Here is a 144179-nt window from a genome sequence, read left to right as displayed (position 1 = left end):
GAGTATCCAAGTAATATTTCTAAGAAGGACTAATGGTTCCTCTACAGTGTATAAGAAGAAAACCATAGGCCTATAATACGAAATTGGAACACTCGAGAATAAATCGCGACGCATTGCACATAAAATAAATAAACCTCTTTTGATACAGAGACTACAACAATTAAGCTCTTCTTAAAGCATTAATTAATGTGCAGAAATACAGTCAGGTATGTGAAAAACTCATACTGAATCACAGGGTGACACAGAAAACGGGAACATTTCCAAAATCCTATAAAACTAGAAGTGATAAAGGAAAGAAATTGCGTTGATAGTAATTGAAACGTTATAGCTTTGCCATTTACGAAACATTTATCTGTTTTGTTAAATTGCGTCCCTTAGACTGCGTCTTCCTGTACGAACACAGTCGCGAAATCTGCTGTTGAGATTCTTCATTGACCACTGCAACATCTCACTTGGGATACTATGAATTGCATCCCATATTCTCTGTTTCGACTCATGCACTGTTCTTGGGCGAGTCATGTAGACGTTGATCTTGAGGACCACAAACGGATAGATCTGGCTATCTAGGGGGCCAGGGAATGTTACCGCACTTCTCGCACATGTGCCATTGATTGCACCGTCCTGTTGAAACCAGGCTTCTTGAACGTTTGGGAAGTTGTTCAGTGCAGGTGTAACGAAAGTTCGCAACATCTCCACGTAACGATCGGCACTGACAGTTATTGTGTTTCCCTGTTCATTTGCGAGAAAATACGGTCCGATAATCCCAAGTGGTGAAACACCACATCATACTGTCTGTCACTTTACTAGCGTGTATAGGGCGCTCATGAACGTCATTAGGATTTGTGCTTTCCCAATAACGGTACTTCTGTTTATTCACATAACCTCTGAGATGAAAATGTGTCTCATCTGACATCCACAACTTGTTTAGAAATTCATCAGCATTGTTATTTTTTTATCATTTATTAACAGAAGCCTAATCGTAGCCGGTAATAATTGCCCTTCGATTGTTGCACCATCTGTAGTTTGTACGGGTGAAATTTTAAATTAAGACGAACAATTTAGCGAACACACTCTCGGGACATTCCAACCACTGGTGCTTGCCTACGAATGAACGTCGTGGGCTACGCAAGACAGATTCGCGTACGAAATCAATGTTCGCTGGAGAAGGCACACTTCTTGGTCGTCCTGTTGGTTTCTTCTTGATGGAAAATCCAGTCTCTTCAAAGTTATCAACCCAACATTTATCGCGTGTTTCGATGGAACCTCCAGTCCTAAATTATAAAAACGTCTAAACTCCCTCTGCGCCAATACCAAACTAACATTGTTTTTACAAAACATTTTTATGTCTAACGTACGCTGTTGTCCGTTCCACTGATCCCTGATTACTGAAATGGCGGACTGTTTACTCGCTAAGTGTCAAGCACACGCAGTGCTGCCAAAAGCCCATGGCTGCCACTACTTATTTCAAACATTACCGTTATTCTGTGTCACCCTGTATCTCTAGAAGTCTTTTGAAAAACGCGTTCAGAACTGTTTGAACTTCTGTAACCCTTGGTAATGTTATATTAGCTCAGCGCACGCCACAGTGTGAAGCATTCTGCTGTGTTTGTAACATTCGTAACTTTCACACTAAATAGAATAATAAACTAGCCATGAGGCCATTCGACAGCCGTAGTAAAAACAAGCGTGTCGATATGACTATTGGTGAAGTAAGAAGTGGAATTATTCACACAAAAAGAGATTACGAGGGAAATGTGCTAAATGTGATTACCACAAAGCAGTTTCGGGTCCAGGTCCCATTTCCACATTTACCTTATTTCCTGTTCCTTTTCTCCCGAGAAGGCTCATCGTACATTTTAACGAGCCGAGTACCACTAAATTCTTTTTTTTAAAATTCTAGGGTATAGCTAAAATGTATCTCTACCCACTAAAAAAGTTCAAATTTAGACAATAGAGCAAAACACTATCACTTACGGAAAATTTTGTTTCGATTTCTTGAATGATTTATGGCAGATTATGGATGTCAACGTTTCAGCAAAGAACGTCAATTTGAAACAGTAGAATGATGAGAGAGAGACTGATAGGACAGCGAACGAAGCATTACACAGGGTTCTCTGCAGACACTGTTAAATGTCACTCTGCGCTAGCTAGATGCCTCAAGTTCTTTGATTATGGACACATATTTAAGTTCTGTCATTCACCTATCGTAGTATATGGGCATTGTGTGGAAATAGATCAGGAAAAAAACAAATGCCATAACAAGATGAATCCTGCAAGAAATGGGAAAAATGTACAGCAAAAGTAAAGGACTGTCCTACTTATCAGATAATATTGGAAAGAAAAATCGAAATGACTAATTATTAATGACTACAGTAACTGAGTGCCTCTACCCACAAATAAACGAGAAGATAAAGAAAATACTCGCCTCAACTCAAAGAAGCATAAATCTCCATCTAAACGGTTAAGAAAATGGTTCAAATGGCTCTGAGCACTATGGATCTTAGCTTCTGAGGTCATCAGTCCCCTAGAACTTAGAACTATTTAAACCTAACTAACGTAAGGACAACACACACATCCATGTCCGAGGCAGGATTCGAACCTGCGACCGTAGCGGTCGCTCGGTTCCAGACTGTAGCGCCTAGAACCGCTCGGCTATCCCGGCCGGCACGGTTAAGAGATAAACAACGTGATGTAAAATTTACAATGACCCTACATTTGCTTAGCGAAAGACTGATGTTTGATGTCTACAAGTTGTAAGGTTCCTGGTAGGTTTTACTTTTGTAGGTAAGTCAAACTATGCCCTGAATTAAGAAACATGCACTGTAAAATACAATGTTTACACCCGTTAATCAAATCAGTAATGCAGTTTGACTGCAAGGAGTTTGAAGAAAATTGTGGCATCCAAACAGCGAAGCCTTACGTTTTTGGTAGAATGATTTACAATACGCATATCAAAAGCTAACTAAATTTTTGCTTGAACGTGAGAAATTGCACCAAGCACCTAACTGAGCATAGTGACAGCCCCATGCAATGAAGTGGACATGTGGTCCCAATCTTTTCTGAAAACTCACACATTAAAGACATCAAATAAGCACATTTTTCCATAAAATAAAGCACGGCGTCTTTGCCATCTGCGTCAACATCAACGTCTACCTTTTCTCTGAAAAGCATGCAAAATATGCGAAATATAATATTCGTAGTCATTAGCATTCTCAGAGTTCCTTAAAGAATCTACCGATTACTGAAGAAGTTGTCGTACTTCAACTTCTAAGTGTAAGAATAATTCGTCTAAACAGGAAAGTGTGTGGCAAGAAAATTCGCTTTGAAAGAATATTAGAATGTAGAACCATGTAATTGACTCCCAGATGGTAATTCAATCACATCAGCACATGTAACAGAACTGCACAGAATACATGTGGCACACAGAGATACAATCCGTGAGACTGTATAGTTCTTGCGGGTAATGAACTATTGACAAAGGTTCACTGATAGCGAATGTGACAAAATTAACTGTACTATCATTCGGATGATTTAATTGCAAGTAGGTACTGTACCGATCAACGAAACATACTCTACTCACAAGGACACAAATACCGAATCTCGACATGTGAGACACACTTCCAATCCGTGAAAGGTATAGTCATGCACAAATGATAACAAAATCGTATTGCTATAGTGCTCTGTTTGCACACAGCCAAACCGCCTCACTGTACAGCAGAACAGCAACCTTCGCCATCAGACTCCCAAATACGATCGATGTCTCACTGTCCAGTAGGGCAGAAGAAAAGAGTGACTCATTGAGACTCATCATGCCCCTGCAATCTCAGCGTGGTGTCTGTGAGCTGGTTGTTTGACACAGCCGGAACCAAAGAGTTGTTCCTCAATACCTCACAGTTTGACCCAAATACAACTAAATTATCCGGAATAGATATTAGTTACATAGCTGCATCTTTGCTACAAGTCTGTGGTAACTAAGACGCGAGATAACTGAATTGTAGAAACAGAAAGTCAAATACTGGAAATTTCAATGTAAGAGCCATATTTCAAAATTATCTGGACCCCCATTCCATTCTGTCAACAGAAAGCAGATTATGGGTGTTGGCATCCAAAGTGATTAAAACATAGAATTCCAGAAGTATAAAACACGAGTAGACCGTGGACAGCTGTACGATAGCTAAGAGGATGTGTCCAAGCTGTCTAGTGGAGAAGAGTTTGGTTACATACAGCCTTGAGAGATCTAAAGCGTTTTGGACAACCCGTGGGAAATTTAATTACCTTCCCGGTTCCCGAATTAATCTGGGGCGTTTTATAACTTACGGCGTCTTTCATTCTTTCGAAGATCAAGATAACCGGACTGCCGTAGAATGTTATACTATTGTCTGTTGGATTACAGCAGGAACCGATTCGCAACACTGTGAAGTCCCGCGTCAGTAGTTAGCAAACGTTTTACGAAAGGATGCTCTCAGGTTTCTATTTGCGGATTTTAATTAAATCTGTGACGTTAACTTAGAACCACTTCTGAATTGATTAAAAAACTGCCAGTAACTAATAGAAGTTTTGGCATATGCTGACGACCTGCTGCTTTTTGTACACACCAACAATTGTGATACGTTAGAAAATAATTGTGGCAAACTCCATGGAATCATGCATGAGGTGCGCTCGACAATGCAACTCAGAGTAGCACCACAAGAATCGACGTACATGTTACTCAAAGGAAGACTTCTTAGGGATCCAACCATTACAATAAATCAGGCGATAATTCGAACGTATACCGTCAACAGGGATTTCTATGTGTAAACAGACCAACACCTGACATTGAAGACTTCACATAGAATATATAGCGAATAAATTTAGTTGTATAAATATTACAGTTATCAATATGGGACAAGGCAGGTTCGTTTTGCCCCTGAATGTAATTAGACTGTACCATGACTGTACATTAACTGCGATTGTTGACAGCGGACTCAGTATTTGGGCGCTAAGGTCACGGCTGGTCAGAGCTGCTACTGCGCTGCAAAAATACAGCGAGCAATCGTGTTATGCTGCTACGAAGTCTTGAGCACCACATCTATATGCGTCCTAACTATATTAGGGGACGTATATCCCCAGAGCCTACAAATAAGAAAAATGCTGCCACCTATTGACTGAAGAAAAAAACTGTAGAAAAATTTACATAAAATTCTTGGTGAACCAGCAAAAATTCTGTTACTAACAAGGAGTTCGTAATTTTCAGAATGACATCAGAGATGGAATTTCTCAGACACAGGAAGGAAAATTTTTCATATTCTCTCTTATGCAAACGAAAGGCTTCATGTAACACATATCGAGTGAATTAGAGGACTGGTCCACGTGAGCCATATCATGCAAATCTGAATAGAATAGGTAAAACGCCAATGACCAGCGTTACTGTGGCAAAATCGGCGCACCAGACCATGTCCCACGTGAATATTTCTTAGTTGAAGATATAGCAAGGACTGCTACAAAGTCCGTAGGAGGTAAAACTGTTTACAACATAGCCAGAGTAAAATAAGGCTTCAGTAGCACAATTCTACTAACTGGTGCTCTCTCACGAAACTTATGGCGTAACTGTGGTGTCACCGCCAGACACCACACTTGCTAGGTGGTAGCTTTAAATCGGCCGCGGTCCATTAGTACATGTCGGACCCGCGTGTCGCCACTGTGTGATCGCAGACCGTGCGCCACCACAAGGCAGGTGTCGAGATACGGACTAGCACTCGCCCCAGTTGTACGGACGACGTAGCTAGCGACTATACTGACGAAGCCTCGCTCCTTTGCCGAGCCGATAGTTAGAATAGCCTTCAGCTGAGTCAATGGCTACGACCTAGCAAGGCGCCATTAGTAACATTGCATGTATCTAAAGAGTCTCCCTTGTATCGCCACAATCTCCAGATGTACCAAAAGGATGGATTAAGGTTAAGTATTCCAGAAGCTACGTACTTTTCTTTATAGCATTCATTGTGTATCCTGTTTCAGACCTCACGCCATCCAGCTTTAACTTAGCGCGTGCCTTTCGGCTTCCTCTCATTGTGTCTAGGCTGTCTTGTCTAGACACAACAGTAACAGTAAACAACAGACACCACAGTAAGGACGAGTAAAGCTTGTAGACGACCCTAGGAAACGAGAAGGAAGCCCCATAGCTCTAAGTGCGCTTGGCCCAGTAACGTATGAGTGATGGAAGGTGACCACAAGCGTGCCTGAGAAGAACAAGAAGAGTCAGTGAAGGTTAAGCGATGCGCTCTGATGCGTTGTCACACTGTCTCTAGGAAGATCAGCGTGGTCGACCTGATAAAGGTAGAGAAACAACAGATAAATTCCAGAATGAGATTTTCACTCTGTAGTGGAATGTGAGCTGATATGAAACTTCCTTTAGTAGCATATTGTGTTTCTGTATTCATCTGAGACTATAGTAAAGAGAAACAGTGCAGCTAAATGTCAGTGATAATTTGCGCGTGTGTGGATTTCTAAATAATGAAGGAGGCGCAATACCTTAAAACTACGAAAGACGATTGCAGGGCAAGAGAGCAGGACAACACACATGCAAGGATAACAGAAATTGACAATGTAAACATTTGCACTTCATAATGAGAATAAATGTTCCAAATGCGTTGTACTGTACATAAAACACACATAACTGGTGCAGTGTTTCACTGTTTAAATCATGTATGACACATTTACAGGCTTTCCGAAAACATAGATTATGATTAACATGAATGAAATAAGACCCTGAAAAAGTTAAATTACAAATGGTGTCCAAATTAGAAGTAATGGTAATTGTCACCGGAGTGTTACGAAACAAAACATGTACATTAGACACTGTAAGAAAAATGTAGAAATGGGAAGCAGCACAACCTGTCGCGTAGAGTAAATGAGAAATAGACCGTAACCTAGATGTAGGATTACTCCATGTGAGGGCGTCAAAGTATTTCTGAGATCCTCGCCCTCGAATGGTTCGAATGGCTCTGAGCACTATGGGAGGTCATCAGTCCCCTAGAACTTAGAACTACTTAAACCTAACTAAGCTAAGGACATTGCACACATCCATGCCCGAGGCAGGTTTCGAACCTGCGACCGTAGTGGTCGCGCCGTTCCAGATTGTAGCGCCTAGAACCTTTCGGCCACCTCGGCCGGCTCCTCGCCCTCGAATGGTGAGTAATACAGTAGTAGATTTGGCGGTGTGTGCCCAGGCGCCACAGGCTCAGTGTGTTCCCGAGGTGCTTGTGGAGTATCATCTCAGTTGCGCGCTACTGGATTCGAGATATCCTCTCAGAGACGTCACAGTCATAGGAATTGACTTGAAGTCACAGAGTGAAATGGAAGCGATACGTGTGGTTCCCCAAGGAAGGGTTACGGCTCATGCTGTTTTTAATCTATTTAAACGATTTAGGAGACAATCTGAGAAGCACTCTTCGATTGTTTGCAGATGACACTTGCGTTTACGTGTAGCAAAGTACTCGGAAAAAGCCGGCCGGAGTGGCTGTGCGGTTCTAGGCACTACAGTTTGGAACCGCGAGACCGCTACGGTCGCAGGTTCAAATCCTGCCTCGGGCATGGACGTGTGTGATGTCCTTAGGTTAGTTAGGTTTAAGTAGTTCTAAGTTCTAGGTGACTGATGACCTTAGAAGTTAAGTCGCATAGTGCTCAGAGCCATTTGAACCATTTTACTCGCAAAAACAAAACGAACTGATACATGATTTAGACAAGTTATCTGCATTATGGGGAAAGTGAGAATTGACCCTACACAACAGAACAGTGTGAGGTCCTCCACATGAGTAATAAAAGTGTCTCTTTACATTGATGTTGTTTGGTAAATAACATAAATGTATAGGTCGTACAGTCAATAAAACACCTAGTGATTAAAATTACAAAAAATCTTAAATTAGAACCGTCATATAGACATATTGTGGGGACAGCGAACCAATGACTTAGAAGATACAACAAATTTACTACAGAGACTGCCTACACTAAGGTTGTCCATTCTCTTCCGTAGTATTGCTATGCGGTGTGGGATCTTATTAGACAGCATTGGTGGAGGACATGGAAAAAGTTCAAAGAACGGCGTTCGTTTTGTACTAACGTAAATGGTGACAGAGCCACCCACGAGGGGAGGGGGGGGGGGCGGCGGGTGGACAACCCCCGAGAAATGCTGGGGTGTCCGGGCCATTGTACGGGGGGAAAGGAGGGTGGCTGGGGGGGGGGGGGGGACGTGAAAGTAATTGTATCAGTATACGCGTTTTTGCTCTATATTCAATTGTGATTATTTTGAAGATCTAAATTTTTGCTGAACTGTCTATGCTGGGATATCGCACAAGTACGTATGGTCAATCGACAGATCCCTACATCCACCGTTTGGAACGTTTTTCAGCGACAAATACATTGATCGACAAGAACGCTATGACCACCGACCTACTGTCGATATAAACTTGTCAAGGCGATAGCAGCGACACCTGGCGAGGAATGACTGCCAGTAACACACGCACGGTGTGTGTAGCGTCAGTGAGCATGCTGACCGTGTATAGAAAGGGGATGGCGCGCGATCCATCTGAGACTGACCGAGGGCAGTGTGTGATAGCGCGGAGGCTTGGCATGAGAATTTTGGAAACTGTGCGACATGTCGGGTGTTCGAATAGCGCAGTGCTGAGTGTGTTCAACACGTAGCGAAAACTCGGTGAGACCACGCCCAGACACCGTGGGGTTGTAAGGCGACCACTCATTACATATGTCGGTCGGCCTGGACTGGGCATATTTTTTTTTTAAAAAAAAAGGGCAGAATAAGTGGGAAATTCTTGAAGGGATTCTGGAATATTGTGATTTGTAGAAAAAGACGGGGTGATGCAGTTAGCAATGCTATCATAGATGTGAAAGAACTTCGTTTACAACATTATCACGGTCAGTGCTTTGATAATGGACTAAATATGGCTTGATAAATAAAAGATGTGCAACCAAAAATGAGAGACATATATACGCAGCCAACATTTTCTCCTTGTGCAGTTCATACTCTGAACTTAGTAGGATTACATGCTACTAGAAGTAATGAAGTAGTAAGCACATCAGTAGTTCTGTCTGAACTAGCTGTAGAATTTCTTCAGTGGAAGCCCACATAAATGGGAAGGGTTATTAAAATCCACCGTCAGTCGATCTCTTCTAGGACTGTCTGAGAGAAGATGGAGAAAAGGCAGTGAAGTCCATAGCAGGAAAATTATCAGGAGTAGTAGAAGTTTTAAAATTCAAAAAAATTCAATGCAGTCTGTCTCTTGATGGTATCGTGGAAGTAAATAGGCTGAAATTTTTTTTCTCCTAGTTTGAAACACTGTTTCTCTTGAATGTTTGGAGAGAAATTTTAAAATATAAAACCGTAAGAAGTTTGATTCTACAGTCAAAGGATATTAACCTTGATGACACTGTACAACAAAAAATTTTTTTTTCAGTTGCAGAGATAAAACATGGTGGACATAACTAATTTGAACTTGCTGAATCCGAAAATGCAGTTAGATTTTCGCATCACCCTCCAGTTTTTTGTTACAGAGATTTTTAAATGCCTATATGTAAAACCACAGACTATGGTGGTCTACACTAAATTTAGACAATATGCAACATACTTAATGCCATAAAACTATCTTACTTTAGTGTCCTGGGCGTAATGTACATTTTTACAAGAAAAATTGCAACATTCATTTGCTCGATGATGATTTTGACGGTGGAGGGTTGAGTCTTTTTCATGACAACTTCCTTCTGTGGGATACATATCCTTCACGCTTCAAAAACCAATAGTAATCACTTAACATTGAAGGGTTCCATCTACCTTTATAGTGGCTTTCCATTCGCAAAATATCCTGACGGAATCTTTCTCCGTGTTCATCACTAACCGCTCCCAAATTGGTAGGGAAGAAATCTAAATGAGAATGATGGAAATGGATTTTTAATGACATTCAGCGTCCAAGATTTTATAGTTCTCTAAAAGAGTTCCCACTAATATGTTAATGTTTTCTGCTCTTGTATTCCCTAGAAAAACCTTCAACGACATCCTTAAGAGAATGCCATGCTGCAAGTTCTGACTTAATTTTTCTTCGAAGTTCTTACCCTGCATTAACTCTCTAATTTATGACCCAATAAAAATCTCCTCTTTCAATTTGGTATCACTTAACTCAGGGAACACTGCACGTAGATGCATGAAACCATTAGCATTTGTGTCCATTCCCTTGACAAAATTCTTCATAAGGCCGAGCTTAATGTGCAGTGGGGAAGGAAAACATTTTGAGAATCCATCAAAGGTACGTACTTCACATTTTCTCTCCTTGTGGCCAGTTTCTCTCGTGGTGGCCACTGTATAATGTTTATCTGTTGCACGGCTGTCCCAAAGACAAAGGAAACAGCAATACTTTGTGAAACCACTTTAGACACCAGTTAGTAAACCAATCACCTTAAGATCATATTTTCCAGTTTTCCTCCCTATAATTAATGGCTTCAAGTATCTCTGACAAATTTACGTAGTTCTCTTTCATAGTCACAGCGTACCCTGCAGATACGAATGGAATCGTATTACCATTATGCAATAGTACAGCCTTCAGACTTGGCTTGGAAGCGTCAATAAACAAGCGCCGCTCAGCAGCATCGCATGGTACGTTTAACTGTTTCGTCAATCCTTCTGCATCATTACAAGCACAAACGGTGACCACCACACGGTAATATGTCATCAAATCCTTATTAAGTTGCCTAAACTGAGTAAATCTTGTTTCTTCATGAAGTAAGTTCCATTTCTTAAGATGTGAAGATAAAATTTCTGCATGCTCCTTGGATAAGTATAAATCACGAAGTAAGTCATTCAAGTCTGCTTGTGTAACTGAATGTGGTCTTTGCTCTGGAAAGTGCCCCTCTTCACTTGACTGCCATCGTGTTTCATCAGCGTTTGCAGATTCATTATCAGAATTAGGAACTTCTTCACACACTAGTGGAGGAGTTGAAACTGGTAGGTCTTCACCGTGGGGAACAGGTCGGATTGCTGAGGGAAGGTTAGGGTACTTAATATTCTTCTTATTCTTTGATGAAAAGCAATTTACATTAGTCAAACAGAAGTAGCAATCATCAACATGACTTTGAGGCACTCGCCAGATCATTAGTATCCCAAATGATAAGTGCTCTGTTTTTCCTTTCAGCCTTTGAGTTAGTTTCGAATTGAACCTAGTGCAAGTTATGTGAGGTGCCCAATTTTTATCCTGATCTCCAAGTTGGCGTTTGAAGTATAAGTGATACGTCGTCTTCAGTAAGTTAGAAATTTCTCGTCTTTGTTTCCTTGTCGTGAATTCACCACAAATACAACAAAGTGAATCGGGTTGGTTTGTACATCCACCTTTTGATTTCTTCATGTTGTGTTTTCAATGGCTACAAAACACTTTTCTGTCGAATGAACTTAGCCAGATCAATTCCTGAAAAAGAAAAATTCAAAGACTTGAGATAATATAGAAGGAAGAGTAAGCAAATGTATGTGACCGGAGGGTTTAAATACACATTGTAAAATACACTAATGTTACATATTTCATTTAAAAAGTAGTTCACATTAAAGTTAAGAACAAAAAAAGTCACTGCAGTAACTTTTATCACACTTCATTCAAACACAAAGCACTTAAAAATTATACAGTAAATTGAGCTATGTTATATAACTTGTAGGCCATAACTTTTGATCCTGACGTGATGGACACTTTCCAGTTTCGCATTTTTATGCCACATTACAATATAGAATTAAGTTTTATATTCAATTTGTCTGTACCACAACCACTTTTGACTAGTGTAATGAAACGATATCTTACGATTACTATTTTTTTTTAAGAGAGACGTATCTTACTGAGGTGGTAGGGGTGCATCTGACACACTCCCAGATGAAACTGAAGGACAACAATCACAAAAAAGGTTTTTGATGTAATCATAGACAAAAATGTTTCACAGATGGATTCTCCGTACGAAGAAATGAGAAATATTTCATCAAACTTTGGAGCTATTTTCAGGATAAATACAAATGGGGATGATGGCAATACGATTAAGAAATTAACTAGAACTTATCCTTATGATCTGACTGGTAATCTCAGAAAAGAAATACATATGTACAAGTCAGTGAGTGCACCTGCTTTTCTGGATTTGGAAAAGACAAAAAAAGCGTCAATTTCTTCTTCTAAAGGAAATTTGTAATCTGAAGTTACAATCTGTGTTTTACGAACTTTGCACTGCACTCGGGACCTTCATTTCCCTTGCAGTGACTGTTGCTTCACGTGAGCTCAGAATTTAGTAAATTAGTATTAATAAAAAATGAACTTGCTTCTAAAATGAGCTTCAGTGATGAGGATAAGTTCAGAAGCTGCAAGAATAGTAGATTCGGCGTTTCGCCAACGGTTGTCAGAAACCGTTCAGGTGATACTGACAGTTTCAACCAGACATTTTAAATCGAAACAACGAAGAACGCTGCAAAGGTTTCTCATTAAATGTTAGGTTTTTTTGTTTTAGTAGGTATTATTATTATTATTTGGTGAACTGATCTATCTATTCTAATACGGTATATTCAGTTAAAAAGTAAATTATAGACAAAGTAAGCAGCGTTTATTTACTACTCATGTGTAAAACAACATACTGAACAATCAGTATTTGTGATAATTAACTCCTATGGGTTCAGAAGACTTGGCGGTCCTTTAGAAGTTCGTCTATGGGCCCATTAAACCTGTGGGCAGCCGTGACGTGGACAGAGTGCCAGGGACGTTTTGAGCGAGTTAGGGTGCCAATCAGCGTTTCATTTCAGTAAGATCCTCTCACGAAACGTTGTTCTCCAGATTACTCCTCCGAATGCCAAAATACCTTGTTGACTTTCACCGACACATGGAAAAATAACCATAGTAATAAAATAACTGAAATCAGAGGTGGCACGGAAAGATTTGTGTGTTACTTTTTCCCACGTGCGAGACTAGAACTGTCGGGTAACAGTCTGAAAGTGCTTCTATGTAGCGTCCGCCAAACAAGTGTGAATCTCAGAGTAATTATGACGATGTAGATAATGTAGTCCCTCCTGGACAACATCGGAGGTGGCAGCCTATGATATAAATGCTTTCCTGTCTTCCTATTATCCTATCTACTTAATACACGAACTGTTCAGTTAAGCTTTTCTATTTTTAAGTAGATATGAATTTCCCAGTGTTTAAAGTTGTGACATAGTTACAACACTGAGAAAAGAAAAAAAAATCGATTTTATTGAAGTATACAAATTGATATTCTGAAATCATGGCCTTAGTCACTAGGAAGCACGTCAAACGTAAACGGCGCAAATAGAGTAAAAATAAGAAAATACAAGTACCGCTAGTGGTTCCTTAAACTGTGGGAATCTGTGAGAACGTGATTTTAGCGAGGTCCTAAAAGACTGAGTTTGAGCCGTAACACGCTCCATAATAATCAAATTGTGTCCCGACATGCAGCCCTCATAGCTAACCCCCCAATGCGGCAAAATGAAATTTTCTATCAGAAGCCGCCGCTTTCCCTCGGAAGATAATAAAATACACGGGGGAATCCAGTGCGGCTGGGGGCACTTATAATGCACGAAGGATTTATAATTACAGGAATCTGGGGGAGCGCGCAGCCGCCAATTACCATAAAATGCTAATACGGCCGGAACGTTACTCCCCAATTTCGTGGTACTTAATACTAAATGTATAATTACGGCTCAATCACACAAAACCGTCTTCTTTTAATGCTGGCGTGGATAGTTTCCATTAATGAAAAGTTAATCCGTTAAATTGTTAGTAATATCGAATTGCTGATAATTGTTTAATCAAACGGTGGATTGCGTCCTCCCGGTGGCGTCTCCTCCATATTTGAACGCTGAACGCCTATTCTGCAGCCTCCAGCGGTTACGGCGCTGCCATCTGTACCGGAGGAGAACACTGGCGCAGCAGCTGCTCATCCCTTTCGCAATTTCGGACGATGATGAAAGTCGTGCAAATCGAATTAACACGTGCAACACGGCAGTGCTACCTTTCGGAGCAATTACGTAGCCTTCCCTCTGGCGGCTGGTGTAATTGCGGTGGCGCCGAGCGTACCACTGAAGTAGCCATTAAGGCAACTGCCGAAATTGCTGCGCCGCTCCTAACTGCGGTGCCCACATTGGCTGTAACGTGTTGCCTCGTCGCGAGCGCTGCTGGTGGCGACCGGAAGAACTATAACCTTGTCTCGAACGTTCTCAACCTTTTGTCCCACCTATCTAACTATTCCCTGTCTAACTACATAATATTTTTCAGGTTTATAATATTTGTTTTTCCAATGTACCAACCTTTCCATCACTACTGTGAGTTACCTTACCATAAGTAATCAGTAAAATTACACTACTGTACTCGTAACATAATTTACACTTATAATTAAAATCCTAACACAAACATATAAGGATTATTTCAGAAGTAGAATAAAATTATTTTCTCGGTGGTATCGATTACACAAACAGGAAAATACTACCAGAAACGTTTCTCAAATATTCGATTATTCCATTAACTAATTTTTTAACCGTCCCCCCCCCCCCCCCGCGGTCTCATTTGAAGATGGGCCAGAAAAGCTGTAGTTAATGGAATAAAAAAATAGTTCAAAATAAAAAAATATTAGCTAAATACAGAGAATAAAATACAAAGATAGTGATGCTGGGAATATGACTTCCCCACGAGTTGCAGAAGTTTGACTTGCGTGATTAACGACTCACAACTGCTAATAAACATTGTTTACAAAAATATAATTAATGCTTCTTGGGAATATCAAGAGAAACAAACATAACTTTTCATTTATTTACGGCCTCTAGGGCATCTGCTTTGATGTCTTCTTGGAGAGTGTATAAAAGCTTGCTTTGACTTATTTGAAAACAAAGATATTTTTTGGAATTTATATGCTGCATATGAAAGCTCGTAGCTCGTCTGCACACTGCGTGATGTAGTCCTTAGGATAAAAAATTTTGGAGCTTCGTGACACAAAACACAAATCGCAGCAAGTAATTTAAGACATACTTGTCTGTCTGGTAAGACAGTTGTAGACAAAGATGAGGCTGTAGAAGAGATAATGAAGTGGTTGTGTAAATGAGTTGGACCCGATCTGCGTTGGCGGAACGAATAGCCCCTTACTGCGTCTCACAAAATGTGTTAGTATTAATGCCGAATCTGTAGGAAAATGTCTAATGATATATTCCTAAGATACATAAAGTTAATTGGAAATTATAATGTGTTGTTCACCCAGCCATAACAACTGAATTTAATGAATTAATTAATCACATGCATTGATACAACCTCTGTATATATACACGCAATCCTCGCTTCAGTATATCAACAGCAACAACCAAAAAAGTGATGATGGAGAGCTAACAACAAGGAATGAAAATGCACACACAGGGTTTAAAAAAATTTTAGAATATTTAGAGAACATGTAAAGAAACACTTTCTTGTGACAAAAATGTCACAGGTGCAGCGTTTTTTCGTTAGGGAATCATGAAAGTTGTTACGCTACCGATGTTCGGAGACGGTTTTCAAGCAGCCGCGCCATGAATGTTGTTTTACAGCTGTCTCTGACTATGGATTTTATTTTATGGAGATAGATGAAGCATTGCTGTAGGAGACATCGATAGAATAGATGAGCTGGATAACCGTTTGTCTGAACCTGTTTGTTCTGAACTAGTTAGAGAACCATCAGTACATAACTGCTAGCTGTGCATGAATAAAAAGGACGACACTTTTCAGCTACACCGCTAAAACTTTGAATAGCGTGCACCACATTCTTGATATGCACCCAAAGAAAGCAATCAAGAAAATGGTTCAAATGGCTCTGAGCACTATGGGACTTAACTTCTGAGGTCATCAGTCCCTTAGAACTTAGAACTACTTAAACCTACGTAACCTAAGGACATCAGAAACATCCATGCCCGAGGCAGGATTCGAACCTGCGACCGTAGCGGTCGCGCGGTTCCAGGCTGTAGCGCCTAGAACCGCTCGGCCACTCCGGCCGGCAAGCAATCAAGACTCGTCAGATCGAAAGAACTTGCCATAACTGGAAGAGGTCCTTTTATAGAATTTCTGGAGAACTGTCGGATATCGACAATTTCTGGAAACTATTGTCTCAAATGATCAAATTCCCTGACAGCCGCTTTTCACTGATTTCTTGGTGATGGAGCCTTAAACGTTCAATGTGTGAGCCATTTTAATTCACTGAATGCCCTTTAGAAATACAATGTTCGGTAACAGTAGATTTAGTGGAGAAACTTGGAGTATTCCTACAAGTAGTACTGAGGAAACCTCCGGTTAACGTGGTCTGTAGTCCTGTAGCAAAAATCCTGGATTTGCAGGAATTTTTCAGAGACGATTAACACTACAAAAGGTAGGAGTTTGTGTGATTATGTATCAGTACGGGTGCGGTAAATATTATTTGGGTTAATACCTGTGGAACTTTCTTCAGTACATATGACCTTCTCTTCATTAATACAACGCACGGTGTATTCACATTTGTGTGACCACTGCCTATGTTCGACGTCAATGTGGAATAGCCACTTACGGACAGCAAGTGGCAGCACTAGCAGTGGAGGGCATTTAAAGCGTTTTGGGAGGACGCGGTAAACTGTGCAGTCGCTGTAGCAATTCGAAAACGGAGTGATTTATCTGACATCCTACAGAGTACGACCATAGGTCTTCAGGCCAATGGTGAAAGCATTTCCGAAACGGCTAAGTCTGTAATCTGTTAGGCATTGCCGTAGTTAAAGTATACCGTGGATGGCTAAACAGCGGTGTCCAAAACCGGTGCCGAGGTAATGCGGTGCAGCAAGGCCCATAGATGACAGGGGTGAATGACGTTGCGGGGATGTGTACGGACGAATGGACGTGCAACTCTTGAGCCACTGATCGCCCAGATGAACCATGGGGCTACGAACCGTGTCCCTTCAACTGTTGTTCAGCGAACGTTGCTGCATGAGGTCCTCTGTAGAATGTGCTAGGTTCATGCACCCATGCTGACTGCTGTTCGTCGGCGATGAAGGCTGCAATTTGCTCGCTAATGCCGCAAAATTGAGTGCCCGCATAGTGGCAGCAGGTGGCCTTTACAGACGAGTCACGTTTCACGCTTCTTGGTCAGATGGTCATTGGCGTGTGCGGCAGCAACGTCTGAAAGGAAACACGCTGCAACAGTCGTCGGGATGGCCGAGGCCAGAGGATGGAGAGTCACGGTCTGGGGCATACGTCGGATTCTGGAAATCACAGTGGACCAACACTAGTATTCCTCTATCCTTGGGGAGCATGTCCTGCCAACATTCAGTCTGTTTTTTCCTCGGAAAGCTGCAATCTACCAGCCCCTGTGATACATTTCACAGTGTACGTGCGTGTTTGGAAGAGCCTCCAGTATGAGTTCACCGAACTTCAAAAAAATTGTTCAAATGGCTCTGAGCACTATGGGACTTAACATCTCAGGTCATCAGTCCCATAGAACGTAGACCTACTTAAACCTATCCAACCTAAGGACATCACACACATCCATGCCCGAGGCAGGAATCGAACCTGCGACCGTAGCAGTCCCGCGGTCCCGGGCTGCAGCGCCTAGAACTGCACGACCACCGCGGCTGGCTCACCGAACTTCCCCGGTCACTAAAACTGTCCGGGATTAAACAAAATGGAGAATCTGTGACACCACTTCCATCGGCCTTGGAAGAGCCACCAGTATGAGTTCACGGAACTTCCCCGGCCACTAAAACTGCCCTGGATTAAACAAAATCGAGAATCTGTGAGACCACTTCCATCGGCCTTTTCACGCCTTGGATCCTCAACCGAGAAACCTAGCACCACTGGCTGAGGCACTGGAGTCAACATTGGTCCACAGCCTTGTCGGTATCTTCCAGAATCTCACTGGCTCCCTTCCTGCTCGTCCCGCAGCGTTAGGCGCTGCAAACAATAGTCAGGTGGTCACATTATTGTGGCTGGACAGTGTATAATGTCGTATTCAGCTTGTTTTTGAGCCTGGTCCTCCTGCGTAAGAGGAGAGGTAGTGATTATATGGCGTTCGTAAGTGAGTTGTGTAGCAGCAGAGGTGTTTTCGTCTTCTGCAAGACATCAGATGCATTATTGGCGAACACTGCACAGAGTTATTAGTAAGTTCCTCGTCTCTTTCACAATATGACTGCGTAAAAACTCCAAGGTTTACAGAAAAACGAAATACATCAGTGGCTAAAGCATCAGTCCATTTGTCAACTCGGGTTACAGGTAATCATTATGGCCATCATTTGTGAGGCGGAAAACATCAGTAAGTGCACGGAATTCATTGAAATCACTGACAGCAATTGTCCAGAACGGCTTGTCACTATGTTCAAGGGTTGCCTACCTGCAGGCGCAAGTTAATTCTATGCGACAATATAGAACAAATGCTTCGTCTACATCATCTATCACGCCAGCCTCCTAGCATAATTACGACAAGGCGGGTGTTACTAATCGAAATTTGTTAAGTTGTTCTATCTATTGGTATGTGTCTATTTCCTGTATGTTTTGTAGTTTTCGTGCAATCGTCTTCTGAAACCTTGGAGGTACTTATAAATGACCATGTATTTATTATGGTCATTCGATGGGTGGTAATGAAACTATAGCGGTAGTCCATACATCAAACCTTTGAGAGAATACCGTGAAGGAGTCAGTGGCAATAAGACTGTGTGAGAATATGCCATTTGGGGCAGTCGTTCCCAGCTGGACGTTCATTGTAATCCTAGTATCGGGAAACTTCCTGCTCTGGAAAACCGTTGTATTTATGCCAATTTACAGAAGGAAGAAGATCGCTCCGACATTGATAAGGCGAACTTTCACCACGAAGGGCGTCCAGAGCAACGCGCAGACTTGGAGCAGAAGGGCATGAGCTCAAGTAACGCCTACGCTCCATCTTACATCAGGCATGCTCCAGCGAAGTTTAAAATTTGGGAGCCCGGTACGTTCCTGTGCCAAGTCAACAGCCGCCACCGATTTTATCTGTTACCGATAGCAACAAAGATATATAGCACGTGTCTAGCAGGTCGTCGAATTCAATTTGTGCACATGTAAAACAGTAGTTTTCACATACACTACACTTCTACATTTTTGTCTGCGACGTATGTCCTGGAATTAAAATAAAAATACATTGTGCACCTAAATTAAAGGATTAGTTTTTGGAAACCCCATAACTGCACTCATTACGACGCGTAGGTGTGAAACTTCGCTCGAAAGTGCGTACTATGATCCTTTGCAATGATGCAAGTGTGTGGCGGCCTGTGATGTTACCCTTGGGATCGATGACGGTTCAGACAGTAAGGTGTCGACACTTGCGCAAAAAGGCCACAGTTCAAAAGTTCATGTGACGTATGAGGTGTGTTAAAGATGTCATAATAGCATCAAATTTCACCACAGTGTTGCCCAACGCCATCGTGGACATGTCACATGGTACGAAGGTTGTCACATTCTCTCTTACATTTCATATCTGACCTCCATGGCAGAACAGCGATAGCCAGCGTTGAAATCACGCCCTTTTCATATATACGACCGAGGATAATGTTCCATACACACCATCGCTCAGGATCGGCACGAAAAGGCCTCGAAGGGTTGCACGAAGGGCGCTAGGGGCTGTAAGACTCCCAAACTCCTACAGTCGTCAGCAGAAAGCCGGGCAGCATATTGTGGTGAGGACCTATGTAACCTCGAGAGCGCCAAGAAATCATCATTGACAATAACACATTTACTAGACAGTAATTGTCTTCCAAATGCGGAGAAGTGCCTGCATGTGCTCAACTTGCAGTACTGCCAGGTCAGCGAAGTGTTGGACGGTGGCTGTTAGGTCACAGGGCGGCCGTCGACCAGTGGGCTCCGGTAGCCACCAGATTTCCGAAGTGCACTCGTTGACGTCGAAGATTTCCACTAAGGAGTCTCGCCCCAGGACCAGTTGAAATGGTCTCTGACTTGCAGGGTCGGCTCTCAGACCCCATTTAGGAGACAGGAACCAGCAGCATCGGCGTCTGATACAGGAATGGGATGAGCAGCTACTGTGTCCCCCTCTCGAAGAAGGTGGATGGCGGACTGCGTCCAGGTCACGCAGGTGTAGCCTGCAGCAGGCCTGCTGTAAGATGCCGGCCTCTGTGCGCCCTCAGTGTTGCCTCAAAAGCTGGCAGAGCAGCTGGCCGTAACAGCATCCTACCAGCCGGACCTATGGCAGCTAGGTTTGCCGAGGATCGATTTCCATAGTCTCCCCTGCCACTGGATAGCTGCAACTGGCACAAGGGCTGAGACCAGGCATTGAGCAGCTGATAATCAGCAGTCAGCAATCAACCATTTGTTAAGAAGGGTGGGGTATTTATGTCCGCTTTTCTCATGCACTCTGCAGTGGTGAGGATGGCTATGACATCATGTGTTCTACTTTTCTCTTGCTGTCAGCTGTCCTAGCGACTTCAGACTTTTGCAACTTCAGCTTTCTCAAGCTGTTTTCTGCTGGCTCGGCGCCTGAATACTTATTGTTGGCTTCTACCTAGCCTTCCATACAACGCCCTGTTTTGACACTAGTATAATGGTATCTACGGATTCCATGATGTCATTATGCTTCGCTTGCAAACTTGAGTACTTGGTCATTACCCCCGTGCTATGATAGCTATAACTTCCACGTTTACTGCAACTTGCTCAGCATTTCCATTTAGCTTGCAGTCTACTGGTCGCATGTGGTTCGGTTTCTGAGAACTGCCAAGCTGGAACTTGGACGACTTTTTAGAGTGCGCTGGGGATACTATACTGGGGCGTAACATCTACGACTTCCTTCAGAAATTTCGCCTCGAATCTTTCAGTTTGAAGTTCGAGTAATAAACGCATCCTACATATTTTGCTCCATTAGTTAGACATTATAGAGTTTTAGTTATTCTTCCATTACCATATAGCTAATGTACATGATTTTCAACAGTTGATATATTGAAGCGATAAAGTAGGTCTTTGCTGAAGTCATTTCTTACACACTAACACAATTATTCATATACCTATAGGTTCATATATTAGTTTACACGAAATTCCCTTACTATGTGTGAGCTGTGTATAGGAGGATTGTCCAGAAAGCAATGCACCGCATGTTTTCCTTCAATAATTCTTCATTGAACATAATAAGAATTACACACACGAAAGAACGACGTTTTATCTACACACCCTATTTTCCACGTAATCTCCATCCCGTTCTTGGCCTTCCTCCTGCGCGAAACAAGGACGTGTATGCCCTGACGGTACCAGTCCTTAACCTGGTGGCGGAGTCAGTGCTTCACTGTGTAAACTTGCACTGCTGATTGACAGATGGAGCGCCAACTGCCGAGTCGCAATGCGTCTGTCCTCGCGAATGACATCAGCTCGCTGCAACGTGTCAGGTGCGACAGCCGTGCATGGTCTCCCCGACCGCTGCAAATCGTGGACATCCACCGAACCGACTTCTGATGACCTCACCCTCCTTGCCCAGCGGCTACCTGTACTTCTGTCGACAGCAGATGCTCCACAGACTTTGTAGAAGCGTTTCTGAATATTCTGAAATCAAATAGCTCTGAGCACTATGGGACTTAACTTCTGAGGTCAGCAGTCTCCTATAACTTAGAACTGCTTAAACCTAACTGACCTAAGGACATCAGACACATCCACGCCCGAGGCAGGATTTGAACCTGCGACCGTAGCGGTCGCTCTGTTCCACACTGTAGCGACTAGAACCGCTCGGCCACCCTGGCCAGCCTGAACATTCTCCACAGTTTCTTTCTCTGCAATGAGTAATCACCTACAGACGCCATTTTGAAACTGTCCTGCAGCTACGCTATCTGTTGGAAGTGACGAAAACTTGGCGCGTTCACTCAGGAGACTTCAAATAATACATACGTAATGTTTCGCATTCGTAGCGTTGTTCTCGGCTGAGAAAAAAAAAAAAAAATGCGGTACATTTCTTTCTGGGCAGCCCCCGTACAAATCAATTAACGGGTATCTGATGCAGAGGTAAACCTGAGAAGTGCACTGATTTTAGTTTAAGACAGCAGTGGATTACACAAATCGCAGTCCAAACCACAAACCACTGGTTAATGTCACGTTTTTAGGAGGAGGAGTAGGAGGAGTAGGAGGAGAAGGAAATTAATGTCTGAAGTCTCGACAACATCGAGGTCATTAGATACCCACTACAAGCTTAGACTAGGGAAGGACTTAGAAGGATGTCGACCGTGCCCTTTCAAAGGAACCATCCCGGAATTTGCCTTAACGATCTAGGAAAATCACGAGAAAGCTACATCTGGATGGCCAGACGAGGGTCTGAACCGTCGTCCTTCAGAATGCGATACAAGTGCGCTAACCGCACTACCTCCCTTGATATCACGCTTATAGTCGTGATACTATGATGTCTGTTGCAGTATTCCTGTATGTGCTGGAACATTTGTTCGGCTGTAATCCTCTCTTTTTGCATTGTCACTAGTTCATCTACAGAGTGTAGAATGCCTGGATTCAGGATATTGTTCAGGAGATTTAAGTTTTGGGTGAGCAGCAACTTTAGTGGCGCCTTGGGCCAGTTCAACACAGGTCACTTCCACTTAAGTGCGGTCGTACCAGTGATCGTAGCTGGCTGACACACAAATTATACCGTTTATTATTATTCCTCTATCTTGTGATACCATTCCAGTTAAACATGTTGCTTTCCCGTGTTTGTAACAGTTTAATATGAGTACTACTGGTCAAAAAATTGAGTAGACTCAGTGCGTGCCAACTGTGAGGAAGCGTGGACATGGCGTTAACGCTTTCCCTTGACGTCCATTCGCTTCCGTTTTTCTCAGAAGTAACTGTACCTTGCATGCCTGTATGCCAGTCTATATCACCCTACTTTGGCAGATCGTAACATTTTCCTTCTGGGGCCTCTGCAGCCCTTCCAACAACATTAGAGTGTAGCCATCTCCTTGCTCTGAAATTATTAATACATCTTTGGTCCATACCTTTTCCCATTTCGGATTGTGGCCTGAGGGAAAGAATCTTTAGCACTAACTTCCCTCCATTCAGAAGGCGAGATTACCTGGCCAAAACTCTATCCCCATATACAAAAACAAAATTGTATTGATTCCTCAGTAATGAAAAATAAAAAAAACACTATAAAATATACTATCAATACACTCAAGCTCCAAAGAAACTGGTATAGGCATGCGTATTCAAATACAGAGATATGTAAACAGGCAGAATACGGCACTGCGGTCAGCAATGCCTTTGTAAGACAACAAGTGTCTGGTGCAGTTGTTAGATAGGTTACTGCTGCTACAATGGTAGGTTATCAAAGTTTCTTTGAACGTGGTGTTACAGTCAGTGTACGAGCGAGGGGGACAGCATCTCCAAGGTACCAGTGAAATGGGGAGTTTCCCATACGACCATTTCACGAGTGTACCATGAATATCAGGAATCTGGTAAAACATTAAGTCTCCGACAGTGCTGCAGCATGAAAAAGATGCTGCTACAGCGGGACCAACGACGACTGAAGAGAATCGTTCAACGTGACAGAAGTGCAATAATTCCGCAAATTGCTGCAGATTTCAGTGCTGGGCCATCAACGTCAGTGTGCGAACCATCCTACAAAACATCATCGATATGGATTTTTGGACCCACTCATTTACCCTTGACGACTGCACGGCACAAAGCTTTACGGCCTGCCTGTGCCCATCAACACCGACATTGGATGGTGACTGGAAACATGTTGCCTGGTCGCTCGAGTCTCGTTTAAAATTGTATCAAGTGGTGGGCGTGTATGGGTATGGAGATAACCTCATGAATCCATGGATCCTGCATGTCAGCAGGAGACTGTTCAAGCCTGTGGAGGCTCTTTGATGGTGTGGGGCCTGTGCGTTTGGATTGATATGTGACTCCTGATACGTCTAGATACGAAACTGACAGGTGACACGCACATAAGCATGCTGTCTGATCACCTGCATCCATTCATGTCCTTTCTGCATTGATACGTACTTGGGCAATTACAGCAGGTCAATGCGACACCCCACATGTCCAGAATGGCTACACAGTGTCTCCTTGAACACTCTTGTGAGTTTAAACACTTCCGATGGCCACCAATCTCCTCATACATGAACGTTATTGAGCATGTCTGGCATGCCTTGCAACATGCCTGTTCAGAAGAGATCTGCACAGCCTTGTACTCTTATGGATTTATGGACAGCCTTGCTATATTCATGGTGTCGTTTTCCTCCAGCACTACTTCAGCCGAGTGCACGCCATGTCGAGCTGCGGCACTTCTGCGTGGTCGTGGAGGCCATACACGATATTACGCAGGTGTACCAGAATCTTTGGCTCTTCACTGTAAAACAAAAGAAAACTCAATAATTTCCTAATGATCTACACAATAACAAAGGAGATCAACAGGCAAACAACAATCTGAAAGGTTATCTATCTATGTGGCCTAAGGGGTAATGCATACTCTGGTCATCAGTCTTACGTTTCTTCTTTGTTCCACAAGGCCTGGCATTCTGTGCTGCAGATTTGCTGGTCTCTGCGGCAATGCACTGACAGATCATATAAAATGATTAATACGCCCCACGTGAATAATCACGGTCTTTGTTGGCATCTCCATTTTTAACGTTGACGGGTGAAATCATTTCCACTACTTGGTATGGTCCATGGTATTCGGTCAGGAATTTCTTTGTTGTCTCTTTTATTTTACATGGATTCATCACTAATGCCAACTGGTCAACCCTATATTGTGATAAACTCCCTACATATTGTCCCCTACACTCTTGTCATTCTGAGCCTTTTGTATTTGCCTGTTGTAGTTGTTGCCAAATGTCTCACAGTTTTTGAGCAAACTTTTTTACTGATCTGATGTCAGATAGAAGATTCAGTTTAATCACTGCAAAAGATGAAGACATAATTCTTTGATATTTCATATGGCGAAAGGTCGGTACCTGTATGGTCTTCACAACCATATGCAGCTGCTATAAAATTTAAATATGTGACCTAGGTTTCGTGATTACTACTAACATAATAGCCCAACATCTTCGAATTTTCTCTTCTCCCATTGGCTCGAGGGTCAAAGGGGCTCAGTTGTAGCTTGCATATTTGGAACAATCAACACAATTGCTTCATGAGATCGGACATAAAAATGGTACCATTGTCTATAATTAGCACATCCAGAATGCCAAATGCGAGCAACCAATTATTAATAATTCCTGAGCAGCTCTAGCCGGTTTTCACTCAGGAATTGCAGTCATTACAGCCATTACTATATAACATGAGAAATGCTCATTTATACTCAAAATGTATTTGTTTCCTGTCGGTGTTTTATTAAATGGGCCTAAAATGTCCAGCCCAACATTTCAAATAGTTTAGCTGATTCTGGTAGATGCTGTAATTCAATTAGTCGGTGGCTAAGATCAACTTGCTGCGCACAAGATATGCAGTATCTGACATTCTGCTCGACATCTCGTTTTCTAGTCTCCCACCAACATTTTTCAGCACTTTATCTTCCAGTTACTCTTCACCCACCATGTCCTGACAACATTCAGTCATTTGTTTGTGCCATAACTTAGTTCCATAAAGCTGCAGGCACCACTCTTAATCCTCACTTTGCTGTTCTGCACACCAAGCTGTCGTGCATCACAAACTGAGATTGTAATTTTAATCGTTGGCAGTCAGCACCACAGTTTCGGGCTTTCGCCATTCAGCTATGTTCCTGCTCAGTATTTGTAGAATTGCAATTTTTCTACTCAAACTGTCGATATTAGCATGCCTTTTCTGTGGCTTGTTTATTATCTCATAATGAAATTCACTCAAGTGGTGTCCCTAAGTTACTAATGTGGTGGAAGAGTATTTTGGCCCTAATAACCATTTGAGAGTAGCATGATCCATCACCGCCTTAAAATTCTGGCCATTTAAATAACAGAGGAGGTATGTAATACAATAGATTACGTTAGCATCTCCTCAGTCATAGAAAAATATTGTCCCATTTTCTGTAACTATTGGGATCTGTGCACTACAGGATGAACTTTGCCGTCTACATTCTGACCAAGGACAACCACCAGAGTCATATTACTTGCACCAGAAAACAGAATAAAGTCCTTTTCAAAATCAGGGAATATTAAGATGGGGTCCAATGTCATCACTCACTTCGAAGTAGCAAAGACACTCCGACAATTGGTAAGCCATTCAAATTTTGATCCTTTCTGCAACAAAAGTTTCAAAAGTCTGACAATTTAAGCAAAGTCCTTTGCAAATTGACGACAATAATTACAGAGGCTGAAACTCTGCAACTGTTTAACCACCTTCAGTGGCGAAAATGTATGAACTGCTGAGAACAGACATACATCTGTTCTGACACCTTTCTTGCTAATTATATATCCAAGATAATTTACACTACTGGCCATTAAAATTGCTACACCACGAAGATGACGTGCTACATACGCGAAATTTAACCGACAGGAAGAAGATGCTGCAATATGCAAATGATTAGCTTTTCAGAGCATTCACACAAGGTTGGCGCCGGTGGCGTGCTGACATGAGGAAAATTTCCGACCGATTTCTCATACACAAACAGCAGTTGACTGGCGTTGCCTGGTGAAACATTGTTGTGATGCCTCGTGTAAGGAGGAGAAATGCGTCTCATCACGTTTCCGTCTTTGATAAAGGTCGGACTGTAGCCTATCACGATTGCGGTTTATCGTATCGCGACATTGCTGCTCGAGTTGGTCGAGATCCAATGACTGTTAGCATAATATGGAATCGGTGGGTTCAGGAGGGTAATACGGAACGCCATGCTGGATCCCAACGGCCTCGTATTTATAGCAATCGAGATGACAGGCATGTTATCCGCATGGCTGTAACGGATCGTGCTGCCACGTCTCGAACCCCGAGTCAACAGATGGGGACGCTTGCAAGACAACAACCATCTGCACAAACAGTTCGACGACGTTTTCAGCACCATGGACTATCAGATCGGAGACCACGGCTGTGGTTGCCCTTGACGTTGCATCACAGACAGGAGCGCCTGCGATGGGGTACATAACGACGAACCTGGGTGCACGAATGGCAAAACGTCATTTTGTTGGATGAATCCAGGTTCTGTTCACAGCATCATGACGGTCGCATCCGTGTTTGGCGACATCGCAGTGAACGCACACTGGAAGTGTGTATTCGTCATCTCCATACTGGCGTATCACCCGGCGTGATGGTATGGGGTGCCATTGGTTACACGTCTCGGCCACCTCTTGTTCGCATTGACGGCACTTTGAACAGAGGACGTTAGATTTCAGATGTGTTACGACCCGTGGCTCTACCCTTCATCCTATCCCTGCGAAACCCTACAGAATAATGAACGACAGCATGTTGCAGGTCCTGTACGGCCCTTCCTCGATACAGAAAATGTTAGACTGCTGCACTGCCCAGCACATTCTCCAGATCTCTCACCAATTGAAAACGTCGGGTCAATGGTGGCCGAGCAACTGGCTCGTCACAATACGCCAGTCACTACTCTTCATGAACCGCGGTATCGTGTTGAAGCTGCATGGGCAGCTGTACCTGTACACGCCATCCGAGCTCTGTTTGACTCAATGCCCAGGCGTATCAAGGCCGTTACTACTGCCAGAGGTGGCTGTTCTGGGTACTGATTTCTCAGGATCTATGCACACAAATTGCGTGGAAATGTAATCACATGTCAATTCTAGTATAATATATTTGTCCAATGAATACCCGTTTATCATCTGAATTTCTTCTCGGTGTAGCAATTTTAATGGCCAATAGTGTAGTTTTCGATGTACTCCTCTACAGGCGCTTTTTCTACGAACAGAGTTACCTTCTTCTGCATGTTAACGATGCATGTTGATCCTGCGGATCGTAACATTTTACCACCTTTGCTGAGGTAACACCTTCTATTCTCGACTTCCTTGAACACAGTCCTGCCCAGCTGCTACACGCTATTCATTGTGCGGTTTGTTTTCTCTTACGGACTGCTTTTTGTGTTGTCCCTGCGACAAATGTGCTTCCATGCACAACTAAGGATGTAACGATTATACCGGTTAATGTCCAACCTTCTTATGAAGCCCCTTCTCAAAAAGTATAGCAGAGAATGGAAGTAAGGAATTGGCCTGTAATCATCCCCATTTCCCCTTTTATGCAGTGGTTTTACAAATGATTATTTTTTAGTATGTGGAAACTGAGCTTATTTGAGAGACTTGAAGCACTTATGTGTGGTGTAGTGGTCTTCAGAAGCCTGCTTTACATCCTACGGAAGACCTTAATGGTTGATCCCGCATTTGTGTTTAATAATGGGAACTCTTCATGTCTAGACTGCATACCATTCAGCTTCTTCTCAGAGTATGCTGATGCAATAGCTGCATACTTAGCAATGATAAACAACCGCTCTCTCGGCGAATACACATATCACTAATGAGGATTCGCAGTAGTATTTCTGAACACATACTGTGGTCGAACATTATGACTCACTTCCCAGGAAACGAAATATTCAGAAAACATCGTTCTTGTGAAATACAACTAGTTCTTTATTCACATGAGGTAATGAAAGCTGTCAGCAGGTAATCTGATTCCATTTTTCTAGGTTTCCAGAAAGCTTTTAATACAATTAATCACAAGCGACTTTCCTACGGAATATGGTCTCAGTTGTGCAAGTGGATTCGTGATTTTCTGTCAAATAGGTCTCACATTTCGTAGTAATTGTTGTGGGTTGGCAGGAGAGTCTACACCGTGTTACTAGAGGAAGCCGAAAGGCACGCGTTTTAGCTCATGCAGGCTGGCGTGAGGTCTGGAACAGGACAAGGAAATTAGAATTTAGAAAAACGGACGTAGCTGGTGGAATACTTTAATCCATTAATGATGAGCGTCGCTCTTGAATGTACATGATTCAGTATCAATAGTCGCTACGGTCGCGGGTTCGAATCCTGCCTCGGGCATGGATGTTTGTGATGTCCTTAGGTTAGTTATGTTTAACTAGTTCTAAGTTCTAGGGGACTAATGACCTCAGCAGTTGAGTCCCATAGTGCTCAGAGCCAGCCAGTATCAATAGTAACTGGTAATGGCGCATTGCTAGGTCGTAGCAAATGACGTAGCTGAAGGCTATGCTAACTGTCGTCTCGGCAAATGAGAGTGTATTTTGTCAGTGAACCATCGCTAGCAAAGTCCGTTGTACCACTGGGGCGAGTGCTAGGAAGTCTCTCTAGACCTACCGTGTGGCGGGGCTCGGTCTGCAATCACTGATAGTGGCGACACGCGGGTCCGACGTATAATAACGGACCGCGGCCGATTTAAAGGCTACCACCTAGCAAGTGTGGTGTCTGGCGGTGACACCGCATTCCTCCCCCGCAAATCGGCGTACGGTTGTGTTATAAGGCTTCCGCCCGCCGTGGGGAGGACCCCATGTTGACGAGGTGGGGAGCCTAACAACAGGCGAGGCTGTGGCACCCGCTCCCTGTCATTCGGACCGCGGGGAGCTAGGAAACGCCTGAAAACCTTCTGCAGGCTGCACGCCAACATGCGGTGTATGCGCCCGCAGAGAGACAGGAGGGGCCGAAGGGTCGGCCTCCATCGGGCCGGGGCACCCGACGGGCGAAGACAACACATGATCCGGAGCGGGCAAGAGTTCCATGTCGGAGAACAACTGGTCACGGGATGCGATCGGCGCCGCGTGACCCAGGGAGGCGCCCGGGGATTGCAGCGACGCGTCCACTGCGGGAGTCGCCGGCGGGAGAACAGGCGGCGGCGGCGGTGGCGGCGTGTCGCCATGGGGCAAAATGGAAGGCAGCGTCGGTAACACTTGGGGCCGAGGCGAGCCAGTAGATGGGTCCCCAGGGCACTGACCGGACGGCACCGTCGCTGAAAGCAGACGGTGAGCGGCATATCACGTGCGGCGACAGAGGCGCAGCTGACTGAGATGCCGATGCACTTCACCAGAGGCCCCCAAAACCAGAAACATAGCGCGGCCGAGCCAGCCAAGAATGCGCCCTGCGAGCCAACGCCGTGAACCTCGATAGTGGCGGTAGTAGACAACGTCACCTGGGGCAAAAGCAGGTGTCTGCCGCTGCACAGGAACCTGATGCGGCGGATGTAGCAAAGACATGAAGGTTCGATGAGGGCGACCGTGCAGCAACTCAGCCGGCGACCGACCATCTCGGGGCTGAGAGCGATACGAGGACAAAAAGAGCAATAACGCGTCCTCCCGAGAATGCGACTCTTTCAACTTCAACATCTGTGACTTGAAAGTCCTGACCAATCGTTCAGCGGCACCGTTTGGCTATGGCGAAAACGGCGCGGACGTCAGATGTTGAATGCCATTGGCCATGCAGAATAACTGAAATTCTGCGGACGTGAATTGTGGGCCATTGTCGGAAACAATAGTCTGTGCCAGACCTTCAATGCAAAAGATAGCACATAACGCTTGGATGGTGGCAGATGACGTCGTGGAAGACATCCGGACAACAAAAGGAAAATTACTGAATGAACCTACCACAACCAACCATCGAGCATTCCAAAATGGACCAGCAAAATCGATGTGTAAGCGTTGCCAAGGGGAAGTGACTTCTGGCCATGCAAAGAATTTCCGCGGTGGTGCTGATTGCTGTTCGGCACACACCATGCAAGAAGAGCACATATTCGTAATCGCGGCATCGATTCCGAACCAAGTACAGTGCTGACGAGCAAGTTGTTTCGTTCTCACTATGTCCTTGGTGGAGAAGCTGTAAGACAGAGGACTGTAACAAACGTGGGACCACGACCCTGGACTGATCATTATCAGAACGCAACAGCAAAACACCACGTCGTACAAAAAGTCTCTCCTGGTGAGCAAAAAATCGGCGAACCAACGGATCCCCGATCCGTGACTTTGACAAGGGTCATTGCTTAGCAGCAAAACGCAGAACGGTAGCAAGGACAGGGTCGGTAGCTGTGGCTGTAGCTACACGACGACAATCAATCGGAAACGATTCGACCACGTCATCGGCATCCGAATCAATGAACATGCAAGCAAGTTCGGAGTAATCGAATGCTCTATCCTCAGCAACAGGCAAATGGGACAACGCATCGGCGTTTCCGTGCTTAGCAGTGGACCGATACAAGATATCATAGCGGTACGGCGAGAGGAAAATAGACCAGCGAATGAATTTCTGCGCTGTACGTGGAGGTACAGGCTTGGTCGGATGAAAAAGCGAACTCAAAGGTTTGTGGTCTGTGTGGATGGTAAAGTGACGACCATTTAAGAAATCATGAAACTTTGTAACACCAAATACGAGAGCCAATGCTTCTTTCTCGATCTGTGAATAATTTCTTCGCGCAGACGAGAGCAATTTGGACGCAAAGGCAATAGGGCGATCGTGCGATCCATCTTTGTGCGCAAGCACAGCACCGATCCCGAAATCCGATGCATCCACCATCAATAAAAGGGGCTTCTGGGGATCGAATGGCGTAAGGCAAGTATTGGAAAGCAACGCCGATTTCAACTGGCGAAAGGCGCGTTCGCATTCTGTCGTCCAGACGAACGGAACACCTTTGCGGCGTAAGCGATGAAGCGGAGCTGAAATGGAAGAGGCATGTGGAACATATCGGTGATAATAGTAGATTTTTCCCAGCGCACTCTGTAGCTGCTTCAAATTCTGCGGCGAAGGCAAGTCTTGTATGGCACGGAGGTGCTCGGCACTGGAATGTATGCCTTGGGCATTGGGTACATGTCCCAGGTAGGACAAGTCACAAGCAAAAAACACACATTTGTCCTTCCGCAAGCGAAGACCATTTTGTCGCTAGACCTGAAACAATGTTCTGAGATTGGCTAAATATTCTTTTTCCGTCTTTCCGGAGATCACAATATCGTCCAGATAGTTTGCAGCAGTAGGGACCGATGCACAAACAGTTTGTAGATATTGCTGAAACAATGCAGAGGCGGATGCACACCCGAATGGCAGTCGTTTGAATCGATACAAACCAAGATGCGTGTTAACCACCAAAACGAGCTGGGATTCTTCGTCCACCGGTATCTGCAAGGTCCAACTTCGAAAAATATTTACCCGGGCACAGTTTGTCAAAAAGCTCTTCTGGGCAGGGTAAAGGAAAAGTTGCAGTCACTAGTTGTGGATTCACTGATGCATTGAAGTCCACACAAAGTCTCAATTATCTGGAAGGTATTGGCAAAATTACTAAGGGTGATGCCCAGAGAGAAGCCTGCACACGTTCAATTACAAAAATGGTTCAAATGGCTCTGAGCACTATGGGACAACTTCTGAGGTCATCAGTCCCCTAGAACTTAGAACTACTTAAACCTAACTAACCTAAGGACATCACACACATCCATGCCCAAGGCAGGATTCGAACCTGCGACCGTAGCGGTCGCGCGGTTCCAGACTGTAGCGCCTAGAACCGCTCGGTCACCGTGGCCGGCCGTTCAATTACAACTTGTGACTCCAAATCGTGTAATGTTTTTGCGACCTCATCACACAATGCGTGGGGAACATTGCGCGCTCTGAGAAAAATTTCGGTTGCGCGTTTACTTTCAGTTCCAAATGTGCTTTATAGTTCTTAGCGCAAACTAGGCCCGGTGCAAAAATGTCTGCAAATTCTTCACATAGACGAGAAACACTGTCGGAAGGCACAGTCTGGTTCACTGACAGGACCTGATTTACTATAGACAAGTTAAACAACTTAAATAAATCGAAACCAAACAAGTTCACTGCAGAAGAAGAATGAAGGACGTAAAATGACACAAGTTTTGTTCGTCCCTTGTATGTTGCAAGAAGGCTGCACTGTCCTAACACAGGGATCTTTTGACCTAAATAGCTAGTTAACTTGATATTTGCGGCATGCAACAGAGGTGTGCCCACCAGTTTGTAAGTGTCTTGATTGATCAGTGAAACTGCAGCCCCGGTATCGAGCTGGAATGGTATCACTTTGCCGTTAATGTCCAAGTCCACAGAAAGTGTCTCGTGCAACATGAATTGACACTGGTACAAAATCACTTGCGACTTGATGGGAGTTCCGGTGATGTCGATGCGCACTATTTGTGGGACGAACACAGTCACTGTTAGAGAGAGTGGCACTGGGCGGAGTGTAATGGACTACATGAATTTCCATGGGCGAAGTTTCGCGAGCCTGAGTATCTTTGGTTCGATTCCGATTCCAGCGCGAACAAAGGGCCTGGAATGATTTTGAGTTTCCGATCTGAGCTTTTTCTGACAAACACTTTGAACATGTCCTTTTTTATGACAGTAAAAGCAAATAGCTTGGCGTGACGGGCAATTCTCACGCGAATGTCTAGTAGCACACCACGGGCATGATTTTAGCACTGCATTTGCTTGCCTATGCGGCACACGTGGCTCAGAGCCTGGCGGCAGTGGCGCGGCTGGGCGCGAGGGCTGTTTACTGTTCCGTGCAGTTCACCCGGCGGGCCGGTTAATGTGACACACGGCTGGTGAAGTTTCAAATGATTCCTGAGCAAAGTCAAGTGTGTCCTGCCAATCCAATATGTCCATCACTTGTTGAAGGGAGGGATTGACTAGTTTCAAAATCTGTTCCCGTATACGAACATCAGAAACATTCTGTGCAATTGCATCACGTACCATAGTATCTGAATAAGGGAGTCCACATCCACACTCAAAAGCACAATCCCTAGTAAGGCCTTGTAAGGTTGCAACCCACTCCCGATTAGTCTGACCTGCAGTACGTTTTGTACGAAAGAAGGTATACCGTTTGGCAACTACATTGACTGATTCTTTGAAATATGCATCTAATGCAGACAAAATTTCGTCGTAGGACAGAGTTGCTACGTCGCATCGGGGAAATAATTTGACTATCACATGGTACTTTTGTACGCCGACCGAAGACAACAAAAATGGCTGCCGCTCGTTACCTTGAATTCTGTAGGCAGCGAGATGGAATCCAAATTGGCGTGACCAGTCCGTCCAGCTTTCCAGTGCAGCATCAAAAGGTCGAAAAGTTGGTGCAACTGCGTGTTCTGGCTGCGTTAGCGGTGGAGCGGCGGCTGCCGCATCGTTTTGCATTGCACGTTGACCCTGGACGAACTGTCCAAGGGCATCCAGTAAGGCCTGAGTCTGCCGATTCTGTAAGCGATAAAATTCGGACAGTACATCTGGAGATGGTGGCGAAGCCATTACACAAGTAAATCAGGGCAGTTTAGTTAAGAACGCAGTTTTGCCTCCTCGCCAATGTTGTGGGTTGACAGGAGATCCGACACCGTGTTACTAGAGGAAGCCGAAAGGCACGCGTTTTAGCTCACGCAGGCTGGCGTGAGGTCTGGAACAGGACAAGGAAATTAGAATTTAGAAAAACGAACGTAGCTGGTGGAATACTTAACTTTAATCCATTAATGATGAGCGTCGCTCTTGGATGTACATGATTCAGTATCAATAGTAACTGGTAATGGCGCATTGCTAGGTCATAGCAAATGACGTAGCTGAAGGCTATGCTAACTATCGTCTCGGCAAATGAGAACGTATTTTGTCAGTGAACCATCGCTAGCAAAGTCGGTTGTACAACTGGGGCGAGTGCTAGGAAGTCTGTCTAGACCTACCGTGTGGCGGCGCTCGGTCTGCAATCACTGATTTTGGCGACACGCGGGTCCGACGTATACTAACGGACCGCGGCCGATTTAAAGGCTACCACCTAGCAAGTGTGGTGTCTGGCGGTGACACCACAGTAATTACGGGAAAGTCAACGAGTGAAACAGAAGTAACATCTGGTATTCCACAACGAAGTACTAAAGGGACTCCCGTAAATTTCCGTTATACCATAAATCACTCTAATCTAAGGGTTGTGGACCCAACTGAGCACTTAAGGATTACAATTACGAATAACTTAAATTGGAATACTTACATGATGTGCGGAAGGAAAATCGAAGACTGCGTTTTATTGGAAGAACGCCTCAACGATGCAACAGGTCTGCTAAAGAGATTGTTTACACTGTGGTTGTTTGTCCTGTCCTAGTGTATTTCTGTGTGGTGTGGGATCTACATAAGGAAGGACTGACGGAGGACGTCGCAAAAATTCCAAAGAAGGCACTTCGTTTTGTATTACAGCTAAATAGGTGTGAGGGCTTGATGTTTATGATACTCGATTTCGGTTGACGATAGTTAAAATAAAGTTTTTTTTTTAATTTGATCCATTCTTTTTCAGTATTTCGTCCGCGACTGTTTTACTTTCGTAAAATGAAGAACAAAGCGCCTTCAGTCACAAGTTGCGTTTATTTATTGCACTATGCGTTTCGAGCCCTGGAGGCTCATCTTCAGGTGCTTTTTAGTGTTTTAGATCAGGTTTTTTAGTTGTTTGCCTGTTGATATTATATTTTTGTGTTACAACATGGTATATTGTAGATATAAGTTTAACAGCGTTAATAATATGAAACTAACTTACAGTTTAACATTGTATGATGCCTGCTTCTGCTGTGCAGTTGGTATACACAATACACATCTTTAATTTTGCAGTACATACTGGGATATATACATAGTCACACACTTTTTCGCACATTGTAGTAGCAGAATGTAAACATGCCAAAGATTCTTGTTCATACAGATATTCTACTTCTAAATATAATCGATTTTCTTGTATGAAAAATAATTATTTGGCACCATGTTGTATACCTGGTGCCAAATAATTATTTTAATAGTACCTGTGTACTAGTAATACTATATCATATTATCTTCTGTGAAACAAGAAAATCAATTATATTTAGAAGTAACATCTGTATGAACGAGAATCTTTGGCATGTTTACGTTCTGCTACTACAATGTGCGAAAAAGTGTGTGACTATATACAGGTTGTTCCAGCTATCTTGTCCACCCAAAGTATCTCTGGAACAATAACAGCTATTCACCGGTATCAATGTAGGGCTGGGGCCCATGAATGTACACATTTGGAAACATTCTAAAACGAAAGCATATGAGTTTTTTAACACAAACTTATGTTTTTTACATGGACCTCCTATATTTTTTCTTCAGCAATCCATAGCATGACAAAGCACATACACAATGGCATTGATTGCATCGCAATATTCCCATTACATCCCGAGATATTAAGACGCGAAGTTGACGCTTGAAACACCCGACATGCGCTGCTAGCGCACGTCCTGAGACTCAGGCGTGAACCCCATGCTGCCCGTAATTGACGTGTAATCACACCTCCATACTTATCAAGAGGTCCGAAACGAATAATAAGGTCTGCTGCCATCAACTCTCATAAGCACATAATGGTTTCCCTCTTGCACGTTTTACGTATCTATGTACACAATATGAACCAGTACCGATCGCTGTACACCCGTCAGGTTGTCTTATTTATCCTGCACACCCAAAATAAGGTTTATCTAATGTGTTATATGACCCATTGTGCCTGTCGCGCAGGGCCTGGCTCTACCTAGTCAAGTGTCCAACGTAGTTCCCACTACTGCCACAGTTACCACTTCGCCTTGCTTATGATTTGCGAACCAGCCAAACTCCTGTACTCCACCACCCTCCGAGCATCCCATTTGTTGTTGCTTTGGCGTGCAGTACACCGCTTGCCAGTGTAGTGGTGCATCAGAGTAATCTAGTGACGGCACTGAGGTAGTACACATTGTGAATAAACGTTGTGTTGTGGAACTTATACTGTAATAATGTACACACATGAAGATATGGTAGAAATGCTGCTGATCTATGGAGAATGTACGTTGACGGGAAATACGTTATGAGATTGCTTGTTTGTTGATAGTACTGTTAGCGAACATTATGATTATTAAGTGAATATGTCTGTTTTCTACCCTACTCTAGATACCTGTACTGTACCCTGTTGTAGGTGGACGAAATGCTGTTCAGGCAGAACGACTGTACAGAAGACGATTCCCTGACAAACCATCGCCTTCGCGCCGGATGTTTGGTCGTCTCACTTATCGTCTACGTGAAACGGGAAACTTAAATCCAAGACCTCAACATCGTCCTAGAACACGCACAGACGAACGTGCTGAAGTTGCTGTGCTCGCTACCATAGCTGTGAATCCTCAAATCAGCACACGTCAAATTGAACGTGAGGTTGGTGTGTCGAAATCAAGTGCACAGCGTATTTTTAAACTTCATAAATTTCATCCTTACCATGTTTACTTACACCTGGATCTTCATGGAAATGACTTCCGCAATAGGGCGGGCTCAGCAAAAACTTCTGACTAATCCAAATTTATTTTGCAGATGTTCTCTTTACCGACGAGGCATCATTCTCCAACAAAGGAATTGTCAATATGAGGAATATGCATTATTGGTACGCAGACAATTCAAAATGGCTCCGTCATGTAGAGCATCAACGTCCGTGGAGAGTTAATGTTTGGTGTGGGATTGTTGGAGATACCATTATCGGACCTTTCTTTATAAATGCCATCGAAAATGGCAGACAATACTCCAGATTTATACGACACACTCTTCCTGTTCTCTTGGACACCGTACCTCTGAACCGGAGAATGGTCATGTGGTATCAGCATGACGGATGCCCTGCACATAACGCCTTACGAGCACGACGACCTCTGAACCGTAAGTTCCCTGGTAGGTGGATTGGACGAGGTGGCCCAGTTAGGTGGACTGCCCGATCTCCGTAACTGACACCGCTGGATTATTTTCTTTGGGGAGCAGTGAAGGATGCTGTTTACCAACATGAACCAACAACACCAGAGGACATGAAGCAACGCATTATTGATGCTTGTACAACCATCAAAGAGGAAACAGTAGCACGAAGTAGGGCATCCTTCATCCGCAGGGTGACCCTATGTATGCAAGCCAATGGGCATCACTTTGAGCATGAGATGTGAACGCTATGTTTAGTATGTAGTGCTGGTATCGCAGTGGAAGTTTCTACAAAGGGCCATTTTACCCAGTGATGTTAAGAAACATTTGTTTGCAACAATTTGTCATTTAACGCATTAGATAAACATAACATTGATAATTATGTGATAATAAAACTAATTGGTTAAACATGTTTACATTCATCTTCTATGTCCTACCTGAAATTCCCAAATCAAAACATTTTTACCTAAACAACGGTAAAACTTTTAGTCCACTTGCTCGTTTCACTAAAACCATCAACATGAATTTTACTGTTACGAGTGAATGATTAACTGTCACTTGCGCTAGATCTACAGTAAAGTAAAGTTTTAACGTTGAACGGCATTACCTTTTTAGTAACGGATTAACGATAAGCGAAGTTAACTTTGTGACTAACGTTGCGGTACACAGGTATGTTACAGAACCGCATCACCCCTAGCCTGTGGGATAAATACCTGCTGGAATGTACGACGTTAATGCAGGATGGCAGCAGACCGTATTATTCGTTTCGGAACTCTAAATAAGTATGGAAGTGTGATTACGCATGTCAATCACATCGCGATTACGGGCAGCATGGGGTTCACGCCTGAGCCTCAGGACGTGCGCTAGCAGCGCATGTCGGGTGTTTCAAGCGTCAACTTCGCGTCTTAATTTCTCGGGATGTAATGGGAATATAGCGATGCAATCAACGCCATTGTGTATGTGCTTTGTCATGCTATGGATTGCTGAAGAAAAAATATAGGAGGTCCATTTAAAAAAAAACGTAAGTTTGTGTTGAAAAACACATATGCTTTCGTTTTAGAATGTTTCCAAATATGTACATTCATGAGCCCCAGCCCTACATTGATACCGGTGAAAGTCGTTTTCCAATAGCTGTTATTGTTTCAGAGATATTTTGAGTGGACAAGATAGCTAGGACACTCAGTATATATCCCAGTATGTGCTGCAAAATTAAAGATGTGTATTGTGTATACCAACCGCACAACCTTAAACTTATATCTACAATATACCATGTTGTAGCACAAAAATGTAATATCAACAGGCAAACAACTAAAAAACCTGATGTAAAACACTAAAAAGCACCTGAAGATGAGCCTCCAGGGCTCGAAATGCGTAGTGCAATAAATAAACGCAACTTGTGCCTGAAGGCGCTTTGTTCTTCATTTTATAAAATAAAGTTGTTTTACGTTGCGGCATAATTCTTCACGAAATTTCAATCACCAGCTTTCTCCTCCGAATGCGAAGATATTTTGTTTGTACCCACTTACACAGGGATAAATGATCATTGTAATAAGATAAGAGAAATCGGAGTTCGATTTTAAAGCTTTAAGTGTTCGTTTTCCCTCCACGCTGTTCGAGAGTGGAACGGTATAGTGTAGTTAGAAGGTCGTTCCATGAACCCTCTTCCAAGCACTCCATTGTGAATCGCAGAGTAGACATGTAGGTGTCCTGTGGGTATAGATAGATTCTGATGGGCGTAAAAGGAAGGGCTCTCTCGGACGCGGGATTAACTCAAATACAATTCAAGAATACCAAAGGTCCTGTCAAGCTTAGTGCTTCAATAGACCGACTACTATCACTATAAAGATAGGTGAGGTCTTTTGTAAAACACCACCACTATAACGATATAGAGACATTAGGATATTAGGTGAGTGGAGCCGATACAGTTTGTGCAGCACACTGTTTCGCTTTTGGCAGTTGTAGTTCAGGTGGCAGTGACAAACACTGTATATACGTGGAGAGTTGTTAGCCTCCTACAGGAAACATGCAAGCAGACGGAAAATTAGTCACCCCCAGGATATATCGCTCTAATACCTTGTAACATCGGCTCTGATCTTGATAATGGCTTCAGTTCAGCGTGGTAGAGAGTGCACAAGTTTCTTCATATACGCTATACCTAGCTGAAGCCAGTCAGTGATGACTGGTTGCCGTAGAGCTACTAAATCACTTTAGTTTCATCCGCTGTGCCGAATGGGCCACGATATTTTCTATAGGATTAATGCCAGTTGATTTATTGAGCCAGTCGAGGTGCGAAGGGGTGCCTAAGTGTTATCAAAACCAGGAACTTAACTGTGCAGCCCTGCGTTGTGATCCTGGAAGAACAGAGTGTCCACAGTGTAGACTAATCATGGTGACGTAGAGGAAAGGGCTGTACTTGTTCACGGAGAACGATGAAATAAACTCCCTGATTGATGTTCATGATAACCTGAATGAGTAGGTCCAAGTTTAGGATAAAAACACTGTCGAAAACCTCACAGAATCAAATCCAGTCTGAACTACACCCACCACGGACATAACGATAACTGGGTTGTCAGTTCATTCGAAGCCTTGTATTAGGAGACAGTTTTACAGAACGGATCTGCTACACTTGCAAATTTAGATAACATCATACTGAATCTTGTAAAGGCTTCTTCGCTACTTTTGTTACTGTAAGCCGAGTGTGTGAGTTCGTGAAACGGTTTGTGGTGCAGTACACTGCTAATGCAATTACTCCCTGCCACTATTACGCATCTATGCCCCAGGGTCAGGTAACAGGTTACGAGAACCAAGATTCTACAACACTCCAACAAATTAGTAACAAAATCAGACAGATAAGTTAAAAAAGGTTTTCTTATCTTTTTAGCTCGTTGAATAACGAAGTCTGCAACAGCGAATGTAATATGACCCAAAAAAGGAACTCAGTGGCTAAGTACAAATAATCGTAGGTAAACATCACAGTAGATAGTAAATTCAATGTACAACAGCTGTCTGTTCGCTTATAAGAGTTCACTACCGACGTTCTATGTAAAAGTTAGCCGTGGACGAGGGTCTATAACCCAGTGGCCGAGATCTGCTCTTCTGTCTTCCTAGTAGGCCTCTATCCGTTGTCGACCCGTCACTGGTGGGCTGTACTCGGCCGCCAACAACTGGCCGGGGCGAAGTGGATATCTTCATCCTCAGCGCCGACCATGGTGGATGACACAGCACAACCTACCATGGATAATTAATTGTGATATGAGAAATGTGAAGACATCGAAAAAGATATAATTGTCGGAAGGACAGACTCAGCATACAGGAAAGTCAAAACAACCTTTGGTGACATTAAAAGCAACGGTGGTAACATTAAGAGTGCAACGGGAATTCCACTGTTAAATGCAGAGGAGAGAGCAGATAGGTGGAAAGAATACATTGAAAGCCTCTATGAGGGTGAAGATTTGGCAGATGTGATAGAAGAAGAAACAGTAGTCGATTTAGAAGAGATAGGGGATCCAGTATTAGAATCGGAATTTAAAAGAGCTTTGGAGGACTTACTGTCAAATAAGGCAGAAGGGATAGATAACATTCCGTTAGAATCTCTAAAATCATTGGGGGAAGTGGCAACAAAACGACTATTCACGTTGGTGTGTAGAATATATGAGTCTCGCGATATACCATCTGACTTTCGGAAAAGCATCATCCACGCAATTCCGAAGACGGCAAGAGCTGACACGTGCGAGAATTATCGCACAATCAGCTTAACAGCTCATGGTTGGTTGGTTGGTTTGGGAAAGGAGACCAGACAGCGAGGTCATCGGTCTCATCGGATTAGGGAAGGACGGGGAAGGAAGTCGGCCGTGCCCTTTGAAAGGAACCATCCCAGCATTTACCTGGAGCGATTTAGGGAAATCACGGAAAACCTAAATCAGGATGGCCGGACGCGGGATTGAACCGTCGTCCTCCCCAATGCGATTAACAGCTCATGCATCGAAGCTGCTTACAAGAATAATATACAGAAGAATGGAAAAGAAAATTGAGAATGCGCTAGGTGACGATCAGTTTGGCTTTAGGAAAAGTAAAGGGACGAGAGAGGCAATTCTGACGTTACGGCTAATAATGGAAGCAAAGCTAAAGAAAAATCGAGACACTTTCATAGGAATTGTCGACCAGGAAAAAGCGTTGACAATATAGAATGGTGCAAGCTGTTCGAGATTCTGAAAAAAGTAGGGGTAAGCTATAGGGAGAGACGGGTCATATACAATATGTACAACAACGAAGAGGGAATAATGAGAGTGGACGATCAAGAACTAAGTACTCGTATTAAGAAGGGTGTAAGACAAGGCTGTAGCCTTTCGCCCCTACTCTTCAATCTGTACATCGAGGAAGCAATGATGGAAATAAAGGAAAGGTTCAGGAGTGGAATTAAACTACAAGGTGAAAGGATATCAATGACACGATTCGCTGATGACATTGCTATCCTGAGTGAAAGTTAAGAAGAATTAAATGATCTGCTGAACGGAATGAACAGTCTCATGAGTACACAGTATGGTTTGAGAGTAAATCGGAGAAAGACGAAGGTAATGAGAAGTAGTAGAAATGAGTAAAGCGAGAAACTTAACATCAGGGTTGATGGTCACGAAGTCAATGAAGTTAAGGAATTCTGCTACCCATGCAGTAAAATAACCAATGACGGACGGAGCAAGGAGGACATCAAAAGCAGACTCGCTATGGCAAAAAAAGGCATTTCTGGCCAAGAGAAGTCTACTAACATCAAATACCGGCCTTAATTTGAGGAAGAAATTTCTGAGGATGTACGTCTGGAGTACAGCATTGTATGGCAGTGAAACATGGACTGTGGGAAAACCGGAACAGAAGAGAATCGAAGCATTTGAGATGTGGTTCTATAGACGAATGTTGAAAATTAGGTGGACTCATAAGGTAAGGGATGAGGAGGTTCTACGCAGAATCGGAGAGGAAAGGAATATGTGGAAAACACTGATAAGGAGGAGGGACAGGATGATAGGACATCTGCTAAGACATGAGGGAATGACTTCCATGGTACTAGAGGGAGCTGTAGAGGTCAAAAACTGTAGAGGAAGACAGAGATTGGAATACGTCAAGCAAATAATTGAGGACGTAGGTTGCAAGTGCTACTCTGAGATGAAGAGGTTAGCACAGGAAAGGAATTCGTGACGGGCCGCATCAAACCAGTCAGTATACTGATGACCAAAAAAAAAAAAAAAAAAAATGAACAAGAAAGAGAAATCATTTGAATATTAAATGTACAGCTGATTGTTAACTTCCATAATGACCTAAAACAGATTTGCTAGCTGGCTGGAAACGAGAGATATATTTTGAAGGCACACTTGCCGACAAAGACGCTGAGCCGATTTAATATCACATTTTATTACAGAAATAACTGTGTCAGGTACTGTGCTGTGTGTAGGAACCAAAGATGTTACTTCTTGGATAAGTAAAGCGAATATTATCATTGCATTATCCCTGATTTTTATTATCTCTGTTGCTGAATGTACTGTTAATGACTCCGGTTTTGTTCTTGCTGTAAAAAGGCGAAGGTATAATAAGGAATATAACGTTTTACAAGTCGGTAGTAAAAGTTCTATTCAAGTGAGAAAGAAACGAGTGCTCATTTCTGATCAATGATTAGGCCAGACTCGAATGTAGATATTAGTTTTTCTAGTCATTCTAAATGACAACGACCTTGCCGCAGTGCTAATACCGGTTCCCGTCAGATCACCGAAGTTAACGCTGTCCGGCTGGTCTAGCACTTGGATGGGTGACCATCCGGTCTGCCGAGCGCTGTTGGCAAGCGGGGTGCTGTCAGCAATTGTGAGGCAAACTGAGGAGCTACTTGATTGAGAAGTAGCGGCTTCGGTCTCGGAAACTGACATACGGCCGGGAGAGCGGTGTGCTGACCACATACCCCTCCGTATCCGCATTCAGAGACGCCTATGGGCTGAGGATGAACGGCGGCCGGTCGGTACTGTTGGGCCTTCATGGCCTGTTCGGAGGAGTTAAGGTTTTTGTTTTTTTGTTTACTCATTCTAATTAGTACAGAAAGTTGCAATCATAATACTACGTCTACGTGGAGTAGAAAAGACCCTGGAGAGATTGGCGAATGAGTCTGCAAATAATTACGGTGACTTTCAACGGACTCAAGAGCGCGAAAAACCGAAAATTGCCACAGCTCTTTACCAACATTTAACCACAACGACAAAACACACACAAGGCGAGTTTAGTCTCAATGGACATTGCAATACATCATTTTAAAACCAAGAATACAAGCTATTCTTATCTGTAGCACCATAAAATACTATAAGAATAACAAGACCCCGAGCGCCGGCACAGTCAGGTACACCGCGGCGTCCTTCCAAGAAGACCGGCAGCGAGAAGCGGTCATTACCGCAGCCAGCCCGCACGTTCCGCACAGCGCCGACATGCAGTTCATTTTTTTGATTTATTTATTTTGAGTCGTCAGCCTACTGACTGGTTTGACGAGATCCGTTCATCCCCTGCAACCTATGTCCTCAAGTATTTCCTGGATGTATTACAATTTCTGGATGTATTACATTTTTAACATGGAAATTTTTCCGCGATGTCTTAACAGATGCACTACCATCATGTCCCTTCTTCTTGTCAGTATTTTCCATATATTCCTTTCCTAGTCCGTTTCTCTGGAGAACTTCGTCATTCCTTACCTCATCAATACACCATATTTTAGCATTCTATTGTAGCATCGCATCTCCAGTGCCTCGATTCTCTTCTTTTCTGGGTTTCCCACACTCCATGTTTCTCTACTACACAATGCTGTGCTCCGAACGTACGTTCTCAGAAATTCCTTCCTGAAAATAAGGTCTATGTTTGATACGAGCGCAATATCCCTCTGTATGTAACACTGTCAGACCTGTTAGAGTAATGGACTTACCGACGTTTCCTCACACTCCCCTTAAGACACCATGTCAACTGTAAATTACGCAACGGACTCGCTATCTTTAAATACCTGACATAAACCATAAGGTAGGAAAGCGCAATAATCCTAGCATATAACATTCCATTATAAACCTAGCATATAACTATCCACAGAATGAATAAGTGATTTGAAGGGTACCACGTGCTCCTTCAAATAAGAATGCTAGTGAAAATAAACCGATTGTTCATTACATTACAAATTACAAAGTGTTCGCATTAAAATTATCTGGAAAAATAAAGTTAATTGCTGACGACAACTAACAAGATAGGCAAACGGAGGGGTGGCTACGATATCGTACCTACTCATTAAACCATTGATCCACTCTAAGCCTACGATTAAGTTTGAAAATCGAGTGGTCGAGCCGGCGATGGTGGCCAAGCGGTTAAAGGCGCTACAGTCTGGAACCGCACGGCCGCTACGGTCGCAGGTTCGAATCCTGCCTCGGGCATGGATGTGTGTGATGTCCTTAGGTTAGTTAGGTTTAAGTAGTTCTAAGTTCTAGGGGACTGATCACCTTAGAAGTTAAGTCCCATAGTGCTGAGAGCCATTTGAACCATTCGAGTGGTAGATTTAATATGACATCAATCGATGCTAAGACCTGAATCGAGTTTAGCGGAGCTGCGGAAACGGTACGCTTCCTATGTAAACATTAACTACCAACTAGCGAGCCGCGCTGCTGTATGCTCTCACCATTCAGCTGTGGCGGTAAGTCGGAGGACCATGATCATAGTGGAGAACCAGAATCTCGCTCGTCAGCATTCGTACACCTCCAAGCGCCACGACGTCTCGAACCAGAAATCTGTCTCCGTCGACAATCAAACCAAGAGTGCCCCGTTTTTCCACCAGCTCCCGACTCGGCAATTTGCGCCAATGTGGCTGCAAGCACCAATCGGGTGAAGACGTTACTGTTTTCCACCAATAGTGTGCCAATGCTACGTTTCACAAATTCTCACCCCGCAATATCGTCAGTCACAGGCCAATCAGAACACATCTTTCTCGCTAGTTTTTCCCAGAAATTCCCGTCTGACGTCAGCTGGCGATTTGCGAATCAGAGAGTCGTGTAGCACTTCTGAATTTTCCAGGGTTCCTGTTCTCACCGTGTTTACCTCAGCAATTTAAGACTTGTACATTTCCGCCATAAATTATGATGTCCCACTAAGTACCACAAACTGTTGCCCTCGGCCATCTTCAGAGGCGAGTTGTGCCACAGGCCGCTAACCCCGACTTAGCGAGCAGGATCTGTTGGTTCCGTATGCTTCCGTCGGTGGCCGCTTGACACGCGCAAGCCAACACAAAACTCTGAGTGCCCACGAAACACCTGCCACATTCAGAGCAGTGTTCCGGCCGTGCATTTCTCACCTATTCACGTACTGGAACTATTAGCCCCTTCACCGACGACCAATCAAATTTTTATAAAATACATTTCCTTTTGCCGGCCAGAGTGGCTGTGCGGTTCTAGGCGCTACAGTCTGGATCCGTGAGACCAATACGGTCGCAGGTCCGAATCCTGCCTCGGGCATGAATGTGTGTGATGTCCTTAGGTTAGTTACGTTTAAATAATTCTAGGTTCTAGGGGACTAATGACCTCAGAAGTTGAGTCTCATAGTGCTCAGAGCCATTTGAACCATTTCCTTTTAATAAATTAACATAAGGAGATTGTAAGTAGATGCAACCTAGCGTCCTGCCTATTGCCAAATCATGACAAGGGGCAGATAAATTTAGTGCAAATGGAAGGAGGTAAGCCAGACACCTGGTAACCTTCCACTAGTAGACTTATACTGGCCAGGAACGCCCTTTTTGCCAGTGTTAGTCTGCTTTTTATTTTCTCCTTGCTCCGACTGTCATCGGTTACTTTGCTTCCTAGGTAGCAGAATTCCTTAACCTCATCTACTTCGCGATCACCAATTTTTAAGTTTCTCACTGTTCTCGTTTGTGCTACTTCTCATTACTTTCGCCTTTCTTCGACTTACTCTCAATCCATATTTTGTACTCATTAGAATATTCATTCCATTCAGCGGATCCTGTAATTCTTCATCACTTTCATTGAGGATAGCAATATCATCAGCTAATCTTATTATTGGTATCCTATGACGTTGTATATTATTTCCGGCACTTTTTCATTTCCGTCATTGCTTCTTCGATGTGTAGATCGAACAGTAGGGGAGAGAGCCTACACATCTGTCTTACACTCTTTTTAACCCGCACACTTCGTTCTTGATCTCCCATTCTTATTGCTCCTTTTTGGTTCTTGTACATACTGTGTATTACCTGCCTTTCCAGATAGCTTACCCCTATTTTTCTCAGAATTTAGAATATCCTGCACCATTTTACATTATCGAAAGCTTTTTCCAATTTGACAAATCCTATGAACGTGTCTCGATTTTACTTCAGTCCTAAAGCCGAACTGATCTCATCGTTCTTCTTTTCCATTCTTCCGTAAGAATTATCTTATCAGCAACTTGGAAGAATGTGCTGTGAATCTGATTGTGCGATAATTCTCTGCTCTTGCTATGTTCGGAATTCTATGGATGATGTTTCCGGGAAAGTCTGCTGCTATATAGCCAGACTCATACATTGTACCAACCTGAATAGTGGCACCCAATGATGTTAGAAATTCTGATGGAATCTTATCCATCCCTTCTGTCTTTTTCGATCCTAAGTCTTACAAAACTCTTTTAAATTCTGGTTCTAATACTAGATCCCCTATCTCTTCTATATCGACTCCTGTTTTTTTTTTTTTTTTTTTTTTTTCTCGTCCCACATCGTCAGACAAGTATTCCCTCTCAAAGAGGCCTTCAGTGTACTCGTTTCACCTATCCACTCTCATCTGCATTTAACAGTGGAATTTCCACTACACTCTTAATGTTACTCGATTTTAATTTCACCGAAGGTTATTTTCACTTTCTTATAAGCTGAGTCAGTCCTTCCAACAATCATTTCTTTTTCGATTTCTTCACATTTTCCATGCAACCATTTCATCTTAGCTTCCCAGCATTTCATATTTATTTCATTTCTCAGTGACCTGTATTTCCGTTTTCTTTAATTTCCTTGAAAGTTTGTGTACGTCCTTCTTTCATCATTTAGCTGCAGTATTTCTCGTGTTACACATAGTTTCTTCGCAGTTACCTTCTTAGTTTTTCTTTGCAACTTCTGTGATAGCCCTTTTTAGAGATGTCCATTCTTCTTCAGCCTAACTGCCTATCGAGCTATTCTTTATCGCAGTATCTATAGCGTCAGAGAACAAGCGTATCTCCTCATTCCTTAGTACATCCATATCCCCCTTCTTTGGGCATTGATTTTTCCAGACTAGTCTCTTAAACTTCAGCCTACTCTTCATCACTACTACATTGTGATCTCAGTCAATATTTGCTCCTGGGTATGCTTTACAATCCAGTATCTGATTTCGGAATCTCTGTCTGACCATGATGTAATCTAACCGAAATCTTCCTGTGTCACCCGCCCTTTTCCAAATATATCTCCTCCGCTTGCGATTCTTGAGCAGAGTGTTAGTGTTCGCTATTAGTAACTGAAATTCTCCTGTAACCTTTCCTTCTACTCCTTCCCTTACTACTGCATTCCAGTCCTCCATGTCTATTAGATTTTTTCCTTTGTATATCATCACGTACATTATATCTTCATCGTCAGCTTGCGACGTCGGCACGTATATCTGAACTATCATTGGTCGGTGTTGGTTTCCTGTCGATTCTGATTAAAACAACTCTATCACTGAAGTGTTCACAGTAACTTACACTCCGCCCTACATTCCTATTCATAACGAGTCCTACACCCGTTATGCTATTTTCTCCTGCTATTGATTTTACCCTATACGCATCAGGCCAGAAATCCTTGTCTTCCTTCCACTTCACTTCACTTCACTGACCCCTACTATATCTAGATTGAGCCTTTGCATTTCCATTATCAGATTTTCTGGTTTCCTTACCACGTTCAAGCTTCTGACGTTCCACGTCCAGGCTCACAGAAACGTTATCCTTTCCTTAGTTATTCATTCTTTTTCTCATGGTCACCTCCCCGTTGGCAGTCCTCTCCCGATGATCATACGATGATCATAATGGGGGGGGGGGGGGGGTATTCCGTGATCTTTTGCCAGTGGAGAGATCATTACGACACTTTTTCAATTACATGGCACATGTGCTGTGGATACACGTTATGTGTATTTACTCCAGTGTTTTCCATTGCCTTCTGCTTCCTCATGCCGTGGATCATTGCCGATTCTTCCACCTTTAGGGACAGTTTCCCACCCCAGTGGCAACGGAGTGCCGTGAACGTCTGTCCGCTCCTCCGCCGCCTTTGACAAAGCTTCGGTAGAGGCGGGGTACATCTATTGCTGGATGTCTTCGGTCGTCATTTCTGATGATTTTTATTCAAAATTTAAGCGGCGGCGAGGTTCGTACCCGGGACCGAAGACGTTTTGCTCCTTTTTGTTGGAAGCAGGAAATAGGTTAAACGAAATGTCTTTATTTGTACAAGCATAGATACGACGTAAAGGCTGTCCTTCCGGCGGGACCGACACTGGACCCGACACTCGAACAAGGCGTGCAAACGTCCCTGTTAACAAGGTATGGGATAAAAAAGGGAAAAAGGAAAAAGAAACGGAAAGTAAGGTGCGCAACGTCTTTGTTAACGAGGTGTGGAAAAAAAGAAAAAAAATAGACGGAAACTAAGATAAGACGTGTGGCGCCGTAGACAAAGACGTAAGAGTGGGCGGGGCATGGTAAGACTTGCAGCGATCCTCCTGCTCGGCAGACGGGGCGTTGGTGCAGTGGGCCGGGGTCAACACGCGAGGCGTGGCCACTATGTTCCCATCACCGCTACCGGCCAGGAGTGCATGAACGGATGGTGGAAGCCAAGGAGGGGGTGACAGTAAAGTTTGGGGAATGACTGCTTGGTCTGGTATAGAGCACAAAAGAAAGGGGCGTGTGTCCGTGCCCCTACGCAGCTGTAAAGTACGATGTGGAAGTGTTGCGCGAGGAGTCTCAGACGTCAGCAGGAAGGGTGGGCAGAGGGTAGGGAGTGTCTTCCGCATGTGGCTCCATCCAGCTGAGCAGGCGTGACGTAAATACCGCGCGAAGGTAATTGCCGAAGAAGGAGCGGTAGTGCGTTCGGTGCTCGATTGCATTATTGGCGGTTTGTAAGTACTGCCAGAAGTCAAGGTGTGATTTATCGCCATCAGTATACAGGTAATTAATCGTCCATCCACTGACCCACAAAATCGCATGATTTTTTAGTAAACTGAGTATCCTCAGGATGCATAAAAGTCCATCGGTCAGTAGAGTCAGGCGAAACGTGGAGGTAACTATCGACTCGGTTTGCAGACGTCAACGGGGGCAGCGCAAGTCAGGTGGCGGGGCATCGTCATCCACGAGGTGGCAAATTGCACAGGGCGGAGTGTCCAACAATCAGATTGTGTGAAGACGTTGATTTGTGCCAAATTTTCCGCATGCGACATGATACCGTGTTGCCCGGACGTTGGAGGGAAGGAAACCTGGCGGACTTGAAGCCAAGGCGTTGGCCACCACGGCGATACATTTTTGAGTTTTACGTTGTTGCGAGATATTCTACAAAGTAATTGGGTGTAGAAATCTTTGGTTCGAGGAAGGTGCGTGCTCGGTAAGTGAGTGTGAACGTAGTCGACGATGAAATCAGAAATGTGTGCCAAGTGGTGCATGTGACCTACTGGCTCTGGCCTAGGTATGGTCGTGGATATAAGAATGTCCAGCAAGCCGCGCGTAAGGAAAGCACTTCCATATCACTGCTGGTACGTGGTGGATATGTACAAAGACGCCGCTAGGAATCGCACATTAACAAGGTCTAGACATCCCGCTCGGGAAGCGAGGGTGAGTTTTTCGTAACCAACCTTGGAGAAAGGAGAACCACTTGCATGAATATCAAGATCTCAGATGGAAACCCAGTTCTAAGCAAAGAAGGGAAAGCTGAGAGGTGGAAGGAGTATGTAGATGGTCTATACAAGGGCTATGTTCTGGAGGACAATATTATGGAAATGGAAGAGGATGTAGATGAAGATGAATTGGGAGATATGATACTGCGTGAAGAATTTGACAGAGCGCTGAAAGACCTAAGTCGAAACAAGGCCCCGGGAGTAGACAACATTCGATTAGAAGTACTGATAGCCTTGGGAGAACCAGTCCTGACAAAACTTTACCATCTGGTGAGCAAGAGGTATGAGACAGGTGAAATACCCTCAGGCTTCAAGAAGAATATTATAATTCCAATCCCAAAGAAAGCAGGGCTTGGCAGGTGTAAAAATTACCGAACTATCAGTTTAATAAGCCACGGCTGCAAAATACTAACACGAATTCTTTACAGACGAATGGAAAAACTTGTGGAAGCCAACATCAGGAAATATCAGTTTGGATTCCGTAGAAGATTTGGAACGCGGGAGGCAATACTAACCCTACGACTTATCTTAGAAAATAGATTGAGGAAAAGCAAACCTACGTTTCTAGCATTTGTAGACTCAGAGAAAGCTTTTGAAAATGTTGACTGGAATATTCTCTTTCCAATTCAGAAGGTGGCAGGGGTAAAATACAGGGAGCGAAAGGCTATTTACAATTTGTACAGAAACCAGATGGCAGTTATAAGAGTCGAGGGACATGAAAGGGAAGCAGTGGTTGGGAAGGGAGTGAGACAGGGTTGTAGCCTTTCCCCGATGTTATTCAATCTGTATGTTGAGCAAGCAGTAAAGGAAACAAAAGAAAAATTCTGAGTAGGTATTAAAATCCATGGAGAAGAAATAAAAACTTTGAGGTTCGCCGATGACATTGTAATTCTGTCAGAGACAGCAAAGGACCTGGAACAGCAGCTCAACGGAATGGACACTCTCAGGATATAAGATGAACATCAACAAAAGCAAAACGAAGATAATGCAATGTAGTCGAATTAAACCTGATGATGCTGCGGGAATTAGGTTAGGAAATGAGACGCTTACAGTAGTAAATGAGTTTTGCTATTTGGGGAGCAAAATAACTGATGATGGTTGAAGTAGAGAGGATAGAAAATGTAGACTGGCTATGGCAAGGAAAGCGTTTCTGAGGAAGAGAAATTTGTTAACATCGATTATAGATTTAAGTGTCAGGGAGTCGTTTCTGAAAGTATTTGTATGGAGTGTAGCCATGTATGGAAGTGAAACGCGGACAATAAATAGTTTAGACAAAAAGAGAATAGAAGCTTTCGAAATGTGGTGCTACAGAAGAATGCTGAAGATTAGATGGGTAGATCATATAACTAATGAGGAGGTATTGAATAGAATTGGGGAGAAGAGAAATTTGTGGCACAACTTGACTAGAAGAAGGGATCGGTATGTAGGACCTGTTCTGAGGCATCAAGGTATCACCAATTTAGTATTGGAGGGCAGCGCGAAGAGTAAAAATCGAATAGGGAGACCAAGAGATGAATACACTAAACAGATTCAGAAGGATGTAGGTTGCAGTAGGTACCGGGAGATGAAGAGGCTTGCACAGGATAGAGTAGCACGGAGAGCTGCATCAAACCAGTCTTCAGACTGAAGACCACAACAACAACACCTTAAAGAGCGTACCAGCAGTGTAAAGTATCCAAACGCGGCCTGGAAGTACGTCCAATAGTTGTTGACAATTAATCTGTGCGTGTGGGTCATCTGGATGCCACAACTTGATTGAGATACTCGACAAGTCGTAAGCAGAGATGATTTTTTCGCATAGCCAGGCGGATAAAATGGAGACTTCGCCGAAAATTGATGGCGGCGGAGCGACGCATAGTGTAGGCTGCAATGATTCCAAGGCATCGTAGGTTCTGTATCCACAGGAGGGGTGCTAAGTCGTTGTTTGACAAGCCGCGACCAATGGGCATTGCCGAGGAGTTAGCCACATTCATGGCAATGCCCGCTGCAATTTCATACGTTGGTATCAAATCGAGTGCCATCTGCGTTTCGGTTCACGTGCGGACTAGGAGAAGGAGGTCGTCCGCGTACGCACGACAATGGAAAGTGTGCTGTCGCAAAGTGAGACCAGAAAGGTAGGTCGTCAGGCTCCCGATAAGCGGTTTCAGGTTTATGGCATAGAGCAGCGCCGAAAGTGGGAAACCTTACCTTATGGAGCGGCATAGGTCATTCCCCGTCACACAGCCATTGACTTGAATCAGCGATTCGGTGCTGCCGTGCAGGCGCCGGATGACAGCAAGAAAGGAGGGGGTGGGGGTGGAAAACTCATTCGGTCCATTACGGAGAAAAAAAAAAGATTCCGCACCTTGTCGAATGCAACCACCGCAGCGCGGAGTCTGCTATTGCGATCGAATCGCGACATTCTCCTGTGGCCGTTTGTATATTACCTGATCTATCTGGAACTGGCTGATCTGTGAACAGAATCCAAGGGAGCATCTTGTGGTAACGCGTCGGCAGCAGATGCGCATAGACTTTATAGCCTGCGTTAGGCAGAATTAGGGGGCGATAATGTGCTGTCGTTGCTCCCGGTGTCCGTTTGTGGGTGGGTACAACGATACCAGCGACAAAGGCTGGCAGTAAAGCGTTCTCCGTCGTTAAGAGTTCATTAAACATGGTCGTCCGCCACGAAGCCATTAGCGCAAGGAAGGTGCGATAAAACTCTACCGGCAATCCGTCAACGCCAGGTGACTTGTTCGAAGTACCTTTGTTGACTGCATCGCGGACCACGTCGAAGGTAACCGGGTTCGTCAGCTCGTCCTCATTGTCGCCGGGGTGGACGCGTGTGCCGTGTGGTAACAGGAACTCCTGAGTACGTGAGTTAGTAATCTCTTCCTAGTACATTTTGCGGTAGTGATCTGCATAGGCAGTGACGTTTTCGGCCTGACAATTGACGTGAAGTGCTAGACACGACATATGTATATCTCGGTAATGAGTCGTTGCCTTCGTTGTGTCCCATAGGAGGCGATATGGTGCATGGTGGGATGTTCCTGTGCCACCGAATCTTGACGTCTGCTCCTCGCTGCCGCTCTCTGCAGTCTACGGCGTTTCAACGACACGATTTGCACCTTAATGCTACTGCGTTTTCTCTGAGTTTCACGTGTGTCCGGGAACGGCGTAGAAGTAGTCGGTAGTGCGTCGGCGCCACGCAGCTGACTCCTTGTGGTACCGAATCAAGGTATGTCAAATCACAGGGTTTGCACATTCCAGCCACCAAGCAGAGGATGTGCAGTATTGGGGCAAGCGACGTTCACAGGCTGCCCATTTCTTGGTAACACACTGAAAACTTTCGGGATCGTGAAGGCGGAAGGTGTTTAATTTCCACGGTGCACAGCTGTCCCCGATCATTTCTTGCGGGAGGAGAATATTACAGATGTAGGCATAGTAGTCCGAAAAGGCCAAAGTTCTGCACCTGGGAGTCCAGGTATGAGTTCCTCAGAGACGTAAATCCCGTCTAAGCGGCTCACAGAGTGACTCGTCTGGTATGTCCACGTGCGTCGTCCTGCCGAACTTCCGAAATGACGCGAAGCAACAGATCACGGACGACAAGGCATAGGTCTTCACACGTGTTGAACCTTAGGGCGCAGGCACAATTAAAATCGCTCCCAAGTAAGTAATGGTCTCAGCGTCCATGGGTAGAGCCAAATGAAGCGTAAATACGCTTTCCCATGACGGTAATCGCCATGCCTCTGGAGAAGGGACATTAGCCTCTTGGATACCCTCGCGGGCTGGCCGTTGTAGCCGAGCGGTTCTAGGCGCTTCAGTCTCGAACCACGTGACCGCTACGGTCGCAGGTTCGAATCCTGCCTTGGGCATGGATGTGTGTGATGTCCTTAGGTTAGTTTGGTTTAAGCAGTTCTAAGTTCTAGGGGACTGATGACCTCAGAACTTAAGTCCCATAGTGCTCAGAGCCATTTGAACCATTTGATACCCTCGCAGGCATAGATCGCTACGCCATGTAAAAGGTGGTCACCAGGGGAGGGATAAGTGTTATAGCCCGCGACGTCCAGAAATATGTCCACGTGTACTTCCGGTAGTAATGTGATGTGGCCGTCTGATGCTCATATCATTTCTCGGAGCATATGGACATTCACTTGGGAGCTAATGTTCTCAGTATTGATGGTTGCTAGTCCGTGCGTTTGGAGCCGATTCCCGCCGAGGAAGGGAGCTCCATCAGCGGTGACCGAAGAGGCGCGAGACGGCAGCGAGCCGTGCCATAGGCCACTTGTCGGCGTTAGGGTGAGGGTAACTAGGTCTCCGTCTGTGGTAACTCCGTCCCCAGCGTGTAATAAGGGTCATCGTTGACATCGTAGCTCCACGCCATCGGGGACGCTGTCGTTGTGGCGTTCATAGGTTCCACATCGTCCATAGAAGCGGAGGACGTCTCAGCGACCGTTGTAACGGTGGAGTCCATCGGTTCAGGGGCACCTGAGTGAACCGACGAAGTAGGTACTGGAGCATCCAGATCCGGCGTCGCGTTCTCGTCATTCTTGTCGTGGGGCAAGTTCTCCGAGACCTCGTCGGGCCAGATGGCCTCTGGAGCGTCAGGGGGAGGTGAGCTGTGCTGTTTGAGGGAACGTTGTCTGCGTATCCGTCTCTCTGTGTTGGAAGGCAGGAGGCAATCACGGCGGTGCCGGAGGAAGGCCGTCGTGGGGACGATAAGCCATGTGACGTCCACATCAGCATTGGCAGTCGTCGCTGCTGGTAGTGGCGCCGGAGTCGCACCAGGTTGTGAGTGTGACACGTCGACTCGGCCTTATCCGTGGCAGTTCGAAGGGACGCTGGTACGTGGTCCGACCGACGACGGACGGCGGGAGCCGAAGAGAACGCCGATGCATTGGTGATCGGTAAAACCATCGTCTCAGTCGGAGGTGCCACGGTAGCGACCGGTAATTGGATGATGCACCGCTAAAGACACTCAGACCTAATGTGGCCTTCTTTGCCACACCCGGAACAGGTCTTCGGTTGGGCCTCGTATATAACGTCCACGCCGCTCCCGCTGGTCTGAAGATTAGACAGCACGTGGCAACAGAGATCGATGGTTTCCTGTCGCACACTATCCAGAATTGGGTACTTATAGAAATGCGCCTTATGTTAAGCTGTGTGACCATGTACAGTGCCATAGGGGCTGAATGCTGAGGTAACGTTTCCCGCGGGAAGCTCGAAGAGTAGCTCGAAAACTCGTACGGTGCGCATGTCCAGGCCCATATGGTCGACAGTGTACGCGCCGACATTGTCGTCAGCGTGGCAAATCGTCTGGCGTCACGAAGTATTCGTTCACACGCCGTGTCATTGATGAATTTGACGTACACCTTACACCTTAAGATGATCAAATGCATGCCTACAATGTCGGAAGCTGGGATTTGAGCCACATCACGTATGAAGCGTTCAACTTCCAAACCCTTTGGTCGGTTGTAATCTTTACAGTAGGTGAAGCGTGGTGTGGATTTTTGAAAACTGTTGGCCACGGTTCTATCCCTCTTAAGCGACGGCCGCTGAAAGTAAACAATAGCGAGAGAGCGCGCTCCTCAAGTGGAAACACACAGCACGTCCGCACTGCACGGCTGCGAAAGCCGGACTGGAATTAATAATCAAAGACGCCACCCCTAAACAACAGCTGCGACGCAGATAGAGAACAGTTAGGACGTTCTGTAGCTACCCGCTGCGCAGATGTGTGACGTGAAGTCAGTTGACCACCGAACGTAGACAGTCAACTTCTGGGACGGACACTGGTGATCCGTACGTTTTAGATGAAACGGAACTTCAAACTAGGCCTTTGAAAAGTGTGAGACGCCTCCGAACGCGTAAAGACGCAAAAACTCTGATTACTGATTCATCTAAACTTTTTCCAGACAGGCAGAGTGCACTACAGTGGAGGAGGAGAGAACAGAGGCAGGAATAGGGAGAAACGGCTTTTTTCAGAGCACAACAATGGAGATCACTGATTAATCAAGTAAAACCTAGGCCAGAGAGAAGGGAGGCGATACCTCTAAGCAAAATTTGATCAGTCGGAGCTCGGAATATTCAGAGCCCAGCCAGTCAGATTAAGCTTGTACAGGAAAACGCAGCACAGCGAACGTTCCTCGTCTGACGCAGTCATTTCATATCATAACTTCTACTTCGCAACTTCAACTGTCTATCCGCCATCTTCGTCAGCTTCAACCACCAACTGATGTGATGCATTTGGGGGACTCAGAAAACATTCGGGCCATCCGACGATTAGCCGCTGTGTAGGCCTGCTGATGCTTCCTCTGACTGATGTCGCAGAACGTCGGTCACCGGTAGCTACATTACTATGAGGACAAGCCGTTTCCACATGAAAAGAAAGGACTTTCTAATGACTTTATAACATTACCATCTGAGAGACTCACTCTGAAGATTTGTCTTATGGATTAGGAAACAGTTCGCTTCCAAAATCTACAACAGGCGTGACTGTTAGCGTCAATAGTAGTTCTTTTCTGTATTAACCACTTTCACGACAATCGATTCTTGCTTACGTGACTATTCCCCCCCCCCCCCTGAGCCTACCCCCTCACCTGATCCTCATGCAAGACTTATCAGTTTTGCGCTGCCACAGGTTGCCATTATTATGCCTGAAGCATTATGTTTTTTTTTTGGTCATCAGTCTACTGATTGGTTTGATGCGGCCCGCCACGAATTACGAATTCCTTTCCTGTGCTAACCTCTTCATCTCAGAGTAGCACTTGCAACCTACGTCCTCAATTATTTGCTTGACGTATTCCTATCTCTGTCTTCCTCTACAGTTTTTGCCCTCTACAGCTCCCTCTAGTACCATGGAAGTCATTCCCTCATGTCTTAGCAGATGTCCTATCATCCTGTCCCTTCTCCTTATCAGTGTTTTCCACGTATTCCTTTCCTCTCCGATTCTGCGTAGAACCTCCTCATCCCTTACCTTATCAGTCCACCAAATTTTCAACATTATTCTATAGAACCACATTTCAAATGCTTCGATTCTCTTCTGTTCCGGTTTTCCCACAGTCCATGTTTCACTACCATACAATGCTGTGCTCCAGACGTACATCCTCAGAAATTTCTTCCTCAAATTAAGGCCGGTATTTGATATTAGTAGACTTCTCTTCGCCAGGAATGCCTTTTTCGCCATAGCGAGTCTGCTTTTGATGTCCTCCTTGCTCCGTCCGTCATTGGTTACTTTACTGCCTAGGTAGCAGAATTCCTTAACTTCATTGACTTCGTGACCATCAATCCTGATGTTAAGTTTCTCGCTGTTCTCATTTCTACTACTTCTCATTACCTTCGTCTTTCTCCGATTTACTCTCAAACCATACTGTGTACTCATTAGACTGTTCATTCCGTTCAGCAGATCATTTAATTCTTCTTCACTTTCACTCAGGATAGCAATGTCATCAGCGAATCGTATCATTGATATCCTTTCACCTTGTATTTTAATTCCACTCCTGAAACTTTCTTTTATTTCCATCATTGCTTCCTCGATGTACAGATTGAAGAGTAGGGGCGAAAGGCTACAGCCTTGTCTTACACCCTTCTTAATACGAGCAGTTCGTTCTTGATCGTGGACTCTTATTATTCCCTCTTGGTTGTTGTACATATTGTATATGACACGTCTCTCCCTATAGCTTACCCCTACTTTGTTCAGAATCTCGAACAGCTTGCACCATTTTATATTGTCGAACGCTTTTTCCAGGTCGACAAATCCTATGAAAGTCTCTTGATTTTTCTTTAGCTTTGCTTCCGTTATTAGCCGTAACGTCAGAATTGCCTCTCTCGTCCCTTTACTTTTCCTAAAGCCAAACTGATCGTCACCTAGCGCATTCTCAATTTTCTTTCCCATTCTTCTGTATATTATTCTTGTAAGCAGCTTCGATGCATGAGCTGTTAAGCTGATTGTGCGATAATTCTCACACTTGTCAGCTCTTGCCGTCTTCGGAATTGTGTGGATGATGCTTTTCCGAAAGTCAGATGGTATATCGCCAGACTCATATATTCCACACCAACGTGAATAGTCGTTTTGTTGCCACTTCCCCCAATGATTTTAGAAATTCTGATGGAATGTTATCCATCCCTTCTGCCTTATTTGACCGTAAGTCCTCCAAAGCTCTTTTAAATTCCGATTCTAATACTGGATCCCCTATCTCTTCTAAATCGACTCCTGTTTCTTCTTCTATCACATCAGACAAATCTTCACCCTCATAGAGGCTTTCAGTGTATTCTTTCCACCTATCTGCTCTCTACTCTGCATTTAACAGTGGAATTCCCGTTGCACTCTTAATGTTACCACCGTTGCTTTTATTGTCACCAAAGGTTGTTTTGACTTTCTTGTATGCTAAGCCTGTCCTTCGGACAATCAAATCTTTTTCGATGTCTTCACAATTTTCCTGCAGCCATTTCGTCTTAGCTTCCCTGCACTTCCTATTTATTTCATTCCTCAGCGACTTGTATTTCTGTATTCCTGATTTTCCCGGAACATTATGTATTTAAAGGATTATTTTGTACTAATTGTGGAAATTTGATACGCAGATAAATACAAGTAATCCGAATACGCACATCACTCCACTCAACCTCTGCCCACGACACTAATGCTTGCGTCGATTAAAATGAGGGACAGTCACGGTTCGTCGGACCACACCATATGCCTCCAATTAACTTGCGATTATGAACTTCCAGCATGCAGGAGTAGGTGTGGATCAGCAAATTCTGTTAATCAGCACCACGAAAAACCAGATCCAACACTCGATGACTATTTTCGGGATGAGACCCATTTTCAGATCATCGTAACATACTGAAAAACGGTATTTCCGAAGAGGTGAAAACCATTTAAAAAATCTGCAACGAACAGTTACAGGGCATACAGATAACTGTATATCTGTATGCCCTGTAACTATTCGTTGCAAATTTCTGACATGGTTTTCACATATTCGGAAATACCGTTATTGACTATGTTACGATGATCTGAAAATGGTTCTCGGCTCGAAACCAGTCATCGAGTGAATAAAGAAATTAAAATTTGCAACTTTGGACTGGTTTTTGTTTGTGTGCAGCTTCACGGCCCATAGTGAGCAACAGCCTTTCGGGCTCGCAATTTTCACTGTATTCTGTCTTTTTTTTTTCCCCACAGTGTTTGCTCTGAATGGACCTACATTCAATGACAGTAGCGACTGCTGTTGAATTTGAAACCGATTGTCACTGAAAACTCATTCCGATCCGCGTGGTTACATCTTTTTAAGGCCGTTGCTGTTACGTCATGGTACGTGGCTGCTGATGGCAAACCATTACTTGGGTCCACGTTGGACAGTCCGTGTTGATACACCATCAAATCCGGCGATTTCATGCACGGTGCTGCCATGGAGATGTCCAATGCCATTTTCTCACGTCACTGTCGGATCAGCAGGAATCTTGACGTTTGTGTCTTCACCAAGCCAGTTCTCGAATACAGCTGATAACTCGCCTTCCTGGACATGTGCTTTTATTGAGAATTCTGTTTCAGTGTGGGTTGTTGAGTAAAATAATTCTGCTCGGTTTATTGGTACAGGTTTGGGCCCAGGTTACGTGCAGTCTAAACTACCGCTCTCTACTGCATTTTCGGCATCTTGTTGACGCCCATCTTGTTCGGCACACGCTACCGGTCTCGCAGAAGTGATCAGCCAAGCTAGTGTCAGGGAGCCCCATAAAAGATTTAAATGGGTGCATGGTAAGAAAATGCCGTGATCAGGAAATATATGCTACCACCTCTCTTGTTATTTTGGTCTAATTACTGAAGATGGAAACTAAATCCGCAACGTAAATTCGAAGTAGTTGCCTTCTCATCAAGCGATGCTGGCTTTCGTGGTCAACCACGACCAAATTTACGTCTTTAAGACACTTTTCTTCAATTTTAAGCTATACTGATTTGGACTGTAACGAAGTGAGTAGCCCTTTGTTTGAAACCGTATTTTTCCCTCTTAAAAATAACTGATTTTATCTGGTTTCAAAGGTTGTGCGCCAGCGACTACGGGGATAAGCCCCAAATTCAAATATCCAAGGTTCAATTAGTCGGTCTTTGAATTTGTTCTGCCACTAATCGCTTCTCTCACATCAGGCAGTGACTTATGAACGATTAAAATCTTTGGTTGCTACATGGACTGGACTACTTGGTAAATTGTAGATTTCCTTATAACTGGCGGGATAAATAAGGTCGGATAAAGAGAAAGACATACAACCTGTAGTAGGACCATTCCTGAATCTTCCTGACAGATTAAAATTATGTGCCGGTCTGGCACTCGAACCCGGCACCTTGACATTTACTGGCATTGCTATCTTGGTACTACTCACCACCTACCCGCAGACTGTACAAACTTTTCAAAAGCTCTCTTTCATACCTTCCTGTTTCCCAGGCACAACTTGTGGAGAAAGTCAGTGGTATATTACAGCACGTGAATATCTGCTGTAAAAATATGCACTAACTATTACAGAAAACAAAGTACTTTACGCCCTACTTAAGGGAACACTCTTTAGAAATCTTGCTGTGGAAAACAGAAACATAGGGTGAAAACACTTGACAAGACACCTGGGTATAACACTGACGAAGCACCCACCTTCAAAACTCAAACAAAACTGGCATGAATAAACACTACAGATTACAGTCTTCAGCTGACGCGCTTTAGAATATACACCTTGCTGAATCTTTAATTTCGTAACCATCGCGGCAAGCAAATCGGGACATAGACCGCGCCCAGCGAGAGAGAGAACTATGGTACGTACAGGCAGAGTATTGCTGCAACGGTTATCAGGCACCTTGTGAACTACATCACAGGAAGCTCTGTGCATTATTCTGGGCGTCTTTCCAGTGGACATTACTGTTAGGTGTCTTGTTGCAATATAGCAGATGGGCTTCAGGGACAAAACGAGAGCAATCACGGAAGAAGATGTCACCAGTGTACACCAACTTAAGAGATGGCGGCTAAATGCGTGGCAAAGGGAGGGTGACATGTGTAATAAGGGCCGGAGAGTATATGATTTCTTTCGGAACGTATGAGAAAGATTAGGCGTAAACACGATACTCCAAGCCGGGACGTGATACGTTTCCTTATAGGACGTGGTCCTTACCCTATACCTCGGATGAATATCTGTGCGAGCCAGGAAAGCGCATGTGGGGAAATTGGCTCACCCGAACGTGTAATACTACGCTATACTTCGCATACCCAGGTCAGACGACGAAGAACGACACACGACAACATATACAATTCTCTCTGGAATCCAGACCAACGGGCAGGCCTAGACAGAAAAGCGGACTCTATTTCAAGAATATTACAAGAAGAATGAGCAAGAAAGAGGCCGTATAGACCCCTAGCCAGACCATACCTAACCACTACAATAAATGACACCAGTAAGAGAGAGAAAACGAAATTTCATATGAGGTACAGAAAGAGAAGATGAAGCAGACACACACAAAAATATGGTAACACAAAACACCAACGTAGCTACCCAACTACATACATACGTGCAAGAAATAATCAAAAAGTTTCTGTTAGAAGGCCGTACAGTCCATAATCGATACGCCAATCAGACAAAATCGCTATGAACATTGAGGCAAACATCCAACTGACGCACCAAGTTGAAAATAACCCTTTAGTAAAACAGCGTGACGTGTTACGTCCGTAACTGCGTGTTGCATATCCTCGTCCGACAGGAATTAATCAGCTTTCAAGGACTTTTTTAAGGGACGGCATGCGTGATAATCACATGGGGAGAGATCAGGACTACAGGGTAGATGCGTGAGTGTCCCACTTGTTGTCCATAATGGGTGAGACCGGCCTCCAAGATCGACCGTGTCTTATGTTGAATCGCGACCAGCACTGAACTTGGTGCAGACTCCCATAACGGTGGGTTTCAACAGACATGTTGCTCTATACACATTCTTCATACTCCGAAGAATGTCTAGCGGCATTTGTCCTTTGCAAAAAGAAAAGATCAGCACGTGGGTCCTGTTTGGACGCATTTGGTAATAGCATCCCCATATTTCACGTTTGATTATCAAATAAAACACTGGGTGGAAATGCATATATCGATGGCTGTATTCCGAAATATGGATTCTGTACAAGCTTCACAAAATATTGGCGTCAATAACTGGTATTTTAATTGTATTTAAAGCAACAGTGACCCATCAATGACTGATCAGCGAATGTTGTTGCTGCCCCCGTATCTAACGTCTGGTTCACGGAACGACGCTGACTTCTGTTCATCGATGACGAAGGCTGAAATTTGCACTGCAGTACCACAGATGGATATGCACTGAGTGGTGACAGGTAGCCTTTTCAGATGAACAACGTTTTATGTTGCATTGGACAGGAAGCAGGCACCCCGCAAAGGTCGTCGAAAGGGCCTATTCGGGAGGAAGGAGCATTATGGTATGGGGAATGATTTATTGCGATCTCGTCATTCTGGAAGACACAGTGGATCAACATAAGATCTATCCTTGGGGACCACGTCCACGTCTACAGGCAGTTTGTCTGCCTGAATATGGTGGCATACACCAGCAGAACAATGCAGTGTGCCCCACAGCGCGCTGTTTACGTTCATGGTTCGAAGTGCACCGGAACGAGTTTACCATACTTCCTGTCAAACAGACTCCCCTTGACAACCTGAGTCCATGGCGTCGTGGTGTTATGCACCACACTCGAACCTTACCGCCGCATCTCACCAACTGATCCGGGACTGATCTGAGTAGACCACGGTTTTCCAGTCGTCTAGGGTCCAACCGATATGGTCACGAATATAGGCGAGGCGTTGCAGGTGACGTGGTGCTGTTAGCAGGAGCACTTGCGTCGGACATCTGTTGCCATAGCCCATTATCGTTCAAATTTCGCCGCACTGCTCTAATGGATACGTTCATGGTACGTCCCACCTTGATTTCTGCAGTTGTTTCACCCAGTGTTACTTGTCTGTTAGCACTGAAAACTCTACGCCGCTCTCGGTCACTGAGTGAAGGCCGTCGGCCACTGCATTGTCCATGTTGAGAGGTAATGCCTGAAATCTGGTATTCTCGGCACACACTCTTGACACTGTGAATCTCGGAACACTGAAGTCCCTAACGATTTCCGAAAAGGAATGTCCCTTGCATCTAGCTCCAACTTGTGTTCAAAGTCTGTTAATCCCGATCGAACGGCCATTATCAGGTAGGAAACATTTCCAGATGAATGACCGGAGTATAAATGACAGTTCCCGCGAGGCACTACCTTGTATACGTGATACTGCAGCCATCTGTGTATGTGGAAATCGCTATCCCGTGACTATGTCACTGTGTTTACTGAAACATAAAGTATTTCAGATGCTTCTTGAGTACTGCGGAATCACGAATGCGAACCCGGAGTATTAGTGTGAAAGCGATGGCAGCTGCTTAAGTTCGTAGACTGGTGCCCGCAGGTCCACTAGGTAAGTACCTGGAACAACAGCGGCGCTATTGCCAGCTAAGCTGCTACCCTGCCGTGATCCGAACGCCGTTGCCGGCGGCGCGGCAGACAGACGGCCAGTAAGTGTTACAGCCGTTACTCGCAGGGCAAATGAGCAGCAACCAATCGTAGTACTTACTGCTATTAGCAGCGCGCCCATCTGGAGAACACGGGCAGGCGGTCGAGGCGAGATTCCCACGGGCAGAATGGCGTCATCACCCGGTGACCCTTGACGCCTGCGCCGACCCAGTGGGGCCGGAATAAAGAGGCAAATGGCCGCAATCTGGACGTGCGCGTAATTAACGCGGCGGCGCTGGCCGGTTCTCCGGCGTCGCGTCGCGCCGCGGCGCGCGGCAGGTAGGAGCGGCCGCCCGCTCAACAATGAGACGGGAGGGGCCAAATATTAAATGTAGATTGATCCCGGAGCTAATTTCGATAATGGCGCGCGGTCGGGGGCGCCCCCGTTAATGCCGCATAATTTGCCGCCGCCAGAATGAGAACTCGGTTGTTATAGCTCCAAATTGTAGCGGCCGGACGGCGGTCAGAAATCTCCATTAGGTCTTATTAGCGGGGCCGGCAACAGGGTCAGTCGGGCGCCGGTCTGTCCTGCCGCCGAACCAGTTCGGTACAAATTCCGCCGTCCTCGACGTAACAGCGTGCCAGGAGCGTCGCGTCGAGTCGCTCAAGGCGGTGTTGCTGCCCATATTGTACACCGCCGTACTGGTCCGTCATCAGGCAAACACCAGTTACGACCTTAAAAACCACGGTAGAACTACGTCCACACACTGCAAACCACTGTCAGCTACATGCCAGGGTGTATTTCCCATTTTACCACGTATTAGGGTACCAAAAATGGTTCAAATGGCTCTGAGCACTATGGGACTCAACTGCTGTGGTCATCAGTCCCCTATAACTTAGAACTACTTAAACCTAACTAACCTAAGGACATCACACACACCCATGCCCGAGGCAGGATTCGAACCTGCGACCGTAGCAGCAGCGCGGCTCCGGACTGGAGCGCCTAGAACCGCACGTATTAGGGTATCTTACCGTTCCGTCGTTTCATAGAATTCGGGAAGAATGAAAACTAAAACGCCTGTGTGCGCCCTGTAGTTTAATTACTGTCGTCTTGGCAACCACTACAGGAGCGATACATTGAGTTGAAGTACATACATAGCCCTGATTTACATTCATGCTCATAAACTAAGGACAAAGCGGATACCTGGTGAAACAACACGCTGGTGGGCGGTATGAGGGTTTAAATCACCTCGAGGTATGACCATGCGGTGCATTTGACCTGCGGTCGTCGCACGGTGGCGTTGGCAGTCCACATACGCAGAGGTGTGTTGGTGCATGTCAGAGTACTGTGCAGCGAGTGCAGACGTTTCCAGACGTGCTAATGGTGACTGTGTTTTAAAAATGGATCAATGAACACATAGTGATAACGTTATGAGGGGTAGAACACTAGGGCGACTGGAGGCTTGTCATACACAGCAGGTCGTAGCACGGGCCCTCCGTGTACCACAAAGTGTGATCTCAAGATTATGGAAACGAGTCCAGCAGACAAGAAACGTGTCGAGGCGCTACAGTACGGGACGTCCACAGTGTACGACACCACAAGAAGCCCGATATCTGACCATCAGTGCCCGCAGACGGCCACGGAGTACAGCAGGTAGTCTTGTTCGGGACCTTACCGCAGCCACTTGCACAGTTATCTCCAGACACACAGTCTACAGACGACTGAACAGACATGGTTTATTCGCCTAGAGACCTGCAAGGTGGATTCCGCTGACCCCTGGTCGTAGGAGAGCCCGTAAAACCTGGTGTCAAGAACACAGTACATCGTCATTGGTATAGTGGTCCCAGGTTATGTTCACAGACGAGTCCTAGTATAGTCTCAACGTGATTCTCGCCGGGTTTTCATCTGGCGTGAACTACGAAATAGATACCAACACCTTAATGTCCTTGAAAGGGACGTGTATGGAGGTCGTGGTTTGATGGTGTGGGGTGGGATTATGATTGGTCTTTGACAGAGGAACTGTAACAGGTCAGATATATCGGAACGTCATTTTGCACCAGTATGTCCGCCTTTTCAGGGGCGCAGTGAGTCGCGCCTTCGTTCAGATGGATGATAACGCTTTAGCTCCATCGAGCAGCCATCGTGGGGTACTTTGAAACAGAAGATATCAGGCGAATGGAGTGGCCTGCCTGTTCTCCAGACCTAAACCCCATCCAGCACGTCTGGGATGCTCTCGATCGACGTATCGCTGCACGTCTTAAAACAGGCAGTGGTGCAAGAATGGGAGGGTATAAGGCTATACCCCAGCAGCTCCTTGACCATCTGATCCAGACTATGCCAACCCGTTGTGTAGCCTGTGTACGTGTGCACGGTGATCATATCCCATACTGATGTCGGGATACATGCGCAAGAAACAGTGGCATTTTGTAGCACACGCGTTTCGGGACGGTTTTCTCAAATTATCACCAATACTGTGGACTTACAGATCTGTGTCATGTGTGTTCCCTATGTGCCTATGCTATCAGCGCCTGTTTTGTGTAGACCCACGTTGTGTGGCACCACATTCTGTATTTATCATTAATTTATTAGCATGAGTGCACTATATAGCTGCGCAATTCCCTTGAACACTACGCTGGAAAACTGTATGTTAAAATCATCAAAATACACTTTAATCCGAATGGTATGAGTGGGATAAAAATAGGTAGATGTGGTGTACATGTACAGACAAATGATTACAAGTTATTAAAGTGTTAGTCAGTCAATAGCAATTATGAAAGCAGCTATTTCGCTTGGCAATGGTTAACAGAGAAACTGGATGTCCTCCTGAGGGATTTCGTCCCAAATTCTAATTGGCACGTTAGTTCGTCAAAATCCCTGGGTAGCTGCAAGGCCCTTACCATAATGTTCCAAATTTTCTCAAGTAGCGAGATATCCGGAAACATTGATGGCCAAGGTACGATTTGGCAAGCATGAGGACAAGCAGCAGACACTCTCGCTATGATGCGAGCATGCATTATCTTGCGTATACAATTGCTTAAATGATGTTGTTATTTATAGAAAACCGTTTGAAGACTATCTGGACCATGTGAGGCAAGTATTACGTCGCCTGTATAAAGCAAGACTAACTATTAACCTAGCAAAAGTTAACCTGGCAGCTAGAGAGATCTTCTTCCTAGGTTAAGTAGTTTCAGTCAGAGGCATAAGAATTGTCATCCATCTGTTTCTTGTGCCCAAGAACAGGAAAGAATTTACGAGGATTATTGCCATGGCCAGTTTTTTTCGAAAATTCGTCAAGAACTTTACCCAGGTGGTAGCTCTTTTCAACCAACTGAGGGAGAAGTTTTTGAATGGGATGAATCCCAACAAGCGTCTTTCGACACTCATAAAGCGGTGCTAGCCACCACGCCAAATTGCAGTGCAGGAAATACTTCAGAGCTAGGGCAATCGAAAAGTATTCCCAATAGATCGAGTTTCGCGTCAAGAATGTTTTTGCACGCAGGCAACATATCACTGCCGCCCTCCTTCGAGCCTCTCAGACATTGTTTCCTTTCCTTAGCCCTAGGACTACCTGATTTTGAGATGTTCATTCTACAAATCGATGCTTCTAACTCAGCAATTTCCATGGTCCTCCTACAGGATAATGAAGCGGAAAGATGACCCACAACTTGTGCATGTAGATCTTTGTCACCTGCAGAGAAGAAGTTTCCAGTATACGAGTTAGAGACAACGGCGATGATGTTCGGGTTGGAAAGCTTAAAATTTCGTGTTGAACATAAATTGCTTAATCTACTATTGCTGGCGGTTCCGGCCCAACACCGTAAGACAGTACGTTTAGCCAGATGGGCCGTAAGAATTTTTGCGTTCCGTTTCCAAATGTACGACATGATGTGTATTGACAATCAAGTAATCAGTGCCCAAGTGAGGCAGGTGATGCTCGGGACCCCAGTGAAAGTATTCAGGTGCATGTTTGCAAAGGAACATTATTGGGGGAGGTTCAGGCGCTGTTTGGAGACATAGGCGAGGGGCAAGATGAAGACCCACGGTTACATCAGATTAAGCAGCAGCTCCTGGAAGGGCGAGAAATTCCAGGATACTCCCTTAAAAAAGGGACACTTTGCTTTCGCACTCGGTACAATGGGAACGACAAGCAATGTATCCCCAAGCAGTTGTCTCCCGTTATGGTGCAATAGTTTCATCGGTTGTTGAGTTGCAAACTATTATGAAAGGGAAGTAACACCTAACATGGCTCAGTTTAAATGGGGGTGTCCAAATCAGAGCCAAGAATGCAGTAAAGCGAAGTCCAATGTGAACACATGTAGAGAGGAACATGATTCATCTTCCGAGGAACATTCGATAGACAACATTTTTGCCGATTATTTTGGTCCATTACTGCTCACTAGGCACGGGAACAACAATTTTTTTGTAGGAGTTGATGGCTTTTCTGCTGATTTTCGTCTTCCTAGGGTACCAGTGACTAATATCCAGCTGGAATTTGCCACAAAGGATTTCAAGAGGTATGAACACAATATATGGCGAATTTAAAGCATATGGCAGACAATTATTCGTTAAATATTGCTGTGGATTATGACAATCCACAGATGTATGAAAAAGAACTATGTGATGAAAAAATAATATTTCTTACAATTTTTTTAAACTCCATCCTGTCAGTTCTTTTATATTTCTAGCATGTTTTAAAAATGTATGAATATGTTCAATCATTGCAGCTGTCAGTAAAGTAATTGCAGAGGTTTATACGAACATACAGTAGTCTCATTACTATTACAGCCCAGCTGGTTTTCATAGGAAAAATTACAAATGAAAATAAATGAATTTCTAACTCAAGAACTAAGCTCATAATAACATCACTTCTGTACTGATGACAGACTATACAGTAATACATAGAGAATGTCCAACGGAACAGGTAACACAACCCACAATTATCAGAGCACCAAAAAGACAGAAATAGCACTGTTTCTTTTAAGTTTTAAATTTATAACTGTATTGAATTTAGAACAATACTTTAACTTTAATGTGAAACAATTTCATTTACGTAATGCAACATTGTCATTAGCTTTGAATAAAAAAAATTAACAATATGACAACTAGAACTGAAACAGGAGATTTTTAATAAAGTTTTTTAGATTAGTAAATTGTTTAGCCGCAGCTTCACACTGTCTGGATTATTATTAAGGCAATGATATTTGTTACCAAGTATTTAGTGTGTCTTTTTACTAATCACTTTCACGTGGATTACTCTACATGCTATTATATTAAAACATTTTATATACCAATACTTTTCACTGATACTGAATTTATTACACCGTTAATTTAATGCAGGCTGGCATTGTCGAAAGTCCTAAAGCCCTCACACTCACATAACGCTTTTGGGGTAGCAATTTTCTCATCGTTCTGAATCTGATTAGAGCTTAATATTGGCAGCATCCTTTGCAGTAACTATTGCATCTTTGTTCTGTCACATACTCGTATTATCTACAGAATCTTTACTCTTTTATGTGTGCTGTGCGGAGGAAGAGAATAATACCACCTTGCAACAGTGCCATAACTGCTATGTAGTTTTCATGAAGCACGTGTGATTCATTTGTAGTTTTCATTGGTCGTAATATTCTTCTACAAAATCCGACAGTTTTTAAATCAGGATTTTACCGCCAAAGCGTGTGAGAGTTATAGAATTGTCGTATAGGGGTTCGCAAGTGTCAGCTGAGTTACCTAGATACGTGTTAACTGCTTGTCAGTTTTTAACACACAAAGACAGTCATCCTGATTGCTAAGAAAAACGTTTTTTATTTTCTCCAGGGAATCATTGTTAGCACATTAGACCAGTACCACACAGTTCAATATCATCTCTTAACAAGTGCTTTGCGATATTAGAATAGTACATCTTCGAAACCATTTAAATCGTGTCGGAAAGAGCTAAACCAGTAACGACTCGAGGTAGCAGCAGCATGCATACAACGTAAAAGTATTGAGTCCGTTGCCATACAAGCCCCTGTGTGGCATATCAGTTTTAATTCCATACCTCTGGAAGAACAAATAACAGTTCTGTGAATTCACACTACTTACACTCCTCACATTGATCACACGTGTAATTACACATTTTTTAATAATATTACTTTGAGGAAGTGGTATACATTGAAGTTATATTAACCCACGAAGTAATTTTTTCCTCTGTAGATCCATATAGTATTTGACTCAATATCCCACATATATTTGTCTTCATAATGAGGATGTAAGCTTAAGCACTGTATTTAAGTTTTATTATAGTTCTAAGAAATGTCAGTAAATTGCATATCGATTGTTGTAGGAATGCATGTATGGAACTCGTAATGGGCTATATAACTGTTTACATTTCAGGGAAATAAATAAGCTGTTTCAACCATCCAGCCCTTCCAATAATAAAATGCTAGCAGATAGCATACTTGGAAGTCTTACTGGTTTAACAGGCTGAACAGTACAGAATTACACGTAAGTATCTATGTGGAATAGTGTGATCCATTTATCATATTGTGTCTGGGTATTGCACATAATGTATGTACTCACGAACTGTGTGCTATTTGTAAGTCTGAGTTACTTGCACAAACATAGAGCATGTGCAAATGTGTGTGTGTGTGTGTGTGTGTGTGTGTGTGTGTGTGTGTGTGTGTGTGTGTGTGCAAATTACATAAATCTTTCTCTGTGCACACACAGTGTGGATATATTTTTAATTGCTAGAGATGACACTTCCTGTGCATACGTGTATATTGGGAGTTGAGAGCTTTTGAAATCAATAAGAGCAATGTAGCGGAGTATGCATGAATAAGTAAGTGTTTACATTTGTTATTTTTTAGTTCTCTATCCAAACATATTTATTTAAATCACAGATGCTACTAGTGCAACAACCGCCATGTAACAACAGTAAACCGCCATGCATCAACAGTAACTGCAAGCTGCTCAACATATTATTAGGGAAAACATGTTTCAACAGCAGCAGCAATTGCCACCAAAATAACTGGTTATAACAGTCGTTATCAGTAGTGCGAAGAAGTTCAAGAAGCAACAGCAACTTCAGGCTACTTCACTACCCACTACTGAAAGCATTTGTAAAAAACAGTAGACATTACGTTCAGCAGCACTTTCTGGAACTATGTCCCTACTGCCTTATGGAACGTCATCATCCTGATTCACAGGGAGAAGCGAAGCTTGTGCTGCAAATATTACAAACCATAATTTCATAATGAATCGTGTACTAAACAAGGGCATCTTTGAAAAACTTTCTTTGCAACATATCTTATACAAATATATACTGAGGTATTTAATTTCCTCGTATATTGAAATTTATAAACAACAGTTTGACAGAAGAAACGTCTGATTTCAATTATGTATATTATTTGTCATTTAGTTATCCTATAAGTCTAGACAGGAAGTCTAAGACATGGAGAGTAGAGTTAAATTCATCTGGCTCAATGAATGGTTGATCTTGTATTTCATTATGACATACAGTTATAGCTTTTCACAGTTTTATGTTATCCATATGCAGAAAAAAATTGCAAATTAGGTGATACTTATTCCTTCTAACTTTGCAGCAGCACTACGTTTGACGATGCATTCATGGAATTCGTTGTAAGAACAGTAGATTAAACTTGTAGCAAATCTCTCTCCATGTGACATTGCTTTAGTGGTAATATATGGACAGCAACATTATTGCTCTTTTCCCTCTAGTGTGCAACAAAATTGAGTAGACAGTTTTTCGAGTATCAGCACTACCACACAAGCCAGAAGTGTAAAGATCTTCTGGATAATTTCTGAGAGAACAGAGGTGCAATAATTACTGCAGAGGGAGCAACTAACATTAAGCATCCACCGACTCCTTAGAATACTGAGAAGGTTGCTATCCCAAAACCTTTATATGATTGTGAGGGCTTTTGACAATGTTCATCAGAGTAATGTTTTTACATAAAAAATTCGGTATCAGCAAATAATGTTGATATATAAAATGTTTATCTTCTTTCAGATGAAAAGAGGAAGAAGGAAAGATGTACTGCCTCCCATCCCCATAGAGGATACAAGCTGTTAAATGTCTCTAAGTCATTAAATTAAAAAAAAGTTATAAAGAGCAAAGTATGTGAATGTGATTAGTTAACAGCCATACTACATGTTTAGGCACAATATCATTGCCTTAATAATAATCCAAACAGTTTGAAGCTGTGGCTAAACAATTTACTGACCAAAATCCTACATTAGAATCTTGCTATTGTTATGTGTATTTGATGTAATATGAAATACTTCTCATGCCGTGCTAGTGAGCATTTAGCACTACACAAATGTAACTGCCCCTTTCAAAAATCAAAGTATTGTTGTAAATTCAAAACAGTTAAAAAAAGTAAAATTAAAAACATAGAAATGTGGTAACTGTCTTTTTGGTGACATGATTGTTAACGGTTTATGTTTCTAGTGCGATTAGAACTTCTGTACATATTATTAAATAGTCTGTCAACAGCAATGAAATGTACTATCGTGAACTTAGTTGTTGGGTTAGCAGATCATTGTGTCTTTAATCTTAATTTTTGCGACTTAGCCAGTTGGGGATGTGATAATGATGGAACTGCTCCATTTTTAGTATAGACCACTGCAATTGACTCACTTACTGAGCTACAACAACTGAGCATCTTTATAAATTTTTAAGTCACATCAGAAGTATAAGAAAATTGACAGGTTGGTGTAAGAAAAATTATTGTTTTACTATCTACTTTTTATACAATTATTGTAGATAACTCTCACCAACAGCAATATTTTGTGAGTAATTGTCTTTTATATATATTAAATTGGCCTTGTACTGTGTTCTAACCGAAAGGAGCTAAAAAATACTTGGATGTTCCATATGTAAATTGCACTGGTAAAGATGTAACACCTATGAGGATAATAGTATAAGACTTCAGTACTGTATGAATACATGAATTTATTCACTGAAATAGGTCCTCTCATGCATCGATGTACTACAGCACGTTAAACGGATGACCCCACTCCGTTCCTGTTATATGAACTTTAATACTGCATTGAACATTCTCAGTTTCAGTTAGTCAATATCCATTGCTATGCTTACATTTCAGCCAGTTGGTGAGTAGTGAGAAAGAGCAGGATACTGAATACACATAGCTGCAGCTTGAGGAACGATGGTGCAGATGTTGGAAAGTCGGCATCTGAGAACTGTCGTGTGTCCTGCTCCAACACATCAGATAATCCGTCTGTGTGATGACGACCTAGCTACAGCTTGACAAGCGGCAGTGTAGGAAGTGGATGCTCAATGTCCAGGAACAGATTGTGTCCTGCTCTGATCAACGAAGGAGTCATTGTGCTGAAGGAGAAGTTATAACGAATGAAAATACGTATGCACATGGAACAGTGATAATGAGCAATTTGAGAGATAGAGGAAAAGATTAATAATACTTCCATTCAAATGTGGGAATCAGTTTCTTTTTTATTTTATCTAGAGGCGGTAGACCTCTGCTGATGCTTCATGCTTATCGACCTTTCACAATAGTATATAGAGGATGAGTGAATTGTCCATCTAATGGTTAGGACGCCTGGATGAACGGTGGGTGTAGGCAACTGGGACAACATGGGAAACGACCATTACAAAGACAAACAGAAAGTCGCCAGCCCTCTAGCCATTCTTCTCCGGCCACTTTCTGTACTCATTTAGTATTCATAAAAAATAATAGGTGTCAGACATACTGTGGCAGGAAGAGAAGCCCATACCAAGTAAAGTAGTTGTTGTTACGAAGTGTCCTGCTTGCACACAGCGACTACGTAGCTTCTTCACAGACACAAATACAGCAAAATTGTGGCAACAGAGATTAGCAAAATTTTACCATTATTTATTAGTAGAAGCATCACATAACTATATTATGAAGATGGTGCGTAGCTAAGGTTCACTTGTGTAATCCTGAATCGAGTGAACGATAATTATGATCACTTGTAGTTCATTTTGCAATGATTCTCGTAAAGTTTAAGATATTAACCTGTTCATTTCACTGTGTTACTTCGAATTTTCAGTGAATTGCAAACGCTACAGTCTGACAATACAAATAGCTTCTGGCGTGCCAAATGACGACCGAAAGTTAAGTACCTCTCCAATCGCCGTTGCTATAACGTATGTTTTCTTTTTGCGACTTCATACACACTTCAGCCTCGGCATGACTTGACGGAGAACTATGCTAAGCTGCAAGACTTTAATGAGTATGTGTTCTTAACTCTATCTCAAGTTGCGCTGACAGTATTGCTTTATATGATGAAGGTGGCGTCACTGGAAACAGCTCCGTACCAGTTTTGTAAAACATGTTCGGTCCCAGGTTAGTTCTCTTGCTAGTGTAGGCGCAAGCATCTCTGTACATTTTCCAGACATTTCTCTATACCGAAGAAAGAACGGTGGAAGATTTGGGTTTAACAGCGCGCGGATAACTTGATATTAGAAACGGAACTGTAAGTTGGATTATGGGAGAACAGGGAAGGAAATGGCTCATACCCTTCGTTGGAACGGTCTCGGCGTTTCCCTTAAGCGACAGGGAAATAGCGGGAAACCTAAATGCGGATGGCAGGACGGAGATTTGAAACGCTGCCCTCCCGAGTGGGGTCCAGAGCACAACACCTGCGTCATCTCTTCCTCTCTATCTGTCTACCAAATGTGATAGTTCCCACACTCAAAAAGTGTGCAAATCTCGGCGAGAAAGAGACAATATTGTTCCCATTACTACCCGACTATTTCTTGCTTTATATTACAGAGCAACAGTTTTCGGCCTTGAACTATTTCATATACCATTTCATCGATTCATTCAATGAAAGTGGACGTACGTTGTATTAGAGATATTTATTGCACTCTGCAGGAAACGACGTGAGTCCTGCGCAGCCTCGGAGGAAATGAACTGCAGAAATGTTTTGAATCTTGCTCGGAATGAATGTATACGGGTATGACCTCAAATAAGTATTACTTTGGAGTCGACCGCCATCAACAAGAGGACCATGCGGGCTTATTTATGCAAATTACTTTTTAAGAGTGTAATTTTAATTAAACTCTTATGCGACTGACCGTTTGCCAATTAGATTCCATAAAAGTATGATCCAGAAAAATACCCAGAGTTTCTAACTTACGTAATTTAAATGTGCCCTATCGCATAAATACATCTCTTGAATTTACGTGAAATTTCAGTAATGGAAAACTGTTCCCAATATTCAGTCAAAAACGTTCATTTAGGCTCTACAAGAAATTCACACCTTGCAACGGATAAATTGACTCTGCTGTGGTGGCACTGCCAATGATGATCTGAAATAAATCACTGCGTGACACTGTCTCAGCAAATTAGTTTTTGATTCTCTTTTTAAAATTGTTAATTAGTAGCTTAGCGCCCGATGCTTCACTTGCCTAGACTATATGATCTGCACAGCTTTATTTTCTTTAATCGTGTTTTTATGCTGTACAAGCTGTAACACCTAAACTTCCTACGCTAATTAAGGCCACAGAGGCGTGGTGTTTCCAAATGTACCTATGACCAAAAAGCGATTCTGGTACCTGGAGTTCAAAGTATTGTTAATCTTGCCTTTTGCGTTCTTATGGTGAAATTTCTATAGAAACTTTCATCCCCTAACAAATGTTTCTTTATGTCTAACCGAGAACGGATATAGATTTACCTTTAAAATTTTTTTAATACAATGAAATATTGTCTCAAAAATTTTCATCCTCTGTTTCATCCCCTTAGATGTAGAATTTCCAAAAACAGTGAAACCCGTATCCTTTTCTAGGAGAGCAACTAAAAATCAAATTTTCATGATGTGATAATGATTTCATAATGAAATAATTTCTTAAGACTTTTCATCCCCTAAATCACGCCCTTGAGGGGCAGAATTTCCAAAAACAGTGGAACAGTTTTTTTTTTCTAACAGAGAGGTCGATTACCTGTTTTCATAGATGTAGCTCTAAAAATGGTTTAGTAGTTCTTTAGTAATGATGTATCTTCAAAAACACTTTCATCCACTATTTTACCTCCTAAGTGGTTCAATTTCCGAAAATGCTGAAACATTATTTTTATTTTTGACTGAGAAACCAAATAGCAATTTTTGTAATTCTAATTTCAAAATCGGCTGGATAGTGACATGTTCCCAAAAAGTCTTTTACCTTCTTTTTCATTTACTAAGGGAAGGAATTTCGAAAAATCCCTACTTAAAAATGACGCGTACAGTACAAGACGAAGAGCCTCTCTAGATTTCAAGTTCTTATACTTAGGTGTTTGGGCGGTGCACTGATGAGTCAGTCAGGACATATATAGATTGTTCACGCAAAGCATGACAATCCAAATTTTACTATACTAATTTTTTTGAAAAGTGGCGATATTCTTTGCACAATATTTATAAATGACAAAGGGAATTAGGTTTAACCCCTCTGATGACACAAAAGTGAAATGCAAGTGATATGAAAATCAGCATTCTCTCTTTATTGCCATAAGCGATAACGTCTACTTCTATAACATATTTCTATCACAAAAAGTTGATTTCTTGACCTCGTAATGTAATACTATTTAACTAATCTAAATGGGGGAGGAATAATAACAATGCTGAATACATGATTGATGGTTCTCCCAGATTACCATCTTGTGCATGATACTGTACCAATGAAATCCTTGTACAGTAATAATTACTAAACTCGCACTTGCAGCTAACGAACTGAAAATCAGTTACATTTTCATGTAGTGCTGTCTCTTTGTACAATATTCTTAAAAATCATCCTTGATCCTCCGCTTGCGCATTATGGAATATCTCGAACAGAAATCTTTTGGAGGCACATCCGCCATCCATGCTGCTCACTCCGCCATGATCCAACACCCTCTCTCCACGACTTCTGAACTACTACTGCACCAGTCTCCACCTCCACTCGATTGTTATGTGCTAGCTTTCCCGCGCTTTTCTCAATAATGGAGCATCTGCAAACCAGAGACAGTGTATAGCTCAAGTGTTCAGCGTGCAAAGATATTTGAAGTGACAGTATTCTGAGTAAATAGATAATTTTCAATACTTTTGCATTCAAAGATGCATGTAGTGGTAATACACCTAACGAACTGTGATTTATTAGCGTTTAATTTGGTGTATAAACCTTTCAATGGTAATTCACATATGTAAGGAATAAGAATGGACCTAAAATTGAACCCTGTGGGACTCCTTTCCCGATTTCTCCCCAGCGACTAAAATGTTGCTTCCTTTTATCTGTGGAGCGACAACAAGGCTGTTCCCCGGGGAGAGTGGAGATCAGGCAGGCGTTCCCGGATGCTGGGTGCTGTACGCTGGGTGCCGGCAGCGGCTACCTGTGCGTTGTCGCGCCGCGCCGCGCGCTGCTACACTTTATGGCCGCCGGCCACGGAGTTATGACGTCCAGGCGGCGCTGGCGCTAGTGACACCACGGGCAGTAAAATACATCACCCCGGACAGCCGCCCGGAAAGCACGCCTACATCGCGCATGCGCCGTTACTGTCACGAGCGCGCTCGCTGCTGTCCACGGCAGCTTTCCGATTTTGTGTCTTGTTGTAGGTATCGTGTAATTTCATCCAGTTGTTCAGTGAATTAGCGCAAATTACTTTGCCATTTGTGGCCAGACACTAGAAATATTGCTTATCTGGAGCTGTTACAGTGTCGATATGCTGTAGGTCCGTGTCTCGGTGCCATTAGGTCCACTACTCTTTCAAGATAATTTCCCATACCTTCAGAGAGGCATTTTCTTTCTTGCTTGAGTTATTCGTCCAATATATTTCCCTCATGATACAAGGAAGCAATCTGAAAGAATCTTGGATCAACTTTCCCATACCACCACCTATCTGCCCACTAGCCAGTGCAACGCCGTTGAAACATGCGTAAGAAATAATATTATCGTTGCTGTTTGCCAACCCTGAAGGATGTTTATAAATTAGTTATACAAAAGTAACTTCTAATTGTGAAAAGGGTAAATAACTTACAGAAATGTTTGATTTGGCAGTGCATGCAGAATATGGTTCAAATGGCTCTAAGCACTATGAGAACATCTGTGGTCATCAGTCCCCTAGACTTAGAACTATTTAAACCTAACTAACCTAAGGACACACACACATCCATGCCCGATGCAGGATTCGAACCTGCGACCGTAGCAGCAGCGCAGTTCCGCGCCTAGAAGCGCTCGGCCACAGCGGACGGCTGCAGAATATGTTCAAGGTTTATTCCCACTTGGCACTGTTAGATCCCAACGTTCCCGCTAGGTGGCATGCGTGAGTGAGTTATTCCAACAGTCATTACGGAGTCATATAACGGCGCAGAGCGTGCGCAGTGTTATTTATGGTTTTATGAATCCAAAACCGCTACCACAGTTCAAAGACAATTCAGGACAAAATAACGCAAGCCACCGCCTCAAAGACAAACTATTATTAATTGGTACAATCGTTTTGCCGAAACTGGCTGTGTATTACATACGACACCTATTCGCTACTACCATCACCTCGTTTAACCCCAATAAACTTCTGTGCGTGGGTAACATTGAAGACAGAGTGTGTAAGTGGGTTGCTTCTGTGTTGGCAGCACTGTGTATCGCTTTGCATTGGATCGCTGACTGCACTTTGTAAGAGACTCTGTGGCTGGTCAGACTCGTTGTTGGAAGTTAATCGCCAGTACTGTTGGGCAGTTGGAAGTTAGTCACCAGAAGTGATGGAAGTACTGTTGGGCAGTCGGAGGTGAAGATTTCACACACTTCTTTTTTTGTTAGCGTAGGCTAACGATCTGGAAGTATCCGAATTGGAGAGTGAAAATTATTTCTGATTATATATCTTTCTACTGGATGTCAATGACGATTTACATTCGTGTTTGAACTGGATCTCACATTATTAACCCTAGCATTACCAACGTATTTTTTGTTACATGTAATACCAACGGGGAGGCCTCAAAGGCCCATAAAGAACACCACAATTTATTTTATCATAAATCAAGTTTATTTACTTCTGATACCTCTAATAACAATTCAAAATGCTTAGACATTGTTTTTGTACACTGGATAATAAAAGATGTTATTATAATAGGAATAAAGTGAACAAATCACGAGATTTAGTTTATATATTTTTTGGAATAATGTTTCAAAATAGTGTTTTCTTATAAAAACGACTTTTTTAATTCGATACACTACATGAAGCAAACAAAATTTACTGTCTCATTCTGCAACGCATTTTTCACACAACACTGTCTTCCTGCAGTGTTTTCCACAGACGTGTTTGTGGCACTGAGAGCAGGTAACAGTTGACTTTCCCAGCTTGTTGTACTTGATCTTTTTAGATGCAGCTTCTTGGCAGCATAGGTGGCACCGTCCACGTGTTCCTGGTTCTGCTGTTGAGGATGATGGTTCTACAGAGCAGCTGAGCTTCCGTTGTGTGATGCTTTCCATTGCCATTATTACTGGCTTCTGAAGTCCATACAAATTTTGTGCCCGTTTGTCTACTTGAGATCTTATTAGTTCGAGACCTAAGTTAGTGATAAAAACTCTTCTGCGGTTTAGCAAATTCTTTTTCCAATTCGGAAAGTTGAGGAGGAAGAGTGAATATGCATTTATTGCTGCTATGTCAATGAGTGTGTAGAAGAGGGACAAAGGCCATCTTCTTGTTCCTCTCTTTGTGCTGTAGTGTCTTGCCATCTGGTCTATGGTGTCCACGCCTCCCTTTGTAGAATTATAAAAAAGATTTGTGTTAGTCTTTTTTGAGTCTTCATTCAACACCCCTTCTGAGTGATAAGTTGAAAGCATCAACAGCAGTCGTTTTGGCTTCTCGCGGACTAGCGTTGATGCAAGAGTAACTGGTGGCCTCTGTGTCTGAGGGTCAGTATAAGCAAAGATGGAAGAGTGTAAACTGCGGCCAGTTGTAGTCTTCAGCTCTTCAGGTATGTGTCGTCTGTTAGACTGTAGGGTGCCAACAAGTGTGAGGTGAAAATCATTCCATAGAGTCTCAGCAAGCTCCACTGAAGTATAGTACCGATCTGTGGTAACATTACGGCCTGATTTTTCTATAGGTTTTATTAGTCTCTTTACAATTTCCATCGGTCCATTTGAATGCTGTGTATTTCCTGACTTGCCTGTATAGATGTCCATGCTGATCACATATCTAGTCTCAGAATCAGACAGCATTCGAATTAGAATGCCGTATTTCCCAGGTTTTTCTTTTAGAAACACCTTGAATGGACAGCGACCACGGAACAAAGACAACATCTCATCCACTGTTGTATGTAGACCAGGAATGAAATACAATGGAAGTGAAGAATTGAAGCTTTCAAAAATTTCCCTCATTGGAGCAAACCTGTCAGTCTGGCGACGAATTTCTCTTGTGTTCTTATCATCAAACCTCAATATTTTAGTCAATTCGAAAAATCGGGTCCGACTCATTGATCCATAGTACACTTGTCGGCCCTGAAGCAAAGACCATAAATCTTGGACAGGTATCTTATTGTCATGATTTGAACCCATGATTAGCAAGAGTCCTATATAACAAAATAACTCATCTTCATCTGTGTGCTGAATACCTAGTCGAGAAGCCTCTTCATTTGAGTGTAGTTTTATTAGATTCATAATTTGAGGTGTAAAAAAGAGCTCTATAGCCTCTTTCGGAGACGCAATTCTTCCTTGTTGTCCTAGCCCCATTCTTTCTCGCACTATATTTTGTACAGAACGCCGATATTGTCGAGATGGCTTCGTAATATACTCTCGTCCACTTTTTGCAATGAATTTATCACATTCCGTATCATTATCATCTGGTGGATTGGCTTCAACCTCATATTCATTCTCAGACGACGAATCAGTTCTAATTTCTTCCACATCATCATCCACTTCCCATTCCTCTAAATCTGATTCGTTCAAAACTTCTTCTAGCACTCTTTCAATGGAACTATCACGTAAACGATGTCTACTCATGTTGCTGGTTCAACAGCAGCAGAAACACTGAAAATAACAATGGTCCGCTTCATAATAATATGTCTGAAGGCAACAATGCCAAAATTCGTTTCATGGTAAGAATTTGAAACGAGAGACTCAACCTCGTAAATCTTTCCTTGCTATTACCAACGGGTGGGCTTCTAAGGCCCACAGAGAATTAAATCAAGTAAATGAATTTTAATTACATTTTTATTCCGAAATTCTGTAATGACTCAATAGTACATTCAATAACGAACAATTACCTTTGCTTTCAAGTTCATATATCAAAGGGTGTGGATACAACATAGAAAAACTGAGTCAGTGGGCCTACGAGGCCCCCCCGTTGGTAATGCTAGGGTTAAGGTAAAAAAAATACATTATTTGGTTTACAACAATATCTTTCCTTCGGTAACCACATGCCTATTAGTAGTTAGTGGCTTTAGTAGTTAGAATATTTTATTTAGATGGCAGTATTGACACTCGCTGTATTGCAGTAGTTCTCGTAATGAAGATTTTTGTGAGGTAAGTGTTTAATGAAATGAATAAGTTATTGTCAGTATTGCTTCTTATTCAGGGCCATACTTTTGTATTAATTATTTGAAATCAGTTTGTAATATTTTTGAGTAGTCAGACTGCGTTGCGCTAGAACATTGTGGGTCAGTGTTGAGATGATAAGAAAAAGTATAGAGAAAGTAGGTTCAGTACGTTCAGTTTTACTCAACTGTTTCAGATTCAAATAACGTAGAAGTTTCATCTTCTCTGTCATTCAGTTATTTAATTACAGATTCAAACATTTAAATAAAGAAGTTTCAATTGTTTGTTCCTATACTTCCAAGAAACTTCGACGAGCTAGAATTTGTCACTCACATCGGCATCAACGGCAGGCGCTTGGGTCCTGAGACCTTTCACTACCGAGATTGGAGGAAGTAGACCCCAGATACCCATTGCGTGCGGCAATATATTTGATCATACTGAACTCCCTTTCATATGCCTCTAATATGGAGGGGCCGGAAGGCAGCAGTTTTATATTTAAATAACTTCTTCTATGTGGCATTCAGAAATAAATCAGTCCTAGACTGTTTTCTATACATGTCGAACTCTAAGCATCCGCAATTAGAGGTGATTTATAAGATGATATGGCAAAGTCCCCTTGATAAAGTTCTGAAAGAAAAAGAAATCTTCTTGTGGAATATTTTAAGTTTGTAATGTAAATTGTCACTCTGCTTTGCCACTTCCATATAGAACAAAAATATCATCAACATAACGCTTCCAGAATACCACCTTAGCAGCCTATTCCGAGCACTTCTTACGTAATTCATACTCGAAATGACACATGTAAATATCCACTTACATGCAAGCTAGGGAGGAATCTATGCCCAAACTCTGTTCCTCTCTGTAAACTTGGACACCGAATTTAAAATAATTAAAACCAAAGACCAAAGCTAAAATACCAAGATGTTTTTCGGTTTTCTGCCGCCAAATCCCCTAAACTTGCTGAGACTTTCAAGAGTAATGCCACGTATTCCGTCTGTTAGTATATTAGTATATACAGTATATTGCTGATGTTAAAAATAGCCTAATGGGTACCTAGTGGGAGGTTGATATTCTTGAGAATAACAATTAAATCCTCCCTGTTTTTTATCGTTCTAGACTCCATGAGGTAAAAGTGTTCTTTTACAGAGCCTGTAACAGATTTCTCATCTTTGAATCCAGCACGGCGCCCCGTGTATTGACAACTGGTCTCACCGAGCAGTCACGTTTATGTAACTTAATCGTCTCCCCGAGTTTAAGTGTTTTGGGGTTCATCATTATCAATTTTTTCTTCCACTTTTCATTTGGAAATGTCCTAGTTTATTTTAGTAACTTCGTGATTTCATCGGCGAAAGTTCTTGTCTGATCCCTGCACTTAACAATGTCGTTAGTAGCAATAAAGTGTTCAGCTTTTTCCACCTACTCCTGTTGAGGAAGGACAATAGCTTCTTTCCCTTCATCAGCACAGACGACTATGGCAACTTTGTCTATCAGTCTTCCACTAAGTGACTTCAACGTCTACCGTTTATCCTCGGCTTAGCTCTAAACTCCATACCTTTCAAAATCCTGTTTGTTTGCAAAGACACTTCGTCTTTAACAGGATTTCTAAAGTTAGTGCTTATTAAAGCCACTGTTGTATGAGCCATTATCACAGATTCTTGTTCCTTGGAGATATTCTGTATTAGCGAACACCGGTGTCTGTATATGGTTAAAAAAATTGTCTTCGAGATTGATTGTCCCTTATTACGTGAACAATATGTTCATTAAAACGGATCGTCACTCTCCCTAAGTACATAAGATACGTTTAGGTTGAGTGATTAAGGGTACAATACGCCCTTGTATAAGAAAAAGGAAATGCTGAGTAGATTTTGTATCTGAATTTAGACAAGGTTGTAAATGCTAACCAATTTCGTAAAATGCACTGTCGCATTCTCGAAGCTGTCAATGGCTATAAGGAGGTAATTTTATTCTAGACACCTGTCAAAACTGTACAAACTACGTAAGAGGTCCATGTCAAATGGAGCTGTGCCATCTCCTTAACCTAATTTTACCCTATGCTATTAAATATGGGTGTATCTTATAATCTAAGAAAGATTATCTCCGAGTAGCAGGAATCTGTAATATTCGACAGGGGCTTTAGAATGCGCTAACGTTCCAGTTCCTGTTAAAAATGAGGTGTCTTCGAAAACAAACAGCATTTCAAAAGATATCATGGGGCTTAGAACTAAACGAAGGATAGAAAGGCAAACGTTGAAGTCACTTAATGACAAGCACATTAAGAATGACGACACGTCTGTGTTGAGTAAGTGAAGAGTGTGTAGAGGAGTATGTAAAAAAAGTTGTTGACCGCAGGGATCAGACAAAAAAAGTACAAAGATGAAATCAGGGAGGTAATGAAACATCTAGGAATTTTGCGGATGAGAAACGGAGGAAAGAACTTATAATGATGAATCCTAAAACACTCGGACTCTTGGCGAAGATTAATTTACATAAACCCGACCGTTCGGTGCAGTACAATTTTTAAACTTGAGAAATTTGTTGCCGGTTTTCTAAAAGGACAGTTTCACTTTAGGGAATCTAGAATGATAGAAAACAGGGAGAATTTAATTACAGTTCTTAAAAACACCAATCTCCCACTAGGTATCCACATGCCAACATTTGATGTCATCAATACGTATACTAATATACTACAGACGAAATACAGGGCATCGTTCTCGAAAACTTCAGCACATTTAGAGTTAGACCATCGGACGAAATCAACTAGGTTGTTAATATGTCGACTTTGGTCCTAGGTTTTAATTATTTTAAATTTGGTGGCCAAATTTACAGGCAGCAATAAGGTTTTGCCATTGGTCCCCCCCCCCCCCCCCCCCGCTTTTATTTTAGTGACTATTATTATGACTCATTTGGAGTATCAATTTTTTAAGAAATACCCGGAGGAGGTCGCTAAGGTGGTGAGTGGGAGACCTTGTGTTGATGATATTTCCGTCAACATGGAGGCAGCAAGGAAGAAAGCCAATTTACAGTACTAACGTAATGCGTTCCATGTGAAAATTTGTTTTCCTGCCCAGCATCAGATCAACGGACGTTGCCATATTTTGGCTTAAGGATCACTTTAAATGGCTGCAAGATACAGTTCAGCATCTATAAAAAAGAGTCTACTACTGATGCAGTGCTCAATGCAACATTGAACCACTTATTTAAATATAAAACTTCTGCCTTCCGGTCCCTCCTAAACAAATTAAATAATGTTTCCGTCACAACAGAGGCATATGAAGGGAGTTCGGTATAATCAAATACACACATCAAAAAAAGTTTTGCATCACCCCGGTTCCCAGAATTCCTGAAGATAGACGTTGACTGTGGATATTGTATCATAGACACAGTACCACTGACTGTTCATAAATGTCACTAAACCCGCCAAAAGATGTAAACAACCATGCATGAGCAGCGTCTATTAGACGGAGGGGGTCCGACAGCCGATCAGTTCCAGTCATTTCACCAGGAAGGAGGTACACGTCTCGTGTTGTACGTAGTTCAACCATGCCTAGACGGTCAGTACCGCGGTTTGACTTTGTTACTTTGTGCCAAGAAGGGCTCTCAACAAGGGAAGTGTCCAGGTGTCACGGAGTGAACCAAAGCGATATTGTTCGGACATGGAGGAGATACAGAGAGACAGAAACTGTCGATGGCATGCCTCGCTCAGGTCGCCCAAGGGCTACTACTGCAGTGGATTACCGCTACCTAAGGATTATGGCTCGGAGGAACCCTGACAGCAAAGTCACCATTTTGAATAACACTTTTCGTGCAGCCACAGGATGTAGTGCTACTACTCAAACTGTGCGCAATGGTGCGCAACTTCACTCCCGACGTCCACGGCGAGGTCCATTTTTGCAACCACGACACCATGCAGTGCGGTACAGATGGGCCCAACAACATGCCGCATGGACCGCACAGGATTGGCATCACGTTCTCTTCACCGATGAGTGTCGCATATGCCTTCAACCAGACAATCGTCGGAGACGTGTTTGGAGGCAACTCGTTCAGGCTGAACGTCTTACACAAACTGTCCAGCGAGTGCAGCAAGGCAGAGGTTTGCTGCTGTTTTGTTGTAGCATTATGTGGGGCCAACTTACGCCGCTGGTGGTCATGGAAGGCGGCGTAACGGCTATACTATACGTGAATGCCATTCTCCGACCGATAGTGCAACCATATCGGCAGCATATTGGCGAGGCATTCGTCTTCTTGGATGAAAATTCGCAACCCCCTTCGTGCACAGCTTCTGAATGAATTGCTTCAGGATAACAACATCGCTCGACTAGAGTGGCTAGCATGTTCTCCAGACAGGAACCCTATCGAACATATCTGGGATAGATTGAACAGGGCTGTTTATCGAAGACGTGACCCACCAACAATTCTGAGGGATCTACGCCGAATCACCTTTGAAGAGTGAGACCATTTGGACCAACAGTGCCTTGATGAACTTGTGGACAGTACGCGACGACGAATAAAGGCATGCATCAATGCAAGAGGACGTGCTACTGAGTATTAGAAGTTCAAATATGGTTCGAATGGCTCTAAGGACTATGGGACTTAACATCTGAGGTCATCAGTCCCCTAAACTTAGTACTACTTAAACCTAACTAACCTAAGGATATCACACGCATCCGTGCCCGAGGAAGGATTCGAACCTGCGACCGTAGCAACAGCGAGGTTCCGGACTGAAGTACCTGGGACCGCTCGGCCACCGCGGCTGGCGTATTAGAGGTACCGGTGTGTACAGCAGTCAGGACCACCACCTCTGAAGGTCTCGCTGTGTAGTGGTACAACATGCAATGTGTGGTTTTCATGAGCAATAAAAAGGGCAGAAATGACGTTTATGTTGATCTCTATTCCAATTTTCTGTACTGTGATGTGATGCAAAACGTTATTTTGATGCATGTATACTGCCGAAACTAATAGGTATCCGAGGTCTGTGACTGAGACATTGAGTAAAAACATACTAGTGAAGCGTGAGGGACTGTGGAAGGGAATCACTCGCCCCCAAGAGAGAAAAAGGAAAAGAACGAGTTTCATAAATTTCCATATTATGAACACGCATCATAAAGGACTAGAAAGAAACTGGTGTCATACAATATAGGTCCGGTATTTTTCATTCCAAAAAATATGTGCAGTCGGTTAGAAACCGTGAAGTTTTCTAAAAGCATCCTTTCTCCTGCTCCGTAGTGTATCGTATTGAGTGCAATACAGGTCAGTTGTGTAAGAGCAGATACACTGGCCAGACAGGCAGAACTTAAGATCTTTAAGACCTGGCCAATTCCAGGTCAACTCTGACAATGCGTTTGATTGACAAACAGCGTCAGCTGTTGCAGTTCAGTGGTAACTTAACTGTTTTACATAATATAGAGAAAGGTCGGATTCTCAGTGTCCTGGAAGAAGTTGAAACCTTAAGAAGCCTACATTGTCATCCTGCAGGAACAATTAATGAACGCACTGCCCGAGTCACAAAAATATTATAGTTAATTATGACATTAATCTGACAGGTCAAGGTGAGCTTATAATTCAATATTTTTCCTTTTCTTTTAATAGGTCCTATTCCCTCTTAATGTTGCGGTGCTTCCCTCTCCTTTCTGTTGTTACTTCCCGGTTTTCCACCAATCGCATACGCTATGTCATCAAAAGTATCCGGATGCTCCCAAAAACACACGTTTCTCATATTAGGTGCATCGTGCTGTTACCTACTGCCAGGTACTCCATATCAGCGACCTCAGTGGTCACTAGACATCGTGAGAGAGCAGAAAGGGGCGCTCCGCGGAACTCACGGACTTCGAATCTGGTCAGGTGATTGGGTGTCACTTGTATCATACGTCTGTACGCGAGATTTCCAGACTGATACTGAAGTGCAAAACGAGAAGGGACACGTACAGCAAAAAAGCGTACAGACCGATCTCGTCTGTTGACTGACAGACCACCGACAGTTGAAGAGGGTCGTAATGTGTAATAGGCAGACATCTATCCAGACCATCAAACAGGAATTCCAAACTGCATCAGGATACACTGCAAATATTATGATAGTTAGGTGGGAGGTGAGAAAACTTCGATTTCATGGTCGAGCGATTGCTCGTAAGCCACACATGACGCCGGTAAATACCAAACGACGCCTCGCTTTGTGTAAGGAGCGTAAACATTGGACGATTTAACTGTGGGAAAACGTTGTGTCGAGTGACGAATCACAATGTGGCGATCCGATAGCAGAGTGTGGGTATGTCGAATGCGCGGTGAACAACATCTGACAGCGTGTTTAGTGCCAACAGTAAAATTCGGATGCGGTGGTGTTATGGTGTGGTCGAGTTTTTCATGGAGGGGTCTTGCACCCCCTGTTGTTTTGCACTATCACAGCACAGGCCTACACTGATGTTTCAACCACCTTACTGCTTTCCACTATTGATGAGCAATTGGGGGATGGCGACTGCATCTTTCAAAACGATCGAGCACCTGTTCATAATGCACGCCCAGTGGCGGAGTGGTGATTTTCACTGCCTCGTGATGACTGGGTGTTGTGTGATGTCCTTAGGTTAGTTAGGTTTAAGTAGTTCTAAGTTCTAGGGGACTGATGACCATAGCTGTTAAGTCCCATAGTGCTCAGAGCCATTTGAACCATTTTTTGGCGGAGTGGTGACGTGACAATAACATCTCTGTAATGGACTGGCCTGCACAGAGTCCTGACCTGAATCGTATAGAATATCTTTGGTATGTTTTGGAACGCCGACTTCGTGCCAGGCCTCACCGACCGACATCGACAGCTCCCTTCAGTGCAGCACTCCGCTAAGAATGGGCTGCCATTCCCCAAGAAACCTTGCAGCACCTGCAGCACCTGCAGCACCTGCAGCACCTGCGACAGTGGAAGTCATCAAAGCTACAGGTGGGCCAACACCACATTGGATTCCAACATGGAGCGTGCCATGAACTTGTAAGTCATTTTCAGCCAGGTGTCCGGATACTTTTGATCACGTAGTGTACCTGCGTCAATCCACGCCAGCGCTATGTGTTGTGTGCAGCCTCTGTAGTCACGGCTAGTATTTATTATCACATAGTTTTCTTGCTTGTGTTCTCGGTCGCGCAGCACGGGGCATCAGTTTTTATGGAATTTATGTTAATAATTCCCGACAATATGTGATGACTCTTTCCCTTTTTATTGCAATTTATATTGTTCACGATTCTGGTGAGTTTTGGTGTCGAGTTCTGATGTCCGTTTTTTCGGATTTTTCTCTGTTCTCCCATTGTAACCTTTTAATACAGAATTTTTGGTTCCATGACAACATTGTTGTGAGGTTGACCTTAATGGTTAAGTGATTTTATTTGTAACTAATGTCCTTTTAACAAGAGAAGAAATCTTTTCACATCCAACAGCACAGGCAAACATCTCAGAAAGAACCTCATAAAGACATTTGTGTGAATGTGAGCTACTGTACGGAAGTGAAACATGTACACTTAGAGAAGCAGAAAAACATAAAACAACAGCCTTCGAGTTGTGGTGCTACCACAGAATGCTCAAGATTTCCTGAATAGACAAGATATCAAACGAAGAGGTGCTCCATGGATTGGCAATCCAACGCAGAACGGACACATGGGTCGGCCATCTGCTGAGACAGGATGGCATCATTGAAAGCATCTTTGAAGTGACAGTAGAGGGGAAAAATACAAGAGGTGGACCAAGATTAGAATACACAAGCCAGATCAAGGAGGTCACCAACTGCACCCTCTGTACCACTCTCAAGACGAAGGCTTAAGACAGAAATTCATGGCGAACTGCAGCTAACTGACGAGATGGTTGAAGATCTAAGAAGAAGGATGTCCTGTTCTCTCTTTTAATTCATTTTTTATTCATTTTAAAGAGCCGCAATAGTTCCTTATCTGACATTTCAGACTTGATGATCCCATCCTATGTTGTGTAATACAATATTTTCGTTATTACAATTTACATCAGATGATGGAATTTCAAGTGTTCCTCTAACGGGCGTGAATTCAATAAAAGATTGTTGATTACGAAAATGTTGTGTGGTTTCTTCACCTAGAAAAAGGATTTACACAGTAGCAGCTACCCCATAAGAACTCTTCGGAACAGGTGAGGATATGAAAGTGTGACAGCAGTATTCGGGGAACTTAAATGGGAATTCTTCAAAGGTTAAGGACGTAGTTCGTGCGATACCTGGTTGGAGAAATTTAGAAAACTTGTATTCGAAGAAGACCGTGAAACCGTTGTGTTATTTTTATAGTATGCGTAAGGATCATGAGAACGAATGACGTGTACAGTGGCGTACAGACAGTCCTTTCTCTTCCCTTCAGTACGCGAACAGAAAATCTACAATATTGGTACAAAGTAACCATCCACCATGGAGTTTCGTCGTATGTATTTGGACGTAGAAAGATTCTTATAAGGGTTTAACTGAGAACACCAGGCAGCTATGTCACGATCGTTGTGAAATTTAACCTTACTTGATAGTTTTATTTCACACAATCCAGTGTACGTGTACTAGTTTCGACTGACAGATTGGAAAGAGGAGAAGCGGCAACCTCCGAGAGTGAGTTATCAGTCCATTTCTTTTGTCGTGAACGCAAGCAGTTGCCACCTTCCTGGTAGCTGAACATAGGGAATGTATTAGAAACTGTGGTGATGATAACGACAAGCTAGGCGGTGAATAAAAGCATTGTTTACAAGAAGATGTGACAAATGTGACAATCGGGAGGTGTCACAGAACAGATGTGTGTGTGATAAGCCGTTTTCGGAGAAGCTTACGTCAGTTCTTCAAAGCTGGAGACGAGGTGGTGGAGCAATGTACGTCGATAGGATGTGAAGATGCATCGTTGTTGTCTTGGATGACAATCAGTGTAGACCAAGACCTGCTGATCCTCCAATTCCCTCCAGGAGTAATTTATATCGTCGTCGACTGATACTCGTATCCATTTTTCTCCTGCATTTCCGTTATTGCATCACAGTTCAGTTGTGGAGATGCCTGACGTGTCGTAGTAGATCAATCCTGGCATGAAACATACGATCACATACGTGGAGGGTGGAGGGCGTGGTTGGGCCTGGCAGAGTTCGCGTCTCTGCCGTTTTTCATTTTCCCGCCTTCGACGTTCCTGCTCAGAATGTGAGACAGCAGTTGGAAGTAGTTGTGCGCCACGTTTACGATCTTCTGCTGCAGCGCAGTTGGGTCACTAAACGGCTAAAGCGGTCAACCAGTGCATTTGCCTGTTGTCAAGCGGATTCCAGGGGCCACAAAAATCTGATTTTCCGCATTTCATATGAAGACCTTGGCTATAAACAGTGTTAAGGGATGTACTGGTTGTTTTGAGAAACCGTACAATAAATCTTATAAATAAGATATTTAAATTTTTTATTTACATAAGACATGGTTTTCAAATCAGTCTAAAGCAATGACACATTTTTAAAACGGTAAATTCTACCCCAATTTTATTGTTAAAAACTCGTCAATGTGTTTTTACAAATGTTTACTTGAAAAGAGAGTGCACTTAACATGAGCTATGATTTACTAACCACTCTTCACAAGCTGTGCGACTTAACGAAAGATCACTGCGAAAAGTCTCAAAATCTCAGATTTGTCGGATTTGTCTTCACACTAAGAGTTGCTTTGATAATTTTTGCAATAATGGAGTATAACAACCGCAAAAATTAATAACGATTCAGCACAATATAAATTTGATTTTAGCAAGCATCTTACTGCTGCACATAAAATATATTGAGGATGTCCTTAAACATTTCTACCTTCGTCTTGTAGGTAGGTACACTATTAATGCACCCTCCTGCTACAGTCCCTTGCATCTTGCCTGTTGGTCAGATGATGGTAAAACTAAACTATTACTACTAAGAGTATGTATTGACCTGATTGTTCTGTTCTCCTTTTTCTCCGCATATAGTATCCAAATGCGTTTTTTTTAGTATAACGGAAACATGATGTTGAGATATCCTTTGAAAAGTTATATTGTTCAGTTACTAATTTGCCCAATGCTAAAAGGGCGCTAACTACTAATAAGTAAGATCAACTTACTTATTATTGTCTTTGCACTCAAACTAAATTAAAGTTTCTACCCATTGCGACCTGTTAATGAACAAATCGCTATTGCACAAGAAAATTATTACGTATCTGTAAAAAAATGTTTAGCTATTGAACTTGTGTGTTATGCAATGACAGTAGATGTTTCGCTTTCCGTTACTTTGTAAAGGTCACCGAAACATCAAGGGAAATGTAGTATCAAGTGGAGCATTTTTTTTGTTAATAATATCACTTTTATCTAAGTTACGATTGTCTTTTTGTATAGTATCTTGTCAGAGTAAGACGAGTTTAACAATTTCTCTGTAACACGTTGAAGAATTACGCAAATTACATATGTTATTCACGGAAGGATATTAAGATACACAACAGAAGGCATAGTGATATTTGCAATAAGATATTTTTATGCAAATGCTAGTCAAGAAATTACCATAACTAAAAAGATAAAGGATAAATTTCTACTTACCAATATGGCAGTCAGCCGAACTATTGATTTTATTAATGCGTGCTATATTTTCTGTTCAAGTAAGAGTGTTTCTCAAAGATGTTGTGGTGTCTTATTTACATGTGACGTGAATTAAGCAATTGTAAGAACAGAGAACCAGTAACAGTGAAAATGGGAATTCTATTACTTATTTGCAGTCTGAAATTATCGAAACAGTTTGCTTGTACTGTTACACCGTTTCACTACTTCAGTTGAAGTGACCGATCTAAGCATTCTTCAAATATTTAGGATTTTTCATTATTATTGCGAATATTATGATATTTTTCAAACATTAAACTTTTCTTTTTTCATATCACACTTGAACGAGAGTGTATTCAGGGAATGTGCAGAAAACAGTAAGTAAAAAATATAAGACAGCACAGTATGACGTCATAATCTTTGAGGTGCATGAAAAATTAGCTTTTCTTTATAAATGACGCTCTTGACCATAAAGGATTTATATATTATATCGTCTCTCTCTCTCTCTTTTTTTTTCTAGAGAATATCGGTTTGTTACTTTTTGAATTGTGAATGAAAACATTTATAAGTCGCGACATCGCCTATACTTTGCACACACTTGTAGCAGCGGCTAAAATACACGCTAACACTCAGCAATGTTGCTACATAGACAAATCATTCTGAGTAAAGTACTAGGTTGGGTTATCGCAATTTGCTTCTGTTGTTAACAGACATGGCTAGCTCAAAAATATGCATGGTTTGTTTAAAACTGTAGTACTTAATCTCTAATAAATAAACATTGATGCAGCAAGAGAGACGATATAATCACCTATGTAATTGCACTATTATTCTCAATGTTACATAAATTCTTTGTTAAATACTGACCTTTTACACTAATAATTATGATTTCAATAATATTTACGGCAGTGGGAGCAGCTTGTCTGCTACACTTCGGGAACGTTTTGCTCCGCGCAGAGCCAATTGGAAATCAATATTTAATTGAAAAGATACCAACTAAAGGTCTATCGAGAACTTGCATGCATTGGAAAGCGCCGTTAAGGATTTTTAAACTCAACAGAAATAGTTAGTTGCTCCCCGCAGTATAAGGCTGCTGGAAACCATAAGAACTGCAGTGTCACTTGCTGTGACGTACTCGGCACAGCTTGTCTTTCTCGCGAGCCTCGTCCATCGGCCATGTAGTGCTGCCTGGCGCCAGCTGCCTGCTAAAGACAACACCTCTATTCAGGTTGCGTACCGTTTACATGCAGGGGGCACTGACCTCTCTAACTACTGTCACGACTGTTGTAGCTTGCGGAGTAATAAATAAATGTCTTAAAATGCTGTTTTCATGTTGATGCTTCGGACGAGTACGAGGTATTATCCCATGGCACCCTGTTCAGGGTGGTGAACCACTGCCTTTCTAATGATAACAGCTCCGTTGCTTCACGCACCGTTGGGACTATCCACGTCCAGTCATTATAAGGGCAAATATGTAATATGGTTCGAATGGCTCTGAGCACAACGGGACTTAACATCTGAGGTCATCAGTCCCCTAGAACTTGAACTACTTAAACCTAACTGACCTAAGGACATCACACACATACTTGCCCGAGGCAGGATTCGAACCTGCGACCGTAGCAGTCGCGCGGTTCCGGACTGAAGCGCCTAGAACCGCTTGACCACCGCGGCCGGCAATATGTAATACAGGGCTATTACAAATGATTGAAGCGATTTCATAAATTCACTGTAGCTCCATTCATTGACATATGGTCACGACACACTACAGATACGTAGAAAAACTCATAAAGTTTTGTTCGGCTGAAGCCGCACTTCAGGTTTCTGCCGCCAGAGCGCTCGAGAGCGCAGTGAGACAAAATGGCGACAGGAGCCGAGAAAGCGCATGGTTCAAATGGCTCTGAGCACTATGGGACTCAACTGCTGAGGTTATTAGTCCCCTAGAACTTAGAACTAGTTAAACCTAACTAACCTAAGGACATCACAAACATCCATGCCCGGAAAGCGCATGTCATGCTTGAAATGCACTCACATCAGTCAGTCATAACAGTGCAACGACACTTCAGGACGAAGTTCAACAAAGATCCACCAACTGCTAACTCCATTCGGCGATTGTATGCGCAGTTTAAAGCTTCTGGATGCCTCTGTAAGGGGAAATCAACGGGTCGGCCTGCAGTGAGCGAAGAAACGGTTGAACACGTGTATCTGGACATGCTGGAAAATTGGCTCATACCACAACTGGAGACCGACAGCGCCGACTTCATCTTTCAACAGGATGGTGCTCCACCGCACTTCCATCATGATGTTCCGCATTTCTTAAACAGGAGATTGGAAAACCGATGGATCGGTCGTGGTGGAGATCATGATCAGCAATTCATGTCAGGGCCTCCACGCTCTCCCGACTTAACCCCATGCGATTTCTTTCTGTGGGGTTATGTGAAAGATTCAGTGTTTAAACCTCCTCTACCAAGAAGCGTGCCAGAACTGCGAGCTCGCATCAACGATGCTTTCGAACTCATTGATGGTGACATGCTGCGCCGAGGCTTGATGTCTGCCGAATCACTAAAGGGGCACATATCGAACATTTGTGAATGCCTAAAAAAACTTTTTGAGTTTTTGTATGTGTGTGCAAAGCATTGTGAAAATATCTCAAATAATAAAGTTATTGTAGAGCTGTGAAATCGCTTCAATCATTTGTAATAACCCTGTACATTACGTCATTTGCAATCAGGTGTTTGAAGCTTTATCATACATCGGAGTTCAAAGGTTTACGTATTTCGCATATTCTAGCTGAATCAGGCGAATGGACGGCATTATGCTAATCTTTCATTGTTTGGCTATTCAAACACTACTCTCCGATACCCTCCCCGTTTTATCAACAACAATAACGTGTTCAGCCACTACCGATATGACGCGCCTGAGTACGACTCCAGATTATCCTCCGCACTGGAAGACGAAGCACCAGAGAGTTTTAGTTCCGACCTCTCCTCTTGCGTCACTTGTCTCTAGCGTCCAAGCTACGAATGAAACTATTCCACTGTCCAAAATTACGGGGCGTCATTTCGAAATTGTTGGCTCTTTGTGTCTGAATTGAAGACCTCTCTTAGAGAAGGTTGTACATCATGTTTTTGGCAATATTGACTATTCGCTGGAATGAAGAGGTGCATCACTTGCGACATGCCACCGTAGCAACGGATGTCTTTCTTTCTGTTTACAAGTTGAGTTATTTCTAGTTGTAAAGTTGACCATCCTCGAAGAATGTTGTATATCAATAAAAGCGCGCATGTGGCTGAGGTAAATTTCACTCCGAAGAATAAAGGCAAAGAAATGAAAATAGATCGATCAAACTGAAACCGGAATGCAGGTGGATCAGCGGGAAATCTTATATTTCTAAGGCTATTAAACAAGTGCCTGAAAAAAATCACATCAAATCTGATACGTGCAACAATGTTGTATATCACGTAAGGTAAAATTTGTACACTGGAATAATTTGTTTTGCCTGGCCGTAGGTTTGGGCCAAACAACAACGGGACAATGACACTTGTATACAACTTCCTTGTTTCGACAGGATGTTTTACAACAGTTTTATTTATTTATTTAATCATGTGGCTAACCCCTCCCCTTCCCCCCTCCGTCGGAACGACTGTGCGCCGGGTGCCGGTCTTTCAATTTGACGCCACTTCGGCGACCTGCAGTCGATGAGGATGGCGGGATGATGATGACGGTAGCACAACACCCAGTCCCTGGGCGGGGAAAATTCCCCGATCGAGCCGGGAATCGAACCCGGGCCCAGAGGATTGACAATCCGTCACGCTGCCCCATTCAGCTACCGGGAACGGACATTTACAACACTATATGAAACGTTTCTTGTTTCGGCTCATAGTTCTCAGCACTGGGACCGTACTTTTGCATTAATCGAAAAAAGAAGAGTATTGGATATAGTAATTACCTGTGAATGGGAGTGTGTAATATCTGAAGCTTGTTTAAGTACATCTTTCAGTAAAAAGGAAGTGATCAAGAATAGCTTTGTTGCTCTCAATATTCTGAATGGTATTAGAAAGTGACACAAACTTGAATATTACTAGATATTAAGTTGAATATCAATGCCGATGACCCTAATTCAGTGTATCTTCGTCTCAGTCTTTAAGTCATTCACCACTAAGTAAGTCATTCTCTACAGAAAATAAAAATCAACCTTAACATCCCTGTATATGTTATGAAGTCTGCTACATCTATATCTACATGACTACTCTGCACCTCACACCTGAGTGCTTGTCAGATGGTTTATCGTATCGCTTTCACAGAATATCTCCACCGTTGCGCGCTCACTAACAGCGCACGGGAAAACCGAACACTTAAATCCGTCTGTGCAAGCTCTGATTTGTCTTGCTTTATGACAATAGTCATTTCTCACTGCGTAGATGGATGCCAACAAAATATTTTCGCACTCGCAGGAGAAGTTTGAAATTTCGTGAAAAGGTCTCGCATCAGTGGAAAAGTCTTTGTTTTAATAATTGGCACCCCAATTCACGTATCACATCCCTCACACTCTCTCCTCGATTTCGAGATAAGACAAAGCGAGAAGTCCTCCTCTGAACATCTTCTATGTTCTCCGTCTATCCTAAATTCCTTTGTTGTGTAAAGAGCTTCTTCATGTATCGGAAGGAAAAAAAAAATGGTTCAAATGGCTGTGAGCAGTATGGCACTTAACCTCTGAGGTCATCAGTCCCCTAGAACTTAGAACTACTTAAACCTAACTAACCTAAGGACATCACACACATCCATGTCCGAGGTAGGATTCCAACCTGCGACCGTGGCGGTCGCGCTGTTCCAGACTGTAGCGCAAAGAACCGCTCGGCCACTCCGGCCGGCTCGGATGAAAAAATGAGGGATTTGTTGCATTCCTTTAAATATCTTGATGTACAATACAGGGAATTTTATGTGAGCTTGTCTTCTGAGTAAACAGTTCACTTTATTTTTCCTTTGTTCCACTACTCCTTTGTCTTTGGTTCTTGTCCTGCAGGGCAATGGAACTAGATACTTTTAATCTGGACGTTAATTAAATAAATAAAATGTATTATTTCGGTATGCCAGGTAATGTACGCTATTAATAATTTCCATTATTCTTGTCACTTCAAAAAAAAACTTTTATTTTTTATACACAACGTTGATATACAATGTATTTTTACAGGATACGCTAAGTTCTTATGTGAAAAGGTATAAAAAATTAAGATAACTTCCTAAATATTGTAAAATAAGCTCAATACATCTTGTTGTTCTGTTATACGTATTGTATCACTTGATCATACATAATAAAACATATAAATTAATAGTCTCAAACAAAACAACATTTATTTTTACTTCCTGAAAAATTACGAAATTGTGATATAGAACTTTCTTTGATGGATGTCTTCAGTTATCAAGTGATGTCGGGTTTGTTATCACGGTACAAAGAACTCAATAGACCCTTTTAAAATGGAATTAAAAGTAAGTAGAATCCACAGTACCTTATTGGCCAAATTTAAGTGCCGAAACAATGTTCTTTGGCAGATAGTGCTCACTCGGTACCCACGTGGTCGATATACTAGTATGTGCAACGTGTAGCGTCATTTGGCATTTACAGTAATTCTACGTGTTGTTTACGACTTTGTACACAATGGTAAGGAGAGGATGGCTACAGAGGGGTGAGGCAACTGTCGTTGTAGGAAAGCTGGAGAGGAGCTGAGATTATTAGCGAGGAAGATTGTAGTATCCTGTGTACTCGTATAATATAGGGTGCCTAGGAAGCTGTTTTCTCGGATCGCTAGGCAACAATTCAAGCACATCGTATTAATGGAGTTTATTACAGTAAGTTAAATCGACAATACTTAACTTTGCGTATTGACGAAAGTGTGTCGCAAGCAAATGGCGACACGCAAATAATCAATGTACTTCGGTATATACAATTTCAATGCAAGCAAAACCAAACAGTTCATAAGTCACTGCTGTTGCGTTTGTATGACAGCTCGTCTTCCACTCCGCCCGTGACTAGGCGGTGCGGCGCTTATATTCTCTTGGTGTAGATGCCGCTCCTGTCTTGGTGTCGTCCTAGTCAGTGTACTATTGGCTGACGTCGTCTCACAGCCATCTCTTCTCTAACGTTCCAGACTGACTTGCTCGACCGCGCGACCGCTACGGTCGCAGATTCGAATCCTGCCTCGGCCATGAATGTGTGTGATGTCCTTAGGTTAGTTAGGTTTAAGTAGTTCTGTCAGAGACAGCAAAGGACTTGGAAGAGCAGTTGAACGGAATGGAGAGTGTCTTCAAAGGAGAATATAAGACGAACATCAACAAAAACAAAACGAGGATAGTAGAACGTAGGAACTCCCATTTTTTATTACACATTCGTGTAGTACGTAAAGAAATATGAATGTTGTAGTTGGACCACTATTTTCGCTTTGTGATACATGGCGCTGTAATAGTCACAAACGTATAAGTACGTGGTATCACGTAACATTCCGCCAGTGCGGACGGTATTTGCTTCGTGATACATTACCCGTGTTAAAATGGACCGTTTACCATTTGCGGAAAAGGTCGATATCGTGTTGATGTAAGGCTATTGTGATGAAAATGCCCAACGGGCGTATGCTACGTATGCTGCTCGGTATCCTGGACGACATCATCCAAGTGTACGGACCGTTCGCCGGATAGCTACGTTATTTAAGGAAACAGGAAGTGTTCAGCCACATGTGAAAATTCAACCACGACCTGCAACAAATGATGATGCCCAAGTAGGTGTTTTAGCTGCTGTCGCGGTTAATCCGCACATCAGTAGCAGACAAATTGCGTGAGAATCGGGAATCTCAAAAACGTCGGTGTTGAGAATGCTACATCAACATCGATTGCACCCGTACCATATTTAAGTGCACCAGGAATTGCATGACGATGACTTTGAACGTCGTGTACAGTTCTGCCACAGGGCACAACATCAATTACGGGACGATGACAGATTTTTTGCACGGGTTCTATTTATCGACGAAGCCTCATTAACCAACAGCGGTAACGTAAGCCGGTATAATATGCACTATTCGGCAACGGAAAATCTACGATGGCTGCGACAAGTGGAACATCAGCGACCTTGGCAGGTTAATGTATGGTGCGGCATTATGGGAGGAAGGATAATTGGTCCCAATTTTGTCGATGGCAATCTAAATGGTGCAATGTATGCTGATTTCCTACGTAATGTTCTACCTATGTTACTACAAGATGTTTCACTGCATGACAGAATGGCGATGTACTTCCAACATGATGGATTTCCGGCACATACCTCGCGTGCGGTTGAAGCGGTATTGAACAGCATATTTCATGACAGGTGGATTGGTCGTCGAAGGACCATACCATGGCCTGCACGCTCACCGGAACTGATGCCCCAGTGTTTCTTTCTGTTGGGAAAGTTGGAGGATATTTTCTACCGTGATCCACCGACAACGCCTGACAACATGCGTCAGCGCATTGTCAATGCTTGTGTGAACATTACGGAGGTCGGACTACTCGCTGTTGAGAGGAATGTCATTACACGTATTGCCAAATACATTGAGGTTGACGGACATCATTTTGAGTATTTATTGCATTAATGTGGTATTTACAGGTAATCACGCTGTAACAGTATGCGTTCTCAGATATGATAAGTTCACAAAGGTACATGTATCACACTGGAACAACCGAAATAAAATGTTCAAACGTACCTACGTTCTGTATTTTAATTTAAAAAACCTACCTGTTACCAACTGTTCGTCTAAAATTGTGAGCCATATGTTTGTGACTATTACAGCGCCATCTGCTACAAATCGAAAAAAGTGGTCCAACTAAAATATTCATATTTCTTTCATATTACACGAATATGTAATAAAAAATGGGGGATCCTATTTTAAAATCCGTTTGACCTATGGCAGCGCCATCTAGCGGGCCAACCATAGCGTCCTCTGGTTCCCCCTTCAAGCTAGACAAGTTTTGTTCTTTGTAGTTTTTTCGTTTGACGCTTATTTCATGAGATTTTTGGCCCGGTCACGATCAATGGACCACCAGTGTGCGTGCGTGTGTGTGTGTGTGTGTGTGTGTGTGTGTGTGTGTGTGTGTGTGTGTGTCTAACTGACAAGGAGCCAACGAGACACGTCTTTGCAGCTTTAATTACTCACCGAGCTAGAGACTTGTCTTAATGAAACTTTCGTACATTTTTCTGCAGTATAGCAGACCTGCACGACACGGTATCTGTGGCAATGTACTGGAGGTCTCAAGCGAAATGAAGGAATAAATATACTTTGAATATTGGGATTTATGTTCTTTTGTTACTGTTTCAATGATACACAGCTCGAAACTTTAACCCACTCTCCGTGGGGAGTGGCGTAAACACCACATATCGCTGGTCTCAACAGCGAAAGTTTCGTAGTGTTAAACTCGACCTCGTTAGCATCTTTTACTATGCCAGCCAGCAGGGTAAAACCGTTACTACAGCCTCAGAATATTTCGCTACCCCAAATTGTCACCTTCACTTCCCGACCAAAGACTCTATGCTTTATACTCACATATCAAATAGATATATTTCAATTTTTCCATAAGACACTTATCCGGGCAATAATGTGTGACAAGACATTAAAATATCCAGTCTCGCTCTAGTGAGCTCGAGCGTCAAAAATGGAATTATCCTTAAGAGGTTTGTTGGAGTGACCTATCTCGGTAGAAGTTAAACGGTTAAATCGTTCTTTTTATAAACGAAGAACTTTCTTATCAAATAGTTCATGCAGCGTCAGTGGCTCTCTGTAATTAAGATCATGTGCATTACACATTATACAATAGCCTATAAATTACTGTAGGGAAAGTATCTTAACTCGCTTTCCTAGTAAGTTTTATGTACAGAGTTTCAAGCAACGTCGCTTTTCTAATGTCTTTCAGCAGCTTCTCTTCTTCATCTGCGTTTGACAGATTAGGCCCATTGGCTTGCTTGGCCTCAACTCTTTAACTGACCGTTCGATATCCCTCTTTCTTCTGGATTTAGACCATCTTTGGATGTCTTGTTTCTTTCGTTTGTTCTAGATTTTGCTTTCAGTTTATTTTCTTCTGTTTCATTACTTAATGGAAAAAAATTATTGTCGTGTAACATTAGTTTTAGCTATCCTGTCCAACTTAAGAGCAACCTTTGACTGCTCCTAAAAATTCCATTTAAGGAACCTGAACATGATGTCCAGCAGATGTCCTGAATATTTAATGAGTCCTATTTCTCTGATTTAATTAAAAGCAGGAAACAAAATATATTTTTTATTATTTGCAGTGTCAGAGAATGTATCAACCATAAGGCTGCCGATAACTATCAACCATAACTACTCTTCATTTGAGTAGAACAGAACTTGTTCTGGGAAAGAGTACGGGCATATCACTAAGTGATAGAAAGGCTTCAGAGGTGTCGATGAAAGAAATACGACTCTGTTGCAACGAGGAAAATGCAGTTTCTTTAGTAAAATTAAGGAATATGATATGAGCTTTCTCCAAGGAAACGCGCAGTCGGAGTCTGCAAGACATCTTACTTTCCATCAACTCTCTGCCGGATATTTTCAATAAAGCTTTTGTTTGCAGTCTCGTTGGATAGGCAGAAGAAAGGCGCGGATCGGCGCCAGAGAGCACCGAGCGGAGATGAAAGTAACTGTCGAGAAAAATCGACCACAGGCGGCGAGCCGTTGTGTTTACTCAGCGTAATTTTTCAACTGCGCTGATGACAGCGTGCGGTCTCGCGGGACTGCGCGGCCGGTGATTTCTCCAGCGTAATGAGCGGGATGCGATACACTTGCCGGCGTTTCTTTCGCGCGAGTATTTTGCCTCGGAGGTGAGCTTTGTGAGCCATCAGGGGCAACTCGTGCGAGGCCAATCAGACAGACTGCGGTCGAACCGCCGCCTTTCGTTTGGAGAGCACTGACTTTTTTCTCCAGACGACGGCAAGGAAAATAAAAAGGAAAGAATATTCAAGAGCGACTGTGTGTAGAAAGTCAGGTGTGGGTCAGAAGAGTCACGATCCAGCGGCGAGAATTTTCTTCTTGACGCTGTTTTACAAGTTGCGGGAGAGGTACATGATCGTAGAGGAAACGAAGCTAATTTCATTATGGAGCTCATCTGTCATCCTCGTAACTACTAAAGCGCCTGAGTAGCTGAGATCGCTAAGTGGCACTCAATCGCGAGGGTGCCGTTTCGTATCCTGGCCGTGGAGGAATTTCTATCACCACTATTTGGTTGCCAACAGTAGGAGACAATCTAGCGCAGTGTTGCTGATCACCGGACTTTCACTGGTTTCAAATTCCCTTACCGATTATGAAGTACGATAAATAATCGTCAACACAATCAGACCACTTTTAACCCTTCTGAGGCCGGCCTTTGTAACCGAGCGGTTCTAGGCGCTACAGTCTGGAACCACGCAACCGCTACGGTCGCAGGTTCGCATCCTGCCTCGGGCATGGATGTGTGTGATGTCCTTAGGTTAGTTAGGCTTGGTTCTAGGTTCTAGGGGACTGATGACCTAAGTAGTTAAGTCCCATAGTGCTCAGAACCATTTTAACCTTTCTGAAATGCAACAACAGATTAAATATCCGATATGGATGACACTGTGTAGATATTATTCGAACATTTTTACCAACACTACAATGAAAAAAACCGTGCGACTCTGACTAATACGAGTGGGAAATTACCAAATTCCAGTTACTTTTTGAGCGTACAAAGTTTCAAATGCAAGAAAAACGCGCTTACTGTCTTCATAACTATCTTAGTGTCGGATTGTTGTGTGTTAGCTATCACTTTGAAACTAATGGAACACTGGCAGCTGGACCTTTACTGGAGTACTTCACTGCATTTCATTGCCAGGTGGCGTGCTCACCCCATGTCATCCGCCGAGAACAGTCGTTGCTGTATGTAGAACAAGGCTGGTCTGAACCACAGGAGTCCTGTGAATCGATTCGCTGAACATTGTTTATGATAAACAGTCATACGTCTTGAGTGATAAACCACTTAAGTTCGGTCTTATAAGGAAAACATCGTGCCTGGAGCATCATTCTTCCTGTCTCCCATAATATTCTGTACAATTCGCATCGGGCGTTTCTTACGTTTGATTCGGAGCTCGAATTATTTGTCTCGCCAAGTGAATTATTTATTAGTAAAACTCTTGTTCCTGTTGCAAAATACTGCCTTTCTGCGTGCCATACCCTTGACAAAGAATGTTCATTTTAAAAGCGTTACTGTGCTATAGTTCGTTTCAACAATATTTGGGAACGCTGTGTACTGTTTTTTGCTGAATCTCCTTGTCGTAAATGTCATACATTGTGCAACATCGTTTCCCAGTAGACAAAATAAGCGAGTAATCTATACCAAGCATTTTTTTCTGAGGGTCTGCCTAAAGCAGATCGTCTAGCAATTTCATTTCCCTGTCTCTGATCTGCTATGTTGCCCCCACAGTTACATGACGATACTCATCCATAGCACCATAAACACTTGATTAAACCCCGTCAGCATTCATCTCTGCCATCAACCAATTACACATACATGCTACACACATCCTAACAGATTAGCCAGTGGCAAATCTGCAGCACTAAGATTTTACCTAAAACAGCAACTCTTGCGCTGACCGTGGCAATTAGCGTTAGCCTCTGGTGCATCATCAGCTGTACCTTGTTTAGCATGTCTTGATGTTATTGGCTATCAAGATACATTTTCTCTGATAATTATTCAGAGTTTATGCTACTATTGACTTCGTAAATCGAACTAATTCCAAAACGGCTATCTCGTACTGGATGATCCCAGTCTGTTAGAAACTATTATAATCTTCACATAGGATCTAGTCTTTTACAAAATTTAACTAAGCAAAGTGCATTAAGTATTCGATAATTTGTGAGGTACTGACTCCAGATCGTTGAAGGCCAGTTAGAATCTCGCTTTCATCGAAATATTTGCTCCACCGCTGAACATCTCACAATGTCACTCTTTTAACCTCGATCTTCGACACCCGTAAATGAGTTTCGAAATGTAATGGCGCCATTGTGGAAAGTCCAACCCATGCTGGAGCTTTGATCATGGTTGCATATCCACATCAGCATTGTGTGTACAGCGCCAAAAAATAGTGTTCACGTGGGGGCACGGCAGACACGTATGACTCATTTCGCCAATGTGAAATCCGGAATATTGCATCCGTTTCCATTGTTGTTGTTTTACATACTGCCTTACAGGAGAGCCTGAGACCTTTTCTGCATGATGGTGATCTTGTGCTAATCCTAGGAACTAAGTAAGTGTACTGAATGTTTCCAAGATGTGCAGTGGCTGAGAATAGAATTTTGATTGTTTTAGAAGCGGCGACTCATTGCCTTTCCCTTTTTGTAGGTATAATTTCAGGCATGATATCCTATTCACATCTCTAAGCCACTGTAACTGTGCTTGTAAGAAGGTATCATGCTTTACTTTGTCGGCGATGTATTTTTCTGCTGGAATACCACGATGTGGTGCTTATTCAGCGATCGAACATAAATTTCAGTATTTACGTACTACATTTCATGGTGAGGAGCAGCTTACCGCAATTAATAATAAATATGTCTACCTGAGCGGGTAGTGTGCGTGAGTGACATGAGGATGACCCTGTTTCAATACTAGGTACTGGCATGGATTTTTTTTGCAGTGAGAGGACTGGAAGATCAAGGTGTTCTCGGCCTTGTGAGAATAACTGAAGAGCTCCTTGAATGAGAGGCAACTGACAATGGCTGTGGGAGGACTGGAAGAACAAGGTGTTCTCGGGCTTGTGAGGCTAAGTGAAGAGCACCTTAAATGAGATGCAACTGACAATGGCTGTGGGAGGACTCGAAGAATAAGGTGTTCTCGGCCTTGTGAGGATAACTGAAGAGCTCCTTGAATGAGATGCAACTGACAATGGCTGTGGGAGGACTGGAAGAACAAGGTGTTCTCGGTCTTTTGAGGCTAACTGAACAGCTCCTTGAATGAGATGCAACTGACAATGGCTGTGGGAGGACTGGAAGAACAAGGTGTTCTCGGCCTTGTGAGGCTAACTGAAGAGCTCCTTGAATGAGATGCAACTGACAATGGCTGTGGGAGGACTGGAAGAACAAGGTGTTCTCAGCCTTGTGAGACTAACTGAAGAGCTCCTTGAATGAGATGCAACTGACAATGGCTGTGGGAGGACTGGAAGAACAAGGTGTTCTCGGCCTTGTGAGGCTGACTGAAGAGCTCCTTGAATGAGATGCGTCTGACAATGGCTGTGGGAGGACTGGAAGAACAAAGTGTTCTCAGCCTTGTGAGGCTAACTGAAGAGCTCCTTGAATGAGATGCGTCTGACAATGGCTGTGGGAGGACTGGAAGAACAAGGTGTTCTCAGCCTTGTGAGACTAACTGAAGAGCTCCTTGAATGAGATGCAACTGACAATGGCTGTGGGAGGACTGGAAGAACAAGGTGTTCTCGGCCTTGTGAGGCTGACTGAAGAGCTCCTTGAATGAGATGCGTCTGACAATGGCTGTGGGAGGACTGGAAGAACAAAGTGTTCTCAGCCTTGTGAGGCTAACTGAAGAGCTCCTTGAATGAGATGCAACTGACAATGGCTGTGGGAGGACTGGAAGAACAAGGTGTTCTCAGCCTTGTGAGACTAACTGAAGAGCTCCTTGAATGAGATGCAACTGACAATGGCTGTGGGAGGACTGGAAGAACAAGGTGTTCTCGGCCTTGTGAGGCTGACTGAAGAGCTCCTTGAATGAGATGCGTCTGACAATGGCTGTGGGAGGACTGGAAGAACAAAGTGTTCTCAGCCTTGTGAGGCTAACTGAAGAGCTCCTTGAATGAGATGCGTCTGACAATGGCTGTGGGAGGACTGGAAGAACAAGGTGTTCTCAGCCTTGTGAGGCTAACTGAACAGCTCCTTGAATGAGATGCAACTGACAATGGCTGTGGGAGGACTGGAAGAACAAGGTGTTCTCGGCCTTGTGAGGCTAACTGAAGAGCTCCTTGAATGAGATGCAACTGACAATGGCTGTGGGAGGACTGGAAGAACAAGGTGTTCTCAGCCTTGTGAGACTAACTGAAGAGCTCCTTGAATGAGATGCAACTGACAATGGCTGTGTTAGGACTGGAAGAACAAAGTGTTCTCAGCCTTGTGAGGCTAACTGAAGAGCTCCTTGAATGAGATGCGTCTGACAATGGCTGTGGGAGGACTGGAAGAACAAGGTGTTCTCAGCCTTGTGAGACTAACTGAAGAGCTCCTTGAATGAGATGCAACTGACAATGGCTGTGGGAGGACTGGAAGAACAAGGTGTTCTCGGCCTTGTGAGGCTGACTGAAGAGCTCCTTGAATGAGATGCGTCTGACAATGGCTGTGGGAGGACTGGAGGAACAAGGTGTTCTCGGCCTTGTGAGGCTAACCGAAGAGCTCCTTGAATGAGGTGGAACTGACAATGGCTGTGGGAGGACTGGAAGAACAAGGTGTTCTCGGCCTTGTGAAGCTGACTGAAGAGCTCCTTGAATGAGATGCAACTGACAATGGCTGTGTTAGGACTGGAAGAACAAAGTGTTCTCAGCCTTGTGAGGCTAACTGAAGAGCTCCTTGAATGAGATGCGTCTGACAATGGCTGTGGGAGGACTGGAAGAACAAGGTGTTCTCGGCCTTGTGAGGCTAACCGAAGAGCTCCTTGAATGAGATGCAACTGACAATGGCTGAGCCACACGGCAGACTCGGTGGCCGGTCAGCGTCGCTTGTTCCTCAGGGCGGAGTACAATCAGTATTAACATGAAGTCAGGCAGTAGCAGGCGGCCGAGACAGAAGCAGCAACAGGGAAGTAACCAATTTTGGGGCTTTTATGAGTTCCTAATCAGGAGCCAATTGTATTATTTCAACTGTGTGCTTTGATAGTTTAGTGTCTTTCGTTTCTGAGGGTTAATGTTATATCTAATAGACACAGTTCTCGCGTTTTCGTTTCCGTCGGAAAGTAAACCGATATTGTGACATATTACAAGCTCCAAATCAGGACCGAATTATTTAGTCTGACCTGAGTGCTTCGGTAGTTCTGTTTTCGAATCTCCGCGTATAAATCTAATTTGTGCCTTCGTCATGGTCTACAGGAGAGTTCTCCAGCACGTGTCGATAGTCCGTTTTCCTGAGTAGTGAATATAGTCCTTTTCTCTCCGTAGTGAAGTTTTTCAAGGTCTTTAGTACGGAGAGGGACAGTGACTGTTGCGTGCAGATGCGAGCAGAGTTGATGACACTTCGCATTCATCTCCCGGCTGTGATGGCTTCGGTTACGTAGCTTGAAGCTACAGTGGATGTCCGTCACTGTTGTGGGCCGGCCGTGGGGATCCAATGGACGTCCAGCACGTCCGAGTCCTCCGATAGGTGCTCACCGGTGGCTAGCCCACTTGCTACACACACTGAGATTGACCCCTCACCCATGATCGAGTGGGAGGTCGTCTCGGGGCGTGGCAGGCGGCGGAAGACAGCCAAAGAGGTCTTCCTGGTTAGGCTGACAAACAGGTTCCAGATGCTGTCTGTGGCTGACACTGTCGCTCTGCCAGATGCAGTCGCCTGTCCTGTTTCAGAGGAAACCTCTCAGCCTGCAAGATCTGGGCAATCACAGAGGGTGCGATTATTGGTAGTTGGGAGCTCCAATGTTAGGCGCGTTATGGGGCTGCTTAGGAACATGGCGGCCAGAAAGGGGAAGAAAACCAATGTGTACTCAATGTGCGTACTGGGTGGAGTCATTCCAGACTTGGAACAGGTCGTTCTGGATGCAATGATGAGCACAGGGTGCGGCCAACTGCAGATGGTGGCTCACGTCGGTACCAATGATGTGTCTCACTTCGGATCGGAAGAGATTTTGTCTGCTTTCGAGCTGCTAACAGGTGGTACAGGCAGCCACTCTTGCTTGCAAGATGAAAGTAGAACAGACCATTTGCAGCACAGTCGACAGGACCGATTGCGGAATTCTGGTACAGAGCAGAGGCTCTGACAGTTCTGCGACTGTGTAGGCTACAGATTCCTCGACTTGCGTCATAGAGTTGCTGGATTTCGGGTTCCACTGAATAGGGCAGGAGTCCACTACACGAAGAAGCGGCTACACGGGTAGCAGCGGCTGTGTGGCGTGGACTGGGTCGTCTCTTTAGGTTAGACGGTCTCTGGAAACACGAAATGCGCTTCTGTCTCAAAGGGTGCAGCCCAAACACAGCAAGAACGAAGATGCAGGAACCATCGGTATAGCACTTGTAAATTATCGTAGTTATGTTGGGGAAAATACCAGATATCCAAGCGCCAATAGAAAGAACTGATGCTCAAATCTTTGTAGCCACTGAAAGCTAGCCAAAGCCGAAATTTTTTCCGAAAGGATAGGCTAAACTTAGTTGGCGGTGGCGCGTTTGTTGCTCTCAGTAGTTTATCTTGTCGCGAAATTGAAGTAGAAGGTTTCTGTGAGTTAGTATGGGCAGAGCTAATTTTGGCAACCAGAATAAAATAGTAATTGTACCCCTTTACCGACATCCTAATTAAGATGATACAATTGCTTAAAGGTTCAAAGAAAACTTGCGTCTAATTTCGAACATGTACCAGACTTATACAATGTAGTTGGTGGTGACTTTAATTTACCTTCGATATGTTGGCGAATATAAATGTTTAAATTCGGAGGTATGCATAAAACAACATCGGAAATTGTGCTAAATGCATCGTCTGAAATTTATTGCAAGCAGTTAGTTCATGAGGCTACGCGAATAGTAAACGGTTGTGAAAACACACTTCACCTGTTAGCAACAAATAATTCTAAACTAATAGCAAGCATCAAAACGGATACAGAGATTAGCGAACACTGGGTTGTCGCAGCGATACTGAATATTGTAACCCCAGAATCCGTCAAAAATAAATGAAAAATATATCTATTCGAAAAAGCTGATAAAAAATTACTTGACCCCATCCTGAGAGACAATCTCCACTCCTTCCAAATTAACAATGGACGTGTAAACCAGATGTGACGGCTTGCATTCAAAGAAATAGTCTCGGCCGCAATTGAGAAATACGTACCAAATAAATTAACAAACGACGGAGCTTATCCTCCTTGGTACACAAAACGGGTCAGAACACTGTTGCAGAAACAACGAATAAAATATGCCAAATTTCAACGGACACAAAATCTTGGAAGATTGGCGATCTTGTACAGAATCTCGAAATTTTGTGCGGATTTCAGTTTTAGATGTTTATAATAGTTTCGACAGTGAAACTTTTTCTCGAAACCTGGCACAAAATGCAAAGAGATTCTGGTGGTATGTGATGTGTGCTGGTGGCAAAATACAATCAGTGCCTTCTCTGCGCTATAGCAATGGAAATACTATCGATGACAGTCCTGCTAAAGCAGAATTACTAAACACTAACTTTCTGAAATTACTTCACTAAAGAAGACGAATTAGATATTCCAGAATTCGAATGAAGAACATCTGCCAACATGAGTAACGTAGAAGTAGATATTCTCGGAGTAGTGAAGCAATTTAAATCACTTAACAAAAACAAGTCTCCCGGTCCAGACTGTATACTAGTTAGGTTCCTTTCACAGTATGCTGATAGAATAGCTCCATAAGTAACGATCATATACATTCGTTCGCTCGAAGAAAGATGCATGCCCAAATAATGGAACGTTGCACAGGTCACACCAGTATGCAAGAAAGTTAGTAGGAGTAATCCACTAAATTACAGGCCCACATCATTAACGTCGATATACAGCAGGATTTTGGAACATATACTGTGTTCGAACATTATGGTTTAGCTCGAAGAGAATGGTCTATTGACACATAGTCAACATGGACTTAGAAAACATCGTTCGTCTGAAACACAGCGATCTCTTTACTCGCACGAAATGCTGAGTGCTATTGACAAGGGATTTCAAATTGATCACCAGAAAGCTTTTGACACTATACGTATGTATGTATGTATGTATGTTTGTATGTATGTATGTGCTGAACCGGGGACCTAGAACAGTTCGTAGTAACTGACGGAAAGTCATCGAGTAAAACAGATGTGCTTTCTGGCGTTCCCCAAGGTAGTGTATTGGCCGTTTGCTGTTCCTTATCTTTGTAAACGATTTAGGAGACAATATGAGCAGCCGTCTTAGGTTTTTTGCAGATGATACTGTCCTTCATCGACTAGTAATGTCATCAGTAAACTGGAAAACGATTTAGTAAAGATATCTCTATGGTACAAAAATTGACAATTGACCCTACATAACGAAAAGTGTTAGGTTATCCACGTGAGTGCTAAAAGGAATCCGCTAAACTTCGGTTACAAGATAAATCAGTCAAATCTAAAGGCCGTAAAAATCTACTAAATACCTACGAATTACAGTGACGGACAACTTGAATGTTAAGGAAAGCACAAAACTTTTTTTGGGGAAGACTAACCAAATACTACGTTTTATTGTGGGACACATAGAAAATGTAACATATCTGATAAATAGACTGTCCACACTACGCTTGTCCACCCTCGTTTAGAATACTGCTGCTCGTTGTGGGATCCTTACCAGATAGGACTGACGGAGCACATCGAGAGAGTTCAAAGAAGGGCAGCATGTTTTGTATTATAGACAAATAAGGGAGAGAGTGTCACTGAAATGATACAGGATTTTGGGTGGACATCATTAAAACAAAGGCGATTTTCATTTCGGCAGAACCTTCTCACGAAATTTCAGTCACCAATTTTCTCCTCCGAATGCGAAAATCTTTTGTTAGCGCCAACCTAAACAGGGAGAAAAGATCATAATAAAATAAAGGAAACCAGAGCTCGCACGGAAAGATAAGTGTTCGTCTTTTCCGCGTGCTGTACGAGATTGGTATAATAGAGAAATATTTTGAAGGTGGTTCAATGAACCCTCTGCCAGGCACTTGAATGTGATTTACAGAGTTGGTTGGTTGGTTGGTTGGTTTAAAAGAGGGGGGAGGGGGCAAACTGCTAGGTCATCGGTCCCGATTTGCTGAGTATATACGAGGGCTATTCGGAAAGTAAGGTCCGATAGGTCGGGAAATGGAAACCACGGTAAAAATCTAAAATGAATATCAAGACCTCAGATGGAAACCCAGTTCTAAGCAAAGAAGGGAAAGCAGAAAGGTGGAAGGAGTATATAGAGGGTCTATACAAGGGCGATGTACTTGAGGACAATATTATGGAAATGGAAGAGGATGTAGATGAAGATGAAATGGGAGATATGATACTGCGTGAAGAGTTTGACAGAGCACTGAAAGACCTGAGTCGAAACAAGGCCCCCGGAGTAGACAATATTCCATTGGAACTACTGACGGCCGTGGGAGAGCCAGTCCTGACAAAACTCTACCATCTGGTGAGCAATATGTATGAAACAGGCGAAATACCCTCAGACTTCAAGAAGAATATAATAATTCCAATCCCAAAGAAAGCAGGTGTTGACAGATGTGAAAATTACCGAACTATCAGCTTAATAAGTCACAGCTGCAAAATACTAACACGAATTCTTTACAGACGAATGGAAAAACTAGTAGAAGCCAACCTCGGGGAAGATCAGTTTGGATTCCGTAGAAACACTGGAACACGTGAGGCAATACTGACCTTACGACTTATCTTAGAAGAAAGATTAAGGAAAGGCAAACCTACGTTTCTAGCATTTGTAGACTTAGAGAAAGCTTTTGACAATGTTGACTGGAATACTCTCTTTCAAATTCTAAAGGTGTCAGGGGTAAAATACAGGGAGCGAAAGGCTATTTACAATTTGTACAGAAACCAGATGGCAGTTATAAGAGTCGAGGGACATGAAAGGGAAGCAGTGGTTGGGAAGGGAGTAAGACAGGGTTGTAGCCTCTCCCCGACGTTGTTCAATCTGTATATTGAGCAAGCAGTAAAGGAAACAAAAGAAAAATTCGGAGTAGGTATTAAAATTCATGGAGAAGAAATAAAAACTTTGAGGTTCGCCGATGACATTGTAATTCTGTCAGAGACAGCAAAGGACTTGGAAGAGCAGTTGAATGGAATGGACAGTGTCTTGAAAGGAGGATATAAGATGAACATCAACAAAAGCAAAACAAGGATAATGGAATGTAGTCTAATTAAGTCGGGTGATGCTGAGGGAATTAGATTAGGAAATGAGGCACTTAAAGTAGTAAAGGAGTTTTGCTATTTGGGGAGCAAAATAACTGATGATGGTCGAAGTAGAGAGGATATAAAATGTAGGCTGGCAATGGCAAGGAAAGCGTTTCTGAAGAAGAGAAATTTGTTAACATCCAGTATAGATTTAAGTGTCAGGAAGTCATTTCTGAAAGTATTCGTATGGAGTGTAGCCATGTATGGAAGTGAAACATGGACGATAAATAGTTTGGACAAGAAGAGAATAGAAGCTTTCGAAATGTGGTGCTACAGAAGAATGCTGAAGATTAGATGGGTAGATCACATAACTAATGAGGAAGTATTGAATAGGATTGGGGAGAAGAGAAGTTTGTGGCACAACTTGACCAGAAGAAGGGATCGGTTGGTAGGACATGTTCTGAGGCATCAAGGGATCACCAATTTAGTATTGGAGGGCAGCGTGGAGGGTAAAAATCGTAGAGGGAGACCAAGAGATGAATACACTAAGCAGATTCAGAAGGATGTAGGTTGCAGTAGGTACTGGGAGATGAAAAAGCTTGCACAGGATAGAGTAGCATGGCGAGCTGCATCAAACCAGTCTCAGGACTGAAGACCACAACAACAACAACATTCGGAAAGTAAGGTCCGATAGGTCGGGAAATGGAAACCACGGTAAAAATCTAAAATGTTTTATTTGCAACAGTTAGATACACCTTGCAGCTACTTATCTCCATAGTCGCCGATCCGACTTAGACGTGTATCGTAGCGTTGTACCAACTTTCCAATACCCTCGCTATAGAAGGCAGCCGCCAGTGCTTTCCGCCACTTCTCTACGCTGGCCTACAGATCGTTGTCTTGTGCCAAAATGTTGTCTTCATAGCCAGCGGTTCATGTGAGCAGAGATGAAACTCAGAGGAAGACAATTACGGGCTGTATTGTGGGTAGTCAAACATTTCCAATTGACAACGATGCAGGAGCATCTTCATTGCCCCTGCAGAATGCGGCGGAGAATGGTCTTGAAGAAGAAACAGCACGACAGTTATGTAATGTTAGCTGCATAGCTTCAGGCGAAATTTCTCACCAGGCCCTCGTACTTGGCGGCAGACACTATTTTCTAGACATCTTTACGCACTCACTGCGAGATCAGAAATGGGAAGAGCGACGTGATGGTCACTGGGGTTATACTAGAGACACTACCCAACACATCTGTGCAAAGCTTTATCGGATTGTCATAGTCGTTTCCATTTCGCGACCGATCGGACCTTACTTTCCGAATAGCCCTCGTATGTAGATGTATATGTAGATAATTGCAGAGGTGTTATTCTTAAAAACGTTGTTCTCGATTTATCTCTTGTGGTCCACTTTCGAAACATTACTTACTCCTCAGGAACTAGATGCAGCTTGAAATTCATTGGAAGAATTCTAAGGCAATGCATTTCATCCACAAAAAAGAAGGCTTACAAAACACAGGCGCCATCGATTCTTGGATCAGTGTACAAACTTTACCAGGTAATATTAATAAACAGTAATGGTAATGGTAATAATAATCATAATAATAATAGTAATATTAAGAAGACGTGCGTTGCATGACGGTTTTGCTTAGTAAATGTGAGAGCGTTGTAGGATGCTCAACAGACCTCAGTATGACACCCTAAGAGAGAGATACTGTGTATGAGACGCTACAAGAAAGATATTGTGTATAAGACTATAGTTCACTGTTAAAATTTCGAGAGCAAACGATCCTACAGCACTCACCAAATATATTGCTTCGTCATTGGTGTACATCATGGGATGACCACCGACGAAAAAATGGAATGCAATGTATCTTAAAAAGAGATTATGTGGTGGACACAAACAAAATTATAACAAATACAATGAAGTGTAGTCGATTGAGATGTGATGACGCTGAGATAATTAGATTATAAAATGGGACGATGAAAGTTGCAGACAAATTTTGCTATTTGGGCAGAAAAATAACTGACGACGATGGTGATAATAGAGATACGAAATGTAGACCACCTACAGCTAGATAAGTTTTCCTGAAAAACTGACATTCGTTAACATATATGTTAACACGGAATACAACGGTAACTGCCACGAAGTCTTTTCTGAAGATATTTCTTTCTAGTTCAGCCCTGTAAGTAAGCGATAAGTGGACAAGAATAGGACGGACAAAAAGAGTTGACACTTTCTGGCACAGGAGTATCCCCCAGACTAGGTGCATAGGTGCATAGACGGGGAAACTAATGAAGACATACCGTGTAGAACTCAGAGCAAACAGCTTTATACCGTAAGGTGAAGGTGAAAACTGGCTACAATCCTTCCTCGAATAATTTCATAATAGGTTGAAAGTTATACGAACCGCGGAAATTTTTGTAAGGGGATAAAAGAGTTCAGAGCCGGTCTAGTCTCAGTGACTAACGAGCAACATCCTGGCCGGCCAGTTGACGTGACAACTCACTTGCATGAAACCCGCATTGACGGCATTATTCTTGAATACCGACGTGTTACAGTTGTAGTACGCGTTGGCACGGTGCATAAAATTATCAGTAACAAGCTCAAATATAGCGAACCAAGTGCGAGGTGGGCTATGACAATTAATACCATAAGGAAACAAGACTCAGATTATGTTCAGACTTGAAAGAACGCTATGGAATGGATCACCTTTTTCTATAGATTTTTTTCACTCAAGGAGTTATTACGTGGTATAATAGGTACAGGAACAACGAAGAGGTAAAATAATTCGCGCGGAAGTGGCTGACGAACAAGGCAAGGAGTTGTTTGCGTTAGGTATCAAAACCTGGTTTATCGTTGTGATGAGTCTATTAATATGGGTGGCATTACGTTTAGAAGTAGTAAGAGTCTCATTTTGTAAAAATACACTGTTTTTTTACGTCAGTTTGCCTCTTTCATTATTGAATGTCCCTAGTAACTAGTTACTCTGTAATTATTAGTTACTCGGCAATTATTACCAAGGTGAAACAAGTTGGCATGGACTGGGGACTTCATTTCAGTGGCATATTCCTGTATTCTTTTATTGTTGTTATTTGTGATGAAAATAACTGTAATTACTGACAATAAAGTTCATTTTCCAACGCACGAAGTTAGCATTAAGTGTGATTCTTTGCGTAAGATGGTGAGATTCCTAGCACGCGAAAATATGGGGATATAAATGGTTCAAATGGCTCTGAGCACTATGGGACTCAACTGCTGTGGTCATAAGTCCCCTAGAACTTAGAACTACTTAAACCTAACTAACCTAAGGACAGCACACAACACCCAGCCATCACGAGGCAGAGAAAATCCCTGACCCCGCCGGGAATCGAACCCGGGAACCCGGGCGTGGGAAGCGAGAACGCTACCGCACGACCACGAGATGCGGGCAGGGGATATAAATATGCGATAGTGTCGCATATTAAGATACCTACTGCATGTCATCGTTCTTTCACAATCTGTGCTGTATAATTTCTGCAATAATGTAATAAGGTAACAATATTTTATCATTTATTGCAGTAAAATATTGAGGAATGCATTTAAACGGGGATTAGTTTGACTAATGCAGTTATTGAAAATGGGCATGTTTGCTGAATATTTCATTTGGGGCAGTATTTTGTCTTATGTTAATCAATATTCCTCCAAATTCAAAGTACTCGGTTCATAATAGTTCTAAAAAATAACCTAACAAATGAAATCATAGAAACTGAAGTATTTTGAGGACTATGTACGGTTATTGTATTTATTCTTCGTAGATGGCTTCGGCAACTAAAAGGAAAACATGGGATAAGGAAGCCACGGATCATGCTATCAGATTTGTGAGAAATGGCGAGATGGAGTATTTAAAAGCCCCGAAATTTTTTGCTGTACGAAAACGTAGTTTGGGCAGATATGAGAAGAATAAAACTCGCACACACGGTGTGTTGGTACGGGTTAATCCTGGTAGGAGAACTATTCTTCCATCTGAACCAGAAGACAAACTAGTGAAATACTGCCTAGCAATGAAAGAGCTATTTTATGCTCTTTAATGTAAGGACATAAGAAGAATGGCCTTCCAGTTAGACGTCAATAGCTGAAGAATCCCTTCATTTCAGAATAGTCTTCAGCAGGAAAGAAGTTGCTCCGAGCTTTCCTTAAGAGACATTCCATTCTATCAGCGAGCAGCAGCAAGAGTGGAAGCTTTTAATCCAGAAAAATGGGGCCAATTGTTTTAATATTTACAAATCTATACCGTCTAAAGGCAACCGTAACCCACACCGAGTCTTCAGTGTTGACAAAACAGGGGTCACGTCTGTGCACCACAAACATAGCAAGGTTATTGCTACGAAAGGGAAGTGGCAAGCTGCTGCTTCCACGTGAGTAGAAAGAGGAAATCTCATCACGCTTGTAACATGTATGAACGCTGCTGGCATTTACATTCCAACACTAATCGTCTTCCCAAGGAAGAATATAAAGCAGGAATTGATGGTTCGTGTACCTGCAGGTTCAATATCAACTCGTCATCCAAGTGGCTGGATACAAACTCGTACTTTTATTCAGTGGTTGGACCATTTGGTGAGTCATGTAAAGCCATCTTCAAAACACCCTGTTGTTTTGATTCTTGATGGAGATAATTCTCACAGGAAATATCTCGATGTGTTAGATAAAGCACGTGAAAACAATGTTCACTCTGTATGTTTGCCACCTCGCTCAACGCATTAAATGCTGTCACTTGACGTCACATTTATGAGGATCTTGAAAACCTGATATGCCCAAGAGAGGGAGATGTGATTGGCAAACAACCCAGATCGTGTTGTCACCCCATTATTAATTGACAGGTTATCTGGGGCAGCTTACAGCCGAGCAGCAACGATGGAAGCGTCTGTGAATGCCTTCAGAAAAACAGTCAAGCTGTCACCCGCGCAGACATCAGACCTCTTACACAGAACGCAAAGCCATTTGGAGTTGCGGCCATTCAGAATAAAGCAACTAAAAACTTATTCGGGGAGAAGAGTGGAAAATCTTCAGAACGTAGAGCTCAAGCAGAAGAATCGTCTAGTGACACGCAGCCGATGTCCATCTTGACGACAGTAGTGATTCAGATAACAGTGATGACGATGACGCTCAGCTTGTTCTGTACAGAGCGCTTTCCTGACGAGAAACACTGGGAAAAATGGGCACAGTGCACGAAATGTTATCGCTGGATTACGGTGTCGTAGAAACAACTTTTGTTTTCCCGCAACGTTACAAAAATAAAGATAAGTAGTGTGAAGTGAGTGAAGGGTAACAGAAGTCGATGAATATGTACAAATTGTATGTTCATATGTCATTGCTCAGTAACAAAAAACAAATATTATTACTATGTCATATCAGGAAACCTTTACCTCATTTATGTGAAATGCCTTATTTGTGAAGATTTAATAATTGCACTGAAATATTATTTTTATTGCAAATATGATAAATGTATTGTAAAATTAAGTAGCACAAGGTATTATTAACATGATAAAAACATAATTGCGCTTACTTTTAGGCCTTCAAAATGAGTCTGAAAAAGTGTGTCTCATATTAGGCACCTTTCCTCTGCAGTAGCTTTTGTTGGTCTAATCAACATCTCCTCATAAAATAGTCTGTACTCCCATGGAATATATGTAACTATCTTGTGTACATCCTCGATCATCTTGTTCTGTACTGGAATTTTTCCATTGTCCTGCATTTCTGTTGGAAAAAAAATTGCAAAAAAAGCGTTAGAAGAATATTGAGTGGCAAAGGAACGTACCGAACAGCGGCACTACAGAACTGTAGCAAAACTGTTAGCTTCGGTCTCTTGTTTATTTTCAGTATGATACCTGATGATGGACCTGCAATAGCCCAAAGCCGGTGGTGGTCTAAGCACAGGAAAATTAAGAGACCTTGCAACTGAAGCAGTATTGAGCCGTGCGCAGCTTGCATTGATGCCGTTCATAGCTTGGCAGCTTGTAATAGCGATAGTGGCGTCGCGTTTTCTTAGTGTGTTCACTGGCGCCACTACGTTTGCTCCCCTTGTCTGCCCGTGAGCGGCAGCAGCAGCCTGTAGTGTAGTACCATCTTTGGAGCGGCCTCTAGTATGTCCGGGTCGTCGTGTGTCGAACGAGTTGAGTTAGGACGGAGCAGCAGTGAGTGCCGGACAGCCAGTACTCGCCCGACCGCTGGCGACACACATGCACTGTCCGACGGAAGGCTGTGGTCGCGAGAGTGCACGACCACATCAAGGGCCGCATTCAGCGAGTTTTAGTTGAATGGTCCGTGATATCCGAGTAGTGCAACTTTCACTTGTGTGTGTGTGTCCGCCCGTCGAGGTGACCTCATGCCAATAAGTTGTCAGTTGACGATTTGTACTGGGATCTTTGCCGTGCCAGACTTGAGTGGGGACGACCGTTGGTTGCTCGTTCGGTCGGTCGTTGCAGCGGACGACGTGAATTTGGTCTTCCGACCGCTTGTCGCTTCTCTGTGTTTGTGCCGACTTATAATAAGTCCGTGTTGTTTCACAGTGACTGGTTTTGGTATTGTGAGTTGTTGGTGGAATTGTTCCCCTGGATCTGTGTGTATCGTGTGGTTTTGAATGAGAAGTTATTTTAATGCTATCTGCGTTCTGAATATGGTGAGGGGTTGCGAACGGACAATCATTTCGGCTTGGGACGGAGCAGCGAGGAGGTCCACAGCGCCGAGGCAGGCCGGGACCGCTGCCGGTGTGCAGGCACTGTCGGATCGAGGGGCTGTAGCCAACGACCGAACCCAGGACGTCTGAAGTTGAGTGAACCGTATCCAGTACTGGAACCTCCACTGTTTCAATCCCGCCATTGTTTGCGTGTTGCTGCTCCTAGGGTCGGTGAGACCAACTGCAACAAGTCGAGTCCGTCAGGCTGGTGGAAGCTATTAGTCGCCTTCTACTCCTTGATATTAGTTTGGTTTTATTTCTCTTCTTAGTGAAGTGCAACCAGCGGCATTTTGTGCCTTGTGGCCACTATTGCCCCAGTTACCTGCCCCGGAGGTTAGCGTATTTTTCTGGCAGTGTACCTTTCCTCGTCGTGTTGATGCTGTCCGATACAGCGTGTAGTTCGACAGCCTCTTCAATTGTAGCGTGCATAAGTTTTTGGGAGGTCTACCTTGGCTCTAGTGTTTCCTTCAGCCTTGGGTGTGTTTCTGAAGACGTGGTGCTGTCCGTCTCTTCGCCCTTGCCTAAAAATGTTCCATCGTTGTACCGGTGATCGGACGTTAGGCGGATTGGTTAGTCGGTCGGTTGGCGCTTAAGCTACCCCTAGTGTGAGTTGCCATCCTGTTACGTGAGTGCAACTCTTGGATGCCTGTCTCACCGCTTACACAGCTGTAGTCATCTTCCTCAGGTCGATCCAGCTAGCACTGTCTGTGGATCAGTTCATCTTATTTGGAAAAGTTGTCATTATTGTTTAAAATTTACGCTAATTTTTTTAACATGTTGTTGCCTTCCCGACTTGCAATTCTGGCCTTCAGCCGTTAATTGTTTGTAACATTCCTTGTGGCCTTCAGCCGACAAATTCTTTTCACTTTCCCTTAATAAGGCCTGCAGCCGTTACTATAGCGTGTTACAGTTCTTTAAGATTGTTTTAGAAAAGTTTTAGTATTTTAACATGCAGCTGTATTATTTACTTGTAATTCAGGCCTTCTCCCGGGTTCGATTCCCGGCGGGGTCAGGGATTTTCTCTGCCTCGTGATGGCTGGGTGTTCTTTGCTGTCCTTAGGTTAGTTAGGTTTAAGTAGTTCTAAGTTCTAGGGGACTGATGACCATAGATGTTAAGTCCCATAGTGCTCAGAGCCATTTGAACCAATTCAGGCCTTCAGCCGTAGAGTATTTTTGAAATTGCTTCTGGCCTTCAGCCGACGAATAACTTCGAATCTTCATAATCAAGCCTTTAGCCGTTAATAGTGTGTAACACTGCTTGTGGCCTTCAGCCGACAATAACTCGACATTGTTCTACTAAGGGTTTCAGCCGCTAGTGTATCAAAATCTTTCAAAATGGTTGTTGAGAGTCTTGTTGTTTAAAAATAAAGTGTACGTGTTTTCTGTGTAACCAATGGTAACTGATCAGGCCTGATCCACACCTTATCTACCTTCCCTAAGACCCACGTCTCAAGTACACTACTGGCCATTAAAACTGCTACAACACGTAGATGACGTGCTACAGACGCGAAATTTAACCGATAGGAAGAAGATACTGTGATATGCAAATGTGCAAATGATTAGGTTTTCAGAGAATTCACACAAGGTTGGCGCCGGTGGCGACACCTACAACGTGATGACATGAGGAAAGTTTCTAACCGGTTTCTCATGCACAAACAGCAGTTGACCGGCGGTGCCTGGTGAAACGTTGTTGTGATGCCTCGTGTAAGGAGGAGAAATGCCTACCATCATGTTTCCGACTTTGATAAAGATCGGATTGTAGCCTATCGCGATTGCGGTTTATCGTATCGCGACATTGCTGCTCGCGTTGGTCGAGATCCGATGACTGTTAGCAGAATATGGAATCAGTGGGTTCAGGAGGGTAATACGGAACGCCGAGGTGGATCCTAACGGCCTCGTATCACTAGCAGTCGAGATGACAGGCATCTTATCCGCATGGCTGTAACGGATCGTGCAGACACGTCTCGATCGCTGAGACAACATATGGGGACGTTTGCAAGACAACATCCATCTGCACGAACAGTTCGACGACGTTTGCAGCACCATGGACTATCAGCTCTGAGACCATGGCTGCGGTTACCCTTGACGCTGCATCACAGACAGGAGCGCCTGCGATGGTGTACTCAACGACGAACCTGGGAGGACGAATGGCAAAACATCATTTTTTTCGGATGAATCCAGGTTCTGATTAGAGCATCATGATGGTCGTATCCGTGTTTGGCGACATCGCGGTGAACGCACATTGGAAGCGTGTATTCGTCATCGCCATACTGGCGTTTCACCCGGCGTGATGGTATGGGGTACCATTGGTTACACGTCTCGGTCACCTCTTGTTTGCATTGACGGCACTTTGAACAGTGGACGTTACATTTCAGATGTGTTACGACCCGTAGCTCTACCCGTCATTCGATCCTTGCGAAACCTTACATTTCAGCAGGATAATGCACGACCGCATGTTGCAGGTCCTGTACGGGCCTGCTACCATGGCCAGCACATTCTCCAGATCTCTCACCAACTGAAAACGTCTGGTCAATGGTGGCCGAGCAACTGGCTCGTCACAATACGCCAGTCACTACTCTTGATGAACTGTGGTATCGTGTTGAAGCTGCATGGGCAGCTGTACCTGTACGCGCCATCCAAGCTCTGTTTGACTCAGTGCCCAGGCGTATCAAGGCCGTTATTACGGCCAGAGATGGTTGTTCTGGGTACTGATTTCTCAGGATCTATGCACGCAAATTCCGTGAAAATGTAATCACATGTCAGTTCTAGTATAATATATTTGTCCAATGAGTACCCGTTTATCATCTGCATTTCTTCTTGGTATAGCAGCTTTAATGGTCAGTAGTGTATTTTCAGTCTCAGCTGTCAAGTTCAGTTGTTCATGTTCTTCAGTCAGGATAGTGTGTATTCATCTGTAGTTGTGATCACCTGTCTGTCGCCTCTTCTCGACTGCGAATCGCTTTTACCAGCGTGGCACCTGGCTCGGCGGCGTGTCTTGCCTCGTGCCGAGACAACTAGCAGCGGAACACGCGGCCTCCCGACTGCTGGCAGCGCCAATGGGGGATCACGACTGCGGCCAGCGCCCGGCGCGGCCGGTGGCGCGCGACCGCAGCTGAGCTGGCGGAATTACTGCAGTAGGCGGCGGAGCGAGGAGGGCGCTGGTTTGGGCGCTCGGACCTGCCGCCGGTCGTGCCGCACGTGACGGAGCGCCGCAGCGGGTCGCAGAGAGGACGGCCCGCGCCATTCCCCTGTTACCGGGCGCTGCACAGTAACGAGCGGCTGGCTATTGGGACGCCGTACCCCACGTGCTGCTGCTCGGCGTGCGGGCAATTTGCGCCGACTTCGGCTCGGCTCAATCCTAAAATTGCTTACAGGAAAATAATTCGCGGCAATACAAGACGGTGCACGGCTGCGTAAGGCATTGCTCGCGGTACGGGTGGAGGGCTAAACGTGTCAGTTCCTCATATTGCAGCTACAGCCACTTCGGGAACGTCGGGTTTTTTTAACGTTGCTGTAAGGCGCACTGTGAATCAGAGAATAGCTTTAGGATACCTTAGTCATCACTCGTAAGGAAACAGGTCAAAGTTACAAGGAAAAACTGTTAATATGCATTATGCACTAAAACAAATTGCAAAAAACGGTAACAGAGGACAAGGAATGGAGGATGAGGAGACGAAACAGCGAGGTCACTGGTGCCATCGTATTAGGTAAGGATGGGGAACGAAATCGGCAGTGGCTTTTCAAAGGAACCAGCCCGGCATTTACCTGAAGTGGTTTACGGAAATTACGGAAAACCTAAATCAAGACCGCCGGAGGCGGCATTGAACCATTGTCCTCCCCGAATGCAAGTCCAGTGTGCTAAGCACTGCGCCACCTCGCTCGGTTCCCAGAATGGAGTGGTCACATTGAAAGCGTGTAACACAGGGTTCCTGTCTTTCGCCCCTGCTACTGTTCAGTACGTGCACTGAAGAGCCAAACAAACTGGTATGCCTGCCTAATATCGTGTAGGGCCCCAGCGATCACGTAGAGGTGTCGTAATACGACGTCGCATCGACTCGTCTAATGTCTGAAGTAGTGCTGGAGGGGACTGACACAATGAATACCGCACGACTGACCATAAATCCGTAATCCACCCAGATATGTTCAATAATGTTCATGTCTGCGGAGTTTGATGACCAGCGGAAGAGTTAAGACTCAGAAAGTGTTCCTGGAGCGACTCTGTAGCAATTGTAGACATGTGGAGTGTGCATTGTCATGCTGCAATTGCCGAAGTCCGTCGGAATGCACAACAGACATAAATGGATGTAGGTGATCAGACGGGATGCTAACGTATGTGTCACCTGTCAGACTATTTTTTTAAGTGCTTTATCTGAAAACTACCTTGAGCAGTTAAACAAAGAACCGACTCGTGGCGATAACATATTAGACCTTCTGGTGACAAACAGCCCCGAACTATTTGAAACAGTTAACGCAGAGCAGGCAATCAGAGATAATAAAGCGGTTACTGCATCAATTATTTCAGCCATAAATAGAAATATTAAAAAGGGTAGGAAGATTTTTCTGTTTAGCAAAAGTGACGAAAAGCAGATTACAGAATACCTGACGGCTCAACACAAAAGTTTTGTCTGAAGTACAGATAGTGTTGAGGATCAGTGGACAAAGGTCAAAACCATCGTACAATATGCGTTAGATGAGTATGTGCCAAGCAAGATCGTAAGTGATGGAAAAGAGCCACCGTGGTACAACAACCGAGTTAGAAAACTGCTGCGGAAGCAAAGGGAACTTCGCAGCAAACATAAACATAGCCAAAGCCTTGCAGACAAAATAAAATTCCGCGAAGCGAAATGTAGTGTGAGGAGGGCTATGCGAGAGGCGTTCAATGAATTCGAAAGTAAAGTTGTATGTACTGACTTGGCAGAAAATGCTAAGAAATTTTGGTCTTATGTCAAAGCGGTAGGTGGATCAAAACAAAATGTCCAGACACTCTGTGACCAAAATGATACTGAAACAGAGGATGACAGACTAAAGGCCGAAATACAAAATGTCTTTTTCCAAAGTTGTTTCACAGAGGAAGACTGCACTGTAGCTCCTTCTCTAGATTGTCGTACAGATGACAAAATGGTAGATATCGAAATATACGACAGAGGGATAGAGAAACAATTAAAATCGCTCAAAAGAGCAAAGGCCGCTGGGCCTGATGGGATACCAGTTCGATTTTACACAGAGTACGCGAAGGAACTTGACCCCCTTCTTGCAGCGGTGTACCGTAGGTCTCTAGAAGAGCGTAGCGTTCCAAAGGATTGGGAAAGGGCGCAGGTCATCCCCGTTTTCAAGAAGGGACGTCGAACAGATGTGCAGAACTATATCTCTAACGTCGATCAGTTGTAGAATTTTCGACCACGTATTATGTTCGAGTATAATGACTTTTCTGGAGACTAGAAATCTACTCTGTAGGAATCAGCATGGGTTTCGAAAGAGACGGTCCTGTAAAACCCGGCTCGCGCTATTCGTCCACGAGACTCAGAGGGCCATAGACACGGGTTCCCAGGTAGATGCCGTGTTTCTTGACTTCCGCAAGGCGTTCGATACAGTTCCCCACAGTCGTTTAATGAACATAGTAAGAGCATATGGACTATCAGACCAATTGTGTGATTGGATTGAAGAGTTCCTGGATAACAGAACGCAGCATGTCATTCTCAATGGAGAGAAGTCTTCCGAAGTTAGAGTGATTTCAGGTGTGCCGCATGGGAGTGTTATAGGACCGTTGCTATTCACAATGTACATAAATGACCTTGTGGATGACATCGGAAGTTCACTGAGGCTTTTTGCAGATGATGCTGTGGTGTATCGAAAGGTTGTAACAATGGAAAATTGTACTGAAATGCAGGAGGATCTGCAGCGAATTGACGCATGGTGCAGGGAATGGCAATTCAATCTCAATGTAGAAAAGTGTAATGTGCTGCGAATACATAAAAAGATAGATCCCTTATCATTTAGCTACAAAATAGCAGGGCAGCAACTGGAAGCAGTTAGTTCCATAAATAATCCGGGGAGTAGGCATTAGGAGTGATTTAAAATGGAATGATCACATAAAGTTGATCGTCGGTAAAGCAGATGCCAGACTGAGATTCATTGGAAGAATCCTACGGAAATGCAATCCGAAAACAAAGGAAGTACGTTACAGCACGCTTGTTCGCCCACTGCTTGAATACTGCTCAGCAGTGTGGGCTCCGTACAAGATACGGTTGATAGAAGAGATAGAGAGGATCCAACGCAGAGCAGCGTGCTTCGTTACAGCTTCATTCAGTAATCGCGAAAGCGTTACGGAGGTGATAGATAAACTCCAGTGGAATACTCTGCAGGAGAGACGCTCAGTAGCTCGGTACGGGCTTTTGTTAAAGTTTCGAGAACATACCTTCACCGAAGAGTCAAGCAGTATATTGCTCCCTCCTACGTATATCTCGCGAAGAGACCATGAGGATAAAATCAGAGAGATTAGAGCCCACACAGAAGCGTACCGACAATCCTTCTTTCCACGAACAATACGAGACTGGAATAGAAGGGAGAACCGGTAGAGGTACTCAGGGTACCCTCCACCACACACCGTTAGGTGGCTTGCGGAGTATGGTTGTAGACGTAGATGTAGATACCAGGGGTCCCATGTCACTCCAACTGCACACGCCCCACGAAATTACAGAGCCTCCACCAGCTTGAACAGTCCCTTGCTGGCATGCGGGGTGCAAGAATTCCTGAGGTTGTCTCCAAACCCGTCCACGTCCATCCACTCGATACAATTCGAAGCGAGACTCGTCCGACCAGGCAACAGGCAACATGTTTCCAATCATCAACAGTCCAATGCTGGTGTTGACAGGCCCAGGTGAGGCGTAAAGCTTTGTGTCGTGCAGCCATCAAGCGTACACAAGTGGGCCTTCGGCTCCGGAAGCCCGTATCGACAATGTTTCGTTGAATGGTTCGCACGCTGACACTTGCTGATCGACCAGAACTGAAATCTGCAGCAATTTGCGGAAGTGTTGCATTTCTGTCACGCTGAACGATTCTCTTCAATCGTCGTTGGTCCCGTTCTTGCAGGATCTTTTTCCGGACGCATCGATGTCGGAGATTTGATGTTTTGCTGGATTCCTGGTATTCACTGTACACTCGTGAAATGGTCGTACGGGAAAATCCCCGTTTCATCGCTACGTCGGAGATCCCGTGTCACACCACTTGTGTACCGACTACAACACCACGTTCAAAGTCACTTAAATCTTGATAACCTGCCATTGTAGCAGCAGTAACCGATCTAACAACTGTGCAAATGATTTTTATATACTTTCCCGACCGCAGCACCGTATTCTGCCTTTGTACGTACCTCTGTATTCGAATATACCAGTTCTCTGGCGCTTCAGTGTAAAATATGTACTAAAACAAAGTGCAAATAGTAACAGAAGACCATAAATGGAGTGTACAGATTGAAAGAGTGTAACAGAGGGTTGCAATCTTTCGCCCCATCTGCTGTTTAATATGTACATCGAAGGAGCAAAGATGGAAATAATAGAAAGTTTGGAGAATGGGACTGAAACTGAGAGTGGAGCAACATCAATAATAAAATCAGCTGTAGACATTGTTATCGTCAATAAAAGTGAGGAACAACTGCAGGGCCCATTAAATAAAATAAACAGTCTAATGAGCACATGCTACGTTTTGTGAGTAAAGTCAGGAAAGACGAAAGTAAAGAAGAATTGCAGAAATGAGACTAGCGATAAACTTAACAATAAAATTAGGGACGACGAAGTATATGAACTAAGGGGATCTGCTACCTTCGAAGCAAAATACGAATAACTCATGGAGGACGAAGCGAGGAAGACATAAAAGTCAGACTACCACAGGCGAGCATGGCATTGCTGGTGGAAGGAAATCTACTAGTACCAAACATCGGCATAATTTGAGTAAGAAATTTCTGAGAATGCACTGTGTTGTACACAGTACTATATGGACTGTTGGTAAACCGGACATGAAGTGATTCTAAGTGTTTGATATGTGCTGCTAGAGAAGGCTGTTGAAACTTAAATGGACTGATGACAAATGGAGATGTATTCTGCGGAATCGACATGGAGAGGAACATGTGGAAAACACCGACAAGAAGAAGGGACGGGATGATGCAACGGCTGGAACTTTAATAGTGGCAGCTATTTATTTAGAGCTCGTACCAAGTACATACGTGTTTCAAACTTTTATCGACCTCCAAAGTTGTCATCAACATTGTGTATAACCCGTTGCCATTGATGTGGGAATCGTAGGATAGTCTTAGCATTGCCAGTTGTGTTGACGGTTGGAGCGTTGCGGTCTATTGCCCGACGAATTTGTAGCAGTTCTGAAGCGAATGCCGTGAAATGCTCCCTTCAGTGTAGAAATCGAGTAGAACTCACGAGGGCTTAAGTCAGGGGAGTTCAGTACGTGGTATAGCACTTAGCAAGCCCGTCAAACAAATTAGTAGCAGCTTGCACTGTGCGTGCTTGAGCATTGTCCTGCAAAATGATGGCCAGGTCCTGCAGAAAGTGTCATCACTTCTGTCTCTATGCTGTTCATTTTTGGAACACAACCTACGACCAGCTTAGAAATGATGACACTTTCTGCAGGACCTGACCATAATTTTGCAGGACAATGCTCAAGCACGTACAGTGCAAGCTGTTACTGATTTGTTTGATTGATGGGGCTGCTAAGTGCTATAATTAATGCAACGCAGACACTTGTTCACAATACCTGACGATTACAGAGCACTTCAACGCCACAAAATACGACTCTACAACGAGAGCTGACGAACGTTGATGCATCTAATGCGTAACACTACGTGGCAATGCTTACCGATGGTGTGGCAACAGGGGCGCTTTACCAGCCGAGCCGCTGGCATTGTGGTAGGAAAATCCAGCTCGGCATTGTTGTTACCTGGGCAACGGCGTCACGTCCCCCTCCGGTCTTCTAAATGTCAAAAGTTGCAACTAATATTAAACGCCCTTTTGTTTTTATAGGCTCTGTGAAGAAAACGGGAACACCTTAGCCAAGTTCACAGAGGTAATGTTACTTTTCCTTTGTAAGCCCTGCCCCGTTCCCCGGGGTTCCTGTTTTGTGGCAGGGGTGGAGATGGGGTGGAGAGGGGGGGGGGAGGCCGAACGTTGAACCGTTGCGCGATCGCTAGCTCGCGCCATTTTCCCGGAACGGCGTGAAGAGGGCGTGGCACGTCTGCCGCGAATGCCATTGACACTGTTTCCCGTGTAAAGGCAGTGTGTGAAGCAACACGGACAGTGGAGGTCTACCTGCAGTGGGACTTCCCAAGTTGGTTTGACTAAGCATCTTCCAGAAGTCGGGGACCTGCACTGGAAAAAAGAGTGGACACATTATTCCCTTGGTCGACCAGATCTGGAGGCAAGCGGTGGGGCGTCGTCATCCAGACATCTCCTGGCGACTCCGGATTTTTCAATTTTTGTCATCACCCAGCATTCGTTAGGACTGAACTTGCTCTCCACTGTGAGGGAGATAATGGTGACTGGTTCGCTTCACGCACGTGTTGGTGGCCTGCTGGTTCTACAACGGTTTCGGTTTAGCCTTCTGTTGTTATTGTTGTTCTCTGTTCCTACGTCTGGCAAGCCAATTTGAGGACGTGTCGCTCTATCAGAACATAACACTCCCATTTTGTACCTGTCATAGAGTTGTTATTTGATGGCGTGTTTTAAGTTAGTGGGATTTTGTAAATTGCTTTAATGCTTAATGAGTCATTATTTAGGACGTTCTAGGAATATTTTATCTGGTACGTTGCGCACTAAATCGCCAAGTCGCTTTCTTTAGTTACTTGGAACCTGCAAATTATGAGTCTTATTGTGGCAAATTTTAACATCTTCCTTCCACCTATGTTTACCGTCCTGCGCAGAAATTAGTTTTTTTTATCATTTGCGCTGAATGTCGGTTGGCCGCTGAACTTCTTCACTATCAGGTACAAGTGGGAGGGGGGGGGGGGGGGGAGGGTTGTTGTCTTGGTCAGTCAGCTGACAATCGATTACCTTCGATCGAGAGTAATGACGCCAGCCAGAGATAGTTTTACTGTTGACAACACGTGACGAGTGGTGGTGCCCTCTACGCGCTCTATATAAACAGGACCTCCACGGCCTAGCAGCCAGTCGTAGACTCACCTCAGATGATGTTGCCCGCAGCTGGCAACGAAACGTTCAAATGGTGCAAATGGCTCTGAGCACTATGGGACTTAACTTCTGAGGTCATCAGTCCCCTAGAACTTAGAACTAATTAAACCTAACTAACCTAAAGACATCACACACATCCATGCCCGAGGCAGGATTCGAACCTGCGACCGTAGCGTTCACGCGGTTCCAGACTGTGGCGCCTAGAACCGCACGGCCACTCAGGCCGGCGGCAACGAAACGTCAGGGAGAAGTATTTCCACTATTGGACCACGGCCTCTTAGCCCGGAAGTTTTAATTACTGAATTGATGTACTGTCAGAGATTAGTGGGTTATCTTGCTACTCGGTTCAGAGAATTTTAACGGAATATTTGGGAATGAAAAGAGTTGCTCAGAATGAAAATCGGAAAGGAACATCGAGATGAAACATGTCGTGATTTGAAACAACAGCTTCAAACTGATCCAGGTTTTGTGTCAAAGATCATTATTGGTGAGGAGTCATGGTTCTATGGTTACGACCCAGAAACAAAGCAACAGTCAAGCCAATAGAAGACGTCATCGTGACTCCGTCCAAAAGATATCTTCAAGTCAAACCAGACATCAAAACAATACCGATCTGCTTTTTTGATGCCAAGGGCGTAGTTCCTTCAGAGCGTGTACCCCCAGGTAAGACCATCAATCAAACCTTATATTTGGAAATTTTAAGAAGATTGCGCAACAGTGTTCGTCAAAAAAGACCCGATTTGTGGCAAACAGGAGACTGTTTATTCCACCTCGACAACGTACCTGTACACACAGCCATCTCTTTTAGACAGTTTTTGGCTAAAATTAGCATGATCCCGCTGGCCCACGCACCTTTCTGATATCCACGCATGAAAAGGAGCATGAAATGACACCTATTTGACAACACTGAAGAAGTCACGGAAAAAACGAGGCAGGGGCTGTCAGGCAATTCTAAAGATGACTACAAAAAATGTTTCGAGCAGTGGATGGGTCGGTGGGACAAATTTAATAGTTGTTATGGAGAGTATTTTGAAGGGGATAAGGTTGTTTTGTAAACAATTTGAAAATATATAGCTTTCGAAAAATAATTTTTTTTTTGGGTTCCCATCGTATATTCAACTGGTACATTTCCGGATGTAGCTTCTTTGTCATAACTTTATCTTCTAAGTCCTGCCTACAACCTCCAGAACCATGCAGTAGTAATTGTAGAACAACCTGTACTTACATTACTATTTCTTACACTCAAAACAATAGTAATAAAAATACTTATTGGGTCATTTATTTTCATGGGATGATTACAGTGATGACAGTTAGAACAAAATATCGTCAGTATGTTAACTACGTACTATGAGAACTCAACGATCAGTTCCTTAGTAGTTCACAACGTCCACTGACTGCAGAGGTCAACGGGGGCAAGCACGCTGCCTTAGGCCTCTACACGTCATGCAGGTTTCCCAGTGTTTGGTTTGTCGCGGCAAAAGTGAGCGATAACACCACTGGGACAATGTGAACAAACCTCTGTTTTTACAGGGCTTGCCCTTAATACGCCACATAGCAGTGTCTTTTTTGTCACTACGGTCGGTTGCCAAACGACGTTTGAATACCTGTAATGTTATTATCATTAGTTCTTACTGCGGTTATTCCAAACAACATTCATTATTCTCAAGAAATGAGACTGAAAGGATCCCTTCTATCGTAGGTACATCCGAAACCGGTAAAATTCATCTTTTCGCTATTACTACCGTTATCATCATTATTAAGATATATTAGTCATAATCATTATTTAAGTAAACCGTAATGCAAAGCGGTTTTGTTTGTGTAAAACCATTGCCTAATCAAAGGAAGGGCCGAAAGCCGTAAAAGGGTCAAGTTAAACAAAGCAATGGATATGACGGACGCATACAGATAAAAAAACATCTTCGAATTTCGCAAATAATCTTGAGTTTGCAGATTGTAGCGTATAACTATTTAATGAGAGGTAAATGATGAGCTAAAATTAGTTCAAGAGATAATCCACTTGATGAATTTTTGGAAGGGAGAAATGAGTAACTTTTCTGAAGCTGCAGAGATGAGCATTCCAAAATCGATTGTTTGCAACACAGAAATACCTGACGACGTAACCGATTGTGGTAGTAGGATTAACCGAAAATAATTTAGAATGTGATGATTGTGTCGCATACAAGAATGTTGTAGTTAAAGACAGATATGAAAGGTAATGTGTACTGAGGAGATAATGGAGAGAAGACGTGTATTGTTATTGTGCTTTTAGACTGTTCGTGGCTACGACATTCATAAGTACATTGCAATCCATCTGATGCCTGTGCTCAGCGATCGGTGAATATACAGATTTTAAGAAGGACAGAAATGAGTCGCAAAAATACGGAATTTATTGCAGACCTACATTTGGACTGTAACATAGCTATCAAAAATGTGTGAAAACTTATGGGACTTAACTGCTAAGGTCATCAGTCCCTAAGCTTACTTAACCTAAATTATCGTAAGGACAAACACACACACCCATGCCCGAGGGAGGACTGGAACCTCCGCCGGGACAACATAGCTATCATCGGTGCTAAAATACAAAAAGGGGTAGAATCAGAACAGGTACAAAAGATAAAGCAGTTAAGCTAATCCGTATGAGTGGGAAGCTTTCAGTAACATATGTTTATCAGAAGAGTCATAGTGGTCCAACAAGTCACAGCATGAACTAGTGACAAATGACAGGAGCCTTTGCATGGCAGAAACACAAATGACTCCGTTGCTTATAACCAGCGTAGACGGGATTAATATGCGTCTTCCAGAACGCGTACTGCCCTCTATCGTTATGTCTAGGAATAAGTTACGTGATGTTAACGTGCTGTGGCAGTCATATATACATCATGGGGAAACCTAACAGAAGGTTGAGGCACCACAAATTTCCACTCTCTTGATATTTTTGTACAGGGTCACATCGTTCGAAGGTGGCTAGACCTTATATGTGAACTGCTTTCCTTTTGATATGTCTGAAGAAAAGCTATCCCTGAGATGCTAAGAAATGAAGCGACGCATGTAGCTTAATTTCCAGAACACAAGAACAATAATTTGAGCTTTCATTGGGCTTCATTAACTGAAGCTGTAGAAAGAGGTTTCTACAATATTTGGAAAGATACGAGGGTAATCCCAAAAGTAAAGTCTCCTATTTTTTATAAGTACATAGACCTGTTTATTTCTACAATGGTTTACATCAGTTTACAGCTTGAACATTTTGCTATTTTTCGATATAATCACCATGTCTGTCGATGCATTTTTGTAGACGCTGTGGCAGTCTTTTGTATGCCCATGACATACCAGCTCGCCGCCGTGCTGTTCAGAAAGTTATGAACTTCTTCTTTCACCTCGTCGTCGGAGCCGAATCGCTTTCCGGCCAAATGTTCTTTTAACCTAGGGAACATGTGATAGTCTCTAGGCGCCAAGCCAGGACTATAGGGTGGGTGGGTGATTATGTTCCACTGAAACTGTCGCAGGAGAGCAACGGTTTGCCGAGCGATGTGTGGGCGATCGTTGTCATGGAAAATGTGTACGCCCTTGCTCAACATTCCTCTTCTCCGGTTCTGAATTATCCATTTGAGCTTTTCAGAGTCTCACAGTACCTGTCAGCGTTAATTATGGTCCCAGTGGGCATAAAGTCGACCAACAATACCCCTTTCCGATCCCAAAAAACGGTTGTCATGACTTTACCGGCAGACTGTGTTTGTTTGAATTTCCGCGGCTTTGGTGAAGAAGGATGCCGCCACTGGCGTGATTGTTGCTCGGTCTCAGGTGTAAAGTGGTAAGCCCAGGTTTCGTCACCCATGACAATTGATTCCAGAAAGTTGTCCTGTTCGGCTGCAAGGCGATGAAGAAATGCGCGGGAAGCATCAACTCGCTGCCGCACGTGGTCCTCAGTCAGCATGCGTGGCACCTATCTTGCGGACACCTTCCGGTAGTTCAATGTTTCCGTTAAAATTCTGGGAGCGGTGCTTCGGGAAGCATCAGGAACCAATGTGTAGAGATCATCCAGGGTGATCCGCCGATCTTCACACAAGCTTTGCTCAACCTTCAACACTGTCTCCTGAGAAACTGACGGTCTCCCGCTCCTTTGTTCGTCGTGAACTTCGGTCCGACCAGCTGCAAACTCTCTACACCACTTACGAACTTTTTTGACATCCATGCACGAGTCATCAAACACTTCCGTCAATTGGCGTTAGATTTCAATCGGCGCAGTGCCCTTTGCGTTCAAAAACCGAAAACCTGCGCGCAATTCGCACTTGCCGGTGGCATCCAACGGGAGCTCCATTCTCAACGGCTGCCAAGCCAAGACTGAGAGCCTCAGCGCGGCGTGCTCATGTTTACACACAGCGCGTGAAGCACTCTTCATAACAGTGTGACCAACTGCCACACAAACAGAGTTCTGTACTTATAAAAATGGGAGACCTTACTTTTGGGATTACCCTCGTATGTGGAAGGATTTCGGGTAAATGTCATCTGATGAGTATTTTATGAACGATTAGGATTTCTATAATTCTGTAGAGACAGCTTAAGTCTTACTTTTTTTCAATGTGTACTAAACAGGTTGGCGACCTTCATTAACATTAGAACAAATAAGCCCTCGGTCACAAATATTAAGTCAAAATTGGCCAGGTTTCGACGCTACTATGAGTGTAGTCTTCAGAATTAAACAAACTGTTCTAAAACATATTAGGTATATAATACATTAATAAAATTAAAGTGTCGAAACCTGGTCAATTTTGACTTCATATTTGTGACCGAGGGCTTATTTGCTCTAATATAATTCTGACCGGTCACTGAATCTTAGCAGCTATGTTCAAAGTTTGACCTTAATTAATATTTATAGCTGTTTTCACATCTCCTGGTCGGGCGATGGGACTATATTGTACGCATGGCATCAGAGTGATCTGAAAGCTCACATTTAAAAATATGAGGTATCCCAGAGTCCCTAATATTACGAAACAATTTAATTATCTTTCGGGCTGCATCACAGAGGATGAGCGGAAGACTTTATAAGTGGAAGATAGATACAATTCTCTCTACGTGGAAGCCAGATGGAGACGTGTACGAAACATACACACACGTGTGTAACAGTGACGAATTGTTGCAGAACACCTGCCTCCTAACAACGTAAATAGACCCAAACGCCCGTGTAAGTGATGAAGCCGTTCGAATTTGAGAAATGGTTGCCAAAAAGTAGGAGGCTGGTCATCTAGATGGTAAATCCACTGAAACGCAGGGCGTTTCTTCGATTCGTTCGACAGTGTATCATTGCTGTCTTCCACGCACGGGTCGTCCCCTATCTCGAATTTATGCATCGTGTATTGGTACTCGTGTAAAACTTATTTTTCGAGACGATTGTCTGGATACGTCTGCGAGCAGATGTTGCAGTTCGTGACCCCCGAATCGAAGAACAAGCGAGTCTCCTCTTTATAGCTTCGTGATTTACAATAAGTCGCAGCCACGAGCCGTATGAACAACAAGACATTGTCTACGTCCCGTCCAGCAGTGCGTAGGAAGGAGCAGAGACACCGGTACGGTAGTTCGTAGTCGGCAGGGAGGCGGAAGAAAAATAATCCGGAGAAGAAAGAATGGCGGCGAGAGACGTACGTCTGGAATAAATTTCCCCACTGCAACTAATGCATATATTTCGCGCCTCATAAAAATATATTTTGCCACCGCGGGTGCATGTCGAGGGGGCGATAGTGATCTGCGGCAATGCGTCAGCTGGACGCCAGGGATTCCCCGTGGCGCGCGTCGCCCACGCCGCCGAGAGTGTTGCGATTTATCGACCGCGGACGACTGCAATCTGTTGCGGTCGAATGGCGGCAGTCACGGTGAAATTCACGCGCGCGCTGTGCTGCGGTACCGACCGCGCCGCTTCCGTCGACTTTATAGGATCGATATGCACCTCGACAAGTTGGGCCATCGCTGCTGCGCGGTCCGCGGCAGCGCACTTTATAGAGACGATCGGCGGTCGATATCTGCCGGCAGACAAGGTGCGCCGACAGCTCTGCCGGGTGCGTTGCGTTTCGTTTCTCAGCGCGTCGTGCGATACGAATATCGTGTATTCGAGCGTTGAGGGGCAACATCTTGATTCCTGACTGTGCGGAAAATTTGTATCTCGTCTTTCTATTTGTTTTCAGGCTACAGAACGAAACCTCACAGTTTCAAAACGAGAGAGAACGAGTGGAAGAAATGATTCTACTGAGAGAAAACAAAGACACCAGAGGTAGACTAAGTTGCCACGCTTGATCTGTCGTATGTGTTTCAGAGATACCTACACTGCTTCTCACTTTTCTATCTATAGCTTTATGGTTAATCCGCAGTTCAGACTTAAGTGTTTGGCGGAGAGTACGCAGAAACACTTTGTCTATTTCTCTACAGATTTATGTATGCATACATTGAAACTAAAATTCCTATCTATGTTGTGACCAGATACGTGATTACTGATTATAGACACTGTGGAATAATTAAAGTGTTTGCTGATGAAACTGACAGGTAATAGAAAGATCAAAGTAAGATATAGCAGTGTATGAATCTTCAGTTTTCAGAATATAAAAATTAAAATTTTTTATCGATTCCTTTCCTTTTTACACTGCTTAAGGTTACTTCACAAAACCCCTCCTGATCATTTAATTTAGATAAAAATAAAATAAAGGAATAGTTGTATAGGTAATTGTGACTATGCATTGCTTTCTGCATGGATCGCAGCATTTCGTTTGAATTATTTGGTTCAAATGGTTCAAATGGCTCTGAGCACTATGGGACTTAACATCTATGGTTATCAGTCCCCTAGAACTTAGAACAACTTAAACCTAACTAACCTAAGGACATCACACAACATCCAGTCATCCAGTCATCACGAGGCAGAGAAAATGCCTGACCCCGCCGGGAATCTAACTCGGGAACCCGGGCGCGGGAAGCGAGAACGCTACCGCACGACCACGAGCTGCGGACTTGAATTATTTTAGCACGCTCCTGGATACAACATACTTATGCAATTGCAGCGCCAAGACGAGGTAAGTTGTCATTTGCATGCAGGAATACTGCTGTATGATTGTTAGGAGACGTTAGAGAACATTTTAAAAAATGACAGTCAGATACTAGAGGACTGATTCTTCATGATTTACAGGAAGAGTAATTAATTTCTGTTTTCGTTCTCTAGCAGAATACTGACATGTCGGAGTAAGGGTTTTCATAACGCAGGTTATACGGCTGCATATCAGATTTTATGATAACGGTAGTAAAGTTTCTCTAGATTGCCATGCAATTTTTGGAGGAAAAGTATAGGTAACGATAATATTGTCAGAGATAAAGCTTTACACGTGTTTTACCAGGCTAATACAATTACAGTTTTTGATAGTTTAAAACTTTCAACAAATACAATTTTTGAAAATGAACTTTCAGTCTTTTAAGGACACTGTATAATTGTAATAATTCCAAGTACGCTGCTAAGTTTCATTGTTTTTATTTTACAATAGGCCTATTTCGGCCGAATTGCTATCATCAGGTTATCTGTTAGTAAATAGTACATAATTTGGTACACTATTTCTAATATTATAGGTAATTATTAAATGAATTCCATTATTATACATTTGTACGTACGTCTGATGATTTTGACATCCATGCAATATCGGTGATTCTGTCCCTGTCTATTTTCTGTCATTTATTGTAGTAATAATGGTTGGTTATCACGTTATCCGACTGATTACGTAGTTGACAGATTATATTCTTTGTATCGGTATTTCCATGAAAGCTTGTTTGACAAATAATCCAGCGATGTTATATGGTCACAGTGGCTTGTCAATAAAAACCTGTTCTTTGTTCATCTTCTCTAGAATACTTTTGTATGGTGATTACTGTTTACGTTGTTCGTGAGTATAATGACAAGGTGTTCAGTTGAATCGACAATCTTTAAAATTCTGTGATTCATCGCATAATGGAAATCTAACAGAAAATGTTTACCCTAACGTGGGGGGCCAAACACTTTTTATTGTTCAGGTTGAATTACCACTTTTCGTACTATGCAGATGTCTAAATTGTTTTCATTTCCCTTTGATGAGCTGACTTCGCTGGGCGTTTCATCTCTGTGAGATGGAACTATCAGATGGAGGCAAGGGGCTCAATGTTATTGATGGTCACCTGCTGATGCAACATGTGCTCCAGGATCAGTTGTGGCTTCACAGAGCGCCCACTGAGTACTAAGTCACTGAGTGACTGGTGACTTGTCTGTCTCCGCGTATCATTTTCTAACAGCGAACCGCTTAGTTGTTGACTGTCATAAACTGTTGTTTCTATGAAGGGACGAGATTGTTTTCTTACTGCCGTCAGCCACGTATCAGTTTCCCTTTGCCACGATGACGATAACATTGGTGACAGCCGATGCTATTAAAGGCACTGGCATTTGGAAAGTAGTGATGCCAACAGATGGGCACGCAGCCTCGTTGAGACTCAAGTCTTCGGACGATATCGCCGTGCCATTGAAATCCTAATGCGACAACATAATCCACTCCAGAACACCACCAATTTATTAATTTCTTCGTGACGTACTCCGGTTTCTGTTTTATTTCCGCTTCTGATAAAATATAGCTCATTGAAGCTGTGGCACATTGACGACCTTCCTGACGTCACAACATCGTATTATTCAGTCGCTCGTAACGGCGATTAAGTTATCCGTCTGCGAGTCGCGTGAACTCTGTTCTGGTTGCTAAGGTTTTCCCGGTGTTGTTGATGAGCCGCAGGTTTTGAGTTGTCAAACGAGTTAATCAGAGCCCGACAACATGTTGTGGGAGCCACATTGCGTCCAGGCAGAGAGGCCACTAATAACCTTTTCATACAGGTAATGGTAAGTTTTACTGTAACACATAAAGAAGCTTAACAAAACTCGAGGGAGAAACCCTTAACCCGCACAGATTCAGACAGTGTGTTTCGTATAGTGAAGCGTTTGCAGTTCATCAAAAAAGAAAGACCAAACGTTACCAGACAGAGGCCGATTTTAGCCGGATCTATATATAACTGCATCTGTTATTGAAGATGCAGACAACGACGCCTAGACCTTGATACAATAATAAGTCCGTAATCACGTGGCTGTGATTCCCGTTTCAGTCATGTTATGCTTTTTATAAAGCCCCGAGAAACTGTTCAACAGATATGTCCATTGTAAAAGGTTTCAGCAAAATAACATATACATCCTTGCCGTCCCTCGCATTTGTGTGTGTTTGTAAGCCATTCTTCTGGTGCGGTGGCTCTGCGTGAATACCTGAGAATTTTCAAACCATGTGGCACAGTAGTCTATATAGACACAACTACATACATATTCCGGAAGCCATCATACGGTGCGTGGCGGAGGGTATCCTGTACCACCACCAGTCATTTCCGTTCCTGTTCTACTCGCAAATAGAGAGAGGGAAAAACGATCGTCTACATGCATCCGTGTTATTCCTGTGGTATTCAGTCCAGAGACTGGTTTGATGCAGCTCTCCATCCTACTCTATCCTGTACAAGCTTCTTCATCTCCGAGTAACTACTGCAACCTACATCCTTCTGAATCTATTTGGTTTATTCATCTCTTGGTCTCCCTCAACGACTTTTACCCTCCAAACTTCCCTCCAGTACTAAATTGGTGATCCCTTGATGCCTCAGAATATGCCGTGCCAACTGATCCCTTCTCCTAGTCAAGTTATGCCACAAATCCCTCTTCTCCCCAGTTCTATTGAGTACCTCCCCATTAGTTACGTTGTCTACCATGTAACGGCATCGTATGAGCCCCAATTTCTCGAATCTTATTTTCGTGGCACTTACGCGCAATGTATATTGCCGCTAGTAGAATCGTTCGGCAGTCAGATTCAAATGCCGGGTCTCTAAATTTTCTTCAAAATGTTCAAATGTGTGTGAAATCTTATTGGACTTAACTACTAAGGTCATCAGTCCCTAAGCTTACACACTACTGAACCTAAATTATCCTAAGTGCAAACACACACACACCCATGCCCGAGGGAGGACTCGAACCTCCGCCGGGACCAGCCGCACAGTCCATGACTGCAGCGCCTAAGACCGCTCGGCTAATCCCGCGCGGCTAAATTTTCTTGATAGTCATTCTCGAAAAGAACGCCGAATTATTTTTTCGGGTTCTCTGCCAGATCTTTTGCGAAGGTACGACGGTGGTAGTTGTTGTATACTTCGCGCATAGATCTTTTCACAGACACACGAATGTCTAGTAGCTTTTACTTGTCGTTATTTGTGCGCCCTCTTTTGAACCGAGAGTGCAACAACCTCTGTTTCTTCAAAATCCTCCGATTTATGGTTATTGAACCATAGTGGTTTTTTTTCATCCTTTATCCACTTACTAGGCACATAACACTCCAGCCCACAATTTATCAACTTGAACTTTGCCCGTAATTCCTCTTCGTCCATCTTAGTGGAACTAAATGATGTCACTTCACTGTGTAAGTGAGATGCTAACAACTGCTTATGTTCTCTCTCTATCAGAAACACTCTCCCAGCCTTCTTGAAGATTTATTACTTTTAGTAACCGTAACCCCTACAACGACATCATGATCGCTAATCCCCCTCTCTATACTGACATCGTCGATAAGGTCCGGTCAACTTGTAGCTACAAGTCTATTTGCATTGCGTATGGGCTGCCGAGCTAGCTGCTCAAGACACTTTTCAGAAACTGTGTACAACAAAATATTTCACGTGACTGTCCGTTGAGCCGTGGTAAAATTCGCTGTCTCGAAGAGCGCGCCGCAGCGCGTAGTGTGAAGCAGTCGCACTCCGTTTCTGGCGGTGGCGCCGCTGTGGCAATCGCGGCTTTGGTGGAAAGGGGAAAAGGTTGCCTGTTCACATGCATTTAAGGGGCGCAATGAGCTCGCCAGGCGGAGTCAGTCTCGGCGAGTCTAGTAGGTCGGCAGTCGGGTTGAGGCTAGGTCAGTCTCGTGTCACCAGTTGCTGGTCTGTCTCCCGTTTTGTGTTGCAGTTAGTGTCTGTTTGTCGTCGGAGTGCTAGTATGCCTGTCGTTTGGATCAAACCATAAAGCCAGAAAATGAGAGTCTGGCCACTCCGCCAGTAACAGAGCTCAGCTAGTGACGCCCGGGCGGGGCTGAGTTCCTGCATCTGAGTCTGCGCGTTAGGCCGCCTGCCTGCTCGAGTTGCCCGGGCAACGGTCATTGACGGTTGGATAGTTCGTTGGTCGGTCGCACACTGGGACACAAGATGACTTGTCCACCTGGAGCGTCGGCGCATGTGAGGTCGCCACGTGAGTCCAGCGGCGTATAGCGAGGGGTAGTGACTTCGCGGTCGACACGAGAGCAACAGGAGTCAACCTACGACATCAGTCTGGCCGGTGCGAGCTGCGACGCCGTGAGACGGGAGATCGGCGCACCTTCCTGCGTGTCCGTTGAAGCGGCTGGCAGCGGACGGTGCAGGAGAGCGTTCTGGGGGTGCTGCCCCAGATCTTCCCCAGAAATCGCTGCTCAGTGATCAGTGATATGTTGTTTCAGTTACTTGTTAAATTCTACTTGTTGGCCAGTCTCTCGTCCCCAGCTTACTCCTTTGTCTCTCGTCCGCATTTGTTAGGCAGTTAGTGTCAGTCTGTCTGTTTGTCGGTCTGCCATACGTTAATAGCTGCCTCTGTCATGTTTGTCGAATTAAGTGTTAACGAATAAATAGAATTAAGGTAAAGGCCAAATTCCTGAAATATGTTTTTATCTTGCCTATCATTTTGCGAGGCGGTATATGTGTAATGTAGAGCATGTTGTACGCTTTATCTAAGCCTGAATTTCATGGGTTTTATTCAAATAGTCATTTTTATTAAGTTGCCACCCTTCCACCGAAAGAGCCCTTTTAAAAACAAATTGAACTTTTGGTGGAAAATAATTTCTTAGTGTGAGTGTTTGTACCATTTCCACCCCGCTTACGGGGTGCATAGTTAATGTGTTTGAGTGAGTTGTTAAAATTTTTGGTTTAAAGTAATCTGGTGTGTTGCAGATTTGCACCAGTGTAGTTTTTCGGAGGTCGTCGTGAGCGGTCGCGACTGCGGCCGTGTTGAAAGGGGGCGGGAGCTTCTCAGCCCGAAGGCTTCTACTGTAAGAAAAAAAAAAAATTATTCTGTCTCTGAATAATTGTAACTTGATATTTCGAGGGTGCTTTTCTGCTTATAGTTTTAAATCTGTTTTGAAAAAGCTTTTAGGAATAAAATTCACATTTGTTAAATTGGCGCGGTTCCAGACTAAAGCGCCTAGAACCGCTCGGCCACCCCGGCCGGCACTTCCACGCTCACATAGTGTGTTAATGTTCTTCATTAATCGCCAGTAAATAAAGTAAATTCGTTAAGAAAAGATTTTGAAACTTAAAAACACGGTTCATCCGTCTGTAACCCCCTCCCCCCCCCCCTCCCAATTAATCCGCGGACATCCAAGTCTATACTTGGTAGGTTAAAGTTGCCTCCAACTGGTCTCTTGTTTAATCACTCCTTTACTAGGCTGCTTCACGTAGCTAGGGAGGCAGCAATTCTGTTAGAATTCACTCATAAATTTGAGTTAGCACAGAGTGTTCCCAAGGATGATACTCACCATTGAGCACGGCTCAGAAAGGGAACTTTTCCATGCTGCGATTAAGACAGCTGACCTGTTTGCCATTGGTCACTTGTCTCGCAGCTTCCACGAATTTAGCCGGGCCAGGAGCGCGCTCGCGGGACTTATATCACATCTTCTGAGGTAACAACTTTCCCCTCGATTAGTCCTAAGCGTAAGATATCGAATATATGGTTTTCATTGTAGGATCTGGTAACAATTTTCATTTTCTCTAATTCGTTATTCCGGGGAATTTGAAAAACTAAACGTTCATATTTCACTATTTACCGTTATGAGTCGTAGTTCGTTAGAATTTGGGGTTTTCTGGTTAGTAATTTACATGCAGAGCAGGTTTCGTAAAGTATTGTCCACCCGTTCAGCATGGTTCGTTTCCTTTCGTTCCTTTTTCTTTTTGTGAATTAACGCCGAAAATGAGATTGTGAGGTAGCTTCTTTACAAAGATTTGAAACCTCCAGCGCGCAGGCTTCACCTGCATGTTTTGGCTGCCTTATCCTGATTCTCGTGTCTCATAGAAATTGATGGTCCCTTTTGCATGTGCAGTAGTGTGTGAAGCGATATTCTCGAAACTGAGTTTGCCATGGAAGATAGTGTCGATTAGATCGCAAGCACATTCTTGTTGGCCGCCAAATATCAAGTGAATAATTGTTTACCATATTTAATAACACTGTTCTCTAGTTAATGAATACCATTTGTATATCTTTCCTGCCATTTGACGCAATTATCTGATTGTTTGAAGATCATTAGTTTTTACACAATTTTTCTTTCCGTTTTCCCCTTTCACGACTGATCTCAAAGGCCGGGAGCTATCAGTCAGGATAGGGACTTCCCTCTAAGCTGTTAAGTTGATGAACATCGTAATGGGTTATGGAGATAGAGTGATTTTCCCGTAGTTTGACTGTAGGTCGCATAGAGTAATCGGTGTGTATGAATCTCGTCTCCTCTAAATGTGTCTGACCATGACAATTTTCTTAAGTTAATTATGCTGTGTGTGTGTGTGTGTGTGTGTGTGTGTGTGTGTGTGTGCGGATTGCAGACGCATTTTGTGTGCTAGGTTGTAATTGTTTATCAGGCCCACGAGAGAATCACCAGCCTATGTGTCACTGAAGTAACAACTGATTGTGCTCCTGTTAGTGTAGATAGTTCGGCCGATGATTATTATCTCCAAGTCACTACCAAGTCTTGTCATTTTTTTTATATTTCAACTATATCACAGGGAAATTAGTTAAATTCAGTTAACTGCTTTGGACTGGTAATACATCGGCGCAGCTGGTCTCGATATGTTTCCTTACTATCTGCTCCATTTGTGCTGGCGTTTTCCGTTGCGCGATCGTTTTCCAAAATTCCAAGCCTGGTTCAGGTTGTTTACCACTGCCATACACAGTGAAGTGTCCTCATCGCAATTTACCAGTACTGTAGGTTGAGACCTTGTTCCAAAATGAACTGACGAAACAATTTTAAGAACTGACGTTGTTGTTGTAGTTGTTGTACGCGCAATTTTAGGTAGTGGCCTGACCTCAAAGGCATGCGTGATTCACAGGGAGTGTTGTTTAAAGGCCGTGTTCGTGAGAGGGGGGGAAATGTTGACTTGGCTCCACATCGGCGCTGCCAACCCACAGGTGCGTGCACTTCCTACGGAACGGAAATGGTGCCCGGCGGCTAATGTATTGGATAAGCTAATGTTTTGGATAAAAGCGTGTACCAAAATGAAGTAAATACATAAATGGAAAACTTCACATTTATAGAAAAACGGTTAAAATTTACTAGCATGTTTTCATGTGCTTAAAAGAATGATTAAAACTGTACCTGAATTTTGATACTACGTATTTTTATTGTTTTTTTTGCTTGATTGAGCAGTTTTGGTCTTGTCGCAGTTCATGAATATGATAGTGCACGGAAGTTGGGGCTTTAATAATGAGTCTTCATCAATCGATGTTCCTTCCGTGCGGTATTTACACTATAGTGGCTGATCGGTACAAGGTGCACACACCACCTTTTAGCAGTGCCGAGAGAGCAATTGATACGTATGCATTTCGCCTTTCACGACCCCGTAAGTTCTCCAAGTTCTTACTACTTTCACTTTTAACACACATGCAAGACAATGAGCTAATCGGTCCCATTTTCAGGTGCTTGGTGTAGGCAGTACAGTATTATTATTATTATTATTATTGTGAAGAGGGCCGCGAAGTTTCCATTTTTGGCAGCAGAGGGGCGCGACAAACAATTGTTTGGGAACCCATGATTTGGATTTTTAAGGTACGGTTGTCGTCATGAGAAATAAAACTGACTTCCAATGGGTCGGGTCGTGGAATGTTAGACCCCTTAATCGGGAATGTAGATTACAGGATATATAAAGGGAGCGGTTAAGTTGTGACATATCGAACGGCACGACAGATTTACCTGTCACGAGGGGAACTCATCTAGAGTCGAGAGCCGCGGTCGTGCCATCAGTTCTGGGGTGGTGCTGGCACATGGTGGACACAAGCGCCACCGTGACCGAGCCGGGGAGAGGCACTGACAGCGATAGTCAGTCAGCTGGAGCGATGGGAAATATTAGATTGATGCATAAGTTCGTAGCGTTTGTCCGTAAGTTTAATAAAGACGACAGGTACGTGTAACAGAGGCTTCAGTCATCAATAATAT

Source organism: Schistocerca serialis, chromosome 2 (assembly GCF_023864345.2).
Source record: "Schistocerca serialis cubense isolate TAMUIC-IGC-003099 chromosome 2, iqSchSeri2.2, whole genome shotgun sequence".
NCBI classification, from domain to species: Eukaryota; Metazoa; Arthropoda; class Insecta; order Orthoptera; family Acrididae; genus Schistocerca; species Schistocerca serialis.
The sequence above is the reverse complement of the archived record's forward strand: the minus strand, read 5'-3'. Positions refer to the sequence as shown.